Source organism: Gymnogyps californianus, chromosome 19, assembly GCF_018139145.2.
Source record: "Gymnogyps californianus isolate 813 chromosome 19, ASM1813914v2, whole genome shotgun sequence".
NCBI lineage: Eukaryota > Metazoa > Chordata > Aves > Accipitriformes > Cathartidae > Gymnogyps > Gymnogyps californianus.
In genome coordinates, this window is record NC_059489.1 from 3,835,631 (window position 1) to 3,945,815 (window position 110,185).

A 110,185-nucleotide genomic window follows, 5' to 3' on the forward strand; every position below is an offset into this window, starting at 1 on the left:
ACAGTGTCTTTAAATATATGTCACTGATATACATAAACACAAGTGCTGACTACTGCCAAAGGCCACAGAAGAAACAGCAAGACAAACAAGAACAAAAATAGGAAGGTCTTGTTTGTTCTGATAATCTAACCCATAATACTTCCATTTAAAGGGGAAAAATACATATACCATGTAGTGATAATGGGATCTTGCCTTAGGACTTCAACAAAAGAAGTGAGAAATGATTAAACGGCTATAATACACAAGCAGGAGGGAAGATCGGGAATACAAAGTTTGCTATTTTCTCCCCCACGATGAGCCACCTTGGCAACCTTGCACAAAGAGGAACACTGGGGATCTGCTTCCAGGAAGCCTTTAACAACGCTAGGAAAAACATCAGGACAGGATTCACGTTTTCTAGGATTCCTGGCCTACTGATTCCCAAGGCAGGGGGAATGCCAGCTGTCCAACTACTCTATCCCTAAACTAGATCAGAATGACACCATCCTTCCTTCTCTTTCTCCAAGCCAGCTCCCATGGCTTTCCCCAGTTATTCAGGCTGTACACAGCGGACAGGATTTAAATTATTACAAAAGACTTTTCTAATTTAGATTTTGCTCCTGCTACCAGACCTATTAGGTACCGCTGACCTCAGGAGGGAATGCCAGTGAGGCGAAAGATTCAAGGGCTTTCAACTAATAATCTGATTGCTCCAGCAATTGCTTCTGCCATCACTAACATGAAAACACCTAGAATAAAGCACAGTAGCAAATGTAAGATGGTAGTAAACAACAAATAAAAAGAAAAAGAAAGAAAAAAACCCACACAAAGTCAGAAAGAATATCCAGTTATAATTGCAAAGGGGATTTTAGTAACAAAAATAATTGCCAACGATGGAGAAAATATTTCATCAGACTACTAAATTAACAGAGTTGGAAAACATTAGTAATAATATTGCCTAGCTCTTACATAGCCTCTTTCATCCACAGGCGTCAAGACTCTTTACAAGTTGGTAAGATTCACTATTCCTATTTTAAATTCCTTCAAAAGGAAGCATAAACAGGTGAAGTGATTTGCATCAGGCTGTCCAGATCTCTCAAGCACTAGGCCTGTACCCTACCCACTTGGAAATATTACCTCTTCAAACCTTCTAGACACTGTTACTGATGGTTTTTGAGATGGGAATTTCTCCATGAATCTAACCTTCGAGCAGAAGTTCTCTCCAAACTACAACCCTCCTCCTGCAACCAGATCTACTAATACAGATCCCAAAGCCCAGGAGCAACTTCTCTGAAACCAATGAGATTTCACAAAGGGAAAGGATCCTCCACGACAGATCAAGAAGCAGGACTGGGACAAATGACAGACTAAGATGCTGCTTCCACATCTCCCTTTAATTTTTAGTCTGCTGGGGAAAGACAAAAAAAACCACCCCAAAAACCAACCAAACAAAAAAAAAAAACCAAAAAATAAACCAAAAAAACCCCAACAAAACCAGCTATTACAACCTTTCAAGTCCTAGAGCCATCACTTTAATAAGCCTCTTTCATAGAAAAATTCATCTGGCTCACTTAAAAAGGCACAGCATCCGTACGAATTAAAGGAGGGGAAATACACGCTCTGTACGGTTCATAAGTCAAAAATATTCACAGAGGTGAGGAGTGATAATAGAAATGTGATTTCAGCTAGGGGAAAAAAAAAAAAGTAATTTTTGCTTTCATAACAAATTACAAAGAGAACTCAGTTTTATCAGTAATAATACATAAAATGTTCCTTCACTTCCCAATAAAGAAAAACTGTCCTGCTAATTAAAGTTCAACAAAAAAAGCTTAACACAGCTTTTGCCACTCACAAATTCTGCACTGTAAAAGCTAAGCCTACCAAAGTCTGATTCATCTAAGAGCGAATCCCTCCGTTTGCATCCTGAGGAGGGGGAGGGAACATGGTGGTCACTTTCCCCTCATCTAAGTTTCAACTGCACGTTCAAAACCAGCTCCTCGCTACAGAGGACGAGCAAGCTGCCCAGTATCCCCAGACCATCCCAATCAAACAAGCTTTGCCATTGAAAAAAACCCCAGAGTTTTCATTAACAATCTGCTATGACTCAAAAGTACCGAAACAATTGAATTTAAAATACATTATTTTAAAACTTCCCTGTTCTACCAATCAGTCTTGAAAAATAATGCAGATTTGCCAAGTATCACTTCATTTAATTTGGGGTTTGGGTTTTTTTTTTCATTTTTACAAAGGAATGTGTCTTTTCTTAATATAAATATAGGAGGGGAGATATTTTATCCTTTGCCTTGTTTCAATTATACTATTTATTAAGAACAACAACATTAGAAGACCCCAACAATCCAAACCATCCCAACAAGACTAGCCGTGATGCACTCAATTCGTCAATGGGGATATTAATTTTTAGGACATTTTTGTGTCTTACAACTGAATTCTTTCATTTCCTCAATGAAAAGTGAAATATATTGTTTTAAAACTTCATCTCAAGCTCGCTGTACCACTGATAATGCAAAAATCCTATTACCTTGTTACCTCCTACTCATTTTGTCATTAATTGGAAAGCAACCTTGCAACTGTTTCCCTGCAGTTATTTCTTAATTTCCATCAATGATATGTTTAATCATGTTACTATAATCAAACAACAGTTTGACTAACAATGCATTGAAGCCAAACAACTTCACTCATTTGGAAATTAATAAAAGGACATGACCCACCCCAGGAGGGGTAACATATATCCTTCCCCTACTTGGGGATTTGCCCTAAATATATATATATATAGTCTCTGTTGGGAGGACCGTATCGCAACCTGCAGTATAAACTCTCCTATTTTCAGTTTCACAAGAGTTGCATTGTATAAAAGGTGATCTCAGGACCTGTGTTAGACCTCCCAACTTCTAGCCACTCGGCCCTGACAAAGCCTCCGGCAGAAAACAAAAATATAAGCTTATCTGCCAATCCTTCAATTGCTCCGAGGGTTAATTTTACAACAGCTGTTGAATTCTTTCAATTTATTTTTCCATCCTTCAACAAAGCCTACCTAAACCATTTTTTTTTTTTACTTCTATTTTATTATTGTTATTTCCTGGCTGTCGCTAGCCGTTCCCTCCCGCCCCGCCCGCTACAAAAACAAAGCTGACTCCCACCCCTCTACATCCCCCCACCTTCCTCCCTGACGGAGCACCCCTGGAGCCAGGGGAAGCCGGGGCTGTACAAGGCATCTCCGGCTCTCCAGGCTGGCCCCTCCGCCTGCCCCCGCTGCGCCGGGCGCAGGGCCGCCCCGGCCCGCCCGCCGGCGGCTGCGGGCCCCCGGGAGAGCGCGGCAGCCCCCGGGGCTCCGGCCGAGCCTGCCCGTAAACAGCCCCCGAGCGGCTGCCGCTGCAGGCCCCTCCGCAGACACAGGGCCCTCTCCAGCCGGCACCGCTCAGCCTTCGGCCCGGCCGGCAGCCCTCGCTCGGCCGCTCGGCCGGCTGCGGGGCACCGAGGGTGCCCCGAGGCCTCCCCGGAGCCCTCACCAGCCGGGCCCGGCCGCCCTCGGCCCCCGCGGGGGGCGAATGGGGAAGTCCTGACTTACCTGTCATTACTTTCTACGCCATCTTGGATCCACTTGTCAACGTCCCCACAAAGCATTGTGGGAAAGCCCTCCCCCGCCCTCCTCCCGGCCCGGCGGCCAGCGGGGGAAGGCGGAGGGCGGCGGGGCGCTGCGGACGGAACGGGGACGGGGACCGGGAAGGGGACCCGGACCGGGACCCGGACCCGCGGCACGGTGGGGGGAGGCGGCGGCTGGCGGAGGGCAGCCACGGGCTCCGGCCCGCAGCTGTCCCCTCACGCAGCGGCGTGAGGCGACGCTGCCGCGCCGCTTGGGCTGGAAACGGGCAACTTCGCGTTTTTTCTTTTTTTTTTTTTCCTCTTTTTTTTTTCGCCCCCTCCCCTTTCCTGGGAATCGTATCACTGCCTCTACACGCACGCAGCAACTGCCAAGCCCGAGGGGCGCTGGCGGAGCGCTGCGCGCCCGCGGAGCCGGCGCGGACCGTCCTCCTTAACGCAGGGTCTGAGGTGCGCACACGTGTAGAGAAGGTCCCGCCCGGTAAGCTGCGAGACAAAGTCCACCCGTGCTGACAATGTTCCTTTTCCTCGCCGTTATTCTGCTGTTGTGGTTTGGTTTTTTTAAGGAAAAAAAACTTCCTGCCCTTAAAGAAACTTGCAGAAACCTGGGTCCGGGTGCGAAGGCTGCAGCCAGGTGATAGACCAGCTCACGCTGTACATCGTGTTTTAAAAACCCATCTGCTTTTGCTGAAGGACTGTCGGTAACGCGTTTCTGGCTGCGCATGAATCCCAGAAACTGCTTTGCATAACAGTTTTATTTTCACGGAGTAATCTTCCCTGTTAGCTGTGTTTTCAAAATGTTTGGCAATCAATTCTTAATACCTAACGCTGTTTTGCAAACTGGCTTTTTCAAGGCGTTACTGGCTCAGCTGCCATGGATGGGTGCCCCTCACTGTGCATAGGCCATCGTGCTTTAGGGCAAAGTGGACGAGAAGTTGGGGGAAAGCAGCTTACGTCAGGATCTTAATAAAGTTTATCAACAAAACAGGATTCCAGCGTTTTTTAAAAAAAAAAATCTTTAATTAAAATAATTATAAGATCCAGATCATTTTAGTATTGGATTTTCCTAAATACATTTATATTTAAATTTACATTTAACGCCTCCTAACTCTTTGAAGAATAACCACCAGCCAAGTCTCTGATGCATTGCCACTGCAAGAAGATACTTGTGCCCAAGAATATTTTCAATATTCATCAGTAATGCATTTATAAAGAGAGAGCTGCTTGCAAAAATGTAAATGCAGAAGGAAATAAATTTAAAGAAATCCTTTGCATTTGCAGCCCCAGACTTAAATCAGTCCACTTTTTAATTCAACTTTATAAATACGGTTGGGAGTATGGTTAACTGTTTCAGTGCCCTACCAGAGGCCATGCCAGAGGGGAGCATGGTTGGTCCCAGCCTCAACCCAGGAGACGCCATTTCAGGAGGACAGAAACTCTCCTGTGGAGCCTGCCCTAAGCCATCTCTGCTGGTCCCCGACTGCCCGCCTGGACACCATCCCCAGCGAGCCTGAAGGGCGTGCTGTGACTCTTCAGTGTTTTCCATGGGCACTGTGCAAGGAACAGGGCAGTTACAGTGAATCAGATAAAGGTGAAACCGTGTTTAGGATCTAACTAACTTTGTGTCTCATTCAGTCCAGGTTGTTGAAGTGGAATTAGTCCTTTTATTTTGGGGGCTGGTTGTGTTTGGTTGCTAGTGAGCTTTTGTATTACTGATAAATTTTTCTGTTACAAAATGCAAGGAAGGTTTTCTTCAAAATAAATGATAATTAACAAAAAAAAAAAGCAGTGGAAAACAGAATGAGTTGTATATGTGTGTATATATCTAAAAATATGCATATATCCTCTGGACTTGAGTTTGGGGTGAGATAGAAATTTGCTGGGTTTACTTTTCACATAAGCTGTCAATAACTTTGGGGTCCATTTGTTCTGACGGTATTTCTTTATACTGTGCTAGGGGAAAAAAATGTGTGGCTAGTGACTGAGTTATACGGGGAAGGATTTGTTCAATGACAGACACAATTTTATTGCTATCTGTCTCTGTTGTTTTAAAGTTCCTTGATTGAAAGTACTGAAAGGCTAAGACTGCTGTATAAGGGTGGCAACTCTGCACTGTAGAAACAGCCCAGAAAGGAGCTGGGAAAGACTATAGCAGCAGCAGAATCCCCCATCTCAGAAAAAGTGCTGTGTATAAAACACAACATGGAGACTGTGCCCTTACACCCACTGCTTTTTATGATCTTCTTACTTACATTAAACCTTTTAGCCCCTATATGAAGTAGGTTTTACTCTATTTTGTAGACTGGTTAATTGTATTGCAGAAACCCTAAATGGACATGCCAGAGGCTACAGAGGGAGGCAGCAGCTCTGAGATGGGGTTGGTCTGCCAGCACTATTTTGTTCAAGTACTGCCACTGAGCCTGCAAGATTGGAATAACTGCATTATTTCCATGCAGTGCCCCCTCCAAGCTCTTTCATAGACTTTTTTACCAGATAGAAAGATGAGGACTGTTGGTCCAAAACAAATTTGAGCTCCAAGCACTCATTAACCTTGGAAATTCTGCTCAAACTGTAAATTGTACAGCAACTGGCCTAAAGGATGAGATTCCAAATCCAAAGGGCCTTAATATAACTAAACGTTAGCTTCAGAGCCACTTCTACTGTAACAGCACAGAAGGCAGAGCATGCCACTAGCAACTGGTTATACACTACATGGGAAGAAAGAGATTCTTGTGGCTTTTATTGACATGTTTCAATACAGTATTAAAGGATAATTTAAGGAAATAAGCTTATAATATTAGCTGCTACTGTGGGAGGGACTCCACAAGATGTCTCTCTCTCTCTCTCCTTGATGTGTATTACCCCAGGGGAAGCTGCAATTTTGGCTTCCAACCTCTGCAATCAAACACATCGTTCACAACTCTACAGGCTGAGTTGACAAGCCAGGTCTTTACTCGGCAGTGGGCTAGGCACAGAAACTTATGTGCTGACGACTGGCTTGCATTTCCAGAATTGTCCAGACTTCCTAAGTTCCTGGAATCCCCATGTGCTATGCTCACTAATGGGATTTCATGACAAGAGGAGACCTCACAGTACTAGGCTTCTGCTGAGGAATGTGGGTTTTTGCACTGGTTGCAGCACGCTTTCTTTTGCCCAAGGAGACCAGGAGCAGCTGGTCACATGGAGTCTGGGAGCAGAAGAAAAGCAACAGTATATGTTGCAAATGTAAGAAATGCCAAAGGCACAATGGGGAAGCATGCGATAGGAACAAAAAAAATTAATCTCTGCTCAGCATCATGAGACTTGACGGGACTCAGATCCTCAAAAGCCTAACAGTGATATTTCTAGGGACTTTAGTTATAATGGTAAGATTAAAACAAAAAAACAACAACAAAAAAACCCTCCAACGAATGCAGCAATACCAAATTCAATACCACTTTTACATTTTTTAACATTTCAAAACCTTTCAGATCTGAAAATTGCAATTTCCTCCTGGAATTTTAGAAAGCCCAACCTCCCAGGGACCATAACTGCAAGGAAGCCCTGTACAGAAGGCGCTAACACATCCAGTCTCCCTACCCTTAAGTCAGGATTCTGTAAATTAACGACTGTTCACAGGGCTTCTCCCTATTCTGTGAAGCTAGGAGCCATGCCCAGGTCCTTGGAGAATCTAGGCTCCTTGCCAAAAAACAGGAGTTTGAAAACCTGGGGCCACTGAGGGCTGCTAGGCTCCCTGCCATGAAGCTAAGATCTGAGCAGAGCTCTGAAAGGTGTGGCGCAGATTCTGGAAGAGTTGGGAACTCTGAAACCCTCACTTGCTTCGGGGCTAATGGAGAGCTGGTAGCCAAAAAGGCCTAGAGTCCTGGCTCGCCCATGAGCTGCACGCTTGGAATCACAGCTAGAGCTTGGTTTCTACATTTTCAAAACAAAATTATTTTAATTATTTCAGACTTACACTGCTGCTTTTTTTCTTTCTCCTCAGACTTCTGCTTTCACAGGAAATTCAGGAAATCAATTTCCATTCTATGATAAAAGTTCATTCCTGTTTCTGGGAACTGGCATTTCTTGAATTCCAATACAGAAAACACGATTTTCAATCAGCTCCACTCATGATGTCTAACTTCAGAATACAGGAAAAACCATTACAATTCACATGTAAAAGTAGTAAGCACATAATAGAATACATTCAGCACCAAACTGCCTCCCTGACCCTGCAGCCTAACATCCCAGCAGGCATCTTGAGCAGTTTTCACCTCCAAGAAACAAAAAAGGAGGCCTTTCTCAACAGAAGTTCCAGACTGATTGCAGTAATAGCAGCAATGTTTTTATTGTCTTAGCACACTGGACCTTTATAAATTTTTGAACTCCCTCAGAAGCAGCAATCATGGGAAACTAACAGAAGTTAAGTGGTTTACCCTCTGCCACAAACAAGTCAGTGGTAGACCTGAGGTTAGATAGCAACAGTAATTCTTGGTCTTACTAAACAATAAAGCAAACTGTTTCTAGGCAGCCATTAATGTCTGATTATTATGCTGAAGAGTAGCAAGTTTTGATTTTCCAGCATGAAAATTCCCCTGGCATTCCTCCAGAGTCCTCTAATGAACAGATGATCTCAACTTTAATCTTACTTCATAATTATCCAAGGATAACATTTCTTCAACGTGGACTCTTTAAACACATACGATTTCTAGAGCAAGTAATACTCAAACTAATTCATTTTTCCTTTGATCCACAAAATGAGAGTGTTGAGAAGCAAAGAGCAATAAGGGGATTTTGAGGGTACATTGAGGAGATAGGAACTACAAAGTTCAGATTAATGCGATGGTTTGATCTCACATTGTCAAGATCAAAGATCTTCAATCTCAGTGCATTTTTTTTAAGAAGCCGGCATGCCTTTATGTTGACCTTTAAATTGCTCATGGAGGAGTTATATCTGACATATATCTGCATTCTTGAGATGAACCAGCACCAAAAGTTTACAGCTTGTCTTTCTTCCTAGCAACCCGAATGTGGCAACCTTTTCCAGAGAGACTCAAGATACACTCCTTTCATTTTCATTAATAGTAGTCTGCCAACAACAACAAAAAAAACCCCAACAAACTCCAGGCTAAATGAATAGATTCTTTTCCACTCACTTGGGCTTACTGTACAGCCTAATAATTCTACAATTTTGTTTTAAAACTCCTGTTTTAACTTCGTGATGTGTGGGGAGGGAAACCCTGAGGGATTCTTGCTTCTGGCACCAAGTACTAGGTACACAACAGGTGTATCTCACTCTGAGGACAGAGTTAGGTAGGGAGTTTGCCTTGGGCAGTATGTTATCAAACCAAGATGAAGGTGGTGTAAGTGAACTCAGTGAGGACAAAAATCTGTTTCGGACCAAAAGGCAAAAAGCCTGATCATTGTGGATCTTTGGTATGAATAACAGACCATGAAAGTGAACCTTCATAAACCTTCTGAATTGAGTTTTAAGGAGATACCTGGACTGCTGAAAGGTAAGAGTTCTTTCCATGTTCTTTCCAATGCTGACAACAAAAGGTAGTTGCAAGGGGAGAGAAACCACCTCCTCTCTCCAACAAACTCATGCTCCAAGTGCAAACAAAGGCAGCAGAGAAGGATACAGCTAGACCAGAGAGGGTGTAGGATCCACAAGAACCCCAGAAAGTAGGGCCAGGGAACCACTGAACAATTCCTAAAAAGGAAAAGAGTGTTGGCTGGGCAAACAGGTCCAGTATCTCTCATCTGGTAGAAGTGTCACAGAGTCCATAAGCTTAAATGCTTGGGGTTGAAGATTCCAGACCAATTTGCAAGCAGAAGAAAAAGGTTTATGATAAGAAGAACAGGGAGAGGCAAGTTCCCACTTCCCCTGATGACCCGTTGTTCCTCTTTCTGATACCTCTTGCCTCAGTTTCCAGAAGATTGATTTTTTTCAATTGACAAGGTCAAAACTGAAGTTACTTTGTTCATTATCCTAGCAGCAGCCAGTTTTGCTCATACTAAGGCTAGCCTCGCAAAGACCAGTACATCCCATTCTCAGACATGGTTGTGACAAGATTTTACACAACTTGTACAATTGAGATTATAATACAATTTAGGAAGTTAGATGGTAAGCATCCTATGCATTCTAAACAGTCTGCTCCTCTTTCTCCCTTCCCTCACTGATCAGCTGCTTTTTTCTTGCTTAAATGCAATGAGCTGGATTGGTATGGCTTGATAGAGTTACAAGCCTCCGAAATGACATTCCCAAGTTTCCCTTAAGCTATGTCCACAGTCTACATTTCAAATGCAAATCACTGCTTAGAAGCTTCCATCTTTTCCTGTCCCTTCACAGACTTTCCTCACTCAAAATCACTGTCTAAAGTTTCCTGACTTACTGTGTATTCATATGATAATTACCTGTGCTAAGAATGTTAGTTTGAATGAAGTTCAGTGTGCTTTTAAAGAGATACGATTTATATACATCTCAATACCTCATTTACAATTATAGTCTCTACCTAATTATGAACAGAATAGTTAGTTATGACTAGCATTAAAAATAATTAAAAACCAGAGCAAATTCAATAGAAGTTCCATTGATTCTTACTATACTATTCATGCTACTATTTTACTTTCTTAAAAAAACAGAACAAGGACACGGTGAAAAGCCTACAGCTTCCCTCCATTACAAATAGGTTAAAGCAAATAACAGGATGTTATCTTCTCTGAATACAACACATTCAATTATGAGAAGCAGCAGCTTTGAAGGACTATCTTAGCTAATTGCATAATTGCTATTGTAGCCATTAACAAACTGTAACAACAAAACAGTGAAAATTAGTGACTTGCACCAAGCAGACAAGATTCAGGTAGATTTCTCAGTTCAGAATTAATTAGTACAGTCTATCTGTAGGCCCAAATCACAAGAAATAGCATTATTCTTAAGCATGAACATCCAGAATTTTGTTCAAACACTATCCTGACATAATATTACAATATTATCATTATAAGTTACCTCAATGCATGCTACTGTAAAACCCTAGGATTTTATTATTTACAGTATATCCTCTCAATCACCTCAAAAATAGTCCTGTAATGAAATAACCACAGAATTATGTGTTAGACAGATAAAGGTATACATGGAAAAGAAGAAATCACAAGACTACTATTATACAGGCAATACAGTTTTATTATGTTCTTTCACCAACTGTAGCAAAAACATTTAACAACTGAATGAATAATCAAGGGAACTTAATTGTCAACAGGAATTTCAGAATTATGTTCTAAATTTTAGACCAGGAAGGCTTGACAGGGAGCAAACAAACCATATACACACTGTAATAATAGTCTCTATTATGAAGATTTAATGCCTTCTTCAAAAGCACTGAGATTATTGAGGCACCTCACTGCAGGTTATGTATCATCTCCTCTTTGGCAATGAGATGTGTGGTTTTGTTAACTAGGGCCATTAGTGAGTTGAGCTTGTGAGACCAGTCATTGAGTATATTGTTTGGGTCCTTAGGCCTCTGAAAATTGATAATTCCTGCCAGCCTGTCTACTTTAGCAAAGATGGTCTTATTAACTACTAGGTTAGACAGGAACTCCTCCGATTCCTGTAAAGACAAACAGCACTAAGTCAAGAAAACAGCATTTTTACCTACAAAACATCAGAATTCCTCCCAAACAGCATTAAAGCACAGGGAACAAGATTTTCTTTATACTTAACAGAAATACAGCTGTAGTAATATTGTACTTAAAAAAACACACAATACTTCAATATTACACATGTTGGCACTGCAAGGTACTAGCATGATCTGTTAAAAAACTTTTTTTTTTATTTGACCTGTATCTGATTATCTTTCATGAAATTAAAAGTTTAATATACTACACCAACAGACTTTTACACTTTGGAGTACTTCGCTACACAGATACAGAACAAGCCGCCTGACATGCAAGGCATAGGAAAATCCGTGTGAATTACTGACCACTGTCAAAGAAGGTTTATTCCAAGTTTGTGGAAAAGAGTAGATTTAATTAAAAGACAGCAGGGTAAAGCTTTTCATTTGCTCTCGAAATAACAATATGCCATGATGTATGAATCTCTTTGGAAAGCTCTTGAAAACGCAAAGGGGGATGACAGGAAGACTACTCCACCCCATGTTCCCAAAGTACAACCATCTATAAACAGGGACATTTAAAGGTGAGAAACCCTGTATCTTCAGATGGTTTTAATCACCCATTGACAAGAACTTTTTAACACTGAAACACAAGACAAGAAGCTCCAGAATTTAAATGAGACCTTGAATATAAATGAATTTTTAAGAGCAGCTTTTGCCTTATGGGCACATGCATCATGAAATTGAGTTCTGCCTGGATTAAAAAACAGTTTTCTAACTCCCATAAAGGCATGAAAATACACTCAGGTCTTCGTATTGACTAGTAAAGCGACAAATACTCGGATTAATACTATTAATCCCAACAGACTTTTACACTACTTCTCATAAAAAGAACCCAATCAACTAAAGTTCAGTTAATGCTCCCTGTCTATCACTATTGCACACTCTGTTCTTCCTATAGGAGCTCAAAAGCACTGGTAACACAAACAGGGGAATTAGACTAAGGATGAAGCCAGGAGAGCTGCAAGGATAATAATACAAAGACACATACATAGATACAACAATAGATACTATATCCATGGACATTCATAAACACACAAGTGTAAACCCTGAGAATTTTGTACCAAGCAGTGTATTTCTACAATGCTACATCTTTCTGCATTCTGTAAAACAATGCAATGATGATCTATAGCATCACTTACAGAGTTTTTTAAGCTAAAAAGAGAACTCAAATTCAAAGAGCACGTTACTCTGCTGAATACTTACATTTTTGCCACAAACACATGTGCACATACACTTCCACACCCTTTAAAAAGGATAAGCAAAACAACACTTACATCAACGGACAGATCCAGGAGCTGTGCCATTCTCTTCATTGTAATTCTGGTATAATATTTAGCCATTATTCTAATATTCTGGAATAAAAGTGTTCAGAGTAGAGGGTTATATGCAAAAAATAACTGAAGCAGGCTGCAAAAATATAAAAGTCAATGTTAAAAGCAGATTAGGACTGTAGTGCTCTAACAGCAGTCCAGCATAAGGTACGTGAGGGAGTTGTGAACAGCTTGTAAAAGGTATAAAAGTCTCTACATGACAAATTATTAAGTAATGAAATCGACTAATTATGAATTTAATACAAAGCAAGACATTCAAGTTTCTGCTTTATTGAAATGTGAATGCTAAATCTCACAATCTGAGTGCAGTATGCTCTTTTTTCTGGCAACTCTGCCAAATACCTATCTATAATAAAAATATATGAGCAAATAAAATGTTGAAAATACAACACAATGGAAAAGGCAACTTATCTGCTGCTTTACTACATACTTTTTTTGTTTCTCTTTGTAACTAAAACATGGCAAGTGAAAAGCACTTTTAGTTGAGGCACTGAATACATAGCTAAGGCTTAAAGACAGCCATACTTACATGTTCCACAACTCTATTCTTTAAATCTTTCCATCTCTTTTCACCTTCCTCTGTACAGCCAAAAACATCTGTTGCAGGACTGTCAAGGGATCCTTCTCGCAATTCTTTCCCGTATTCTTCAACTAGGGCAGTCCATCGCATCAATTCCATGGTGGTAAATAGTTTTAGGAGGTCTCTAAATGGTTTAGTAAAGTTGATTTACAATCCTGTATTAATAAGGCTCATTTCATACTTAAATAGATCAAAGAAATAATTTTGAATGTTTTAATTTTATTACCATTAATATTCATTGTTCTTCATGAATATACTCTGTAATACTTCACGCTATCAGGGGGCAGCTCAAGTCAGACTGTGTTTCTAATAATGATCTTGCTCTTATAAAGAGACACTTATTTTAATGTAGAACTTGCACGATCGCAGTATTTTTCATACAGCATTAAATTCTGAGATGCTTACAGCAGGCTCGGCATAAACAGATTGCACTTGCACAGACAAGCCTCTCTTCAGAGAGACACTTTTTTTTTACCTAAGAACTGTTTATTAGAAAGAACACTTACTTGTATTTCGGGATTTCTTCTAGCTTTTTGTCACTACTAATTCTGTGCACCAAATCAGATTGTTCATTGTCATAAGGTGAAAGAATAACATAAAGAACAACGCTCTTCAGTGCCTGTTTAAGAGGAAAGAGTGTGTTTTTTTCCCATAATTAAACAGAGGAATTGAAAACACTGCTCACAGAGCTTAGAGTTTAACATGTAAAAGGCTTAAGCCCAGCGTATTAAGAAGTTAAGGTGAAACTGATGTCATCTTGCAGAATTGAACCCTCACAGTGATACATTTAAATTGATTCAGGTTAACTAAAATTCTAGTATTTAAAATAAATACATGAAAAAAAAACCCTTTCAAATATGTAACATCTGTACTGCGTACACAACAGTATCATTTACATCACACTTGCACAGCTGTTTCTAATTTCTGCACTTGTATAAAACAGATAAGACATTCTCAAGATTTCAAAGACAATATAATGAAGATGTTAGTTATAAATATTCATTTGAAATCAACTTTATTATATCTGTTTTCAACTAATCAATTTGTTAATATAGCCATTAAAAAAACCTACGAACAACAGACTGATGAGCTATTTAAAATGCTGTAAATTGATCTGGTAATGTAATGGGTATTTGCCACATGAAGATACAGACATTTTGTATGTAATGTTTTTTTACCTGCTGCCACTTTTCACTTTCAGCCTGGATACATGGAGTATCATAAATGGCTCTGTAGTGCTTACAGATGGAGAGGTAGGAGCCTTCATGTTGATCCAGCTGGATCATTAAATTGTAGTATTTCAACTTTAGTTTCTGAAACAGTATCAAACAGTAAAATTAATACAGCTCCATGAATCATGTAAATGAAATCTAACTGGATCCCTGAAAACAGAGGGATTCAAATACACTTGCACCTGAAGAGAGGCATGTCAGATTAAAATTGGGATGGGGGGCAGGAGGAGAAAGATAAATCCTCCAATGACTTACTTCTGTGTTTTCTTCTTGAAAAAATTTTGTATTAATTTTTTTGCTGATAATTTGAGTCCGAATATAGTCTTTTACAGCTAGACAGAGTCTCATCTGCTCCAAGATAAATTCTACACGTTCTTTCTTTTCCATTGAACCATAGGTTTCCACCTAAAATGAAAATGTAACTATTTAACACTGTCAGAGTCAAATCAAGTGAAGTCTTAACTGTGCAAGAAGAGTGGGAGGTTGTCAGGGGAGAAAAACAGAACAAAACAACAGAAAAAACAGCTATTCCGGAGCAAGTGAAAATGGAGCAAAGGTTATTAAATTTTAAATTATAGCCCCCACTTACACCAGAAGAATCCACTAACACTAAACTCAATGCACTACCTAGAGAATTGAAATCTGTTTTCCAAATGGGAAATACTCTATGTAACCTAACCATGAGACTAACAAAAGCAGTTAAAATTGAATTACACTTTCACTAATAACAGTTAATCTCATTCCAGGCATTTCTGCAGATGTACCTGATTAAGTTTCTAAACAATAATCTAAGAGCAGTCAGAACTAATTTTTATTGCTGACGCAATTTTGAGTTACAAGGCGTGTTACCTGCAATTCTTGCAGAATAGAGGCAGCCTCTTTCACTTCACCATTCTGTTCTTTTATTGTTGCAAGTGTCTTTGTCAGGCGAGCACGTTCAATTTCCACATAAATCTGAAATCAGAAGTAGTAGTTTAAACATTGGAATTTTCTAAAGAAGAGTGCAAACTCTAAGACCACAACCCCGCTAAGACATATATTTGATATTTTCATACAACCAATTAATTCCTTGTGTATCCATACACTAACTGACACTATCCACAATATACACAGATAAAATATGATGGATAGTTGACACACCGGAAGTATTTGGACCAAATTAATCTAAAAAATAATGTCTAAATTCATCTACCATTCTTTAAGCAAACATAAAAGGATGTGCACTGTGAATGAAGTATTAGATATTTTGTCTGCTAAAATATATTGAAACAGATATGAAGTTAAGACTTTAATGGTTAATGTGTACTAAGTACCACCATTTACATTATTTCACTCATTCCTAACCAGCCATAAATCAACAATACTTGATTACTAACAATTTAGACTAACTTTGAACAGACAAAAGCCGTAACATCAATAAAAATTTGCCTTAATCCAGAATTGTTTATTTTCTTAAAGCAAAAGGAATATTATGTAAATAATTAACTTGGTATAATGCTTTGATATCACCTTCTGGTTACCGTAACTGTACGTAACACCTTGCTAAGTGCAGGAGAAATTAAACTAAACCTGCCCATTTCTCTAACAAATTGAAATACATAACATTTTAAAAAGTGAAAAATAAATGGCATTTTAGAACTCCAAAATGTATTATTAATTATATTAATAATACATCTAAATATCTACATCATGGAAATATGACCAGTGTTTCAGCAAATTATTTAAATATGAAATCTGGAAAATATTTGCAGTCTTTTGGAAAGAAATACACTACTTGGCTTCTCAGGTTAATTTAAAAATTACTTTTGCTCTGATTTGAACAAGATTAAAAAATAATGTTAAGAAGCTATGCTTTTAAAGAAGGTGAACATTTTTATTCTACCTTTTAGACATTCAGTCTTAAAACAAAATCTTACTTTTCCTTCTGTAACCATACGCAACGTGTCAATTAAGCGCAGTTTGACTGGTAAGTCTGTGATGTCTTCGACATAAGTGCAGCACTGCTGGACCATTTTAGCAACTGCCTAGTACAATAACAGAAAAGAAAAGCATACTGTGTTTTCAGATTTTGCAAATGCATTCAAACTATAAGACTCAGTGTTATAAGTACAAACTATAACACTCAGAGATAAGTACTAAATAGTTTCATATCAAACTAGAGACGCTCATTTCAACAAAAAGCATGCAAGATACATCTCATCACCTTGACTTGTAAGAACGTGTAAAATGACGCTAGCTACTGATGCTAGAAGTCAAATGTGATGCTGTTCTGCCATTTCTTTCATCTCAGTTTTTCCAATGATATTCAAAATAATTCATCCCACGCGGTTCTCTCTAGAGAAGTAGTACTCCTATTCTGCCAAATCCACACGACTCTCACATGGACTGACAAAACTTATCTGTTTGCCCTAAGACCTGCATGGCTAAACGGAAGGTACATCTTCTCTTACGTGTGTGCACTAGCCCTTCTCTTTAAGACACCTGTAGATTTTTCAGGAAGGGAAGGAAGAGGGGTAATTATTTCTGACTGATGCTTTTCCATCTCTGCATATTCCCAAATAGGCACTAATAAGCTAGCATCCTTCAGTGGCAAGCACAGGCATTGGAATATGTTCTTCTGGTAACAACGCTGACACAGCTGTTACAATGATTATTAAAATACCTACTTCTGAAAAAAAAAAAAACAGAATGAAACTTCTAGAAACTTCTACCTCAAGAAGAAAATTCAGCTGAAATGACCCAAAGTCTTCAGCCACAGTCTGTGCAAGTTAGAGAACTAAACTGTACTCTACTTGTATACAAACTCCTGATGTTTCTGCACATTAAAAAGTAGGTAACCTTTTTCTTCCTAAAGCAATGATGCCATTAAAATTACCTGTTGCTGACTTCTAATTAAGTCAAACTAAACACACAGTGCAATAAACTTTGTAACTTCTTAAATGCAAGTGCTTTCAGCTATCCTGATAGCCGACTCAGACAGAACTGAATTCCAGAGTATGACAGTTTCAAAAGCAAGCATGTCATTTGCTTGCTTATTTGATCACAATAAATTGCAATAACTCTATTTAATGTACACCTCATGTGAACATGAAAAATTAAGAATATGTTTACAATACAGACTGTAGAAGAGCGTAAAGAGGAACTACCATCCAAAAGCACTGGTACGCATGAAAGCGGAAAAGTCACAGCTGCGTTGCCAAGAATGGCAAGCTGGACCACGCGGAGCTCAGGCACAAGGTGAAGGCAGACTAATTCCAGACATCAGTTTCACTACTGGCTTATATATGTCTACCGAAAAATGTCAACAGAAGCTAATTACAATATATTCAGGCAGGTGCTACAAAGTCAGGAAAGCCCGTACACACATGGGGGAATCAGATACATAATACAGCTCCAAATATAATTTTATTTTTTGTTTCAAACGATTAAATTCACCTGTTTTAACTGACTTCTTCTCTTTGATAGAAGAATAATATTTTCATTAAGAGCATCCCAGTCTTTAGCTTCGTAACACATTTTCACTATAGCTACTAAGATACGGGATGTGGAGACCATGTCAGATGCCTGTAACAAACAAACAGCATATTAGTGATGGGATAAACAACCTGCAGACCTCTATCACTTGCATTTCCATCATACGAAGGGAAAAAAAAATATTATATCTAGACTCATTGATTTTTGTTTTAAAGAAAAGAACAACAAAAGAGAAAGACTGATACTCCAATTCCTTTCACGACTTTAATGCAGTGGAACAAGGGGGTGTGTAGGCCAACCCAGCATAAATGTTGCACACCATATGCTACTTACCGTTCGTGTTTGTTTTTCCAAGGAGAGAAGGTTTTCAATTACTTCTTGCAATCTTCCTTCCTAATGCGATAGGCAAAGAATTAGCACCATGAGTGAAAAACACAATTCAGTTTAAATTGAGAGTAGCTCTAATTCTCATGTAAGTAAAAAACATAAACTAGCCGTACACTCATTTTTAAGTTTTTTTTCCTTAAAAAAAGAAACATGCATAGCACTAACTTTAAATATATGGTTCTACACACAGATTAAACTGGAAAGATACTAGTACCATTTTTGCCCAATACACGCTATAAGTTGTCTGTCTAGCAAGTTTCAGACAGGTTTGGTTAGCTCACATTCACCGAGCTAGATGGAAGACTGATTTCCTTCCTAGCCAAAACAACACTTTAAGTGAGAACAGACAAGCAATTAGATACCTTGGCCAAAAAATTGTTTTACTATTACTTTCATCCACATTCATAGTATCTTAATTGCAGCACATTACAGAAAGCATAAACTACATGCTTTACAGTCTAACCATGGCATTATAATAATCCTGCTTTTTGGGTTTTGAGAACTATATTTGCCTTTGTTTAGAGGAGTTAAAGATACCACAATGTACTTTTAGTCCTAAGTTGTATTCCTAGCAAATAACTTGTAAAAAAAATGTTAATATGGGAGAATTTGTAATAGCCCATGGCAACTGTGGGGCTGCAAAAAAAGGTTAGAAACTAGAAAATTAATAACAAAAAAGAGAAAATGAAATTTGTTTCTAAAATGTATCTACCCTACTGAAATCTTTTAAACTATATGTAATGGTTTGTCAAGGATGTACTCTTACTGCCACAAAATTTACACATTATGCAGCAATGAAACATGGTCATGGTGTCCATACCTACGCAGAGTTGTGCCCGTGGGATAGAACAGCTGTGCCTACTCTCCATACAATACAGTCTTAAGATAGTGTAAGATGCAATTTACTTAAGGCTACTACCTTCAGAATTCTACAATATGCTATATAGTACATGTCTATCACAATGAGACACGTGGATCAAGCAGAGCGTAACAGCAAATCCCATCTGTCTGTGCTGTGGTCTGAGGTGCGTAAGAATCTCTACGCCACAGAAGAAGTTCATAAAAGAAACCTTAACATACACCATATGCATGATTACCTCTACGATCCCATCACTAAAACATTCTGTGGTCATCTATGGCTGGCTGCACATACATGTTTGCTCAGCAGATGCCAGGCGCCCTATCAGCCTGCCATGGCTCTGGCCCTCCATTCCAGTCTTTCGGGGCACGTACATAACCGAGTTGAAAGGATGCAAAGCGCTGCCTGCCTAACCTGACACAGGATCAATCACAGGCAGGCAGCTTTGGCGCACAGCAGTCCTAGGATGAACAGGCACCGACGTGTCCGCCCAGCCGCGCGGAAAGTGGCAGCATGGAAAAGCCACGTCCCTTCTGGTGGACTCGGGCCTTCCTATGCCCTCACCCGCCAGGCTGCACCCTGACATCTCCTCTCGTCTCCCTCACCGCCCTCCTGCCCACCACCCTTCTGCCCACCATCCTTCTGCCCACCCTCCCGTACGCTGCCAATGAAACGGCAGAGCACTCCCTCCTTCTCCCCTTCCCCAACACGGCAGGGGAGGGCCCGAGCCCCGGACCCCTCACCACCGGATCGGGTGACAAGAGGCGGCTGCACGTCGCGCCGCACGTCCCCCCGCCACCGGGCCGCCTCCCCGAGCGCGGCCTAGCGCGCCCCACGCCATGACTCAGCCCATCCGCACCGCCGGGCTTTCCCCCTCCCCTCACCTGCGCCAGCCGCTCGCACTCGGGCAGCCGCTGGTCCACCGTCGCGCTGTAATCCACCTCCATTTTCACGATACGGCCATCGGCCCGCTCCGCGCCGCCCTCCGCCATCTCCCCGGCTCGGCTCCGCGTCCCCCCTCGAACACACACCGGAAGCAGCCAGGCCCTGCGCGCAGGCACGGCCGGGCAGCCCCGCCGAAGGCCCTCGCACTGCGCCAAACAGGCGCTGCCGCAGCCACCTCCGGCCGCCTCAGGACCCAGGGCGGGGCGGGAGATGAGGGGTGGTGCCAGCTGTGAGGGGATCGGCCCCTTCCGCGCTCCTCGGGAGCGGCGCCGGCCGGCGGGTCTCGGCCCGCGGGCAGCCCCGGAGGCTGCTCCCGCCGCCGCTAAGCCCCGGCCTGGCTCGCTTGGAGCCGTGCCTCGGGCTGAGGGGAACCCCCCGGCACCCAGGAAGGGGCGGCTGGTGCCAGATGTGGGGCAGTGACTTACGGAGTCCAAGCACGGCCCTCAGCTTGCCCTGTGGCCTGCTGCCTCAGCAGGGGCATGGCTTTCCGGCACAGTTGCCACAGCCACGGTGTTGCTCGTAGCCTGTGTGTCAAGAACTTGAGACCTTGATAATGGCCATGGGGTGGGGGGTGGTGAGTCAGGAGGATCGTGGTTTTATGCTGTTTCCCCACATTTTGAGAGAACTATGCCGTGTTGACGTGGCAGGCTGCACCATGGTATGGCCTCAGTGGAGGACTCGGCGTGCGGTGGCTGGCAACTTCACCATGGTGATTTCGATGTATTTCACGTTCCAGCCTTGAGTCATTTGCTCATCATGCATTGCTGGAGAGGTGGGGAAAAGGTAGGAGGCACAATGATTTTTCAGAGCACAAGGATCCTAATTTTAGGCAGTGTTGCACCATCAATGTGTCTGATAAGTTGTTGTGAGATGTTGGCGCAACACTTGTGGTTGTAGATTGCCATCATCTCCCATTCCAACACAGAATTTCATATGCTACAGAAGTTTCATTCAGTGGAGAAATTCAGAGAAACTCGTTCATGTTTGGAAGTAAACAACTCAAGGAAATACTGATCAGTGAATGCTCTCTGGTTTTGGATGTTATTTAAGACTCCCAGAAAAAATGAGTTACCATGAAATTACATTTTGTGTTGTGTTACTTTACGGCTAGACCGCATACATAACAACACGTTAATGTGGCAAAGGGGTATTTGAGATAACTGTTCTAAGTCTTTTGTTTACAGAATTAAGACTGAGTTACTACATCTGCTACACTGGTGTAAATTAAGAGTAATTCAATTCAGTGAATTCAGAGCTATAACGCTGTATTTTGCAATTGTGTCTGATAACATGCTTTCCAATTAGCACAGCACAGACCATGGACTTCGAGTCACTGTGTTTGAACTCAAACTTGACTTGAAAAGTCCAGTAACAGAATTTATCCGTTATCCTTAATCATTTTAAGTTATTAAATGACCTAAATACTGAAAATACATGCATGTATCACAGAGTGTATGAGTTGTTCTTTCCTAACTTTGGCCATTTACAAATTTTTACAGAGTTTTGACTACTTATTTTGAATTGTAAAATCTCATTCTTTTACTTTGTTGTAATATTAGTATAATTTTACAACTGATGGATAGGGAGTGCTGGCTTTCAGGGAAGTTAAAAATCACGTACTAATCTAATCGAACATATTCCCATACACAGTAATTTTGGTTCAGACAGTGAGTTGAAAGAGGAAGAAAATTAATGCATACTGCAACTGTTACCTTCCTTTACCTGCATAGGTATGCTGGGAGATGAGGAGGCAGCTTTTGCCTCCCATGTAGACTTCCTGAATGCCTCAAAAAACCCTAAATTCTTATTAAAAAGTCCTTAGTAAAATACCTGAAGAAATAGCTTGACTTTTACTGTCTCTTATTATGAAGCGACATTTTGCTGACACAAGTCCATCTGGAGTTAATGTTCAGCATGATTTAACATATGGGTTTTTTTTCCCCCAGGTCAAAAATGAAAGATGAGCGAAAGATGTCTTGTTTTTACAACTGATCGTAGAGAGCGTGTTGCAGAGGTAAGAGTAATAGTTTGTGACAATTCACAGAAAACAAAGAACCAAAATTGAGGCAGGCATGCTTGGCAGAAACTTCCTGGCTAGCTGGAGCTAGAAGTTTTTTCTCTCAGCGTGTCCCCTAGAAAGCGTTTGGTGAGCATGCTTTGTAGAGAGTCCCGGACAGCAGTCCTAGTAGGGAGTTGTAAAGGGTATTGCTATGATCACTGTTTTTTTCCCCATGTGTATGTGCAGGCAGCACAAGGCTGAGCTGTGCCTGTGGCAATAAGTATGGGGTGACTGAAGAATGTCTTGCTGTAGGTATGGGAAGTAATTTTGGTTTCCATTTTAAGTAGCTTCTGGATTTGACACGCTACTTTCCGCAGATCTGCGTGCTCTGTTATTCTAAACAGAACTATAAGACTTGGTTTATGCTGAAAGCACATAGTAGGTGATAAACTAGTTTAGGTCTTTCTCCTATTTTTATTGAAATCAATGTATTTGCCTATAATTGGGTTGCACCAAGGCCCTATGCAAAGAAATTCAATTTTTTTACACTGCTTTTGAGCAGAAATCCAGAGATACTGTTCCCAATGAATGAAACCACTAGCAAATCACTTAAAACTGAAGTAGGTGTTTGAGATCTGAATTTGGGTTACCTGTCATCTATAGGTAATATCACAGGTATTGCCTTGTTTTGGCTATTTTGCATAGAAGTTTCAGGAACATACACTACCAACATTATGAATTATAGCTACAGCTTTGATATTTATAAATGGCTGTTGTCAGATTTGAGATAGAAGTCTCATTAACCACATTGTTCATACCTCAGTTGAAAATCCAGACTGTTAACAGAGCTCCCAGATTTTCTATTTCTTTGTGTAGGTGTTTGCACTTCACTGGAAAGGCAGGGTATGTGAAATATTGTACCATTATTGCAATGGAATGGAAAAGTTATGTTGTTAGCTCCAGGAGATGGCACTGTGTCCTCTCTGGGCTAAAAATTATATACATAGCTTTGAAATATACATTCAGAACCAATGAAATTCTGAAGGTTTTTTGCTCTTTCGTTATGAAACACACATTTCATTGTAGACCTAAATTAATCTTTAACTGTCCCAAATATGAAATTTGATCACTCTTATTTTTGCAAATAATTTATGTTTAAATGCAGGTGTATATTTTACCCTTATCTGTACAGTGCCTTGTATTTTCATATTGCTGTCACAGTGCTTCTCTGCGATACGTGCTTTATAGACATTTGGAAGACAGGAGAAACAGCAATGTGAACGTTTTATGATTTACCTGAGGTTGTGTAACAGTTTGGGGTTCTCGCCTAGTTTCAGAATTGGGATCCTGTGCGTATCAAGTTGTAACTTAATAATGCTTAGATTTCTGTGAAAAGCACGAAACTCAAGCATATTAAAAAATGATTTAACTAACAAATTGCCTACTAAGTAGCAAAAAAAAAAAAAAAACGCCCTTGTAAAACGGTTCTGGCTTTATTGTTCAACTAGGGAGGAGGCACTTTTTCACTGAACTTTCTGTGTGGCATTTGAAAGTAAATAGCTGATAGAAAAAAGAGTTTTATTTGCGTTGCCAAATCCGCTGGCTGATAACGCAGGGCTGACCAAAAGGGAAATGGGTGAGGCCTTCACATCCTGTGTTCTGTCTCCCCCGTGCACGCTGTCCTTTCTTTTGTAACGAGAGACGGGCGAGGAGACCTGGAGCTGGCTCTCCGGCGGTCTCACGGGGCTCTCTTCTCTTACACCGGGTTGTAAATGTTTTGCAAGGTGCGTTGTCACACCTAGGGCAATAAACTTCCCCCAAAATCGAGAAGTCATCGCGGCAGGATTAATTTAAACCGCGGTTTCTCCCGGCGCCCCTTCCCGGGAGGCACCGCCGGGCGAAACCGGGAGCCCCGCGGGGTTGCCCGGGCCGCCGCGGGCCGGCCACGCCGTTCTGCTTAAACCCGCCGTGAGCGGCGGCGGCTCCGCTCCCGCCAGCCCGCCCCCCTCCCTCCTTCCTGCCGCCCCGCTGATGTCAGCCGCGCCCCCGCCGGGGCCGCCGCCGCTGCAGCCGCTCCGCGCCCGCGGCTGCGCCGGGGAACCCGCGGCCGCCGGATCGCCGCGCTGCCCCCCGCTCCCCCCACCCCCCCACCCCGGCCCGAGCACAGCGGGATCCGCGGCGGCCGCAGCCGCGTTGCGGTGGGGAGGTGGGAGCCGTGCTTGGCAGCCGGGAAAGGAAACGTTATAAAAAGCCTTTGTCTTGGAAATCAGCATCTCATCTTTCCTGCCGCCCGACGTGCTGCCGGCGGTGGCGAAAGCCACATTTTTCGGCTCGTTTGTTCTTTTCGCCGCCCCAGGCATGTCTTGACATAGCTGCGAGAGACTGCCGTTTTCGTACACTTCCGACGGATGTCTTCGGCTGTGGCGATAGCGCTTGGGGTTTGAGACTTGGTAGCATATATCGGTGCGAGCGTGTGTGAAATTCCCATGATCGCAGTCTGAAGGAGGAAGAACTGGAAGAAAGGAGCAGTTGTGTTGGTTTTTTCTTCTTGCTGGGTCAGCCTTCCTGGATGGTTGCATTACTGTCTTGTGGACACATTGTCGAGCGCGTACAGAGAAAGAGGCTTGGTTGTTTTTTCCCGTTATTGGGTTTCGTCGTGATCATCGTGCAGAAATAACCACTTTTCTCCCAGTTTGCTGGTCCGCACTGAGGCAGCAGGAATATGCTCATGAAGGAGTACCGGATCTGTATGCCTTTGACAGTTGAAGAGGTAAGCTCCGCCGCTGTTAATGGTTAGGCTGTTACTTACCAAGGGTTTTCTCTTTCAAGGCGCGTTGAGGTTGTATTTGTTTTACTGAATATTTTTTCTTCGTGTAATGAACTTAGTCGGAGATGATTGGTTAGAGAGGCATGTTTTTATTGGGAAATAAGGGAATCCTGCAGGAACGAAGGTAACTTCAGTGTATCAAAAGCATTGTGTCATCAAAATATTGGTTATAAAGATTTTCCAACCAGACTTTTAAGAAAAATCTGATGCATATTTGCAAGGGAATGCTTTGTGCTGAAATCCTCTATCTGTTAAAGCGTTTGTCCAAAACCCAGATTCTAAATATATCTTCACCTTTGCTTAAAATACCCTTGCAGATGAACATGGCCTGAAACTCTAGCACAGGTAGGGTAGATAGGTGATAATTTATTAGTAAAACTTTTTTGTCATTTAAAGAAATGATTGAAAGTCAAACTGCTCTTTGTCGCTGTTCTGAACTCTGTGTTAGGAACATTATGTTTTTATTTATCTGCAAACATCCTACCTGCTCATTAAGTAAGGTAGTAATACCTACATGTAATACACGTGCTATATAGTTACTTGTGCATATAAGTAGCACTCGTTTATAGGTGTAGCAGATACCTAAAGGCCTGATGGCATATGTAAATGAGATGGTGCTTTCTGGTTTATAGTGTCTCGCACGTATAAAAAAAGGTAGATGTGGTTTTATTTAGCCATTTATGCTATAGAAGTGGACATTGCAGGGGGGGACGACAAGCCTGCTCTTGAACGCACGCCCCACGCGAACCCGCACCGCGCATCTTGCGCCGAGCTGCGCTCAAAGTTTCTCTTCCCCTGCGGGCGGCGCCGGGGCGCGCGGGGCCGCCAGGGGGCGCCTTCCCCGCGGCCGCCAGGGGGCGCCCTCCCCGCGCCCCGCTCGCCGCCCCGCGGGGCGGCCGTGGGCAGAGGCTCCGCCCTGCGGGTCGGTGGCGGGGGGTACGGCGGCCGCGCCGCCCCGGGGCCTCTCCCGCGGCTGTGGTACCCTGCAGGCTGGCTGCAGCCAGTGGGCGCGGGGGAGTGATGCTCAAGTGCAGAATGCTCCCCTTGTCGACCCCTCTCCCCCAAGGTTATAACGAAACACATTTACTTCGCAAATTAATTTACGCGTTTTTTGTTTAAATACACCCAGGTGAGTGTTTTGCTGCACAATTTTATTTTATTTTTTGCAGTATGGGTAGAGGAGTCCTCACGAGTATGATAGAGTAGTCACTTCAATGGTCTTTTTGTCTGTATCTTCAGATTTGGCAAACTAACAGGATTCTAAAACTGAGAATTTAAACTGCCAAATATTTACTTCAGGCTGCTGAGGAAATTCCTTCTTCTGGGAGCAGGACCTAAAAACACCACATACTTTTATGTAAATAGGCATAGGTTTAATTCTAGCATTTTTCCAACCAAATTATATAGCATGCTGTGATATTGGATGGCATTATTCTTTTAATATATAATTTTATTTGTTTATTGTGTTATCCTAATGTAGACAACGTATTATCCAAGCCAGTTCCTGATGTCCTCAGACTACCACACTTAGTTAATAACAGTCCATTATGTCATCAGAAGGGAGCAGATCTAATTTATTTTGAAAAATTATTGTTAAACATGATTTCCAGATACAGAAAAGTTCAAAAATCTCCCAAAACAGGAATGGTTGATGCATGATGAGGCAGAACACAATGTTGGAAGTCTTTTGTTCTCTGGAACGTTAATAGGATTAGTAAAGATACTCGTGTGTCTTGTAGTTTCTCTTATGTTGAATCATCCATTATTTGATCCAAGAGCTGCAGCTGAGATGCCTTAATGAGGAACCTAGAGTATGTCTGATATTTAGCATGAATTTCATTATTAGTTATAAAATGAACTAGGACAAAATTGTAAAATTAGCAGATATCTTATTTTTGTTACAGTATTTACATACTAAAAAAGTCCCACACTGTTTCTCATAGTGGTTCATCTTTGTGACATTTCCTACAGTCTATGAAGGTGGTGTTATCTTATTTTTACCCTTAGTTGCACGTTAACTACCAATAATGCATGATATTTTTGGCATCTGTGTAGAATAAGGTGATGTGTTATGCAGTCATTAGGAGAACATCATGGGGCAATGCTCACCCTTCAAAAACCAAGAGCATTTTGGTCCTAAGAGGCCGAAACTGCCTTCTGCAAGGTGCTAAGTCACTCTGAAGTTCAGTGGGCTTTGACGGAAATGCGATTTCCAAAGGATATGCAATTTCTCACAGGATTGGAATGTTGGGCCCTGATCTACAGTGGCACTTAGGTACCTAACTCACATTGATATTACTGGGAGTTAAGCACCTAAGTACTTTCGAGGTTGTACGTTTCAACAGGTATGTGAAAAATGCAGTTCTTTCTTACGCAGCTGCATGGCTTCCCTTTTTGTGCTGTTTTCCTTACTTAGACTTTACAACTCTGTTTTTTCCGCTGTTTGAAAGTTCTGGCTTTTGGCCTGTGCACTTTATACATATATTCAAAAGCATTTCCTTGAGCAGTTTTCTTTTTTAGCACTGACTTGCCAGTTATCCGTACATAGAAGTCTCACAACATGAACGAGAGAGAATTCCATCTTTAGTCTGTGGTGTTGTGTTGTCACCAAACCCAGAGTGGCTTCCCATGTCATTCCTGTGAAAATAATCAGGCACAGGAGGCAAAATGGAGCGTTAACTATGTCAGCCAAGCACCTGTACCCGATCTTCTGTAGTCAGATTTTGTGTGTCATGTGAAAAAATGTGCATTAAAATGTTGTGTAATGTCCAGTTGAGTAACTAGAAGTCATTACTTTGCATGTAAATAAATATGCACACAGCAGTATAGCAATTAGTACTGCACTGGCTGACTACTACGACCTAAATTTATCTCTAGAGAAGAGTAAAAAACTGATAGATGTCACCGTAACAGCAACGCTGTCTCCAGGTCTGAAGAGTTTCTGGCATTGTTGTGGATAGGAGATTCTCCATAGCTGGTCTTCATTAGCTACTGCAGATCGTGTTCTTGAGGCATTCTTTCATTGATTCCCTTATTAGATAAGATACCCAAATATTTATGGGAGTTTTGTTTGTATACCTGTCAGCTTGGAGGCCAAATGCTTTCTTGCAAATAAAACATTTCCTAAGAAATGTTGATTGCTACAGATGTAACTAACTGTTCTTGTCTATTTTGAGCTAGGATACAGGAGTCAGAGGTGCATCTTTGTTCCTTGTCCATAAGCACCAGGAAAGACAGGTTGTTCCAAGAGTGCTTGCTGAGATGCTGTGGCACTACACTACAGTTCTTATTCAAGGCTGAGGCAAACTCATTAAACTGAATTTTTATTGACAGTTATTTAGGACTGTTGCATATATATTGTTGCAAGCTGCCTGATCAGCTTTAAAATAATTTGAGGAAGGAAATATCATGTTAACTTCTAAGCAAAATAATAACAACCGTTGTAAGAACTTTGCAAATTAGGTCAGAATATAGCTGTTGGTTGAGGAAGCCAATACGATTGCCAATTAGAAGTCATTCTTTACCTCATTTGTGGTACTTTTGGGAGGCATGCACGCAAATTCAGTCCTTTTGTTAACACTGAGACCTTACAAATTTGAAAAAGCCATTTCTTTTCATTAATACATAAAGCGAGTAAAATCTGATGCAGTAATTGCTTAGGATATGTTACCAATCTTCATCCCAGCTGCAATTAATAAGCAAGCTTGCCTCTTGGTTATTTTTCCCCTTGCATTTTCATGTGTTAGTTCATTCTTACAAATAGTTTGTTACATCATGTGAGAGAATATTATAATAGGCTGCATTGTGGTTTTTTAAATATCATCAGTTAAAAAACCACATTCCTAAGCAAGTGAAAAGAACACCAAGCAATTGAAAAGAGCGGAGATGCTAAAAAATTCTCAGACTTAGGTCTCATTGCAAATCGTAATTCCACAATTCTTCACAGGAAGAATTACATGATTTTGTGCTTTTGAGATGCCTTTATCTGAAAATGTAAAACAAATCTGATAGGTTAGCATGTTACTGAACTTCTATTTTGGAAGAGGCGAAGTACAGTGAAGTTTATGATTTGTGTGGAAAGTGATTATTCTTTAGGTGGAAAGACATTTTTGCTAGTCCTGTTGAAAATGGAGTTGTTATTGCTGTAAAATGCTAATAAAGATGTGAAGCTAGGTTGTATATATTTGAAAGCTGAACATCAAATAAAATACGGTAGTCATCATAGGTTTTTTTCCTTGGAAACAGGGATAACCATTAACATTTCTGTTAGTTCTGAACTATACATGTATGGCCAATACCTAGAGTCCTAACACGTTTTTCTTTCCTTTGTTCTTTATTTCAACTAAGATTATCTCTGCTGAAGTTGGTGGAATTGCTCCCATTCTATGCTTTAAATAAAAGCTAAGTTTGATCTGTGGGAAGTACTGCCTGCATGAGGTGTGTAGGAACAGCTGTATTGTCATGAATATAAACAAGCAGAGACCTGCAAAATGTCTGTAAATGTAGATCATGATTTTTTCAACAAAAAATCCTTTCAACATTAACAAATTCTGGTTTTAGAGGTGTTGTGCTTGCTCCTTTATAAAAATATCCATTGTTCAGTTCTTGTTTCAAACATTATGAATTCTCCCAGTGTGAATTATTTACGTAAAATTATTTCAACAACATATGTGTAAACAGTATTTGTTTTCTCTGAATCTTACCTACATTTCTTCTTTAAAAGATTTCATAGTCTACTGTTTTGTATACAAACGGTACTTGTTATAACATGTTTTATTCAGACAGATTTAAAGCTCAATGAAAGCATTTGAGAAAGTGTTTTTATGCCCTAAGAGTTAGCAGGTGTTACAATATTTAGACATAACTATATGTACGTAGAGCAGAAAAGCCGTTAGTAGGGTATAAAGTGTTAAATAAATTTTTTCTAAACTACAGTTATCTACTGCAGGACAAACTACATATACTTATCCTGCAGTTAATACAGATAGATTAAATAATGATCAATTATGTATGCTTTTTTCATTTCCCAGCTATAATCACAGAACGTATTTTCAGGAATATGTAAATGTAGGGAACATTTGAAAAAGCAGTAGGTTGGTTGTAAGCAAGAAGACTATAAGCAAACATAAGGTGAAGTCAGCTTTTCAAATTTAATTCAATTTAATTATTTGTAAATAAAATAATAGTTGGACCATGTCATGACCATGACCTCTGCAGAAAAAGTTTATCTGGCAGTTTTGAGCTGAAGTTGTCCGGCAAAAATGGAGGCTTATTGTGCAATTTTAATTTAAACTATCAACAGCTATAATGCATCTATAGTCTTACACTGATTCCTTTACAAGATACTAAAGTGCTATGAGAAGTAAAGGACTTTCTACTCTAGTTAATCATTCTTTCTGGATATGCCTTACAAGAACATCACCAGCCTTCCCTTCTTTTTGCAATTAATACTGTGGAGGCACCGATACATTTGTCTGAGGAGTATACAGAGTTAATTATTGATCTAGAAAAGCTCTTTACACCATTATGAACATCTTTTTACCCTTCAAAAGAAACCATTGTGTAAGACTCTTGTTAGCAAACAGATCCAATCTGGTCTTTTGTGGGCGGTCATGTCTATTCACATCACAAGGCCTTTGCTACGTACAATGTGACCTTAAATTGACCCTAAAGCTTATGGACTGGGAAGAATCAGTATAATGATATAACAGATGAAATAGGTGAGAGAAAGCACCAGAAGTTAACTTTTAGTACCAAATAAGAACAGCTATTTGATTTTCTTTTGATGCACAGTCTAGTTGTAAGAATGAACAGATGAAAGTGAGAGCTGTGTTTTACCATGGGAAGAAAATAAATACCTTGCTTTAGCTTGACCTTCCTGTACTAGCTGTAGTCACCTAGAGAGCTATAAAAGCAAAGCAATGCAGAGCAGATGTCAAATCTTTATTGAACTCCACTGCGAATAGAAGACCAAAAATACCCAATTTTCTCCGTTACTCCTGTTTGCACATTTCAATACAACTCTGTGAAAGAAACAAGACAACCTTTGTTCTTAAAAGTTTCAGTGTAAATCATTAAAAAAAAAATCTTTCAGTGGAAAGGATTAGATATTACCCAAGGAACTCCAGACTCTGACGTACATCTCTCTTCATCTCTCTTGCTCTGTCTCTCCCTGTCAACACTTGTCTTCTCCAAGGTATATATATAGCAAATAATACTACACATTTGATTTGAAGGCTTTGTTGGCAAAATATAGGGCCCAGTTTTGCATTTCCCATAAAAGAAAATGCAGCTTGTCAGTGTTTTAGGGCATTTTCTAGCTAAAGCACTCTACAGAGCTTTGATGCTATCAAGAACTCCGCGAAGTGTGTTTGTCTTTGAAGCATAATGTAGGTTCGGAAACAAAAGAACAGGGAAACAAAGACACAGAATGTCAATAATGGCTTTTAAAACTTAGTGCTTTCTGGTTTTTTATTTTTTGGGATGAACTTTGAGTTGCTGAGAGCATGAAGTTCTTGTAAGAGTTGATGTGAACGCTAAATGATCAGCGCTTTTGAAATTGTGGCCACTTTTGTTTATGTACCTAATAATGTAGATGCCTATATTAGCACCTTGAAGTTTGATAACTCTGATACGTCAAATACATTTTCCCTTAGTCCAGTCTGTTTAATTTCCTCATCTGTCTAATTAGAAGGTTAGAAATAATATAATTATACTAATTTTCATGTGCTTTTTGCCTGACTGCACATGTTAAAAAAAAGTTAGGTGATTTGTAGCCCTTAAAGTATATAAAGCTCTTTAGATTATAGGAAGAGAAAGATTTCTGTAATAACTAGGAAAGGTTAAAAATTATATTTTCCTTCATGAGTATTCAGTTTAGTCTGATAGGCATTTGTATTGTTAAAATCTGTTAGAGAGCATGTTCTTTTGTACAAAAGACTGCCTAGTCAGGTAACAGAAAACTCATAGTATATAACAATGATTCATCCACAATATTCTTCTTTGTGACTAGTGAGCTGACAAATATGTTCCCCAGGCTGTCCTTATAGAACCGAGTCAGTTGTGCTGGTTTTGGCTGGGATAGAGTTAGTTTTCTTCATAGTAGCTGGTATGGGACTGTGTTTTGGATTTGTGCTGGAAACAGTGTTGATAACACAGGGATGTTTTCATTATTGCTGAGCAGTGCTTACACAGAGTCAAGGCCTTTTCTGCTCCTCACCCCACCCCACCAGCGAGTAGGCTCGGGGTGCGCAAGATGTTGGGAGGGGACACAGCCGGGACAGCTGACCCCAACTGCCAAAGGGATATTCCATACCGTAGGATGTCATGCTCAGTATATAAAGGTGGGGGGAGAAGAAGGAAGGGGGGGGACACCACATTTGGAGTGATGGTGTTTGTCTTCCCAAGTAACCGTTAGGCGTGATGGAGCCCTGCTTTCCTGGAGATGGCTGAACACCTGCCTGCCGATGGGAAGCAGTGAATGAATTCCTTGTTTTGCTTTGCTTGTGCGTGCAGCTTTTGCGTTACCTATTAAACTGTCTTTACCTCAACCCCCCAGTTTTCTCAGTTTTACTCTTCTGATTCTCCCCCATCCCACCATGGGGGGAGTGAGGGAGCGGCTGTGTGGTGCTTAGTTGCTGGCTGGGGTTAAACCACGACAGTTGTGGATGCTGAAATACATGCAGGCTTTCCATCTTGAATGTCTAACCTAACACACAAGCAACCATTAAATACTATAAGGATGGAAATAGATAATACATAAATGGAAACCGTTGAAATATACTCAGTAGCTGTGGGTGAGGGATAATGCTTTGTATCCTTGCTCATGGAAAACTTATTTGTCATTTAAAAATTTTTTTTTTCAAATAATTATAATTTTCCTTATATTTTATCCTTATCTTCTTTGGTTCATAGAGCATCTATCATGACCAGCAGTATATTTTGTAAGACTTGATACCTTGATACCAAAATAAAGCAAATAGTGACATTTCACGCAATTTTGCTATGATAGCCCTCCAGTGCAGCCTGAAGAACTTTGTGTAGGCATATTGTACATGTATTTAAGTGGAATTACCAATGTCTGCATACGTCTAGAAAGCAAGGAGAAAGGTGCTCCCCAGGATTATTGACTAGGTTTAAAAAGGAGTGAAGAAAAGGTAATTTAGATTTCAAGTTGGCTTAGCAGATGGGTTTACAGTCTGTAGGTGGGGGAAACTAGACTTGAACTTAACTTGTGTTTATATGTAATGTTTTTAGTCTAGCTTTAGTCTTGTTTATCTCCTTCTCAGTTCATCGTTTCTTCCCAATTTTGGTTATAAGTGATCAGTCAATTTTGAATCCTTGGATATGTATTAAAATACTATTTTTATTTTTATAAAGTATAATGCAGGGTGTTAAGTTGTAGGAATGACATTTTAATGGCTTTTCTTGGAAAAAAAAAAATATGTATCTTCCGTCTTTTTCCTGTTTGTGGTCAGAAAATGCTGAAGCAGTTTAGTTTTGTACTTTTACAGTTCTAAAGCTGGTTTTACAGTGCACACTCCTAGCTTTTGCATATACTTAACTTGCGCACATACTTAATTTAAAGCACAAGTAGTCGCATGTCCTGAGTCACATGCATACAGTTTGTAGACTGGGTTTAGTAAAAGACTTGTTCATATGCTCTCCAGAAAAATCATGGTCTCTGTTTAGGAGTTTTTACGTGTCTGTTCTAAGATTAGTCTTGCGTAAGTGATTTAGGAATACTTAGGCTCTGTGGGAATTGTTTTCTGTGAGCACGCTGAGTATGCCTTATTTTCCATTTCGTCACACTAAATGTCATATTAGGTTTAATGTGTTGCCCAATTAATGACTATGTTTAATTTTTTTTTCAGTAAAAATATTATTACAGTCCATGACAAAATAATATGTGATAATGACACTCCAGTGTAACACATACTGTTGCTCAATTGCTTGATTAACAATCAGTCACTGACAACAGTCAGAAAGACAATTAATCATTTAATATATTTTCAGCTTTTTGCTCTCATTTTATATAAAAGTTATTAAAAAATATAAAAATAACCTTTTGTGCTAGCATCACCATGTTACTTGAAAGGTTACCAAAATACTGAAGTCCACTGTGAACCAAAAAATTGTATTTATCGGAAATATAAAGACAAAGATAATTCTATTGATAAGCATGAAGTTCTTACATATGCCAAGCTTGTATTTCTCCTGGTCATACATAGATGGTTTTTGTAAGTAGTCTCACTTGTTAGGCCTATTGAATATACTGGTCCTAGTATGTATAATCTTATGTTCTGAAAGATGCTTGACAAATTTATCCAGCTATTTATCTGATTCTGTCAGGTTTTCTTTGAAAGTGCAAATTAGCTGACCTTTAAGTAAAATTTTCATTTAATAAACTAATTGTACAGTGGATTGAAATAAGCCAAATGAAACGTATGAAATGTACACATGATTACAGTCTTAAGTAACCTGCCTGCTTCTTTTATCACATAGACTTGGTACAAAATTTATTTAAATCTTACTTCAATGGATCAGCTTTTGTTTTGCTTCACTCTGTATGAAAGGAAAATCATTCAGTGGAATTTAGACCATAGTAATACCAGTGAGTTCTGTCGCTGATGTCAGAGAGGCCAAGATTTCACCAAATATGTATGACAAAACACAGCATATTTTTAGAATAGAAATGTTGGGAATTTAAATTCCATTTTAGTTGCATGGTGCAAATCTGAAATAATTCCATTGACCTCAGTAGATCCATTCCAGATTTCTATCAGTCTAATCAAAAGTAGACTTTAACCAATGACTGTAAACTAAAAGAAAATGTAGATTTCTCAAATCTCTTGTTCTTAACAAGAAAGAAGCCAAGCTGACGTCTCTAAATCTTTAGCATTCTTGCCTAACCTAAAAGACGTTTTTGCACGGTTAGGTTAAGGCCCCAGATTTGTGTCAAACGTATGATAACGTCTTTGAGCCTACATAGAATTAAATGATTGCTGTCCTCACACCGCAAAACTTGGCAGTAACCTCTTTGCTCTCAATTTTCAGTCCTAACTTTGTAGAAACTCTGATTCTCTTTTCTTTCTCCCATTTTTGAGTCCTTGGTCATACTCCCAAATAAGGAAGCCTAGCCAACCACAGCAGGCGTCTGGCCAGCTGGCAAAAATCTGCTGCTCAGAACAACAGCCTGCTGCTCTTGCTCTGCCTCAGTCTTGCAGAGAATAAGGAACTACACAGCAGACTAAAACAATTGATAATTCAGCTCCCCTCTGAGTACTAAGCTCAGGCTTGAATCTCAGTATTCCCTCAGTTACCATGGATCTTTGCACCCAGACTGAAGCTAAAGAGAGCACTGAGTTCTGAAATCTCTCAAATGTTTGAGAGTTGCTAAGTTTATTTGCATTTCCAAACTGTTTGCTGCTCAGTTAAGCCCAAATTTTGTTGTTTGTTTTGCTTTTTTCTTCTTTTTTTTTCCCCCAGGGATGATTCAGTATAAAAACATGTTTCCATATATTAAGGGGACTCTGTTACACATTTGGGATAGGTTGGTTTTGTTTTTTTTTTTTTATTAACTTCAATGGAAGCAGAATAAAGCCTACTATGGGGATTTTTTTTGTTAATTTGTTTTCCACTGTTTTGCTATAGCTTATTTTGTCCACTATCTCTGCTTTTTTCATGTCTGAACATGAACTCACTCAGAGTCAAGTGATGCCAAACTTCTAAATCTATTCTGAGTGGGTTTGAGATGAGGCAAACAACATTTTAGTGGAAATGTTATGTCATAGTAACAAATGCCTATGGATTAGTTAGTTTATTTCCAGGACCTCACAGGCTATACATTGCTATTTATAATTTAACTTTCTCAAGCAGCCACGACTGTGTTTATGTTACCATGGTGTTACTTGCCATACTTGAGCGTGGATAGTAAATGCTATAATTGAAAATAGATACTCCCACTGAAATAAGTGTAACAGGTGGTTATGTTTTTATTTAATCATGCTGCAAGCATAATACAAGTTAAATGTGGATACCTCTAACCCTGCCTTTTCGCTAAGACATTTTCAGACATGCCAGGCCCTTTAGTGGCCAGGACTGGAGTAGACAACATGAGTGATTTGTCTTGTGACAGTCCAAGGAATGTCAGTGGCAATCAATGAGTATCCTCCACTTCAGAAAGCAAATGTTCTTATGCGGGAGAAAAGGAGATGCTCTGATGCAGGGCGGGAGGTCTATATCTCATCCTTCTTCTGGGGACCATAGTCTGGATAAAGGTCTAATTCCTTAAGAGCATTTGAGGAACAGTGATTGCTGTTTCCTTGTGATTTCCTCATATTAGCCCTCCTACCTCATCTCATCTCTTAATTTCCTTTGGTTGTCCACCGTAAGGAATTGCACATCTGTTTTGAGGTCTGCTGTATCTTAATATTATGTGGCTTAGTTTGACGTTAGCTTACACCCACCTTCCTGGTGTTGGCAACACACATCCTACTGGCAAAACTGTCCAAACCATCCCCCTCTCATGACCATAAGAATAGCTTTTGATTAAATTTTGTCAACTCCCATAAAATCAGTTAAATGTTATATATGTAATATATAAAAATGTGATACATAAATCATACAATATATAAATATATTTTTTAATATGTGACTACATATATATTTTTCCAATCTTCAGAGTAGAATGACAGAAACATATGGATATTATCCTAAATTCTTCTAAATATTTAGGCAGGGAAAAAAAGTATTGTAGATTTTTCTCTCACAAATATTCTAAAATGTAAAAATTAAATAATTCAAAATAGCAGTATTGTTTCACACTCTCTACTTACTGCAAAAAGGCATATGCCCAAGAGTATTAAGTAAGTACGTACGAACACTTCAGTCAGGATAGTATGGTTATTATCAAAGGCATTTGTAAAATACATTTTAATAGAACCATACAAAAGATACCTAATTGGTGTGATTGTATGAGCAGTGAAGTGCAGAGTAAAGATTCTTGCATGAGTTCTGCACAGCAGTCTCCTGTTGAGGATTTTTGTACCTTTTTTAGAAGTAGCTGTCAGACTTCTGTCTTTACTCTGTTAAGTTTTGTATCAACCAAAGGCTAATTGGGTCCTCCAATTTTTCATATAGCTGTAGGATATAAAATGAATTTTCATCATCAGGAGATGTTGTGCGCATGGATTTTTCTCTTGAACTCAGCTCAAGGTTGTTCCTCAGTTTTGCTTTTGCATTTTGCCCAATGAATAAAGCAAAGCCAAAAAAAAATAGTGGTTCAGAAGGCGGTATGATTTGTCATATTTTGGTTTTAAGCTGGTTTACATTGGCTTGAAATGTTAATGTTATTTAAACCAGTATCACTTCCTGTGTACACAAGACCAAGAGTCAGAGTTTACGTCTTAAAGCTTTGCAAGGAGGTCCTTAAGGCCTTTTACAAGCTTCTAGCAATTGCATTCCTTTCCACAGGTTGTTATACTTAACATCTTTGTTTGTAGGCCTTTTCCACATGTAACAATTTTGAAAGTTAGACTTGCAAATTAAGTGAGCTGTTTCAGCTTTCTAGGCTTACTTTACAGGTAGCAGTTGATTGACTTTATTGTTACAGAAAAGCTGAGGACATTCCCTAGGGCCACTAACAAACTTCCATGTAACAGTAAGTATGCAATAAAGCATTAGTCTTTGAAGTATTCATGCATATTTAATGGTAAGGAAAGAAGAAGAAAACTCAGCATTGTAGCCAATCCAAATCTTTGACAAGAACAATGAGTTAAGAAAAAAAGCATGGAGTTTGCAAGATCAAATGAAATAAAAAATGCATTATTGAAGGTGATTAATATAGATCAGTAGATCATGTCTGTTAAGAATTGTGTCATAGATCCACACGTCCAAACGGAAGTTCACTATCAAGCTTGGGTTTTTAACTGTCTTGCTGAGTTATCCCTGTTCAGCTGGCCATTCGCCTGGTCTTTTTGTAGATGTAGAACCTCTGCTTTCTTTTGGTGCTAGTACCAAGTCTGAAAGTCACAGAATCCTTGCTTAAACCTGTGTTGCCCTGGAGCTGCCTAAATCTCATCTAAAATAGACTATTGACGTGGGAAATAACTAACTAGCATTTCTAACCAGTGTAGCCCATGTGGGTACAAGAGTAAGAGTCTTGAGTCAGACTGCTGTTTTAGCAAAGTCTTCATCAGCTACAGACCAGAATTTTGTCTTGATGTTTATGAAAGATTTGCCATTATGCTCTACCAGGCTTCATTTTGTTGAGTTTATATCTGGTTATTCCGTGCTTTTCTTAAACAGTTATCTATTAATATTCATTCTTAACAGTCACAATTCTTTGCGTGAAATTGTAGCGTGAATTTTTATGTTAGTGTTGATAGGTGGTTCCTGATACTGGCCCCCTCCTGCCCCGAGTATTCATTTCTCTGGTATCTTGCTTCTTAGCTCCAGGTTAGACAGTGCCGTGCAAATGCTCCATGACTCTTGGTCTAAACCAAGATTTTAACCCATTTTGTCAGCTAAAAGAAAATAAGGGAAAAGTAAGGGAACAACGATGTATACAGAACGCATTTGTCAGAGAAAGGAATTAAATAAATAAGGTTGTATAGCAATAGACAGAATTCACTTGCTCCATCAGGTGACAGTTAAAAGCATTTTCCATTTTTTTGCAACTGGAAATGTGAGAAAGCTATGTAGGAAAAGAAATAGACTTGCTGATTAATGAAAGCTTTGTCAGTCATTTAATCATTGACATAAAAATAATTACAGGCTGTTGAGGTACATTTTTACCTTCCTTATTTTGCAAACCCATGGGGGTTTTTTTGCACTTCTGACACCTTCGGGTCAAGAGTTTCAAAGAAATAGGACTTTCACTCCATTTCATCTACATAACAGTTCATTACTCTGCTGATTTATGTGTGCAAATTATTTGCATATGTCAGATTTAAACATATACAGTTTTGGAGGCACAGTAAACTTTGCAAGTTGATATATAAAGTTACCCTCAGTAAGGCAGCTGAAGATTTGGTCCCTTGTGTCCTTTCTGTAGCAAATTAGTGCATTGTATCTGCTTATGATATTCTAGAAAACAGGGAAAGAAAAATGATATTATCAAAGTTTAAAAGATGTGGAGCATCGGTAGACTTTTTTTTTAACATTTCCCATACCTGCATATTGATACTAGTTTAAAACTATTTTTCTTAGGCTTTAAATATCAAATATTTCTTCATAGTTTGCATTTATACAGATGAGATGAAAGGTTCAAAACTGATGAAATAAAGAGTTACTGGGTTTGTTCCTGTTAAATCTCTAGCATTTTTTTATAAATGCCAAAAATATATAAACTCTTCTGTGAATCATTTCTTGATGAAAACCAGTGTTTCAGTTTATCTGTCTAATGAAGTTGCTGAGGAGGTTCACGTTAGGGAGTTGCTGTCATGAAAATGCAAAGACTTGTGGGTGACATAAAGCCGTTCTAACATACTAAGTGTGGGATCCTTTTCAGGCAGACTCTAAATAACTTTACGAATTAATCATTACCTTAAGGTAGGATGGCACTGTGGTGTGTATTGCATTTTCATAAGAATGAGAAATAACTAGCCCAAGATTGAAGGCTCATGTACTGTATTCCTAAGGAATCATGCACTGGTAATATGGGAGGTCTTGTTTCCTCTCAGTTGACCTTTTGAGATGTGTCTCTGTAATTTCACACTGTTAAATATTGTGTCCCTAGTAGTACATTTATATGTTTTCCTAAGTAGAAGCAGTGACAGTAGCTGCATGATATGGACTACCTAGTGGTAAACTGGGGGCTGTTTGGTTCCTCTGTCTGTAGAAGACCATAGTGAAGCCTAAATTTTCATCCCTGAATTCTCCCATCTGTCATGTGCTGAGGTGACCCTGTGGTGAATTTGGGCTAAAGAATTTCAAGCTGGTGTTCCAGGTGTTCATTGCCACTAGGGTCAAGGAGATAAAGTTACTCAGCTTTTCAGCTAATCAAGAGTTGCTCTCTAAGCGTTGCAGGCTGCAAGTGATCACTGTAACTCTGTATCCTCTCTGCTCTACGTTCTTTCCTTTTTTCTCTTTGTACTCTCTATAATACGCCTCCCACTCCCTCTTTTAAATCCTTTCTGTAGGAGGTTAATTACAAAAATGTAGCTTTCCATCCTTGTTGGGTTCAAGTTATTGTTTGTTCTTTTATATATTGTTCATTGGGGATTTTTTTTTAATAAGTTGTGGATGAATATGCTACCATCGTTAACGAGTGCGTTGAACACTTTAAGACCTAGTGCAAATTCCTCTGGGACTTCACTGGTGTCCTCTCTCCGGTGATAAAAATTACTTGTCTATTTATTTTACTTTTTTATTGTATCTTTTAAACAATGATTTATCCATGTAAGGACCTTTCTTCTTATCTCATGGCAAATTCGTTTCTTTTAGATCATCTGGGGAATGACCTTGGCAGAATAGCCTTTTGATATTGAATTGGCCTATGTCAGCTAGGTCTCCTTTGTCTGCAAACCTGTTGACCCCTTCAGAGACAGATTAAGACATAACTTCTCTTCACTAAAGCTGTGTTAACTTTTCCCTGTATAGTTATGCATCCAAGCTGTGCTATTCACACATTTTTCTTTTTTTTTTTTTTTGCTTGAGTAGTAGGAGTCACCCTCATACACTCTTTCTCAGTTTTCTGTTCAATACATTGAATTGATGATAGCAAATGAAAAGCATATGAAAAACAAATTAATACAACTCCTGTCCTACTTGGTGGAAGTACAGAATTTTAATTTAATGCCAACACAGTATATTGAATTAATTGTAAGTGCAAAGAGACAGAATTCCAATTAGAGTACCAGCTGATTTTTTTTTTTTTTTTTTTAGCGTGGCTATCTGCTTTACTGCATTTAAGCACAAAACTTTGGTAGAGGTTTTTTGATGACTTTTTTTTTTTTTAATACTTATTCATTGAAATCATTGACTATTTGGGGACTGCTTCTTAAAGAGAATCAGCGAGACAGCAATAATGCTAACAATTAGGATTTCAGGGGGTTCTTAATATTTTTGGCAAGCAATATTTGTTAGTGGTGTGCAACAGTATTTCCATATTATATTATAAGTTGTTTTGCCAAGTGCTGGTTGGCAGTATGTCATGTTCCTTAGTTGCCATTTGGAGCTGAGTACTCTTCTGATCGTTTTATCTCTGAAAGGAATTAACATTTGCTTTATTTTAGATACTAGCTCTTGTAGGATGCATATCATTTAAACTAATAGGATACTGTGTTATGAGGCATGATTCTTTTGTTTATCTAGGCTTTGTCATTGTCACTAGTAAACACTGTTCTGCTGTCGTTTCATTACCACAGTCCTAGTTCATGCCCAATGCACACAGAATTGGCAGTCGTGGAGAGAGATGAATTTCCATGTCCATGTTTAACTTTGATTTGTTCTTACACTTTTGCTATAACCTCCTCCCACTGACTGTAAATCAGTAAGTGAAAAGCACACCATGTACGCTGTCTGCAGCCAAGCATTTGATATGGTTGTAATTAATTGACAGCATTCCTATAGTATGCTGATAAGCAAGATTAGTGCCCTTCTCAGGTCCACTTCTGCTCACAGTGAAGTCAGTGGGAGTTTCCCTTCTTTCGCATTAAGAATGCAAAAATATGATCCTAAGAGAGAATTCATTGAATGAGGAGCTGTGTATGAAATACAAGACAAATTCTGTACCGAACTGCACTCTATAGAACTCCATCGGCTTTAGGTGAAGTGGAAGAAAATCTAGTAATTTATCTATCAGTGGGAAATAAGGATATATCTGCAGGCTTGTGAATTTTGAATTAAAGATTTACCTCAATTGTGGTGTCTTCGGATTGTAATAATACATTAAATCAGTTTGCAATATAATCAGTGGACCAAGTTGATACCAACTATGTTAAAAATTATAATTAAGACAGGTAGTTTTTTAGTAAGAAGGTACTAATTTGAAAATAAATTTTCTAAGGTAAGATATAACGTAAAAAAGGAAATAGTATTTCTGTGGACTACCAACTACTGTCATGTCAAAATCTTGTGGCTTTGGAAAACCAGATACATCACTGCAAAACTTTCTCTGACATATTTCTGTCTTTCACCGTTACATAGGAGGTATATCGGTTGGGTATAACAGTCAGAAGGAAGCAGGATCAGGAAAAATAAAAGTGCATGATCAAATGCTGATGGCAACATAATATCTGACCAGCATTTGAACAGAGCATAAGGTTTGCATTAAGAAGATGTACTTTTAGGTTGCACGTACTTATATTTTGTTCCTGGAATGCTGAAGAACTCCCTGTTACTATTTTTATAACACAATGCCAGAAAAAAATCACACCTGGTTTCATGATTCAAGCAAGCGCTCTTTGTCTTACTCTCCCACAAAGTGCTACAAGTCATTTTTGCATATGACATTCACATTTATGTGTTCTTTAACTGTTCTATCAGAGGACCAAATTATGTTAGAAAATTCAAACTGTTTCCTAGGGACTTTTAATAAAATAGCGCAACGGATGATTTGATAAATGATACATAATATGGACAAAATGGCACAAGATGAAGCAAATTTTTGTCGGTCAGTAGATTTCTAGGAGAGATGAGCCTGGCTTGGTAAGCATTAATACATTTTTCTTTTCTGGCACTTGTTACTTTACTGCCTCATCTTCTTTAGCAAGTGAGTCAATAGTAAAAAAAATTCTTCATGTGGACCTCTGTTCTGGAACTTAGGCAATTTCATTGTCTTTTGTGGATATAAAATCTCAAAACTTGTCCTCTTCAGGAGAAAACCTGTTTTCCTCATAAGAAAATTAAAGCATCCCATGACCACAAATGCAGGAATCCTAGCAGTCTCAGTTATGCTCCACATTGAAATAGGAAGGACATCAATAGATGTTGGGACCTTTTTGTTTTGCTGATCATGCTCTCTTGTAGTGGCTGTAGTCCTGAAACTGATGGCCCATGGAAGCCTTCGCTGTCAGTAATGGGGAAAATATGCAAATATAATAATCTTCTGAATCATCTTTTATAAGGTGTTACTGTAGTCTGAGACAGAATTACAAGCCACCAAAACATGCAAATCACGTTTGTGTGAGTGACAGAGTGAGGGTGTCCCTGTGTTTAAATAGGGCATTACTCAAAATAGTACTATTCCAGCTTTCCATGGGAAAGTACTTTCTGTTCAGTGAGATGTTTTCTTTCTCTACCTAGTCATCAAAAACACCATCAATCCCATTTCCAGTGAGGCAAGCTTCTGTGGAATGTGACGTTTGTTATTTCCCTTACCTGATAAGAGCTGTATACCTAGATTTGTACAGAATGTAACACATACTTTTTTTTTTATGCTTGAAAAAGGGCTTATTCAGGAGAACTTAGCCTCAAAAAATTGATTTTCTGGCTAGATGCAGGAAAGGTAAATTCACTCTTTCTATTGTTTTCGGGCACCTTAATGCAGGGAAGGAAATAGGAGTGAGTCTGTTGGAGTCATGAAGTAGAGTATATGGTTGGAAATAATTCATAGGTAACCTCCCACTAGTTTTTCTGCATCTGTTGAAAAAAAGAATATTATAGCACACAACTCAGATGAAATTTCAGAATTTGTATATTACAGAAATAGAATATACTGTGCATATTATAATCATGCTACCAATTTATTGAATGTTTTTGGTGGGATTAACAGCATACAATTAAAACCTATATAGGCTATAAACATATTATTCAACCAGCTACCCTCCTGCATCTTCAGGCTTGATATTCTTTTCTCTGCATGCGTAGAATTTGTACAGGCATCAAGAATTTCATACTAATATGTAGAAGTGACAGGCAGACAAGATCCAGTGAACAGAGGTGATAAAACTTTTCAGTATTCAAAAGTGTAATTGCATCACAGATATATCATTGCATATTTGGATATAAAAAGAAGCTTTAAAATGTTATAGAACACAGGAACTAATGTGTCATTTTTATATTACTTTACATGGCTTCAGTTTGTCCTGTAGAATAAAATGTTCTTATTTTTACCATTTATTTTTTGCAGTTTCTATGAGCTTAAACATTTAGGATGATCCACCAATTCAGTTTGAAGTACTAAAGGGGATGTATTCATTGCAAGTATTAGTACCAGTGTATGTGTCCTTCTGAACATCAAATTAATAGTTTGAGTCATGGAGGTTAAAAGGAATTTTAAGTGCTGCTTTAATGAGGACAGACACTAACATCTTTTGATACCTTGTATCGAATTTAAGTAGTATGCCTATCTGATGTACTATTATAGTGGTGCCCGCTGGTGCTTCCATAATTATGGGCCTGTCAGCATTTCCATTACAAACCCCTATATTACAGCTGAAAATATCACTCCAGGATGAAGTTTTGTACAAAGACTTTAAGCCTTGAACGAAGAAGCTTTCAAAATTAATTTTGCTGCTTCTCCAATTTAAAAAATGAAGTTTTGCTGTTGCTTACTCTACCCTGTATGAATGTCTTGTTTTCAGAAAAAAAACCCACAGGGTCAAAATACTGATGTTTGTTTCCTGTAGCTTGAATATAACACATCCAAAAGATAAGAATTGAAAGCTGAATGCTTTTATTTAACCACAAAAAAAAAGAAAAAAAAAAAAAAAAAAGCAGCAGAAGCAGGAAAACGTACATCTGCAAGCTGCCACTTGAGTTCATATCCACTTCGTTTGCAACCTGTCTACAAAGATGTCAGTAGCCTGTATCCTTTTTCATAGATTCCAAAACAGCAATGAATTATAATTTTGTTTTTTATCAACATAGACTGGTTTAAAAATCATTATTTAAGAGTTCAAGCACAAGCACTTAGAATTAGGAGGTGCCAAAATTAACATTGCCCGTACAGTTTTGGTTTGCCTGCTTTTTGACTATATTTTCCATAAAACTGGTTCCTGGAAAGGCTGAGTCGTGCTCAGGTGAACACCACTTTTTCATTATATAATTTTTTGTTGTCTTTTCCAGTAACTTATTACCCATCTCTGAAGTTGGAACCACTGTCTATCATGGTTTTGAGTGATGCTTATCATCAAAGTGTCTGAATGTTTTACTAAACATTAATCAATTTATTTTCATTACACTTTTGTAAAATGAACAAATTTTCTAATTTTACAGATGATTAACATCTGTATTGAGACATGATAGTTGAAAATATTAACTTATTTTGAATATTTAACACTTGGAACGTGATTTTTCAGAGTGGAATTATACAACCTATTTAAAACACGGTTCTCATTGACTTTAGTTACTTTAGCTATCTGGTAAATATTTAGCATTTCTTTGAATCAGATCTCTTGTGTCAAGTGGGGTACCTAGATGATGCGGAACAAGGAGATAGCAATTGCTTGTGAAGAATTTGGGTTTAAGCGATTTGCCTTTTGTTACCTAGATTTCTTAATTTCTGTAATTTCTCATCCTTATGCATCACAGCTGGGTACTGTTGTGCTGGTGATGCCCAGAGGATATGTGCTGATGTGGATTCTTCAATTCATATGACCTTGAGCTGGCACAGTTTTCCTTTCCCAGTATGTTTTTCAGCTCTTCAGCAAATGGAGCAGAAGCCCTATGTAAAATCATCTGCATTAGTATGCAACTACCTCGAATAGGGAGAAAAAGTGGTACATGATTATTTAATTGTGCCATAGTGTTTACATACACGAGTGCATTAATATCCAATAAGCCATCCATCACTTTTCCATAACTCTTGAGTGCCTGGCTTTATAAGCTTGATAACATTTCCTTAAGCATCGTTCTGAGGGAAAAAAGCTTGACTATATGGCCTCATGTGAGCAGCTGTCTGTATTATCATCAGTGTTGGGACCTTGAGATGCACTGCACAGACTTCTGCACTTGAGATAATGGAGGGTAATGGATAAAATAATCATTTAAAATGTACATGATGACATATGATAGAAGATAATAAGCAATAGAAAAAAAGATGTGTGATAACATACAAGGAAAACATATCCTATATATAGTAGAATCTGTGAGAGGCTTAAGAGTGTGCAGTAAGAACATAATATTTTGATAATTCTTCTGGAAAGCTCTAAAAAGCTTCTGTTGAGAATATGGAACTGTATTTGCAAAGGCTTAAATTTAAAGGTTTATATTTAGCCAAGGGGCTAAATATGAATAGATTTTCATGTGAATAGCATAAAATAAGTATTTATGCAAAGACTACATGTCTGTTGAATTTCAAGTCCCTTTTCTAGCCCACTCTAGGCATGAGAGCCTTCCAAAGGAAAAAAATTACAACATTTATTTCCAATACAATGAATCTTTTTTATTTAATAATTACTATTATTCTTACCAGCAACTGAAACATTCCTGAGCCATTTTGATTGTGGCTTTCTGAGCCTAAAGTAGACAGAGTAAAACATCCATGCAACTAAAATTTAGCAGAGTTGTTACCAACAAGAGAACAATCTCTTCCATTAGAAGTTGTCAGCAAGCTTAATGATAGGTAATCTGTTACTTTCTCTGCTTATACTGTAGATACGTATCTCTTCAATGTAAGTGGTTCATTTTCATATTACTATTACTGATGGCCTAAATTTTAAATACAATTCTGTTAACAGAAAAATACTGCTACTTATTTACACAATATACTGCCTATGTGAATGTTAAAATAAATAGTTGACGGTGACATAAACCTATGTTTTACTTAACTGGCAATGACCTGCTACAGTATCAACATCATTGCTGGTAATATAAACAGTACAGCTAGTAAATACACAACACACTCACTAAACTGGCTTCATTGGAATTACTGCCAGAGCGATATTTTATTAAGTATCTGCCAGATACCATAGGAAACTGCCAGCTGCTTATGATATTTTAGGCCAGATTCATCAAGACAGTGGCCGTCTTCAAGTCAAATACAGATCAGTAGGAGATGAGAATGGTTATTTGGCTTCAGTTATAAGCTCCTCTATCTTTCATTCCAAAAAATAATAATAAAACAAAAGTCAAAGTTAGCAAAAGTTAAGAAGGAGCTAAGAGTATAGGTACACTTCTGAGTGCAATATTGCAGTCAGTTATCTACACCTGGATTATCTGCAAATGTTAGCCTGGGTGTTGGAAACAATCTAGCTGTGGTAGCACAGAGCAATTCAGCCAAACAAATCAGCCCACGCTGAGCTTGCACTGCAGTAAATGTCTGTATTATTTTTTATTATTTTCATGTTGTTTCATAGATTAATTATTTGCTAGCCCTTAAATCTCATCTTCTTTCAGCATCCTCTTCATATAACCTTTTAAAAACACATCTAATCTTTCATTTCAAGAAAATTTAAGGTTGTTCCATTTCTTTGAGCTTCTCACTTAATAGCTATTCATACAGATCTTTAAGCTGATGGTGTTCTCTGAGAGGCTGTCTAAGATTAATTTCTTCTATGTTTTAGTGTATTTCTGAAAGGATAAAATATTAAATTTTTGTTTATGGTTTTGTATTCTTGCAGGGACAATTGCAATTTTAGGAATTTCCACGAGGTTGTTGTGACATCTAGAAAATTATTTTGAAGCCAGTATCCGATGGTAACCTGAGAATTCATTTAATGGCACTTTTTCTTTCTGATGTCATTGGAAGGAGAAATGTCAGTCAGATGACTTTAATGAAACATTTGATCTGCGGATGAGTGGAGAGGCAAGCATGTCTCTGCAAGTTTCCCTTTGGGATTACTTGCATTTCTAGACTTGAGAAAGTGCATATTGTGCTCTGTTGTTGCCCTGAATGCATGTCTTCACGAAGATGAAATAGTAATACCGCAGTGACATCTTCCAGTTAATCACGTGGCAAATGTGCTATAATGTAGAAAACTGTTTCACATCGTACTGACTTCACAAACACCTTAGCTGCAAAGATAAAAGCATCCATTTTGTAGAGGTTGATAGTTTTGTGATATAAATCTCACCAATATATAGAAAAGGAAAGAAAATAATCTAAAAATGGAATGGCAAAGAATAGTATAGTATTTCAGCCCTGCATGATTACCTTTAATAGTAAGTGGAAAACCAATGCTAGTTTTATCTTCCTGATGTAATGAAATTACTGAATTATCCTTTCATTTCCACAGGTCAAAAAAATAATGAGGAAACTTGATCCTTCATAGGCATTTATTCGTATGAATGAATCTTTAGTCATTCTGGCTGTCTTTGTGACAGGGAAGTCATTTGTTGAATAGTTGAGGTTGTCAGGGCTTTGTGGCAGAGGAAAGGACTAGAATAACAGTATAAATAGCAAGCCTCAAATTCAAACCTTCTGGCTATAGAAGAGTATGTTGTGTCTCTTTCTGTAGCATATGTTATGGCTTATAGGAAAAACGTAAGGTCTTTTTTAAGAAAACAGCCTTACCAAATTAAGGCATCATGCAGAAAGCTTGGTTCTCCAATATGTGTGAGCTCTGGCACAGAAAATTAAGTGACCTTCAGGGAGTCAGCTGCAGTTAGCGGATTCTGAACACAGCCCTGTTAGTGCGGCTCAAGAAGTTTCCTAAATTTTGTTTAGGAGGCCACCAAGAGGCCATCGGATCTATAATGCTGTGTAGTCATCCTTTTTCTCTCTACCATATTTTGCACATAAAAAAGAAGTTGAGGAAGGTGGAAGACTGATACGAGAGCTGGATCTGCTAGATTTGTACCGATTGGAGGGAACTGTGACACACATTTGCTATATGTGGAATTCTCTGGTGTTCATTAAGGCAGTATAGCCAGGTAATATAGGAAAAACTAGCAAAGATGAATCCAAGGCTGAAACTCTTAACTTCGTTTCCTCTCTTCCACACATTATAATTCAGGTGCTATAAAACAAATCTTCTATTTGTTCTCAGTAACTCAGAAAGAACTAGGCGATGGGAATCCTCTGAGTTGTAAAAGAGGAGCTCTGACCCTTCACTAAATTAAATTGAATTAAACACACTGTTTGCCTTTTTGGAAGGCTTATTTGGTTGTCAGATCTAAGCTTTTGTATTCTGTGTTGATGGTCATTATGTGTTTATGTGTTAGAAATTATTGGAAGAATAAGGAAATAAAGCAATAATCAGTCATGCTTCCCAGACTCTGTAGTTTTAATATCACTAAGTGCCAGGGGAAAATGACATGAAAACACTGTATTGTCATCCAGCAGCCTTGAATGCAGTCTTGCATCTTTCCTTTCCCTAAATGAACTTTGTTTTGCAACACTAAGTCCTCTTCTATGTTTAAGCCTCACTTTAAACATCTTAAATATTTTTAAATAGTATTTACTGATTTTGCAATTTAAAGAAACAAGTTGCAATCAAAAAGTTTGTTTCGATTTTTAAAATTTTTTTTCCCTTTTTGGTATTAAACATTATTTTTGAGACCACTGCATTATCTGTTCTATTTTATTGTAATACCTGGGGTGCTTTTTCTTTATAAAAAGTAACCTCATTTATGTATCTTAGTTGTTTATTTGGTGTGAGTTGTTTGGACATCCCGATTATATCAGGTAGCTATTGAGCTATTCAGAATCATAAGAGAATGGGCGCGTAACAGGTTTAGTATAGCCAACTAGAGTATACACTTTCAGTATATAAACCCATAACTGCTTGTACGCATGCATGCATCCCACTGGAAATGCCAGATTTCTTCCCACATACTGCCCTACTGGTCAGCATTTGTGCTCACAGCAAGATGACCGTTTGACTCCAACAGAAGTAACACTGCAAGCTTCCCACAGAGCCAAACTGGTAGCTGGATCTCGGTGACAGTTGTGACCAGTTAAGGCAGCAAATTTCTCATTACCATCCTTTCAATCAAAGAGTAGGATTTTATGCATTAATTTATTTGTTTTTAACTAATTGTGTGCAGCCTGGATAGAAGAAAAGATTCAAGAAGTACTGTTTAGCCTGGTTGTCTGCAGTGGCAGGGACTGGCTTTGATAATCCAAGATTGGGAAGCAGGTATATCAGATCCTGATGATCAAGGAAGATGCAGCTGAAGAATATGCCTACTCTGCTGTGACACTGTGTAGCTTTAATTTGCCTGTCTGAGGTGCTGGATAGCAGTTCAGCCATGGCAGCGAGGAATTCAGAGTGCACTGCCTGCCCAGATGTTATCTGCTTCTCAGGGGAATTGTGCAGTCCACACCGAGCACAAGGCAAAACAACAACAAAACAAAGAGAAATAGAGAATTTAGGTTTCAAAGTTGGATAATTAACCATTAACATTCCTTATATGTATTCGTTCTATGCAGTGAATGTGAGAGAGGGAAGAATGGGATATTATAAAGATTAACGAGTGGCTGGAAAGTGACAGTGTGGATCCTGCAGTAAAAGTTTGCCATGAGCTCCCATTAAACCTATTCTCTGAACTACCTAGCTAAAATTTTCCTAGACAAGCTCCAGACCCCAGGCCCTGCTTAAAATACCGCATTCCAGTTTTCCCTGTTTTGGGAACACCTAGTAGGTGGTGTGATGTCCCCTCCCTCCCTTCTCACCCCAAAAGTTTTTAAACATGGAAGAGAGATTTACATTAAGACAAATCTGAGAAACAGTGCACTAGAGCACTTAAGTTTGTTAGATAGGAAATTCTTCAACATGCATTTGCCTAGCCTTTGAGCTGTAGAATAAAGCACTGAGCATTCACATTAAAGTTTAGCATTATCTTGTTAACAAAACTGATAGTTCATAAAGTTTTTAGAATAAAAAATTCTTTCATAAAAATGTTTCACTGTCATGTGCCTGTAGAAATAGTAGAAGCCATCTAAAACAGTATAAAAGCAATGTTTGAACTTAAAAGTAATACTATTATGTACTGTTATGAATGTTTGACTGAACCACGTGCATTTAAAAGTATGTTAGACTAAAATTTGATTACTGAGTGACCTGTGAGACCAGTAAAGTAATAAGTTTATCAAACAAGCAGATGACAAACTACAGGAAGGTCAGGCTATGTCAGCATGCAACAAGTTTGTGTTCTTGCTGCCTGCTCTCTCTACATGCTATAAAAAATAAAAAATGTATTAGACAAAGAGCTTTCATTGGGTTGCCATTGCTACAGCAACCACTTCCTCTCTATAAGTTTGAACCAATGACTTGTTGAGAGTTTGTTGTTTGGGTAGTAGAAGGCCATAGGGTAGCAGGAAAGGAAGCAATGATGTCTTTTTAACTGTATTTTTAGACTATGGTGAGGGTTTTTTTGTTTAGCTTTTGTGCGCGTGAGTTTTTGTTTGTTATTGAGGTCTACAGCAGAATGCTCCAGATTAATTCTCTGACTTTTGTACAAAATCAGCTTTTTCTAATGTGTATGCATTTAAAATCTTTGAGCTATATGTTTTCCATTTTAAACATGTGTCTTTGATAGCAGATTACAGCCCAGAGTACTTGCATAAACCGTGATCGCGTAACTATTGCAGAGCACTGTACTGTGGTCTGAAGGAAGAAAAACAGATTCTCTATAAAGAGATCTTATCTATTTATACATTTTGTTCTTATGGTTTTCAGCTTTATTCCCTGGTGCTACTGTACACCGTGAACTCTTATACCCAAAGGATACGTTCCAAATGACGCAGCTGGCTCTAACTAATGAGGAAGTGGTTAACTTTGGAGTAGAAAGTGCAGAAAAGCTGTTTGTTCACTTACGTACAAAGCTCTCTGGAGTCAACAGGAGAGTCTTTCCATTGAACTCAACAGGATCTGTTCCAGCTGAAGTGGCCTTTTGGAAACTTCTCTGTAGCAGCAAGTTTGAACACCAAAGAAAATTCTTTGTGGTGGAAAGAAAGATATTCCCGCTTACAAGTATCGAGAAATTGTTTTATCTGTTACTTGTGGTATACAAGCTACTTCAGAAGAGTGCATAGTCCAGCACAGAACAAGGAGTTACTCATTCTTCTGCTATCGCTGGTGATCATTACTGCTATTGCTGGTATCCAGCAGCGGTAGGGCAGGAACATCTGTCCTAGAAGAGGTTTTTAATTCTCTGGTATATTGTCAAGGCTCCATTTGTAGCACTGGGTTCTCTTACATGCTGCATATCTTCACTGATAAATTGCCAGCTATGGCTTATGGCTCCTGTGTAACAAGACTGTAGGTATCTCTGTGGAATATAGAGATATTTATTTGCTGTATAAGCTCGAGAAATTATATCCCATTTAACCCAAGCATTATCACTTTAACTCTGTTCGTATGGGTAACTTCCTTAGAGAAAGGTAATTACCTTTCTGTGTGTATGCTTATAATGATGTATTTTGACCATGTGAAGTTTTGAGGGATTATGTTTGGACCCTAATAAATGTTTGAGTTTTTAATGAATTTGTCGTAAGTTGGTTTGCAGTTCTTCAATTTACTGGATTCATCAGAATAATTATGTTGCATTATTTATACTGTATTATGGCAGACAGTATGCATTATTTTGATATTGGCTTTAAAATTTTCACTGGCATTTTGCAGATTGATAATTAAAAGTGCATGTGAAAGAATATTGCATTTGAGATTTCGGTAGCAGGATTTTTAAAATTCATGCACTATAAAGATACAACATATTTTAAACAGTTGTATTTCTCTGAGCTTCCTAAGTACAATGAACCTATGTAATTCTTCTGTATTGGTTAGAATCTGCAGTTTTGTTGTAGTTTTCTGTACCTCCCTCTGTACTGTTTCCAAGTTCTGTTCCAGAGGAGATGCTGGTTGGTTGTAATGTTCTAGACTTGCCTTACAGGATTTGTTTGGGATCTGACACTGGTCAGTAAAAACAGATAAGCACTGGTAGAATGCTTAATGCTGTGACACCATCTGTCAAAAACATCTGGAGACCGTATAGCTTCACATTTCTGGATTATGATAAAATCGAATTAAGCCTATAGAGTCCCTTGACAGTAATTCTTTGCCTTCATCCTCCTTTTATTTTACATGTGGTATTGAAAGAATGTCTGATCTGGAAGCTTTGGAGTCTGTCAGTTAGTGAGGAATGTGGTCCTTCCTGGAAATTTTACTTATACTTACGTAAGAGCTTCCGTTCTCAGTTGTGCCGGAAAGCAGCAATTCTGCTCGTCTGTATATTGTAAAAGGACTTGCACCTTCAAGGTGGAAAAGTTTTAAATGAAAGGTTCTGTATTCTGTAATTAGTCTAGACAAAGACATTAGATGGCAGGCACATATTGTCCTGAGCATCCTCACTTCTCCAGCATGTGCACTCCACAGATGTCACAGTTGCATTGCGTTCTGCAGCAAACTTCAGGTTTCTTGCCCGAGAGTTTATTTGGCTGCAGTTTTAATTTTCCATAAGTCAATAGCAAGCAAACAGATTTCTACCCTAAATATACTTACTGCATTTATTAGAGACTTCATGCATGTAAAAAAGGCATCAGTGCAAAAGTAGTAAGTTGCTACAGTAGTGGCTTATTTCAACACAGGGTTTTTTTGTCACTTGCAGATTTATAGAGTAGGTATGTAATTTGCAAATGTTTGTCCTAATGAACTAAAATGGAAAAATTGTATGTTCTTTTGGTATTAGTTTTGAGATTTCAGTGTATCTTGTAAATCTGGGAATGGGGAGGAAAATATGTCTTCATTTCCTTCTTACATAATTCAAGTCTTGCTCTCATGTACTTCCTTTCATCAGATGACTTTAGATAACCTTAATATCTTCATCACCCAAATCTCTAGGTTAGATGCAGAGATGCAGGAGTGACCTCAACTATTTGCAGACACAGAATTGTATCTAACATTATTTTTATCTTCAGGATGCAGGCATAAAACAAGTGCATTTTAAAAATCAAATTGAAGTCAGTTTTATTTTAGAAGATCAGAAAGTAAGATGAAGTATTTGTGATAATCAAATGAAATATTCTGGACTGTGAATATATTTTTGTTTAATTGGAAGTAGCAAACAAAATTTCCCTTTCTTCTGAATAAGATATAAGAAGGCAGGTTGGATTTGTCTTGTTCAGCTTGTAAATAGTAAGTACTAAATTCTGATGCTCAGGTTTTTTTCATTTTAGATTGTGTATCCTAAGAAAGTTCTCCTTTTTTCATATTTATAAGCAGAATTCTCTCGCCTAAAATGCATCATAAGGAACTTGCTTGCCAAAAAATGTAATAACAGAATCATTCTCCTCTGTGATTCTGACAAAATTTATGGAATCCTTTGTAGTCTTTTTGGTGCTTCTAAACTCAAAGTTGACAGGCAAAATTTTTTTCTGAAAGCATCAAATTCTCTGTACTTGAAAGTTGACGGGTTTGGTATGAGAGAGATTTTTGTAAGTCACAAAAATGAGTAATTACTGAAGAAGAGTAATTAGAGAAAAGAAGCCTGAGGGGAAAGAAGTTCTACTTAAACATTAAGCAAATACCATTAGCTATGCAAAAAGAGAAAAATAATTTCTATGAATAGATGCAGACGTGTTTGGTCCAGTTATAGTTAAAGATAAACCTCACTCCCAAGTCCATTTCTGCACTCTATTGAATTTTGAAAGGGTCAAAGGATGTATGCAACTCTGAATACTCCCAGCTTAAACTGAGCTGAATTAAAATAAATAAATTTTTAAAAATCCTGCACTTCAGAGAAGTTAACCTTTATGTTCAAACTCAGCTTTGCGGCTCAAGCCCTTTGATGCATTGCATTGTCTGGCTGTCCACAGCACTTCCTTTCTCTAGCCAACAAAAATGTATTTAATATGCATGGCACACAAGTTTAGTTTCTTCTCTTTTTTTTCCCCCCAAATGTTGTTTATTTTAATGGAAAAACACATAAGAGTTTTTGCTGTCTGGTTTAATAAAGCAAGCTTCTCAATCACCATCACAAATCCATGGAGAATGTTACTTTTCACTGAGAGCAAAATAGATTCATGCGTCACCCTGTGTGTAGGGCTAGCACACGCTGGTGAAAAGACATCAGTGGCAGTGATCAAGAAGGAAGCCTACGCTTTTCCATTCTGACTTTTCTTGGAATATCTGAAATGGAAATAATATTTTCCTGGAATATCAGGAAAAGAGTTTGGGTCACTAAAAAAACTTTAGTAACCTCTACAAAAATTATGTTGAAGTTTTACTTCATTTCACTGCATTCTAAGTTAAAATTTTAAGACATTCACTAAACAGCTCCTTGAGCTTCAGCCTTCAAATTAACTACAATCTCATGAATGAATTGTGGTTAACAAATAAAATATGCTTTTGTATTGACTTAGAAAAAACATCAATAGTATTTGATAGTTATCAAACCAGTTTTGCACTGTAAAGCAAAGTGAATTGTGCCTGAAAAGCAATAAGCTGTAATTAAGGCATGGCATATTTGTGGCTCAATCGGAGGCAGGTATTCATAAATAGGGAACAGTAGATGTGAAGAGTGTTTCAGTGTGCATTACTGACAGACTGGTTGTAAGGGGTCAAGTGACATAGTAAGTCCCGTTTAGCTGTTCTTTCTGTTTTTGTGAACAGAGGACATTTTAGACAGCCTCTTGAAAATTTATATGCATCCTTTGTAGGAAATATATGTATCTTCATAAATCTAGATAATAGAATATTATCTGTATTTATGTAAAAAGCACATAGTGTAAATGGTTGAAAAATTTAACCAGCTGACTCACTGTAAAATATTGTTAATAAAAACTGATTCTTAAAAATTGTATGAGCTTGTACACTCAGGATAAACAGCTGGCTTTTTTCAATAGCACAGCTGGTGTAGAAACATAAAATTACTACCATTTGAACAGGACATGAGCTATATTTGGCAAAACATTTGCATGAAAGCTGAAAATTTGCAACTTAATTTTCATTTATTTTAATTTTCATTGTACACCTATCTGGACCTGCTCCTATTGATTTCAGTATCACTCGTTCAGGTTGTAAGCCATTATGTGCCAGGATACTGTAAATTTAGGGTATGCCATGTTTCTTTAGCTGAAGATACTAGAGGAGGGTACTGTCTTTCTGAACGTCCAATAGGTTGTTGCTGAACTGTCATTCACAGGAATTTAAACAGATCAAGTATCTTAAGGATGTAATTTCTTCCTTGAAAAGGCAAAACAAACATGAAAGCGGTAAGAATTGCACTTCACAGCATGCAAAAGTCAACTGTTCCTGCTGCAACTGTTTGTTTGTGAGGCTACAAAAGCATGTTCCCATGAATTGGGGCAATACTAAAGAAGACTGCTGATGCAAGTTAGCAGATGTGTAGTGCATTGTGAATCACAGATGCATGCAGGAATTAATTGAAAGAAAAACTTCAAGCTCAACTCTAAACTTTAACTAGTCAGATTCTGTATGTATTACTACAGTAAGTGACATGTATACCACTAAGTGAATTGTACAGTTTTCTAGGGCCTCAAATCACAACAGTGCATCATATTTACATTCAAATTTTAGGGCCTAGATGTTTATAGTTGCTATTACAGCCTTCCTGCTAAAGCTTTCTGTAGACCTTGTTCATCTGGTTGGTTTTTTAAATGAAATTACTTTAAACCATTCATTGTACGCTAGTTCAGAAAGTGCTGTTGCCTTCCTGACAGCTCATTCTGTGTTTTCCTGTCTTAGTTTTAATTTAGTCCAAGGACTACTAGACAGGCAAATTACTACACCGGCAAGGTCGGTTCCCTCATTTGTAGCGTGATGAAGCAATGGACATCCTGTAATAGGCACAGCATTTTGACAGAAATTTAGTCTTTACTATTCAATTGGTGTGGGAAGTTTTACACAGATTACTGTCCTGAGCAGTAATGGCATTGATCACATAAAATCATCTGCAGACAAAATAATCCTTTGAAATATTTAACATTAATTCTCTTGCATCTATTATTTCTCCCCCTGGTTGTTAGTGAATACCGTCTTAATTTCTCATATGGCTTCTCTTTCTTCTGTGCACATTTTTCGCATTGCTGGGTTTTTCTGTGTTGCCGTGTTGTTCAATTCAGATGCTTCCTACAACTGATTTTCAAAAGAAGCTACACCTCTAGTATGTTTAAACCCAAAGATAAAATGACACTTGGAACTATGGCACTCGCTTAACTGTGGCACCTCACTAATAATCTGTAATTAGATAAGGTCAGTCGTGTCGATTTTTGGTGTTATTCCTTCTTGTAACGAGTCAATCCTTCTGTTGTTTCAGAAGGTTGATTGATCTTTTGTATAGGTAAAAACAGATTTTCTTTTGAAGACAATAATTTAAAAAGCTACCTTTGCTTCTGGAGCTACTTTCTCATGTTTGTGCCTCAGGGACAGCCACTTTAAAATAACAGTTCGTAAAAACTTCTTTGCACTCAGGATATTTCTACATGGCAAAGAGAATGCAGTGCAAAGGTGCCTAGTTCGCTCTAAACATCTTAGCTGAGAAACTAGAAGTCAAATAATGTATTAGTGTAGACTTCACACTGCTATTCAGCCAGGCTGAAGGAGATTTAATGTCAGTTCAGTGGTAGTCTGGGTATCTCTGCAAGGCACGACACTGGGCTATAAGAACACACCCCTTCTGCATTCTCTGTTTACTATTCATGCTTTCCTTGCAGATTTTCCCAGCAGTCAAAACCAGCAGTACTCTTTTCACATGACCCTAGTCCACAATGTAGTTATTTTACCAGGAAAATTACTATTTTAGAAATATAAACTGCTACTTTCACACTGGTAAGTTATGCTACAAAAGAGAGACTTCTAAGTTCGAATTTACAGTGACTTTATTTTCTTCCTGCACATGGCTAGGCAAAGAGAATTATTATTTCCGTGGCAAAAAGTTTTCTAACTCCGCAATGATTGCAAGTCTGACTAATTTCCCTCCATAGCAATGTCCTGCAGTAAAATCTTGAGGTGGTGGTTAATGAGAGATATTCACTTCTATTGCTTACAAAGTAGTAGCTCTGAGAGCCAGAAGTCCAATTGAAACAAAAACAAAACAAACAAAAACCTAATTCAAAAAGCAGGCCAAGTAGGAGCCAATACAAATCCACCAGTACATGAAACATCAAATACCAGCACATTGCACATTTCTCTATGCTAGTTACAACTAATCTAGGAATGTTAATAACAAGGAAAACAAATCACCTTGTCAGAACCTGGAGCTTGTGTTATGGAAGAGATTTTCTTAAATTATTCTTAATAGCTATGAATCATCATCTACACAAGTATGGGGATCAGAAGGCACAATCTTGGTGCTCTATCAGCCAGTGTTGTAATTGCCCACATGGGAGGGCTCTGCTTTAACCTCCAGATGAGCATGAGGATGCAGTAGGCTTCACCCATTTCAGAAGGCAAACGGAATGATGTCTAATAACAATAATAGCGTGAAGGATTTATAGTCAGTGAGTGAGATAAGAGAAACCACTTCTGTTTAAGTAATTACTGTTTAGAATTCAAAAAAAATTACAGGTATGTCTTGTGGTAAAAGCACTGAGCTGGAAATCACTGGAGTGAGGCTAAATTCTCTGTTCTATCACAGACATCTTTTTTAAGGTTAAGGTATTAATTTCTGTTTCAATTAATCAAATATAAAATAAGGATAATGCTTTCTTTGCCTGTCTTCAATATCTAACTGTAAACTTTCCATATTTATGGTAGTGTGGGGCTTAGATCTTGATCGAGACCTGAAAACAATGCTTTCTAACATCAAAACAAAACACACAATAGGAAACTTCAGTATATCCTCCTAAAGAAAGATAGTTACTCAAGCAGGTACATTTTCAAACAAGTTATTCCAGACATAAAATATCTCTGTAAAATTGCTTTTAAGAGATTGCTTGGAGTGACAGGCTATGCACGTTTGGACAAGTTACTTGCCTGGGGATCACCATGCTTGTCTCATGGTGGTACTTTGAGGAATAATCAGAACTTGTTTTAAATAATTCTAAACATGGAAATTATTGTACAAGGGCTGAATAATATTCCTATTAATCTTTTTAGTAAAAAAATGGCCTGAAATGAAGTCTTGGAACACATTCACCGAGGAGCACAGAAAGAGTCTTCCAAAGACTATGACTTGAAAATAAGTCAGAAACATATCAGTCAGTTTTAAGATTGTTTTCAATTAATGAGACAGCATTCTATAAATCAGAATTCCTTAATCAAATTGCTACTGTTTTGCCATAATCAATGTCCTTGGATTCAGTGTAGCTAGACAGATACAACTAATGATGAAGTTGATTCATTATATTTTCTTGCTAGAAGCAGATCTTTACTAAATTGAGGTCAGTGACAAAACACCTATTGCCATCAATGGAGGCAGGACTTTGCCCTTTATAGGTGCCTCTGCAAAGGAGCACATTTGTGCATAAGTACAGATCTGTTTCAGTTTAGTTGTTGCTGGTTTTCTTCTTTTTTTTCTGTTTTACCTTTGCAATTTTCTGAGGACAGGACTAGAAGCCACTGGCATGTTTTAGCATGAATCACTGTGTGAGAAATACTTTCCATTGTCAAAATGCAGTGCCCTGAACAATCGTTACCTTAATAGGTATAAAAGACATTCAGCATCTTCTGGACTCCAGCTTCTAACTGCAGGGAGGGATCTCACTACTGACTTAGAACAATAAATTGCATAAATTCAAATGGCAGCACCATCCCTGGTGGTTTAGTCTAGTTATAGAAAAGTAAATGTAAATGAAAGGATTCAACAATTCTTTTGAATATGAGAATGGCCATATAAGATGAAGCCATAATAGATGAAGCCATATAAGATAAATCTGTGACATTTTCTGTGAGCGTTCAGATAAGTACTTCAAGGAATGGTATAAAAATTTCAGATTATGGATGGCTTTGGCATAATTTCTCCTTTGAGAGAATGTTACTTTCTACATTTCATGTGAGGTTTGAAAGGTTGTACTCGAAGACTAGTATTAGATCAAAAACTGAGCAATAGTCAGTCAGGCTGAAAAAAATTCAGACGTGTGTACAAGGATTTGTTGTGCAGCTTCTGCTGAAGACAGTGAGAGTTCTACAAATGAAAGATGTGTAGGGTGGACCCCCTTTTTTTTCTCCCCCCTCCTCCTATCTCAAGAACACCAAAAAAGTGATTCTGGTCTCACTTACAATTTTAAACAAAATCAGATTGACCACCATTATGCTGCTGCTAACACAAACTTTGTTTCTTGTATGACTAAACTCCCAGTAGGCAAACACCATCTGCCTGTTGAAGGAAAAGAGAAGTCACCACTGAGACAATGTCAAACTCATTAGGAGTTGAGAAACATCAAGTCTACTACAAAAGCTACGTAGCAATATCCTCAGAAATCTCTAACTCCACGTTCAGTGCATTTGTTTGTTGAAGTTCTTCCTTTGATATTGAAGAAATTTTCCGCTATTAAACTGAAGAGTTTTCAAACAAAGAGCTTTTCTCCAGAGCCAAATTCAGATCAGGTGCCACTGCATGGAAATTTTACCGACTTCCTTGAAACAGTATATGGTCTTGGAAAATTATCTTACAGCTAAGAACACAGAAATTCAGATTGTGATAGAGCAACATAAATAATAGTGGCACATCAGTTTACCCTTGCAGGAATAATGAGTATTGTTTACTGCTGTAAAATGTTTCTTAAGTGATATTTCTCCACAATATCGATGGGAACTTAGAAAAAGCTGTGACTTTTTTTTCAGGCATTTAAATTTCAGCAAGTTCTAAAAGACACATCTTTGCTTTGGATTTTATTCCTGTAAATATAAACATACACTTTTAAAAAAGTTATTTTATCTGAAATAATGGTTGTATACTCTCTGGTTTAGTAAAGTACTGTAATTTTGGAAGTTAACTCTTTTTTCATCCTGCTTTAAAATGATATTACAATTTCATAAACCAGATAAAAAGGAATGAATAGCACACAAAGGAGCTAAGTTAGCTGCTTTAAAGTACGTGTAGAAGTATGTTTCTTTTGCAGAATACGGCTGCTTTCTAGCAGGACTGCACAGTCATTTCAATAGTTATGAAAGGTGGATATTTCCAGTTGACTGGTGTCAGATCCATAGGTATGGAAAGTCATCGCCTGGGGAGAGGCGAGTAGCAGTAGGATTCCTACAGAAGAGCTGTCCAGCACCAGTTGTGGTGCCTTCCGTTTTCTTCAGCGTCTCCCAAGTGAGAAGCGCCATGCTGAGCTGCCTTGGATACCTTCTGTGAGATATTAGGTATAATCGGAGTGTGCGTGATTTTGAGTCTCATCAGAGTAGAACCTTTCTTGAAGCACTGACTGTGCAACATCTGTAAAGCAATTTCTACTTGACAACACTGATCATCATCTGAAGAGTGCAGTGGGTATGCCGCTTAGCCACTCTTAACCTTGTGATCTGATATTTTGCTAGCATTTTATGGTAGTATGGGTCCATGAAAGAATAACAATCTCTGTTAGCGAAACATGTGGTGGTGGTATAGGTGGATATCTCTGATTCATGATGCTGGAGCAAATGAATGCTTTAGTACAACCCCCTTGTTAGTTGTCAGTGTGAACGTACATTCATCTTGATGTTTCTGAGCCAGTGTTTCCAGCAGAAGCTGAGATGTCTGTATTTGACCATTAAAACTGAGAGAAAAATTGCAAAGGACTACATGGAAGTAGGAAATCAAAGCATGCAGTGATATGTGCAATTATGAAACACTTTCCAGAGATGTCCATGGCAACTAAAAGTCATAACTTCATGGGATAACAAAAATTTCAATAGAGATCTCAATAGAAATATTGGCTTTAAGGCAAATTGTAATTCCTCTCCCCTCTCCTCACCTAACCTTTTCATGTTCCACAGGCTATAAATTACTGATCTCTTTATTTCCATTAGAAGATAAGCACCTTATCACCTTTCCTCTTTTCTAACATCCTTATCACTCCACAGGCAGTAAGCATCTTTACTCTCAGGTGGTCTAATTGATACATATCTAATTAAAGGCAAAGCATTTTTTCTCAACTTGTATTCAGCTTTGAAGTATGTTGCTTTGATTTCAGACCTGAAGAACAGCTTCATGTGCCTGAAAGTTCTCTTTTTTCCAACTGTACTAGTTGATCAAATAAAATGTACTGCCTCTGTCCACAAACTTTGCCTTGCCTGTGTACAAATGCATTCATTTATTGTTAGTGAAAAAGAGAAGACAATTTTTCATGGAAGTAGTTAAAAGGTATGTGTGAGGACTGCAGCTCTTCAGAGCCTTGAAGATTAGGACAAAATGTTTAAATATGATGAGACAGAGAAGAAAAGGATTCAGTAAAGACTAACGTAGATAACTGGATTAGCAAGAAAAATGATTTTAAGACTTATCTCTTAAATGGGGACATTTGTGTGAAAGAGGTACCAGAGATGAGAAAGCTGAATATATCAGCAGAAGATAGTGCCAGCATCAAATTGTTTAAATAGCATTATTCTACTTATCATTTTAGTGAATGTCTTAGGAACATTTCTAGGTAGTGAGTAGATTCTCCAAAGTTATATAGGATATAAAGAGAAAGAATGATCGTTCTAATTAAAAAAAAAAAAGCCATCAATTCTTTCTAATTATGAGTAGGAGAGGAAGAAACATTATGTGCGTAACACTGAAATTTCCAGGCAGTTCTAATTTGCATAGCCAGCACTTATGTAGAGCTTTACTAATTTTTTTCAAATGTTACAAGGTGCTGCCCTGGTTTCGGCTGGGACAGAGTTAATTTTCTTCCTAGTAGCTGGTGCAGTGCTGTGTTTTGGATTTAGTGTGAGAATAATGTTTATAAGACGCTGATGTTTCAGTTGTTGCTAAGTAGCGCTTATCCTAAGTTAAGGATTTTCAGTTTCCCATGCTCTGCCAGCAAGCAGGTATAGAAGAAGCTGGGAGGGAGCAGAGCCAGGGCAGCTGACCCGAACTAGCCAAGGGGATATTCCATACCATAGAACGTCATGCCCAGTATATAAACGGGGGGGAGTTGGCCGGGAGGCGTGGATCGCTGCTCAGGCATCGGTTAGCGGGTGGTGAGCAATTGCATTGTGCATCGCTGTGTTTTTTTCCCTGAGTTTTATTTCTTTTTTTTTTCTTTTTCTTTTTTTTTGTTATATTCCTTTTCATTACAATTATTATTATAATTTTTTTCATTATTATTATTGTTAGTGTTATATTTTACTTTAGTTGTTAAACTGTTCTTATCTCAACCCACAAGTTTTACCTTTTTTCCCAATTCTCCTCCCCATCCCACTGGGAGCGGAGGGGAGTGAGTGAGTGGCTGCGTGGTGCTTAGTTGCTGGCTGGGGTTAAACCACAACACAAAGGTCACAAAATTGACCTGACCCATATGACATTTGCTAGTTTTATGACAACTGTATCTTCCCACCCCCACCCCCCCCCAGTCCTCTTTTTTACTCGTTCCAACAAGTTTTAAGAGTGGGTTATGTTCTTCACTGTGAGGAGATGTTTGAAGAAAAGTAATTGAAAAAAATCCACTGAAATTACCAAATTAGATTAGAGGAAAAGAAAATAGATCCAAGGTACATCATCCTTCCCCTGGAGCACCCTTTCGCCCTTAAAGAACCTTTTTATAAGCTTGAGGCATTTTTAGTACTTTGGAATTATCAGCTGAAAGGCACTTTTTTGATGCAAATCGTTTGATTCATGTTGTAGTGTGTGGCTGGCAAGGAAGGAGGAGGTGTCCATTCAATGCTAGGAGAAGGGAAATCCCTCTCCCCTAAGCAAATGATCCTGCAAGATGCAAGTTCTAAATTTCTTACCTTCTTGTGGCCTGCCTGCTGCAGGGGAATGAAATGGGGTTATGTGGAATTCAAGAACTTCTGTAGGGAGCCCTCCATGATCCTATTCCTTATCGTTTTGTTTAGTAAGACTGTCCTGTTGGCAGCGGTTAATAAGGTCTGTGATGGTTTGGGGTTTTTTTCCCAGCTAATTGCTCTTTTGATTTGGGCTTTTTGGGCTTTTTAAAGTATGTGATAGGATTGCTGTTTATAATACGTAATAACCACAAGAATCTCATAGAGTTTTTTGAGGTCAGACTGTCACTATGCTTTTGTTTGCTTATGCTGAGCTAGTACTTGGCAGCTTGTGTAGTAGCTCAGCCATTCTCTAAATTAACAGGTTGTTCTTTGTATTTTAAGTGATTGATGTGATTGAAGTGATTAGCATGTGTATGCCTAAATAAATTACTCTGGGGGAGAGAGGGATCCAAATGGAGAAAACTGGATAGGTCCAAAGACAGTTTGTTGTAAGAACCGTGGTAAGTTCAAGAATGTGGAGAGGGCTTAAGTGAGAATAAAATCTCAGACCAGAAAATGTATGGCGAAGTACAATTTTACTCTAAAATCTTTGCTAAGGAAGGTTCAAGGATGTACTTTTTGTTATATTTCTCTGGAGGCGAAAGGCCTGGTGTAGATGCAGACATACTGAGAAAAAAAATCAATCGCTGGTACAACAATTTATTTTTCTGTGATAACAATGTTGGGTCAAGCCTCCTGGGTTTTGGCTTCCTAAGTAACTTGAGAGCCTATAGAAAAAGGATCATTTAAGTGTTTAAATTCATTTTAATAACGTTGTGAAATCACTCATCTCAAACTTCTTTTTCGAAAGACTTAGAGTCTACATGTTTTTTTTCTTAAGAGCTGGCGCTCCTATTTCTATGAATCAGCAATAGTTATCCTGAATCTTTTTGCAGGGCTTCATTATTTGGCACATGTTGGCATGACAGGAGAATCCTGTGTCCCACAGAACTTTTAGAGTTCACCTGCTCGTTAAAATCCCCTTGCATGTCAGCATGTGGAAGCAGTAGATTAGTTGTTTATTTATTCTTAACTTATATATTTACAAATACAGTCTAAAAATAAAGGGCTGGCCTGATTCTTTACATCTGTATACACACAGGTTTTGTTATTTTTTCCACAAGTGGCGCCCTGGACTTAATAAGATAATGGGAGGACCCCGACTCATAGGTCTAAAGCTGCAAAATACTGTTTTTCGCCCTTGAACTACCTTTTATTTGCACATACTGCTATATCATTGTATGACATTGGCTTTTGAATGCACGTGTATTACGTAAAGCTAATACCTGGTTCTTGATTTTGCTTTGCAGTACAGAATTGGACAGCTGTACATGATAAGCAAGCATAGCCATGAGCAGAGTGATCGAGGTGAAGGTGTGGAAGTGGTGCAGAATGAACCCTATGAAGATCCAAACCACGGCAATGGTCAGCTAACAGAAAAACGGGTCTATCTCAACAGGCAAGTGCAATAAAACTGTTTCTCTCAGCATGGGCTGTAATAAAAATTTGAAGGAATACCCTCCCAGGCAATAGCCTTTCTCTTTCAAGTAGAACATGTTCCCATGAATACATGCCACTTCCTGGTAGCCGCAGGAAGAAGGAAGATGGGATAGATCAGTGGCTTGAAATAGAGGCATTAGTTGTCATTTCTTCTATAGTATCTTTTCTAAGAGAAAGAATTCTAACTTGAAGTTAAGGATGTACTGAAAATCAGAACTTTTGCTTTCTTTTACACTTAACTGTTTGTCATTTTGTTTTCCAAAATTGGGGCTGGGGAAGCCAAAAAACTAAAAACAAAAACAACCCCCCCCCCAAAAAAACCCCAAAACTCACAGGCCAGAGATGTTTATTTTTTTATATATATATATTTGTGTCCTATGAAATATATTGCTCAATCTGTTCCCATTTTTACTACTGCTGATCTAATTTAATATCACTGCTTTTCTGAAGTTCTTCCATTCCCCTGGGCCTGTTTTGTTTTATTAAACTTATGCTCTGCAACATTTCGTAGTGGGCATAGAAACACTATAGCTATTGCTTCTACATTGCAAGTTACTTCTCTACTGCAAACCTGACATATCTAACCTTAACCTTAACTCAGGCTAAATTGAATCACCAGTAATGATGCGCGCGCGCACACACACACACGAGTCCAATAATATATATCTTGCCAACATTTAATATTATTATGATTGTAACTCTGTTCTATCATAGGCTAGATACAGGACTTGAGAAAAATCAATAAATGTGTTCCTGTTGTAGAGCTCCCAGAAGTTGTGGGTTTTTTAATGTTTCTGGATATTTGTTTCCTTCATGTTAAAAAGAGATAAAGCTTTAAGCACTGAAGAGCATATTCAGAATTACCACTTTAGGGTAATTCAGAATAACCACAAGGACTGTGTCTTAGAAGGCATGTACAAGACATACTTAGGAAGCATGTAGTTTCTGGTAGTGCAGGCAATGGAACAAAGGATCTCTTACCCAAAGACGGGTACGAACATTGACAAAGAAGATCTGTGTGCCTACAACAACTTGGGAAGTTTACCTAAAGCTATGGTGGATGTTTGAAGTCAGGCTCACTGAGTTTAACGATAATTATGAATACTCCTTGACAATCATCACCACATTTGCTATTTGAATCTGGTTGTGGTATCACAATATGCCCAGATATTGCAGTACTATTAAAGCTTTGTGGAAAGGATCAGCAGGTTTTCAGGCTACTATGGATCTTGCCAGGATCTCTCTGGAAGACTTCACTCAAGGAGACATGCTGCCATACAAGATGTGCTGAAAACTTCTCTGCCTGCCTTTTTTGAGGAACAGGACTCTTTACACCAGCACAGCGCTCTCCCTCATCTTTTCTTCTTCCAGGGTCCACCGCACTAATGAACTTGCTAGCTTTGCTTCACTTTATTTTGCTCTGGACTGATCTGTCCTGAAGAAATGTGACCTTATATATTTCAGTGATGGTTTCTTGGAAAGATTTGTGCATTATTTTCATTTATCTTTTCTTGCCTCCTAATACTTTAATTCTTGCCGAGGGTCTTCTTGCTTACCAATGGTTTCAGCTGGACTGCCTTTAAGAAACACTTCCTCCCTATGTGCTGAAAGACTGAACTTCATCTGGGGAAGGAAGAAATTAAAAAAAAAAAAAAAAAGAGAGAATGTGATCCACAGATACCAGTGCTGCTAAAATAGAAATATTATATTTTCTTTCTCTGAGTGGACCCTTGGAACAATTCATGTGCATCTATGACTGTGACTTGCTGGTGACTCTGAGTATAATGTGTGTTTTGCTCATAAAATTGTTTGTTTTGGAGATGTGCTGTACCAGCAAAGATAGGTAGGCAGGCAAATACACTAAAAACAACAGTAACGAAAAGAAGTGCAAAATGAGCAGCTATATGTTAACAAAGACATTACTAGTAAAATTTTCTAGTGTCAGTGTAAGCCTTAGTTATGTTCAGAATTGTTTACTGCCTCTTCTCTCCTGCTGGAGCATTGTTTGCAGAAGCTGAAAGTCTGCATCCTCTGGTATTTGTTATTTGGGCATCAGAGTAAAGTTTAGCAGGGGTGGGGGGGGTAAGGTAGGGAGCAGAGAGATAGTCATAAAAAGACACTGACAGAGGCTGACAAAATAAACAAAAGATCTGATACAGTGCAGTCTATGCAGTATGTAAAATGCTGCTTAAAAGACTGTACACAAGAAAGGTTTATGTAAAGAAAATCTGGTTTTGAGCAATGTCATCAAAGAGCAAAAGTCAATGCACTTGACTTTGAATCTTTAGATAATGTACTAACGTCTGCACTTTGCCGCTGGACAAATACAATATTTATGTGTAGCTAGAGCATGGTTGAATGAGCCTTAGTGATCCAAACTCTGCATTTTCCTCAGAAATTTGCTAATATGGAAAGTTAATTTACTTCCTGCACACAGTTATCTAAACATAACTGTTTTAAACATTTACACTTGGAAAACTGATGTTTGAAAGCATCTACTTTAGTTCAGTAGAGATTCAGTCTTAGGCTGGGTGAGCTGCTCGACACATCGCCAGACTAACACAATTTTAAGAGAGTCTCTGAAGTACAGTGATATTTGTGGTCTCCAAAGGTCTGCCTTCCTTTGAGTGACTAGTACTGCATCTTTGTTCCTGGCAGCTTCAGTGGTTATAATTGATGTCACTAAGAAAGAGTTGGAAGATGAATTCTCATGAACTTGCCTTCTTTTTAAAATGTATGTTTGTTCATCACTTCTTTGGTACCCTGAGAGATCCAAGATCCATGGTAAAGAAAATGCTTCCACTCTTCCATAGTACTATTTAATTACCCTTTAATGATCTTTCCATGTGCTGTATCCACATCTTCATTTCTCATTCTACTGCTGTTGTACCGCCACATCGGTAAGTTCTCTTGACAGATTGAGCTCTGAGCTATGACATCAGTTCCATTAATTCTCTTCACTTCTGTGATTTACTTTTCCCATCAGCAAAATGGGACTAATACTACCTACCAGCCTCACAGAAGTGCTTTGAGTGATTTGTTAATTTTAATATAAAAGCTTCCTATTCAGGAATTGGTGTTGGGAAAAACTGTGCACTAGGTGATTGAACGTAAGGGTTTGTGTGCCAGCAGAGAATATGGAGGAAGAAGAAATAGTCTCTAAGAAGAAATAATGGAATCGGGATCAGTGGACTGAAATCACATATTTACTCATGACCTCTTGTTAGAGAGTGCCTCCCTGTGGTTAAGGATACTGTGCCACAGTTACACCTTGTATGGTCTAACCTGCTGAGTTCATCCTTGACCAAAGGTTTGAGGCCATAAATTCTTGAAATCTGCCACCTCAATTTAAATCCGATCAGAGGTTATTGCACCGGCACTGTATTGCTCGCTTTGAGAGGGGAACAAACAGACTTGGTTTCATATATGCTTGTGGAGAAAGCTGAGACGGAATGCATAATCATGAGATGAAAATACTGTTGTGAAGTGTAGGTATTGCTGTATCCTGTGAAACACCTGTCAAATTATGAGCATGTTTAGAAGTATCTTCTTTTCTACAATACTCATAAGTCATAACATAGTCTAATTATATATTTTCTTTTTATTTTCAGCAAACTGCCTAGCTGGGCTAGAGCAGTTGTTCCCAAAATATTTTATGTTACAGAAAAGGCTTGGAATTATTATCCTTATACAATCACAGGTAAGGAATAAAGCAGAAATGATTACTGACATGTACTTTTTGGATAGTTTAGCTTATCTTCAGAAGCTCCAAGTTACATATTGAGCCACAGATACCAAGATTCTTTAACAATTCCTGTTGAACTGCATATATTTTTCCATCTTATATTGACTGATACCAGGAAGTAAAGATTATAGACTATCGATAGGTAAAAACTGGAGTGTTGTATCTATGCAATTTCTTCCTTGCAAAGAAAACATCAAGTGCTTAGATTCTGTGCTGACTTGTACCCTTTTGTCCCATAGACTTTAGTCAGATCTAAATCAGCTGATTATCTGACACAAATTTTTTTGTTATTAATGTATGTTTATTGTAAGGATCTTGCATCATTGTTTTATTTCACGTTTCTTTTTTTTTTCTTTTCCCTCATCATTCTTTTTTTTACAAATGGACAATTGGAAATCAGAATACACAGTAAGTTTTTCTTCCTCTTTTTATTCTAAAAATAGAATAATTATGTGAAATACAGTAGTGGAATCCAAACTGATTCCTTCTTCATATAACTAATACATAATGCATTCAATAGTGGAACTTTATTCTAGCTATTTGTTTAAGACATCTAAGGTTAAATTTGAAGTGTTTCTGTGGGGATCCTATAAATTATTTACCTTATTTTTTAGTCACTTCAAAATAATTTGATATATTTTTAGTCACTGACTGTAACAAAGAGAAGCTTCTATAAAACAGGGCAAGGCTTTTAAGGTTCCAGTTATTACATGGAGACATGAGAACAGATTTTATTTTATTTATTGTTTTATTAACTCATAAAATGTTCATCTCTGGTATAGTGTCTGGGAAACTGTACAATCTGTAGACAAAATTAAACATAATCTGGGCACAGTGCCCAGAAAAATCAACTATTCCCTCTAGCAGAGCTAAGGCAAAATATAGTACATAAATCATGAGAAAAATTGTTTTAAATGTGCTGGCCTCAATAATATACAGCAAGTTTTCAGCAACCTTTGGAAAATGAGGAGGAGATGGTGAGGAAGTTCCAGGTAAAGGGACCTTTCAGAAACTCCTGCTTTAATTTAGTTTGAACTTCTGACTGCAGATAAAACATAATCCACTTGTTTTTCTTAACTCTGCAGTGCTCAAAATGTTTGTGCAGATTTTTAAAAAACCAGTAAAGCACATGAAGAGGAAAAAGATTTTAATGTGATAAATGTGAAAGAGAAAAAAATAAAGGGATTTAAAGGCTCAGATCTGAAAGCTGGAGACTTAGAGTTGAAAGTGTGATGACCAGGTTTGAAAATCCACAGTACCAAACTGCTTTTCAATATGTACTGTAGATACTTATTACATATTCTGCTTTGTTGCATATTTACAATTCATTTGATTGTCAGAGGAAACCCAAATGCCCCATAATGAACAGTAGTAATGAGAGGACAGATTCTCAGCTATTTTTGTCAGAAGATATCTTCAGTAGGGCCTATCACAGTTTACATTAATTAAAGGTTTACCCTTTGATAGCAGGTTTAATCTTAGGCTGGGAAGATGACGTGTGCTATGTTGCATTGATGGCTGTTACTTACACTCTGTTGTATATTTTTTCTTTAACTGAAAGTCAATTTGAATTTTTTAATGCAATTTTTTTTCTTTAACTGAAAGAGACAAGTAGGAATGATTAAAGGGGTGGTAGCAGACAGAAATATATGTCTGAATTTGAAATGCAATACATTATCAAAACCAAACAGCAATGCTGTACTCATAGAATTTGAATCAGGAGGTGATCTTTATCTAATCTGATGAGACAACACCTGGAACACATTTTGGTGAAGGTCTGTAGAAGGTATACAGCTACAGAGATGTTCAAGAGCATCAGCAAAAATGATTGCAGGGTTGAAAAGACTTGTAAAGAAAAATTAAATCGATCTACAAATGTAGAAGGTAGGCAAAACAGTCACTAAGTGACGGTATAACTGCCTATGGGAGTTGGGGACTAATTACTCACCATGGTGCAAGGAAACAGAACTAGAAATATTGGGATGAGATTAAGGAAAGTGTACTTCAGACAAAAATCTAAAATATATTTTAATGGAGCTGATAGACTGTGAAATTATCTTCAGGGGAAATAGAGAAAGTACCTTTGCCTCAAACTGTTGAATCTAGAACAAAAATGTTAAATATACCACTGGGAACAATTCCTATCCTTGTCTGGAATATTTCTCTAAATTTTGATCTTCTATATTCATTAGAGAATTCTGAAAGAAAGAATAAACTCACAGACATTGCCCAAAATATGTAAGATAGCTTGGAAACCCTGTTCTTAAAGATAGTAAATTCCCTCCAAAGGGTCTGTGGGACATCCTAAGAATTAAATTGAGCCTCCTTTCAAGGAAAACTGATTCTAAAGGCAGGCCAATAATTGGATAAATAAAGCATAATCTTATCGAGTCAAGTACATACTGCTATGTAGTATGTTCACACCTTACTTAACCTCTAAGTTCCACTCTAAATAAAGAGCAAGGACCTTGAAGGCTCAGTAGCATTATTTCAGTGTATGTTAGTGATGTGGAAGAGGATGTGAACAACAGACTGAATCTTGCTGATAGTCGTAAGGTTTTTCAGTTGTAAATTGTGAAGGCTGTTGAGAAATTGCATTCAAGCACATACACTAGCATTCAGAGATTCAGTGCAGAAAAATTTCATCAATCTGGTTTTCCTATGAAATATTATGGATTTCATAAATATGACCTTCTTAAGGACCTGAAATTAGGACATCTTCTAAGAAAAAAAGCTCGGCAGGCATTGAAAATAATTTCCAGAATATTGTTCTCTGCAGTGGTGGTATAAAAAGCCAAGAGTGAGTGGATGCATGTAAACAGGAGTGGAAATTAGAGTGTCATGCTGTTAGTACTCTATAATCTGGGTCCAGTTATGATGGCATCTACTTTAAGGAATGGTATTTGTTACACAGCAAACCCCTAAATTTGACAGCAAACAGCAGGTCTACTACCAAGTCTCAACAACCGTATTAATAATATGTAAAGCAAATGACACACTTGAGACAATGAGCTTAACAGAACTATTGCACAAGGGATGCTTTTGTGGTGTGTAATATGTGAAATACTGTAATGTCAGGAGAGCATTTTAAAATGTACACTATGCTGTTTGTGGAGGAGGGCCTCATTAAAACTGCAATACAAAAGACTTCCTATCAGGAAGATGAGACATGGGTAATGTCCCAAGAAATGCTGTATCAGAGCTTGAGCTAATCCTTGGAAGCTTCCTGCTGACATTGAGAGGGAGGAGGAATTAGAAAAAAATACTTTCGAAGCTGAAGCCAAAGGAAGTCATCCAGATTTGGGGGTACTATTGAGAGAATAAGATACTCCTATAAAGTTCAAACCCTTGTTTGAGTGGCTGGGGCATTACTTAAGAACTGTATGTGAGAAAGTCTCTTAAACTTCGAACAGGAATTGCTTTGGTTTTGATCTTGTGATTAGAAACCTGACAAGATATCTTGCTAAAATAAAAGTTTAATTTTTATTTATAAATTCATTTAGTATTGTGGTTAGGTTGATGTTAAGCTCATAAATTTGGGATACTGTATTTGGGCTACAGCTGAAAGGGAGCCCTATACAAGTAACTCCTAGGGACTCCGCTCTATGAGCGATTACAGGACTCGGGTATTGGTGAGTGCCTCCTGTCAACCTACACGTGCTATTGGGGAATGGGTGTTGCTAGCTGCTGGCTTTTAGAAAGAATTCCTTTGCTAGTCACAGGCTGCAGCCTTTTTCACTTGGAGGATGGAGGAAAGATGCCTTGCAGCTCTCAACAAACCCTTATGTGCCAGCTTGTAACAGCATTTGCAAATATGTATCTTTAGTGTAAAATATTTATGCTATTCGTAGATATGCGGACAAGAATGACTGAACTTTCAGGAGGCTTTCTTATTTTTCTTTCTGAGGTTGTCCAGCTAGATTAGAAATAATTAACTAGAAAGCAAACCTGTCTCTATTGCAAACCAAATGAAAAAGGTTTGCATAAAGCTAGATTTCTTTACCTGCATCGGGATATTGTTAGACAGTAAGCAGCACAGAGCAAATATCCATTTGACCTGTTGAAGTGACAGTTGAGATTCTGGACAAAAGGAGAGGAGCCTCAAGCAAACAAATAATCAGATCACAAACGTATGGTGACTAAACCATGGTACAAAAAATTCATATGATCAAAGTACACGGAAAATGAGCCTAACAAAGATTAGCTATCAAGTTGGAGTACAAAGAGGTTAGGAAAAATACAAACAGAATTTAAGCAAACTCTTCTGAGTTTGAAGGTGCAGTTCAAGTGTTTACCAGGGATAATTTCAAATAGTTTTGCTGTCTGATCTGAACAGTTTCAGTGTTGTTAGCAATATTTCAGTTCTGGAGCTGAAATTTAAAAACAGCTGGATAAATTTTTTTAATGCAGAATTTATGGCAAATTGTTAGTTTCACAATTATAAGTATATAAAGCAAAATAAACACTACAAATGGCATGTTTTACTCTCTGCAAGGAGGAAGAGCATTCTTTCAACCTGCCAATGTCTCAAATTAACTTAGGAATAGGATATAAATTCAGAATATTTATGAAAAACAGTTATGGAACAGAAAGCAGGAGACAACAATTCCTTTGATGATGTATCACAATGACACTAATTCTTCTACAGCAAATGACTGAGGCAAATAAAATTATTTCATCTGGTATGTGTCAAGGCCCCAGAGTGATAATTGCTAAATGTTCCATTATTGACCTGCTGGTTTCTGATTACTTTTGAGAACAGGCATGTTTTGTCCTTCACTTAGCTGCCAGTTTATCCATGAAGTAAATTATCTGGAAGGAATGTTTTTGTAATTGTTATTTTTATAATGAGATGACTTGAGAAGGAAAAAAAGTTGTTTCGGATAAACACTGCAAGGAATCTGTAGAGTGTTTTTCCTGCATTCTCTTTATCTGATTACCAGTGCTTGAAATTTGGATGTAACCCATCAGTCTTCAGTGCACAAACTTTTCTCCAGCTTGCGTATATGAAGAATCTGCATCAAAAATGCAACAGAATCTGTGTTGCAGGATTAGAGCCTAACACAAAGTTACTGCCAAAATTCCTCCCCTCTCACCCCCCAACTTAGAAGACAGGCTAACTGGTGACATTACTGTAGTAAAACACATATTTGGTTCCTTTAGAGATTCTAGCAAAAGGAAGGACCTCTGTAGCATTTATAAGAAACAAATAATATATTTTTAGAAAGCTACAAACCTGTATTCTCATTTAATAACTTAATTCAATTGAAACAGAGTAAATCAAACTGCTTGGGAGAATTCCCTTTTTCCACCACTGGCTTATTATAAAGCAATCCAAACCCCTCTCTGATTCATGGGACTGTCATTTTCACCTGTGCACGCTGCTTCTCACTTCCTTTCTCCTCAATAAACAGGTTGCTGTTCCCATCTATCAAAGAAAGAGATCCTAAGGGAAGGCAAAACCAGAGACAACTGCTGAGTTTCATAGTGGTTGGAGGCAACTTGTTAGCTGTTTCATCTTCAAGTTATTGTAATACAAACAAAGAGTGGTTTTCTTTCTGAGCTTGTTTCTTAGAGTTTAACTCCCTTGCTTATTTTCAAGCCCTTTTTTTGCATTGTTCTTACTCTTTCCACTCAACAGCACTTTTTCTGCTCTTTGCCACCTTCCTGTGCTTATCTTGCTTTCCAAATTCTCCTCCCTCTCATTGAGTCACATCTTCCACATTCTGCCATCACTGTGCCCAGCCCTTTCCGTCTATTCTCTTCCGACTTTGTCATCCTGATTGATGCTAGCTTGTGTAGTAAGTAACCTGTATCATATAGCAGCTCTGTGTGCTCACATGCAGTGCTGTCTGGAGTATTGTGAAGGTAGTCAGTAACATGGTGGCCATTTTCCAAAAAACTCTGAATATTCAATTAAAGAAACTATCCTTATTCTTTCTGTAAATAGCTGAAGGAAATATTGTAATTTGAAGTATGCTGTAGAGACATCACTATATTATCTTCACCTATCTTCTTGCATATAAACTGTAGAGACATCTTGTTTATCCATACCCATGTGTGATTTTGATTTTTCTCCCGCATCCAGGCCTCTCTGTTCTGTCCTCGCTATTGTCCAGAGGCATTGGCAATCTCCCTTCTTACATCCCTCCTCCCATTCCATCCATCCTTCTTGTTTATAAATGCCCCCTGTTGCTCTCGGGCTGGTGTGTGTGTGTCTGCCCGTTTTCTCTCCTTGCCCCTTGCTGAGCTGGGCATTCCCTCCTGCCTCAGTAAGTCTGGGGACCTTCCACTACCTCGTAGTCCCCATTTCCCCTTTGTCTATTAAGGAGAAGTAGGAACTCCATTTGTCTTTTCCAGGTTTTTGATTTTCAATAAAGAAATGCTGTTGTTACCCACTGACTACCAAAGCAGTGCCCAAAAATTTTGAATTCAAAGAGTGTGGTATCTAGAAGTTACCCTATTAAAAAAATTTAATTTTGCTTGGCCAGTCTCACCTCATTGTAGCAGTTATTGTGTTCTTTACCTCTAGGCTCCATGGACATTGCTCTGTAAAGGATCCAGTTCCACCTGTGTTGCCAAAATAATGTATATGTGACCATATTAAAAAAAAAAAAAATCATCAGTCTGAAAAGTGGTGGGAGATCAGAGAGAACATTTACATGCAATGTCTGCCTCTCCAAGCTTTTATGTTAAGATTTAGGGGGATATGCTTCTGCTGCTTAAAAAAAAAAGTGGGATTAATTTTTACTGTACAAAAATAACTCCCAAGGATTGTGGATTAGTATTCACAAGGAGCAGGAGAAGTGAAGTGCAATGATGAGGTCTCTAGCAGTTCTTTGAACATTCTGCAGAAAGAAACCAAATGGAAAATGAAACTAGCTAAAACGGTATTGATGAAATAGCACTCACTCATACAAAGCAGGTTACAGTGGGTAAGAAACCTTTCTCGGTTACCCTCTGTCCAACGTATTTACTGGCAACTGTAGTAATTCCTGCAGCCACCTCGGGTGTAATTACTATGCAAAGGTTATTTTTACAGTCCTCTCCATAAAACGATTGTAAAACACCATATGTGTTTGACTGTCTCTTTAAGACTTTGGCAAGTGTTTTGGCACACTTAGGTTTTACCCTGTTCTTGTAAGTGTTGCTTATTGCTATGGCAACACTAATCAATCATCATGCTAAAAATAGGCCTTTCATTTTTCAAGAGGTTATCTGTAGTGAATTGAAAATGCAACTGCGGTCTGTGTTTTCCGTATGCTGCTTTCATTTCCCTTTATTTTGATCTGGAAATACCCATGCTTAGTGTGGTAATTACTATTACAGACTCCAGTTATTTCACTGGTTACTCTCTTGAGCCTTAAACCTCTCCTGGTTCTTCCCAAAGGGGTGCCAAATATAGAAAATTTAAGAAAACAAACAAAACCCCCAGAATATTCTCCTCATTTGTTTTTGAGTGTCACAGGTGTACTGGTTTATAAGAAATTTTTAAGGAGTTTATAACACATCTAAAAAAACTGGAGGTGGCAATATAAAAGACGCCTCCTTTGAGAGCTTTACACAAAGAAACCTTATCATTGAAGACACTAGGACTCTGGAGATTTTGTCCTATTATGTAGAATTTAAGTCTAATTTCAAGTTAAAGATTCAATTTGCCACTATTTTTTTCAAAGAGGAACCTTGCAAGCTGTAGAGATAATGAAATGGAAAACTGGAAACAGTGCCCTGTGCATTCCTGTGTGTGCTCAGTATATCGATCGGCTGCCAGGTTTGTGCTGGAAGAACACGTGCCCCGGGGAAGGCAGAGCAGAAAGGGAGTGGTGCTTTGAGAAAAAAAAAAAAATCTACTAAAAGGTTTATTACCTACCATTCACTCCCAAGTTTGATTCTGACTGTTGCATAACACACTTAATCCCCAGCTAAGTAAATACACAGCCACTTAAGGAGGGGAAAAAAACCCAACAACTTTTTGCATGATGAATAATGAAGTCTTTTGAATGATGCATAAACAGTTTTCTGGTTCTGCCAGAGCCCTCTGCCAATTAGTCAGAGTGCAGCTGATGAATCATGAGACACATTCTGTGAAATGTTCAAAAATTTGGACCCTGCTAAGTGTTCCTGAAAGCCAGTGAGACCCCCCACAGCTGCTAAAACAGTAGTTGCCAGTCAGTTGAGTTTCTGAGAGATATATTTGCAATGGAGTACTTTTTGGTGAATTTTAGTTTTCATTTGGGGTAAATTCATGTTACCATTTATAATCTCAAATTAGATTGTTGTAGTCCTCGCCTTTATACTAGACAGGGAGGTTGACTTTTGATAGCTTTGTGCAGAATATGACTTTCTGCTCTCTAATGAGGTGGCTTGAGGTAAATGGCACTTACAATTCTTCTTCTATAATACTCTGAAGATCCTTTGTCTTTTCTTAATGTTTCTTTTTTGAAATACAAGATTAGAAGATCTCTTTTTTTAATTAGAGTTTAGATTCTGGGTCACAGGAAACAACAACTAGATTCAAGCAGTGGCTTGCTAAACTGCTACAGGCAGCCCAATGCAGCCTTAAGTTCAATATATGAAATGGCTGCATTTCAAAGTATCATGATCTGACTCATTGCTGGTAAACTCTAGACAGTGATTGAAAATAGTAGATATTTTTGAATAGCAAGGTAAAAGGGAAGTCTGGCATTTGGCTTTATTCAAAATTTCCTCTGAAACTGTAGCCATGCTTCAAAACAACAGCACAAAGGTTTTTCATATTTTGCATTTTTATCCTCCACTGTACCTGCAACTGTGACCTAAAAGCAACTATTTGATAAAGAAAAATGTTTTTGAGTATTGAAAAATGTACTTCATCCAACAACTCCTGAATTTCTATAGTTAGCTCATAAGCAAAGATACTTTAATCAGAACCAGGGATGAGGAACTGCTTTGGTAAGGGTGTTAGCTTTGTATTAGCAGTAAATGTGGAAGATGCTATACTGAAGTTCCTTCGGCCAATGGAGTTTTCAAACCTGACAATGGGACCATGAGGGCAGCACCAAGTCCTGTGGTGGACCCTGCTACTGCTTAAAAGAGCTGAGAGAACTGCACTGCCCAGAGCCGTTAAGGTCAGCACAGTCAGAGCAGTTTCCATAGCCACTGAGGTTTCTGACAAACCACTAGACTCAGACTGTATAACTTAAAAGTTGCAAACTCACAAAGCTCTGACCTAGATACTCAGTCTGCTCAAGCATTATAGTCTTGATGACCTTCCACTAGTGATAGATCATTGATGTCATTCTGTTTTTATCAATTACTAGATTTTATTTAGGGGGTGTTGATTTTGTTTAATTGCGTAGCAAAGAAAATTAAATTTTGGTCCTCAAATCAAGAGGGCAGATACTTAACACACACTAACATGTAAGTAAAACATGGCCTAGAGCAGTAACCTTGAAATGTGCAGACACAATGCTAGTAAACTGTGTTTTCCTGATAACTATTAGATAACAGTAGATAGTATGACATACATCTCTACCATTTTCAGTGAAAATGTTTCTAAAAGCTGTTATTCAGACCTAAGGATTGAGTCCTCAGTAGTACAGTAACCAGTTACTGCATTCAGTAAGCAGTACTAGTAACTGCTGATAAAACCAAATATTCATTGGCAGTCTCCTCTCATTTCCTCAAGGATGCTTTCCCACAGGATGCCCATATGCAGAGGTCTAGGTTGTTGTCAGCCAGAGCTCTGTACACCTGGACTGTGACCCCTGTAGTTATACATCTTTGTAAAATACATGGCTGCCATATACTAAATTTTTGAGATCAATAACTCATGTTTTTACCACCCTAGCACCAATGTAGTTATTTTCCAAATGCTCTAAAAACTGTGCAGCAGATGATGTCTGTTGTTAGGTTATACATTTTTTTTTAAATCTGCTTTTCATAATCCACCTCCAGTAGTAATTTACTTTTCAGCTCTGCATGTTCTCCTGCAAACACGGAAAACAACTAGAATGTTGGTTTATGCTGTTTGAATACGAATCCTCTGAGTGACATCAGTCATTGTTTTAGGACATGCTGGCATCCCTGTGTCTCCTGGGTCATTCCCTATTTTTTTGTAACATCACATTTATAACTTTTCTTACTCTAGGAACATTTGATTATAGAATTGTTTTAATCAACCCCTTTTAGTCATCTCTTCTTCCAGCTAACATTAATATAGTTCAAGGATGTTCATTCCACCTTTTGGTTAATTTTGGAGATACAAATTAGAACCTTATGCCAAACCTTGGCTTCCCCCCCCCAACTTCCTTCCCTGTAGTGCCTACTGTTTGCCAAGGCTTTTGTTTGCAGATGCCTTTGGATGTCTGCCAGAATAGGAGCACCATACTGAGATGCATGGTGAAACCTCAATTGGGAGAATATCTGGATTTTTTTGTGTGTTAATTTGTGTTACAAGATCCCCAGTTCTGACAGACTGCTTATAAATATTGTATTTTTTCAGCTGGCACTTCCTGAGATGTATACATAGGACATGTTTAATTGCTCACAAAATATAGGTAATAGGAGCTAGCAGATCTGTCATTGAACTTGCCCCATCCTGCACTCCGCATACTGCTGGTTTGTTGGGTTTTTTGCCTCCCACATATTCACTCAATGAACAAGTTGCATAGCTGAGAGCTAATCACAGTTCAGGTTGGACTGAAACTCATAAATGTGCTACTCCGCAGAAATCTTTAATAAAAGGCAAAACATTTGTAAGCTCTGAAGAGAAGCCTGTGCGGTCTGGGCATCTGCAGCCCAACGTGTTACATGGGAGTATTTCATTATGTTAATGGGAAGACAGTTTGACCAGAAGCCTTCCGTGGCACCAGAACCTTATTGTGGCAAAACTCTCTCACTCTTTTTTTCAACAAGGATTGCTTCTAGATGTGCTCATTGAATACTAGATATCCTGTGATCGGAAGATGTTTGAACAATGACTTGTTGGGTGATATCCATGGAATCAGGAATATATTTTTCTGCAGTCTCAAAGGAGCTGGCTTCTCATTTCAGTTTTGTTGCACTGCAGCTGGCCTTCTAAATCACCTCTTTTCTTAGTCATCGGCCCCTCCCTTAGAAGAACTCCGAATTTTATCAAGTCCAAACTTGGACCAACAGCAATGTGAACACTGAGGCGTCATAATGTCCTTATTGTATAATCTGTATGTACAGCACATTACATAGTCTTAGTCTTTACAAAGACACTTTGCCATAGAGTATTAGTGATGCATCATAAAAGGAACTGGCACTTCAGTTTCACTGGCAGTTAATGCAAGAAAAGACTTGATGACTAATAGTAAAGATGCTGAACCAGTATCCTTCAGAGTTTGTTAGACAGCTACTTTATCTGCCTGTCTGAAAAGTTGATTTGAAAGAAGAACTGTGAAATGCTAAAGAAAAGATATTTGAAATATTTTCTCCACTGGAATTATGTTGCCTAGTATTACAAATTATAGTCATGATAAGCCAGCTAAATTGAGCAATCCACAGAAAAATAAATTTATTCCCATGTAAAATACAGAAATATCTTTAATAGAAAAACATTTGTGCATTCTTAATTTTCTTGCATTATTATCTAAAGATTGATTTGGGTTTAGTATAAAGGAATTTCCACAGCAGCTCATAATCCATCTTAATTTCATTAATAGGAAATTATGCTAAAGTTAATTTCTCACTGAAAATTTAAAAAAGCCCTCACACATCAAGCATTGTTGTCTGTTTGGTTAGCACCTGTAGCTAGTGAGGTGTCCTTGGATTATTTTATATGGGGGATAGACTAATCTATGATGACGAATATCTAGGTGCTCTCAAGATCTTGGTGAACTGAATTTATAACGACATTCAGGACATTTGTACTCTTACGCATAGTGAGCATGAAAACTATTGTATCTAGTTATTCCAGAGTACTTGTACTAATTTATTTATACCTTCATTATAGTATTCAACTTTTAGATAGAATCTCTGCGTCCTTCCAGAATCATAAAAACTTTCGCCCTTATGTTCTGTGTACATTTACTCTTTTTCTTGAAGTAATCTGAAAAAAATGAGAAAGCTGATACCAAACAGGATGTACTGAATATGTCAGCTGATGAAGCAAGGCATATTTTTTATGTCAAACATATTCTTCTTTTGTTGCAGTGTTCATTTTTGCCTAAATTCTCCATTCATATAGAGACAAAATACGAGGACAACAAAGGAAGCAATGACCGTGTAAGTACGATGGCTTTTGCAAAATTTGATTTAATCCTTTTAGTTAATCATGGTCTATGTCTGGGGGTTGTAGGTCTTTCAGTCTGGGAAAAAGGCCTAATCAGGCTTGTATCTTTGCACCTACCTGGGTGTCCTGTTCATTAGCAGCCTGTCAGCTTGCAGAGCGTTTACCTCTAAAGCACCATGAGATGAAAGATTGGTGTACACAACTTCCCTCCTGTATCTCACATTCTACTTGTTACTTCTCTAAACACAACATAATTTACATATGTGAAGTTAGTCCTGATGAATATGGAGAGTAAAGAAAAGATTACTCTTTTTTTTTTGGTGTAATTGTATTCCACTTTATCTGTTTGACATTATTCTCTCTGAGTAAAGGGGGTTGAATTCAAAGGAGTTGTTAGGAAGGGCAAACAGGAAACTAAACAATGGTCAGAGATGAGAGATCTCAGTAAACAACTTCAAGGGAACAATGGCTGGACTATTGAGGTGATGCTTTTGGCAATCACTTACCGAAAGTTAAAAAGTTCTCAGAGTTAGAGCTTAGAGATGAAAAGGATAATTAACTGTGCAAAACCCTCTCTAGAGGAAGGGTGGGAGTGAGTAGCCAGCAGCTGCTGACCGGGAGATGCTCAGGAACAGAAGGCAGGAGGTCAGTCGGACTTTGTTGCCCTGACAGGGAGCAAAGCAGAGTCATACAACTTGCAAGAAAAGAGTAAAGCCAGGCATGTAAAAATTCAACCCTTAGATTAGTATACAAATATGTTTCTGTATGTTTCATTTTGGTATGCTTTAAACAGTCATTTGTTGCAGACTTATGGGAAGAAGTTTCTTGTAGGTGTGAAATACAGGTTAAAATGTCTGGAAAATGGATCTGTAATAGAGAGACCTAATGAAGGAGTGTTTAAACTCATTCTTGAGAAAGAAGGCGGCAGTAAAGCAGATTTTAAGGGGTCTGAGACACAGGGCCTTTCAGTTTCCAGGGGTGTCTCTCTGGCCGCCTTGTTAAGGTTAAAGTGTTCTGTTCCTCGGATGGGAGGTACATTTCCCTAACTGCCTTGGGCCTGTGTGTTCATAAGGCTGACAGCTGTTGCACTGCTTATGGCAGAATAATTACATGTAAAAGAACAAGGTATAATTTTGAATAATGCTTTTGGCATACAGACACCTTCCCAGTGGGAACATGACAGAGATCATGTATTAGCCACCAGATACCAACAACTTTCAGTCACTGCTAGTGTAAGCCAGATCAGCGAGAGAGGAAAAAAAAAGAAGTGTATTACATTACCAGCTATATGAGCATTATGTAATTGGTGCACTTATTAATGTTCACTTCTGCTTTTTGGCAGCACTTTAATTCAGAGCAAGCCCACACCTTTGGTTTCGGGAGGGTGCAGACTAGTTTTCTGGTACATTATAATGACAGCAGTGAGAAGACACGTTCTGTACTGATGCCTAACAGAGGAAGGACTGAAGCTATTTAATCAGTGGATTTTCAGTTTTTTTCTGTGCGTCAGCTTTGTGGCTAAAATACTATGAATCAAGCCCTGAATAGTACCCAACCAGTGAATTTAAGATGAAAGTAACACAGAGGTAGGATACTCAGATGAAGTAAATCAAAGAATCTCTACTCTGCTTGAACCCAGCTCTTCAAATGTAATTTTTACCAGAGTGCCAGTGGGGTAATATTATATTACATTTATATTGGGGTACCTGAGTCACAGACTAGGCAAGTATTTACCATGATTAACAGATTTAATTGACTCTTATTTGAACTGAGGAGGAGAAAGAGAAGCTGAATTAGAGGGCTGCACTCTGGCCCTAATTTCCATCATTTTGTAATTCTGAGAGCTCTGCTATTCACTAGTGTAAGCACAATAAACCAGTGGAAGATCTACATTTTTTGCTGTTGATCCAGTGACATTGATCTGGTGACACAGATGTGGCACGTACGGCACTGAAATGCTGGAAGGTTAGTAAATACAGAGAGACGTGGTTGAGGCTGTGGAGAGACTTCTGTTAAACCAAACACCTTGGAACTAGGACTAAGAGTCGATCTTTTTTCTGTTACTCAATGAGTAGGCTTAAACCTCACTTAAGAAAATGCAAAGTGTATTTCTCCTTCGTATCAGACAAGTTTAGATTAAATTTCACTGTGTTTGCCCCGTCAGAAAACAACAGGAAACATAGCATCCATTTCTATAGATTTCCATAGATACACTATATTTTTCTTCAACCTTGGCTGATGAAGAAATAATTAATCCAAAAAATACTTCTGTAAATTTTGCAATTGTAATGCAAAATATACTGAATGAATATTAATGTTACAGTAATGAGGGTAATAATGCATGTCTGATTTTAACTCAGCTATTTCTAGATATATTTTTGGAGATCATACAGGTTTTTTGAAATCTTTGAACTCTGATCTATTCTTCATTTCCATGCTGTCTAATAAAGTAGATATTGATTGTGAAAAGCAATAATTAGATATAAGGATACTAAAGCTAATTGCATTGATTAGTGGAAGAAAGCAATATAAATGTTCTCGGGTTCCTGTTGTCATTTAGCAGGCTAGTATGTTATTAGAATTATTTCATTTAACATGTTGCATTGTCTGGTAAAATTCTACCTAATTACTGCAATATATCTTGATGCAAAAGTCCTCCTAATTTTTCTTCCCAATTGTCATGATAGAAGAAACTAGTCAAAGATGATGATACCTGCTTTGGAACTTGATTTTTCTATGACTCAGACTTTGTCATCATTTTAACCTATTTTAAATGTGCTTAAAGCACTATTGTTCTGATCTGTTAAAGTTTGCACTTGATTTGCACAAATATAAACATTGCCAGAAATAACAATGGACAATAAACCCCTTTATTTAGATAAAACATTGTGTAGACGGTAGTAGGGCAGTAGCGTAAATCCATCCAGTTGTGATTTCTAGTGCTACAGCGCAGCTGATTTTGCTCTATCGCGTCTAGATGTTCGCATGGCAACTCTCTCCTTAGAAAAACAGAATCAGTGATGGATGAACATGTTAGTACATCAAATATTGTCACTGCTACCTTGCAGCTTTATAGCTTCATTAATAGTGTTAGAAACTAGACCAATGAGTCAGGCCATTCAGTGTTTCCTCTTACGGGTCTTGTTAAAAGTAAACTTCTTAGTTTGAAGTGAAATTTTATTTTTATTTTACTTTTATTTTAAATTACAAAATGGAATTCCTAAAAATTAGAATGTTTTGTAAAATGTAAATGAGACGGTAGGTGGTATCTGTAGAGTACGTGAAAATATTGCTTCCCTATTGCATCTTTAGCTGCCTACGTAAGTCAAGGTTGCAGTGGGAACTGCTGGGAAGAAGGAAGTGCAGGTGCCTACAACAGGCAGCTTCAGTGAGCACAGACAAGCTATAAAAGTGCATATTAATCACTCAGTGCACACTTTTTTCCCATAAGAAAAATTAGCAATTAGGGAATTTGAATATAGATACACAAAGTCTGTATTTTGAATATTAAAACTGTAAGTTAAGTACAAGAGAATTCTTAAGGTTATCTAATTAATGAAATGGTCAGAAATCACAGGCAGGAGTGGTATAAGTTACTGCTTGTTTGTGAATAAAAGATTAGTCCATGGTTTTCATGAGCAGACTTCGTTAACCTCTTTTTTATTTGGGCAGATATTATTTTCTTTTAACAGTCTATTGATTGGTCAGTATTTATGTCACATAAGGCTAATTTTGTTCTAAATGGTGTATTGCTCTCACTTTTCTTCCATCTGTATTCTTACTATTTCAGTGTACACTACAGACACACATTTTGGGGTTTTTTTAATTTTAGTGGTGAATGCACGAACTTAGGCTTTCTGCTGATTACAAAGGATCCACCACATGGCTCTAGTAGATATCGTAATCAATGCACAATGATCTCACGCACCACAGCTCCGTGTCTATTCTTGAATGCCACAGTCTCGTCCTGGTGAAAATTTCTAAAAGCAGTCTGTAGCTGAAGGTAGAGGAGAGGTAAAGTGAAGACAGACACTGTTCAAGCAAATCACTGAATCACAGAGACATTTCAATTTTCCTGTTTGTTGCAGAAGGATCATTATGTTTGACTGATTTTTGTTGGTTTGTTTTGGTGTTTAGTCACAGAATTAATTTCTGCTGATATTTGGGCAGTGAATTTTTGCCATCTGACAGCATCTGGGGAAAATAAAAAAGTACAGTTTGTAAAAATAATCCAGTAGTTGTCAGTAATGGAAATTCACTGTATGTAAAACTTACAGTGCCTTGCTCTTTGTAGCATAACATTTTGCTCTGGAAAACTCAATGGCTGGATCTTGATTATTAAAGAATAACATGCAAGATCTTAAAATAGTGTAGTCTTTCCTTTTGTTAAAGGGCCATGATACTTATTAGCAAGAATAACATTCTCAAGGGTAATGAAGGCGTGGAGTAAAGATTCGAGCAGAGTTATATTTCAAGATGACAAAGTATAGGTATCATTGGGCAAGTTTTTGTAAGTGTATATCTCAGTAATGCTGATAAAGTCATCAGAGCTACAGCACTAATTCTTTGTCAATCAAGAGAAAAATATATTATCAACGTGTTTGTTGCCTTTCAAAGATAATATAGTGTTGAAAATGCACATCTCAGAATGACCATTTGCCAAATGAAAACAAGAGGTAGTTCTGTATTCCATATAGTTATAAATTAACACCAGTATCATATGACATGTTAACAGCTTGAGCATGCTAAAGCCAGCAGGCTAATAGCAGATATTATTTGATATGCTACCTAAGTAAATTGCAGTGCCATCATTTAAAGTTAGAAAATCCTTTCTTGACAGTGAGTTCTAATTCTGCAGCCCTGACAAGTGACCAAGTATACAGTACTGGATCATTCATCACACTTCATCCTTAGGGTGTATTTCTGAAGTGTTGTTTGTGAAACATTTGACTGAAGTAAAATAAATTTTAGGTATGGCCAGCTAAGAAGAAAAGCCGTTTCTAGTTTTGCTGATTTTAGGGTGTTTTTTTCCCCTATTTTTGTCTCCTATCTTAGTAACATGGAACTAGGTTGTAACAAACTTCAATATAGCACACGTAAATTAAATGTAAGTTCACTATTTAAGGAAACTGCCATGAAACACTGATTTCAGCTGAAATGAATTCAGCTGTGCCCTGGCTTAGCCTCACCGCACTACAGGATATCATTCTGTAAATTGTCTAAAAGATTGCTAGGCATCACTGCAAAATATGTCAAAATCAAAGCTAGGGTCACTTTTAGGGATGATTTCATTTGCACCTGGACTTCTTCTGTATGATGGTGTTGAGTATCTGTTTGTCTCCTGTATAATTTGCAATGACAAATCTTGATTTTGTGATGCTTTCCCCCTCTAATAAGTCTCAAAAAATACAGGCAAACGAGTGGAGAGGTTAGCCTAAAATTCCTTCTGTGTGAAGAGCTCTCTTTTTGTTGAACATAACTACACATAGTATGTCCCAAGCACATATGGCTATTGCAGAACATAAGATAAGGCCCATACTGACAGAGAGTGTGAACAAGTAATACGGTTGTGCCTCTACTTTTTGATTTTTCGAAATGAACTACTGAAGTTAATTAGTAAATCTGGCACTTGAAATAGGTGTGACTTAAAAAAACTGATCCCAGTAAATATTACTGATAGTCTATTATGGTCTTGGAAGCATAGCTACTTTGACATAATTACATAAAAATGCATTTCTCTGTTCAGAAAGTACAAATCTAAATGAGATATTTTATAAGAGATGGAATAATAGAGCAGTCGTGACATGGAGATAAAAAGGAGCAGGGAGTGAGGCTGCTGATAAATATGTAACTGCGTCTTCCACTCTGAGGCAGACAGTGATATTCCCATGCCATTCAGTGAGCCAAATTTACTGCTCTCAGGGAGAGATTAAATCTTTTTCCATAGAAGAATTGCTCCCAATTATGTGTGTCCACATAAATAGTTTTAGCCAGTGAACAGGTTTGAAATTGGTCATATTCCTGTAATCTTTGCCCAAGTAAACCTCAAAAGCAAATTAACGGACTTTGGGGGTAACTGAGGTTGGAACATGACTTACTGAAAAGTTATACACTGAATAAAACTCCATAGATCAAGTTCTGAGTAGGCGTTCTTTTATGTTAGACCAAATTTTCCTTCAGAAAAATGAGACTGAAAGTGAACCAGATGACACAACCTGCTAAAGGATGCTGTAATAATAAATTGGAGACTAGCCAGTAGTTCTGGCGATGGCAATCTAAGGAGATTAGAATTTCAAGGTGGAGAGCAGGTTTTGTGCCAGATTTTACCTTTTTTAATAGGAAAAAAAAAGATTATTCTTGCAGTTCTTACTGCAATTATACCTCTAACTTTCACATACTATGAAATCTAGATTTAAACCATCCTACAAATGATGGATACATATATATTCTACTCGCAGAAAGTGCTTGTCGTCATACAAATTGCTCAATACCTGCAAGGTGCATAGCCAGACTGCATTTCGAGGATGGGAGAAAATACAGAGAAAACCCAAAAGCTTCAGTGAAATATCAATATTTGACTTAAAAAAGAAGCATATATGTTGCATATATGCATTTAAGCTTGGGGGCTCTTCTAGCTGCGTACTGTATTTTTTCCATTTTCTTGAAGCTCAGTGACAATGGATGAATCAATATAATAGTGAGAAAGGCAGAGATAAATTTAATTTAATTTCAAATTCTAATGTTTAAAGATATTTTTGTCATGCCATTCGTGTCATAGCCTGCCTATCCCACTAAGATGTCATCTTGTGATGTCCCGCTACTGCAAAGTCAAGATTTAAGTTTGTTGGGATGCCTGTTGGCTTTGTTGGCAAGGCAGGGAAAATGGGGAGGCAGAGAGGGAAGAACAACGCTTTCAGGCATAGATATTAACTCAAAGAAGGATTTAATAGAAGAGGAAATGTGATTTATAGTAGAAATTCTCATCTCAATAAATTACATTTACGCGTTGTACATTGAACAATGTAGTTTGGCTTAAGTTTGTAGATAGGCACAAGTGTCTGATTATTTAGCACATGGGATAATAATCATGTTTGCTACCATATTACCTGCCTGTAATTAATTTAGGAGTGCTCTGCTTTTTCAGAAAAAAAATCTTTTAGCTCTTATCTGTTTCATTTCTCTGCCTTCGCTGCATTTCTCAGCAATGGCTGACTATCTGGAGCTAGCATAACAAGTAAGAAAAACATAGAGATCTTCTCTCACCCAAAGCCTCACAAGAGACAGAAAAAATAGCTTCCAGAAAAAAACACACCCATTTTCAAACTTGTTTGTTTATAGTATTGAATTTTCTATATTGGTTGCCTTGTCACTTTCATCTCTAACAGCTTGTCTTTATTTCTAAGTTGACCTGTTACTTAACTGTTTCCACAGGAAATTTTATGTCCTGTATGTATTAGTGTTTAAAATGCGAATTAGCTGCCTTATTACAGCCTTCTGACCACAAACTCCTTGTATCTAGGCTGGTAAAAAAAGCATTTTGTAGTAAAGAGAGAGACAAACAACTTTCCAGCTGGTAATCCCTTGAATACCTTCTTTGCTCTTGATGATAGAAAAAAAACCATCACAAGAGAGAATCATATATTATGAAACAAAGCCAAGCCAAACAAGCGCAGATTTGACCCCTGGAGTCCTTGTAGTGTAGATGAGTGAGGAGCTTGCCAGTGTGAATGTAATCAACGGATTCAGCAGAGTCTGGCTTTATACTATTTACATCCAAACCAGGTTAGCTGTGGTGATTGGCCATAAAAGTTAAATTTTGGATTAGCTACATCTGAATGAGGTTGAAGCCAGCAACTTAGCGTGAAGATAGAAGAAGAAGAAGAAAAATAGGAAAGGAGCTTGTAGAAAAAAGATATTAAACTTGTTGTTGACTTACCGTCATCTCATAAGCTGACTTTCTGTTCTGGCTCTGGCTACAAGGAAAAGAGAAGTCACTAGCAAAGTATGTGCTAGGACATGTCATTGTAGGTCATGAGGAAAATGAAGGAAAGAAATTTAAATACACCAGCACTTACATTTCAGCAGTATCCTGTGTGATCTTTCTTTCCCGAGGTACTAGAATCATCTGCCAGGTTTTGGGTTTTTTTAAATTTTCCCCAAAAGAAACTATTGACAATTGTGAAGATGACCCAATTAAAACCTTTCTTCCACTTTTTGTCATTCTGTAGGTGAATTAGTCTAAATAATGATGAGTTTTCATTCCTCTTAGAAAATGGTAGTGTGTAAATGTTTGTCTGTTGTAAAAAAGCTGTCACAACCCCTCCCCCCCCCCCAAAACAACCAAAACTCACAGCAAAAAGGACACTTCAGCCTCAGTGTTACTCTTTGTTTTCCATTTGATTGTGTATTTCAATCTCAATTAATTACTTGGCTTCCAAATGTACAGCCCGTTCAGTTCTTTCCAATATAATGTCTAATATTGTGCCTTTCTACATCATCTTCTTAAGGATACAGATTGTTCTCACCATTCATTTTCTGCACATTTGCTAATACAGTTGCACAGATTGGGAGCCTTATGCTTCTTTTTGTGGCCTTTAATCTCTTCCTTTAAAACTTTTAAATTTCTCTAGTCTCTTTGATCACAAACGCAATAAACCCATCCTCCCTGCAGGTTTTAAGACAATCCCAGATTATGTGGCTAGGAGAGGCAATAAGAGAATTAGAGCTAAGAAAGAAATCAGTCTTGTTCTCTAATGACTTCTTATTTTCTACTGCTGATAGAATGAGAAGATTAAATCTCTATCTGCAAATCTTGTGAGGACCATCTACGAAGGGGAGAAGCATAAATGATTAGACAACAACTTCTGCCAGCAAAGGGAAGCGAGAATGTCATTCAACAAACTTTTGGAATGGAGGAAATGGCCAGAGATAGCCTAAGCAGCAAATAAGGCATAGTTGAAATGGTTGAAAAATTCCTCCTGGTTTTGACAGATTGGCAAAGGCATCTGTCATCCCCACTTCTAGCAAAGCATTTTAAAGAGAGAAAAAGAATTTAAAACTGTATTACTTAGAGGCGCAATATGTGGATCAAGCGTGTGACAGAGCAGGGCACATTTCTTCAGATAAGATATTGGGTAATAGTCCCAATTCAGGTCCTTGCAAATGTGCAGAGATATGCATGTGCTTAAATTTATTAGGCTTGTCCTTAGACCGTATACTGATTCAGAGCCTCAGCTGACCTGGTAATGTCCATTTAAGAGAAATCTCCATTATTTTATTTAAAGCTCAGAGATTATGGTGAAATGCATCTTGTTCCAGAAATAGTTCAACTGATTTCATCAAGGGACTGCTCTGTATATCTGAATTTGTTTAGGAAAAAAGCAAACGAGGAAGCTTATAAAAAGCGACCTATATTATATATATAAAACATAACAGTTATTTAAAAAAATGTACCCCAATTCTAAGAGCACTACAGGAGAAGGACCTCTCAGGTCAAATTTGTTCAAATAATCAACATAATTTTTTGCAAAACAAGGATTGGAGAAGGAAAATAAGTACACAAATAAAAACAGGCTGGCGTTTCCCTTTGTTCTGTTCTTCTGCAGTTTCAGACATTTTAACAGTTTAGATCCAGTTCAGTAAGCTTTCCGTGTTGCCTATTTTATTCCAGTACTGTTAACTACCAAGACAAGTTAAAATTGTAGAGTCGAACTTCAGCTTGTCATTTATTTGAATTATGATTTCCTGAGCAATGTTCTTCTTACCAGCTGGTATACTTGTTCATTGTAGTCCATTGCTCACTTTGAATGCTTTAAATGGGCAGCCGCATTTCTTCAGAAATAATAAAGTAGCATTCTTGTTACTGAATAGTTGCTGGCATTTTGTATTTTTAACTGTTTCTCTAGGATTAAATGAAATGAAATTAACAGAGCGTTCACTACATTTATTTAAAAAAAAAGAAAGCAAAAATATTTATGCTTCCTGGAAACGTTAGCTATAGAACATTGTGCCCCAAAGGAAAAAACACATCGTTAGCTTGTTACTGATCTTGACAGTGTATGCACAACTTCCCTGAATTTTATGGCACTAATTCATGATAGCCTTTTAACGAGTCACAATTTCCAAGTCCCAGAATCGTGAGTAGAAATTTATTGCAGACATAGCATAAGTCACATGGGTCACTAAGATGCCTAAATAATTAAATTATGGACACAGGCACAGAAGTATACTACACTGCAGATGCAAATGACCTGCATTTTCAAAATACACCCATCATTTGCCTTGCATAGAACAAGAGACTGGATGTTCAAAACCAGGTCCTAAAGGATTAAAATGAAAATAAGCTCTATGTGTGCACAAATGGATAGTGGAAGTTTCCAGCTTCCACTGAGGGCAGTTCAACCAAAATTTTGATTCTCAGTATAACAGCAACTCAGCCTGACTGGTTCACACAAACACCTGCATTTCATTATTGTCCCTAGAGTGAAAAGGTTAGAAACACCCACAGTCAGAAAGTCAGGTTTTTTACACAGTGATGGAATGTAGTTCAAAGATCAGAGAACACAATAAAACCAGTCCTAGTTGTTGACTTTACTATTTGTGATCGAAGTCTCCATTCCAAAAAGTGCAAAGAAGAACAGCGGTGTGAGCAGTAAGTGCTGAACACGATGTGTTATATTTAACAGTCCACTGTCTCTTGATCTGACATAGTGGATTGTTCCCAAAAAAGTCTGTGGCATAATTCATTCGAACTGTTGTTAATCTTGCTTAGGAACACCTTGCTTACATACGATCTTGAGAACACCCGTTTTCTTCCCTTTGATGTCTCCAGTAGGCTGGAGAATGTGACTGTGTCCCTGCAAAAACTGGAGTATCTTATATCAGAAGCTGTTCATGCGCAAGCCTAAAATGCATGATATTGCACAAGTCATTGAAATCACTTGCAACCATTATTCCAGGTGGATTTTGTAAGGGTGTTGTTCTGTTACAGTGTTGAATTTCTTTAACTCTTGCAGATTTTTGACAAAGAAGTTAAAGATCTGGAGCGAGAAGTCTGCTTTATTGATATTGCCAGCGATGAAATTCCTGAGCGCTATTACAAAGAATCAGAGGTAAGAGACAACTTGATTGTGAAGTGGTGAAGAAGGGAATGTAAGAGGCTGCAGGAAAGCCTTGCTGGGAATGAAAACAATTTTATTTTTGTATGAAATCTTGCTGGTCAGTAGTATTAAAAAAGCTTTCGATTAGAGGGGAAGCAGATAGCAACCTCTCTATCTAGATTGCCTGACACTTTCTTTTGCAGATGATTCCTCCAACCTTTTGAAATGCTTTCATACCCTTATCGGAACATATCCTTTACCAGACCTTTGATATTCAGCCAAATTAATTCAAAGTAGGACTTTTCTTTGAATCATGAAGCTCAGTTAAGTGTTTGCAGGTCTGAGCAGTTTCAAACATTACTGTTGTCCTTATTTGCATCCCACCCCAACTAATAAGTCATGCGAAGTGTCCAAGCCCAGGCAAAGGACAGATATGCTGCAGTGAGAACAGGGTTGATGCACAGTTGCTCAGGGGCAACCACGACACAAGACCGAGAGGGACTGAAGCATACTACATACTGCAGTAAATCTGCCAAAAAGCATCAATGGCAGCAGACACATTCACTCTTAAAATTCCCTTGGAAATTGCTCCCGTGTATATTTGATAGTGCACATCTCTGAAGAGCATGTTTCTGTTAGGTCCATGCAAATCACTGTTTTGAAATCAGGAGCCACCATGCAAATGAAGATGAGGTCTCAATGTTTCAACCTCAGACTTGAAAAATGATGGTTCACAAGTAGCTAGAGAGGAACGATCAGATCTATGCTTGCATTTAATTTTGGAGATACGATTTGCCTCTGGAGCCAAGTATATATTCGTAGCTGGCAATGAGTATGGCAGCTGTTTGACTATACAAAATGAGACTACATAATCATTTTTGGGATAGAAAATGAAGACTTGCCAATGAATATATTTCTGTACCATAGGAGACATGATTTTCAGACTAAAAAAGTCAGGTACTTGTTATCTTCCATTTATAGATCCTATTTCAAGTTTTATGTATGGGTCATAAAACAAAATTGGGTCTACAGTAGAATGAAAAGTAATTTTATTAGTTTCCTTAGATAATGAAATCCATCTGTTCAGTACCAAAAATTATATAACACCTCATGAAACAGCTTATTGGTCCCATCATCTTACCTGAACTCCACGGTCTTCTGGTTCCATTTAGGAATGACTGCTGCTATTGAAAGGGTCAGCGTTTGACTGTGTTTTAAAGAAATCATGTGAGATTTTTCATCTCAGTGTGTGCACTTCCCGTAATTGTAAACATGAAGGTAACATCTAGCTTTTCAGCTTTCCTTCCCATGTTTAATAGCTGACTATTAGGCATAATTTCCATATGATTAATCTTCTGATATAGAAAACCAGCCTCATGTTAAGTGAGAAAAGAATTTCAGAGTCTTTGTGTTGTTATTTCAAAGACAAATCTAGAGACCTGATTCCAAGCGAAATGGAATTTTATATGGGTTTAAACAACAAAAATAGCCCAGCATCTGTTGTCCTTTCTGTACTGATGGATGATTTGTATGTTGGCTACCAAATTCTGTTTCAGAATTCATACAAAATAGTAAGAACACCTGAGCATTTAACCGTGCACATATTGGAATTGATATTGAATTAATAATAGTTGAATTCAGTATCTTCCAAAGTTTACAAACTGTGGGGTTTTTATGCTACCATATGATGAACATGAAGCCAAATTCCCATTTCTGATGAAGCCTCTTACATAATTTAGGGACTATAAAAAGATTTTTAATGTTTGTAAATGTAATTTCCATCTTTTCAAGCAGAACAGCATAAAAAAGTAACTGTGTAAATGAGAAACGGTCTGTGTTTTCCAAATAACAGTTTCAGAGATAACTAAAAACCATTTACTGTAAGCTTTTGAAAGGTATTTTAGTTACACTAATAACAACAATTTGGCTGCTTTTAGATCATTTAATCTGAATTGATAGTAAGTTTAAAGATTAAAAGTGAAGTACAATCCTCAGGATTTAAGAATTAGATCCCACAGGATAAGTGTTCTGACTCCCATCCAGCAAGACCACTGAGAATGATTTTAACTTCAGGCATGTTAGTAATCTCTTCATTTAAATGGATCTTTCACGTGCTTAAAATTAAGCAAGTTCTGTATCAGGGTCAGCATACTTAGCAGCTTCTAGAAATGAGCTTTAAATTTCTTTTATATCCTGATGAAAGTGCATCCATCTTCAATTAAAAATATACTTCAGTTTTTAACAGCAAATTTCATTATTTAGTTGTATTACTGTACACTATAGAAGTAGCTTAAATATTTTAAACCTTTCACACACTTCTTCAACTGCTTGCTCTTTTTTAGTGCTTATGATCCTGCTTGTAGACATGTGATTTCTGATATGATCGGACAGCACTAATTACATAGTTGCTATTAAGCTAGTATTTGTGATTTCCATTATTTTTAGCTTTGAAGTGCTCAGTTATCCTTCATAAGCTGGTTGGGTCAATATCTACAATTTGACTGCGACCTTTCTTTGAGTTAGTGCATCAAATAACTCACTGATTATAACAGAAAGAGCCACAGCAGCTTTAGTGTTGTTTTTCTCATTGATATAAACAGAAGATAGGGTTGTGTATGTATTACACCGATATCATCAATAGAGGTAGTAATATTGCAGTTACCACAGGAGGGTTCAGGAGATATCCAAGGGACCCCACAGCATCAGGCTGGGTACAAACAAACGAAGCAACCATTGTCTGCTTCCTAGCACCTATGGTCTAAACAATCATTTTTCAGTTTCCCTGACATGAATCTTATAAACAGATCTATATTCTTCCTTCCATTGTAACTTACATAATAATGATTCACACATAAAAAGACAAAAAGTATAAAACATCTTCATATGTATAATATTCCATTTGAATTGCATAGCTCATTTTGACTTGTGCTGGTACTGACGAGAGAGAAAAAGTGTTCCATGAAAATGTCATGACGGTTGAAGGGAAAATGATTGAATTCAACTTTGTGCATATCTGCTTTTTCTCTCCTTCTAAATATTAACTAAAATTGAAAAGTAAAAAATATAGTTAGCAGGAGGCTTAAGGATAGCTGTTGTTTCATTGAGAAACACTTTAAAGGAACCTCTGGCAATAATACTGAGTGATCTCTTGGCCAGAATCATCCAAGTGATTTGAATTCCCTTAAGAATGGAGGGCTTATCTGTCAGTGTACGCACAAAAGGACTTAAATCACCGAGTAAACAGTGAATCAGAAGGCAGTTTTGTTAGCTATTACAACCACGTACACAGAGTCCAATTCTGGCTTCCGTGGAGGTATACTGATTTCTGCTGTCAAAAGAGTTGCCCTTGTAGAAGACTGGAGGAGGTATAACTGCAGCAATTCTGGCTATCGCAAAGCAGATGACTTAATTTTAACTTAATGACCATCTACAAACTTCATGGTGAAGTAGCCACCAGAATACTTAGCAGTGCTGCCACATCTTAAATAAAGCTTTTTTTTACAAGCACGGACCTAAAAATTCTTAAACTTTTAAGAAGTTTAAATGTGAGGTTCCAAATGGAGAAAGCTTGAATCTAGATCCAAGGTAACAGGTTTGCCTGTTTTTCTGTAAGGAGTTACATATGTTTCCAAATCTGAATGTACATATTACATTGAATACAGAATGTTATATTTCTGTATAAAGAATGTACAAGCCTACAGGTAAGAGTAGTTGTACGTTTCGTAAAGTCATTTCCTTGTGACTTTACCATCAGTGAATATGTATCACCAGCCATCGTGTGTTCCCCATATAGACACATATATTTATCTGAGTTACAGAAAAGAATAAAACTGAGCTATGCTGAAGAGTGAGGGCCTCAAGTGACTCATTCACTGAAATGAAACATTTACCGTAGATGTGAGCTACTGAGCAAAATGTTCTTTGCAAACATATTCAAGTTCTCAAAATTAACAATGTTTCATTTCCTGTTTATAACAAAGCAGTTGAGAGTTGGACAAATGGAATAAACTTTTTAAGTTACCTCCAAACAGAAAGATTTCATGCAGCTGCTGCAGTTTTCTTCTTCAGTTGCTGGCTTTTTTTTACTTTAACACAGCTGCACTGTCATAGGTCCAGCTTACTGCTGTCCAGGTGCTTTCAGAATAACAAAACCTCTCTCACATTACAGAGCCAGAAAATTATGGTAGTTGAAATAATACAGCTGCCTCAGCCCCCACAGTGAATGTGTGCAACATGTCAGTACAGTAGTTCAGTACAGGGCATAGCAAAAACAGATGAAGATTTCCTTTTCCTTACTAACTTCAGTTGTGAGCTTACATAAAGGCTGGCTTGATTATCATATTTTAACACCTCAGAACTGTCCCAATATTTACAATTCCTAAGTATTTAGCTGGCTCTTCCAGAAAATACATTTTAATGGAAATTCAAAAAGAGAAAAAAAAAGTCTTTAAAAAATGACTCCACGTAAATGTCTATAGTAGCATCTTTACATCAACAAATCTTTCCAGAGCCCTAGCTATATAAGCTGAAATCCAAAACCTAGCAACTAGAGCTGATGGTGAAATGCCAGATCACATGTATTAAACCCATGAAGGATTGGTCCTGAAATTCAAGATCAAACAAAATGGTCTTCAGCTTAAAGGGGAAAAAAAATTGACTGCACTTCAAAAGCATGGTGGTGGAATGTATTGCAATAGGAGTCTGAAAAAATGAATCCATGCATTAAAAGGAAGGAAGGAAGAATCTGTTTCTGGGACATCTGAGTACCTTCCAGTAAGAGAATAGGATGCATGGCATAAGCACTTTCACCTCTGGAGAGCATATGCAGCTTGGGGATCTTTTTCCATGCTAAAATGGCCATACAAGCAGCAAGTAATTTTTGAGACAGATCGGTGACAAGGCTAACAAGGTGTTCCATGCAGGCTCCCAGCATACAGACAAAGGAGGTGTTGCCAGCTGCAGAATAGCATGGCATCTTCCAGTCATGCCTGATACTATGGCGAAGCTAAGGGAAAGCATGCCCGTTCAGATTTGGAAGTTTTCTGTAAACAATGAATGTATTTCATTATTTAACTTCAAGTAAAAAATAACATTTCAGAATTAAATCTGAAAAGGCATTGCAACAACCCAGTGCTATATTGTCAACATGTTGGTGTTTGCCTCCTGGAAAGGGGGTTACAATTCCACATCTGATGCCCGTGACGTCTGCAGTCCATGAGGAAGGTTAAGTAAATAAATGCTAAATGCTAAATAATGGAATCTCCAACAATAAGCATGTTGAGCCAGGACCTGCCAGACGTGGCCTAAGTAAGAAACACTGGGAGAGTGCTATGTTTGAAACCATATCCATCACACTGTGGCTTTTATTTTATTTTATTGTAATTTTACATTTTATTCTCAAATAAGCCCAGCTCATGGGTAATTATGTTTCTGCTATGTTAGCAGAAGAGCTATTTTTAAATCACTCTGCACCTGGCAATAATGTATTGCAAATACAGAGTAGGTTTTGCTCCTCTGTAGCAAAAGGATTTGCCAGATGGGCTTTCCTAATAAATTGTGTCTGATAAAAGGACAAGAAGGTTATTTAAACAAAAAGATTTTAGCTATGCCATTACATTTAAAACAGATTGAGGGTTTTGCCAGTAGATAAATTAAAGGGAAAATAGTGAATAGACACAGTATTCTTTGGATGATGGCTTCTCTAGAAAGGAGGGCATGGGTGGCTAAAAGCAAAAATAAGGCACACACAAAATTAATGGTCTAAATAATAACATAAAAATGGGGTCAGACCAAAGATCAGCTTGCCCAGTTTCTAGTCACTGACAGAAATGTTTCAAACACGTGTGCCACGATTCCTGCCTAGAGAGCATGCTTCTTCACTCCAGCCTGGTGCCTTTGGTATATGTCTTGCAAACTGCCACAGCTTTCGGGGGAAGAGTAAGGAATGGCCATGATCCGGTACAGGCAGGTGCTCGGCGCTTCCTCCTGGGACCTGGAGAGATGTGAGCATGGCACATGAGACTAATTTGTTCTATCTGACTAACCTAATCAGTGAGCTACAGGATGAAAGTCAGGAGGGGAAGCAGTGCTGTGTACCAATATTATTTCTACTTGCATTTAGTAGAAAATTATCATCCTTGCTTAATTTATTTTTTTTAGAAGAACCGGATACGCCTAATTGCAGAAAGGATTCCAGGCTGTGAATCTTAATCTGGCAATTTGAAGCCATGAGCTAGGCACATAAAATCATTCGGAGTTGTGGCTTTCATGTCAGAGTTCTCATTGATTTCAGTGGGCTTTGGATCAGACACCGAAGAGCAAACGGATTAGCAGTCCTGGTCACACCAAAGGTCTTTCTGGCACGGTATGCTCCCTGTGGCTGTGGCCAATAGCAGAGGCGTAGGAAAGGTGTAAATAGATGCAAAATATAGAGATAAATATAGAGATTCTTCCCCTAAATACTTCCTCGTATGAACCATAGCACAAGCAATTGCTGAGCCAGAATTTGTGTCTTTCTAAAATAGTCCAAGACTTACTTAAACACCTGATTTTTTAGCATCTGGGTAAAAAGCCCCGTGATGTTAGTTTTACTTATGGTAACAACTCACCTCTGTAAAACACTCATGCCCTTTGAGTTGATGGCCCAGAGATTAAACTCTCAAGTTCACTTTGCTTAATGTTGCTGTGTATCTTTCATCCCACTACTCAGCTTATACACAATCTTTGAGTTTTAGCTCACCTGAGCAAGCACTCAGTAAAATCTTTAACATCTTGCTCTTTCATACAGCAGTCTGGAAATCTATTCCTCTGAATTCTTTCTGTTTCCTGGCTTCCATTCATCAGTCTACAGTTTAATAGTATCAATATGTTAACGTTTTCAGAAAGGCAGGAATTTCCATAAAAGCTATTAGATATAAGTTGCCCATACTGTCCATCATTGCCTGGCTCTCTGCTTGAAACTGTCCGGCCAATTTGTGACTAAACGTCATGTCCTTCAAGAAAAGTGGACATGATTAAGGGAAGCAAAGGTGCCATCTCTGGGCACTGTTAAAGGGATTTGCAACTAGGAGTGATGTCATGGATGAATTGCATTGCAGTAAGTGGATTATTTGTGGGCCACCAATTTAAGAACGATTTCCACTATGAATCCCCTTGTCTGCTGGATTAACTTCACGAAAACAAAACAAAGCAGAACACTGCTTTCGCAGCATCCAGAGGGTTCTTGCAGGTTGAACGAGACACAAGTTTTGTGCAGGGTAGCTGTTCATTATTTAATTTTTATTTATAAATTCTGAATACTTGATACTGACTCAAATTCATTACATTAAATCCCTTTGGACTGCATTGAAGTTATTCCATTAGAGATCTGGTTATCGCTGAAGGGATATAAAGTATAACACTCAGTGTTATTAAAGTGCGTATCTGAAATGCTTAATCAAGACAATGGCCCCATCACACTAGCACCGTATGTCTATGTAAGAAACAGCAGACCCTTCCTTACATGAAACTATTTTCCTTTGATTTTCCTTTTTAGAAATACTTATTTTACACTGGAATACTTTGCAGGAATATTTGAAATCATATTTTCTGTAATTATTTCTTTATTCATGGAGCCATCTACTAGAATTTTACGTCTTTCTGCATATTATGTCTTAGTTCTTCCCTTTTTACTTTTTATTATAATTATTATATCGATTGCTTCAGGCAATGAGCAGATATAAAACAACTCTTTCAACCAGAAAATATCTAGATCAATCTGAGGTCAAGTTTTATTGAGTGAGAAGATTGGTAACAGCATGCGACTATGAGTTGTGATATACAGTGGTATGTTGCTCTGATATATGATGACGCTGAATTGTTTTTTATGGTGATTTAACATTGAAACCTTATTATACTGCGAGCTTGAAGTTTCTATTTAGAAAAGAATATGTCAGCAATAAAAGCAATGACTTTCACAGAGAAGGAAGACTATCACCTCATTAGAGCTTTGTAAAGAAGCTTTAATGACAGAGCTTCAGTTTATGGATAAAATCAGAAGCCAAGTCAGGAGATAACTGAACATTAGAAAAAAGGAACACTGAATGATACATAAGCTCACACTGAATGAAAGAAGTTTAAGATCAGAGTAGTCTTATCAATTTTTTGTTAGTTTTTCTCCCGATTGTCTTCCATTTAGCGCATAATTTAAGCACATACTTAAATACATGTTTAACTGCTTTTATAACAAAGGACGGATTTACAAGATCTTCCCAGATCTCAGCTTTGGGGAAGGCAACACAGATGAGCACTGGTGGTTATTCTTGAAGACAGATTTTAGAAGGTCCACTACGAATTTACTGAAGCTACATTATTTTCAAGTTTTGAAAATCAATGCTTAACTGTAAATTATTTCTATTTACAAGATGTAATTAGCAGGATTGGACATAAAGTGAAATGGAATTACACCAACATGGAAGATAACACTTTGATAGATAAAACTGTATCTTGTATAGATAAAAGTAAACTTTAAAGATAAACTAATGTCCTTATTGGTTTTTTGGTCTTGCTGTGGGAATTTCAACACCAATTTATTTGATTTTCCAGTTCATAAAAGAGAGACAGGGTTGAAATTAGTCAGTGTTTTGCCCGTAACTCAGTTGTAACCAGAGATGGCTAAATTGGAGGAGTTTCATACTTAGCTGGCCACCTGGATATACAAGTTCACTTAAAATTGAAAATGGCCTGTCAGGGTCACATCGGTGTTGATGTGTCAAAGCTCAAACTGGACATGATTTCAGGAAGACAGGCATGGGTAGAAGGTACTGGTAAGTCACACTGAGGCAGTAGTGGAAAAGCAAACTCTGAAGAAGCAACATTTTTTTTTCCAAAGGCCATAAATAACACTTGGAGTGCATTGTATTGTAATGACTTGCAATAACATATTTTCCTATAGCAGAAAATGTCCTAGATGATATGATTGTCAAAGCATCTCCAACAGTATGCTGCCATCGATTCACTGGCTGTTGGATAAAAGACAGGATTGGATTTTAGTATATCCTAGTGCTTATTTAAGTCGATTTCATATTACTTTTTCATAATGTTTATTAGCATGTTTTCATATTTTGTGTCTTATCAAAACATTTACTTTAGCAAACTGACAAACAGGACTTCCTCTCCTGCATTCCCCAGTATGTTTTCTTTGTTTTGCAGGATCCTAAATATTTCAAGTCACAGAAGACTGGGAGAGGCCAATTAAAAGAAGGCTGGAGAGAGACCCATCAGCCAATTATGTGTTCCTACAAACTTGTGACCGTGAAATTTGAAGTCTGGGGACTTCAAACCAGAGTAGAGCAATTTGTACACAAGGTCAGTGAAACAGGAGCTGTTTCTTGTCCTTCACGTAAGCAGAACTTGAGTACCACCCTGCACAGGAATGTAACTATGGCTGTCTAGAAGCTAGGGAGCTCAGCTGAATCTGCTTTCAGACCTCTCTCAAGGTCTGAAAGATCTGGAACAGAGCCAAAGAGTTCATCTCTGGGTATAAACTTGACAAAGCCTGGAGCTGCTCAGGTCTAAGGTTGAGAAAAACTATCAATAACATTTTCAATACTGTGATAAATATATGAGCTATAGTATTTATGAGTATACGTGAGTGCCGTACATGTAGCAATGATGTGCAGGATTTCGTATAAAGAGGTAGCGGGAAAGTTTTCCAATCAGTCTGCTAAAAAATAATTAATGAATGGCATAACAGCCAAATGATAATATTTTTCAGAGTATTGACGTCCACATTTTTAAAAAAAATAACAAGGAAAAAGGAGAGTTCCAGAACATCTAATTGCCCGAAGATTAATGGATTCTGTACATGTTCCCAAATGGCTTCCCATGCTCGTCATAGCCATGCTCATGTGATCCAGTGTTGGCAATAGATCCACTTCAAGCGGGAGGTTGGACTACAAGACCTTCAGAGCCAGTATGTCTGACTAGGGCAGGTCTTCTTAGACACAAAACTGTCAGAATATTTTTCACTTTAAATCATGTTGAAAGGCAACAGTGTTACTTTCCTAAACTGTTTTGTTGCTGCAGAGGTATTTAACCTTTTCCTTCTTCCGCAGGTGGTCAGAGATATACTATTGATTGGTCACCGGCAGGCTTTTGCCTGGGTTGATGAGTGGTACGGTAAGTATTCTCCATATTTAGCCCATTTAAAAGGGCTGATGCAAAGCTTATGACAATTAACAACAGATTTCCATTTGCTTTCATGGATCATCAGCTCCTAGTATAAGTTGTTCATGAAAGGGATGGAACTATGTTCAGTTTCTCTGGAACATAGGGAGCTCGTTCGCAGCAGGTTCTTTGTAGCAGCAGTAGGCTGTATTTCAGGCAGCCAGTGGGCAGCATACAGGGACGCCTTTACATCCCATGCATCTCAGTGTATATGCGTCAGTCCTATCACCCTGCGTTGTAGGCAGATAGAAGCTGCCCCTGCCAAGAGTCATCTATACGGAGAACCGCATGCAGGTTTGAATAAAGGTTCTTATTAAGACTGCATTAACATGCAGTCATTTCCATACTGCAAACTCCTAAGGCCTCTGATCCAACACAATTTCAGCTTTTTAGGAAAGTTTTAAACTGCTAATACGGATTGCAATAAAGCAAAGATGGAGCTCTAACGTCCTATCTGAAAAATGGATATAAACGTAAAGCCTACTGGGTCTGATTCAACAGCAGCTGCATGCAAAAACTGTTCTGAATCCGTGAAGCAGCTGTAGGAATGGGCACTTCCAGTAGTACAGAGTAATCTGAATAACAAAACAGCCAATTACATTCTATAAAAGAAGCTCACAGGGTTTGTGCTTTTTACATGTATTTTCAGTAAGATATATCCATAATCATAGATACTTGTAGAACAGTTTCTAAGACGTTCCTGTAACATATAGTAGGAATTTGGGAATACATTTATAATGTTTATTTAGACCCTCCTTAAGCTTCAGGAAACACCGTTTTGGGCATTTCATGGATAGGAATGACACCTGTCTGTCATCAAAACTCAGAAACATTCTGCATTGCTTAGAAATAGTCAGTTAGCCCAGCTGGTGCGAACACACACATCTCCAGTGACTTCATAAACCTGCATAATTTTACACTAGAATCTAACAACAAACTCCTTGTGCTGATTTTTTGAAAATAGAGACAAATTTGCTTTTGAAATCACAATGTTCTCATAAATTTAATACTGCATGAAAATCTTGTGCTGTAATGATCATAAAAATACTGAAATCTACTAAAAATATCTTCTATTTTGGGATAGCCATAAACTAGTAAGAGAATTTTGTATCCATTGAGAAAGAGTTCTTAAGAGATATTTTTTTTTTTATTTTATAATTTTTTTTTTTTTCCGTTTTTTCCCTGAAATATAGTGAGCCGTTATTTTCCCTGTACAAAGTCAGGGAAACTGATGACTTTAAATAAAGAAGCCTGACCTCATGTAAAAATTGAGCCCACAGATTTGCCCCAAATCTACTCAAAATATCGATTAAAGCGAGACATAAAGAAACATTACTGGGAAGCAAAGGGTCATCTGCACTTTAGCAGAGTTATTGATAGTGATAACAAGTGAGTAGTCATGAAGTTAAACATACGGAATAGGTTTAGCCCAAAAACATTTAACCACAGATTTTCCCATCTTAACTCTGAATGCACCCTGTCAAAAATACTCTTTCCACAAATGAAATATTGTGATACACAATTATCTTGTGGATTTTTACTGTCACGGTGAGTCTTTTTACTAAGTAATATAGTGTACTTTTAGAACTTAATTGTCAGGCTAAGTACAAAACCTAAAAAGTCTGGGCTTACTAAAATAGATATGAATAAAGGCTAAGTATATAGCAAGATTTGTAAAAAAAAGGAAGTGCAGAAAGTTAGGTTAGGTAACTCTGTGCTGTCTGCAGCCCTTGTACCACTGCCTTGTTCTGAAGTGTAGCAGCTGGTAAGACTTGCTGACTAGAAACCGAGTATTTCATTATCCAAAATGAGTGAGATCCAATTTGTATACATTCAGTTCAATTTAATACATATGATCTGTAAAACTCTTGTGATACTGCCTTTGACATGTTTACGTGTGTAGGGAGAGTTTTTCAAAAATATAGTTTTTAAAGCGTCTGTGTGCCTTCAATGTGTCTATTACCATCTTTTAAAATAAAAGTTTGAGAAAGACTTGGAGATGATGTTAGTCAGCTAAGCTGAATCAAATAATCAGTGTAATAAAATCAATTATTAAACAACATGTTATGTTACGGATATTACTGACTGATTACTGTTACTGATACTGTAAGTATGAATATGTCTTGTCATTAAATTTACTAAACTGTATTTAGCTTTATTATTAAGAAAATCTACTTTCACAGTGTTATTTACTAATAAAGAGCATGTTCTCTGCTTGGCAAAGTGCATCCTTAGCATGTTACTGACATGGCTTATGAGCTTGTTTTTCATTCCAGATAACAGTAAAAGGAAAAGCCTAAAAGAGTAGGAGTTAGTGGTATCCCATGTTTCCTTTTGATCAAAATGTTAGACTGCATTTCATTTTCACTGATAAAGTATTACTTTGTGCTACTAATATAACAGCTAAAGTTATATCTTTCCTTAAAAGCTGTCTTGTAAAATGCAAGAGCCTCATATCACGTAACAAGGAGTGGTGTGATATAAGAATTCGCAAATCCAAGTGGCACATAATAAACTTGAGAAAAATGATAGCCTCAAGAACAAAACCACAGTGTATGTTACCAAAAGGGGTACACATTTGCAAGTATACTGTGCTAATAAAATGCTATTTAAGTTCTATGGGTAAAAAGTTGATGGCCACTTTCACAAAGTTCTGAAGTTATGAAACCGTTGTAAAGAACAGACCAAAATTCTGACAGTCTTCATGTTCGCTTACACCTTACTCTCAAGTAGAGTTATTGAAAGCATGGGGATACTCAGAAGAGTAAGGTCACAAGTCAATTAATTGGATTCTTTATGTTTTTACTGGAAGTGTGGTGTATGACAGATCTTTTCAAAATCTGTAATAATTGCTTGGAGTTACATAGCAAGCACCTAACAGATTATGCACTAGTTTGACAACATCAGGCATGCCGAGACAATGATAAATGATCCTCCCAGTAGAATCAGCCTGATTTGTAGAATATTTCTAATTCTTACAATTCATTAAATTGCTTGAGGCTACAAAACTGTGAACGTATTCACTATTAATTCATGTACCAGTATAATTAAGTGTTAGTTTCTGGAATCTAAGCTGATGCGTGCTCTAACAGTAAGAATGTTTGCTGGTTAAGAGATGTACTATGCAAAGATAATATAGAATCTTTTTGAAAGTGCCTGGGAAGGTAAGTAAATATTTATAATATTTCTGTATCTATCCTTTATTCCAAGGGATCTTCTAAAATATTTTTAGAAGATCTTGGCCTTTGCCAAGGCCTGCACTTCAACACTTTTTGCCTACCTTATGTTACACGGATACTCCTAAACAATTTCCACTCCTTCCTGTTCTCTGACTCCCTTTGACTTAACCTTCTTGCACCTTCCTTGGCTGATATAACTACCTTTATGAGTCAGTTTTCATAAAGCTAGTTGCTCCATGCTTTTTTTAAAATCCTTTTTTGGCTTCTGCTGAAAGACTATGTGTTCCTAGAACCTTCTTCTTAAAAAAAAATTAAGTTTGCACTGAATCAATGGAAAATGCCAACAATTTTGAACTTTTTACAGATATGACTATGGATGATGTTCGAGAATACGAGAAAAATATGCATGAAAAAACCAACATTAAAGTTTGCAACCAACATTCATCTACTGTGGATGAAATAGAGAGCCATGCCAAAGCAAGAGTATGTCCATTTTTAAAACATATTGCCCATCCTCAGCTAATACACCTGCACAGATCAGAGCAGAGCAACCAACTGATCTTGCTGACCAGTCAGTGGAATTTTGGGGAGGTTTTGCTTCAGGAGGAACATAATCTTTCTCCATAAAGTGCAATCCTGCCTTTTGTTTGCACTGTAAACTGCCACTGATGTAAGAAAGGGTGGGGCTGGGCTCATACACAACTCCCTGTCTTCCAGGAAAACACAATTCTCAAATTTCACTTGGATGCATAAAGAGGAAGTTAAAGAGGAGTTTTACTTTCTATTATTTGAGTAGTTTAAAAGTGCAGGAGTTCAGAGTGCTTCAGTCAAAAAGCCAGGAACATGGGGAGTGGAAAAATTCTATGGGACTGATAAAATTGTTTGCTTCACCAGAAAAAAAAAAAAGGCTAATGAATTATTCACTCTTTTGAAACAAATTTTAATGTTGTCATTGCTTAGCTACCAACAAGGTGAGAAGTCTTTTTGGAAGCATGTAAGAGCAGTTTGTGGAGAAGGGCAGGTTTCTGCGTAGGTTCTTTGATTCAGATTCTGGAAATTTCATGAAGTATTTAAGTCCCTAATTTGGGCACCTCAAGTAGAGGCCTAAAATCAGAAATTATTACTATCTGCAAATAGAAAAGATGCAGTGATATTTGCTTTTGAAATGTTATTGTTCCTTTATTTCTACTAACTGCGGTGTAGAACTCAGTGATGGTTTTACTCATGTAACGAGTGTGGGGCAAGGCCTGAAGGGCTTGAAGTCTTTCCTTTGTTCCTACTCAGTAAAAATTGTCACCAGCCTGAGAAGATGTTGTTTAAGTAATAACCAGAAAGGTGATTCTTGTGTTTGTAATGCTGCAGCTCCAGTGACATCAAGGTTACTCCTTAGCTGAACAGTAAATTGAGAATCAGTTCTGACTTTAGCTCTACACTTCAGGATTTGGCTTGGAATGAAGTCTGCCATCCTTAGTTCCCATGTGGAAAAATTGCCATTGAGGTCAGAACAGAATTTGTCATTAATGAAAAAAAAAAAAGAGAGTCTGAGCCTTCGTAGCTCAGGGTAAGGACTTGTTTTACTTGAGTGTGTATCAGAACAGAAGGGAATTTAAAGCAAGTATAAGCTAAAAAGCAAAAGTCAGCTGAAGGGACAGTAAGTACTTCATGTCTGAATTTAAAGTGAACTGTCTTGGAGGCTACCACTTCGCAAGACTTTAATCAGTCTTCACTAAAATGACCAGTAAACTGGGAAATCTTCCTGTCCTCTTTCACTTTCATTTATCCAAGACAGCTTTTGTTTCACCTTGTACAGAAGTCCTCAATCGAAAATAGCTGAAAAGAATGCATGGGCTCCCTTTGATGCCAGGGTGCTTTTAAGCCCTTTGAGTTCAGAAACACTACACAATCTGTTACAGGGTGTGAAACAAAATGTAAATCAGCCAAACAGGTTCAAAGCTCTCTCCAGCACAAGTAGGTACAGTTCCTCTGAGACCATCTGTTTATTTCCACCGCTTACCTCAGATTTGAAAACAGCTTAGTCCTCGCTCCTAATCACTGGCAGTGGAGGCTGAAAAGGTCCCTGGAATGCCGTCTGCGGGGAAGAGAGAAGGCAGCTGGCAACATGCATGCTTTTGTTTATTTAATATTATGTTGTAATACAACATAAAGCTGCTTCTACATAACATTTGCAGCCAAGGCTACAGATGCATGCAGCTGGGTAATGCTAAGAAGTTATCGATGTACTGAAGGTATAGGATTTTGTCATACATATGGTGAGCACCGTTGCCAGTCCCGTGTCTCAGACACCCAAATGTGCAAGAATTTTAAATTGATTAAAATGCTAGTGTTTTTATTTCTGGGTTTTTTGGGCTTTCAGAGCTCAAAGAATCTATAAAGCGGTTTAATGAAATACTTCAAATTTACAAATTTAACATGCCGTTCAGTGAAAACCGTAAAATTTATTTCAGTTGGCTCAGTGGACATCTTGCAGGCAACGTAGACGTGAAGCAGCAGGTTTCAGAAGAGTCTCGCTGATTTTTTGCTCGACGTCCCAGGTTGCAGCAGAAGTCATGCGTTTGGGGTTTTCTCGACCAAGTTCCGCGCGGCTGAGCCGGCAGCCCGGCTGGGCCGGCGTCGCTCTGCCCTCTTGTGGGTTTCTGCAGCACTGGGACCCACTGGTCACCCGCGAGAGGAGACTTCCACTGCTTTCCGTGGACCCGGTTTTCCATTGCGAAGTGGCTTTCACCTCTCGTCTCATTTTGCCTCTGTTTTGCAGGGAATTAAGCAGTGGAATTGTCACTTGGCCATAAATGTTTAAGTACAGATTCTGGATGGAAAAGTTGGAAAGCATGTTGTGGCTTTATCGAGTGAGAGGGAATTCTTGAGGCTTTAGGAGTAGAAGAGCAAAACGGCCTCAGTTACGTGCATTCAGCTGCAACTAGAACTCAGTGGAAGCTGTGCATGGGGGGAGAGGGAATTTTTCATCCCGTGATAATTGCAGTAGACGAACAGCCCGATGACAACCCTTTCCCCGTTCATGCTCGTAATCTGAAACAAAACCCCTATCAGTTTTGTTTGAAGTTCTGAAAAATTCTGCTCGCTGACTGTGTATCTAAATGTATTCTTTAATTGCCTGTGAAATAGCTTGATCTTTCCAGCAATTACAGGGGTAGCAATCTTTAATCAGTTCAGACCCAGGTAGAAGAAGAACCATTAGTAAGTGATTAATGTACTTAACTTTGTTTCCTTTACATTGGCCGCTTATTGTACTCCTATCAATGCACGACAATAGGAGGGCATTCCTGTGGAGAATCACTTAATGATATGCATGATAAGCAATCATTCCCTGACTTAGAATTTGGATGGCAGTAGTTTAGCTGAGTTGATGAAATGATCATTTGAAATGATTCTAACGTGCCTTTATCTTTCTTTCCTTCTGGTTGAAGACATGACAATGGATGAAGTCCGAGAGTTTGAACGAGCAACTCAGGAAGCTACCAACAAGAAGATTGGGATTTTCCCACCTGCAATATCTATCTCTAACATTTCCATGCCTTCTTCAACCCGCAGTGCTCCAGCTAGTGCTCCATCAACTCCTCTCTCCACAGATGCTCCTGAATTCCTAACAGTTCCCAAAGACCGGCCTCGGAAAAAGTCTGCTCCAGAAACTCTCACTCTTCCAGATCCAGCGAAAAAAACCCTTTAGATTAACCCAGCATGTTTCCTCCTGATAAGCCATGTCTACCACAGCAAGAGTGACGTAACTCAGTTTCTACAAAGGTCATGGTGGTTTGTTGGTTGTTTTTTTGCTTAAAATAATCTTACTGGTGTGGAAAGGTTACTTCTTTCCTCAGACTTGACCCTTAAAACCTTCAGAGAAGTGCATGCAAGAGAATGTAGTTTATATACGCCTAAAGTAGTGTTTCAAGCCATATGGTGCATCTGACTGACATACAATGAAATAGTCTGCGGGGAACCCTATAAAAGAAAATAAATCTTTCTGTAGCGGTATTCTACCTACAAATCCTCATCTAGGTCATAGTATTTATAATTAGGAGTAGGTATTTAGTAAAGCTGCCAAGGACTTCTGAGGCAAATTAGTGCCAACTAGAATGCAGGGTTAACAGGAAAAAAACCCTCCCGTTTTCTTCTTTTCTAGCCGATTTTAAAATCCTTCCTACTCTCAGGCTTCTCCTGTGTATTCCTAAACCTTTGACCTGTAACTCATTGTACTTGAACACCAACAGCAATCACTCAGATTCACATTTTGCTTAATATGACTCAGGATTTGGGGCCTAGCTAACAAACACAAAACTTTTCAAACCTAAAATATCACTGTATTGAAGCCCCAACTGTAATTAATTATACCGACTTTGAGGCCATTGAACTATTTCTATCTTGCACAGAATTTGTAAAAAAACCCCACCTATTCTTGTAGATAATGTATTTTAATAGCTCTCCCCTGTCCTTTTGTGATCTCTTAAGTCCGCACTGGTGTTCATCAATGGTGTTCCATGTGTAAGATTGGAAAAAAGCAGCTAAATTGAGCCAGCTGAGAAGCAAAACCAATGAATTCTGTCTTTTCCTCACTGGAAGAAGAGTGGTAGTTACGCTGTAAGACCTCGAATGTAAAGGAAAGAACGTATAAGACTCC

The 110,185-nt window shown here is 38.0% G+C and overlaps 2 protein-coding genes across 3 annotated transcripts; one reads left to right on the forward strand and one right to left on the reverse strand.

The window, feature by feature from the left end:
- Positions 1-10,747: 10,747 nt before the first annotated feature.
- PSMD12 (proteasome 26S subunit, non-ATPase 12) lies at positions 10,748-20,131 on the reverse strand. Of its 2 annotated transcripts, XM_050908592.1 has the most exons (11): positions 20,000-20,131; positions 18,203-18,262; positions 17,831-17,959; positions 16,312-16,419; positions 15,245-15,349; positions 14,651-14,800; positions 14,342-14,476; positions 13,670-13,782; positions 13,113-13,287; positions 12,527-12,604; positions 10,748-11,186 (listed from the first exon to the last, which is right to left on the reverse strand). In XM_050908592.1, the coding sequence occupies exons 1-11, from the start codon at positions 20,105-20,107 to the stop codon at positions 10,977-10,979; spliced, it is 1,371 nt and encodes a 456-aa protein (XP_050764549.1). In that variant the 5' UTR covers positions 20,108-20,131; the 3' UTR covers positions 10,748-10,976. The 2 variants fall into 2 exon arrangements, with proteins under 2 accessions (XP_050764549.1, XP_050764550.1); XM_050908593.1 differs by lacking the exon at positions 18,203-18,262.
- A 4,189-nt stretch (positions 20,132-24,320) lies between these two features.
- Positions 24,321-109,039, forward strand: PITPNC1 (phosphatidylinositol transfer protein cytoplasmic 1). Its single transcript, XM_050908595.1, has 10 exons — positions 24,321-24,829; positions 64,878-65,026; positions 68,679-68,767; positions 69,213-69,220; positions 80,972-81,043; positions 92,066-92,161; positions 101,339-101,494; positions 102,244-102,307; positions 105,899-106,017; positions 108,978-109,039. The coding sequence occupies exons 1-10, from the start codon at positions 24,782-24,784 to the stop codon at positions 108,981-108,983; spliced, it is 807 nt and encodes a 268-aa protein (XP_050764552.1). The 5' UTR covers positions 24,321-24,781; the 3' UTR covers positions 108,984-109,039.
- Positions 109,040-110,185: the final 1,146 nt, after the last annotated feature.

What these genes read in the sequence shown, in the direction of transcription:
- PITPNC1 (XM_050908595.1), top strand. Translation starts at nt 24,782, where the DNA reads ATGCTCATGAAGGAGTACCGGATCTGTATGCCTTTGACAGTTGAAGAG. An exon ending in TGCCTTTGACAGTTGAAGAG is followed by an intron (nt 24,830 to 64,877) that starts GTAAGCTCCGCC and finishes TTTGCTTTGCAG; the next exon opens with TACAGAATTGGACAGCTGTA. An exon ending in TAGAGCAATTTGTACACAAG is followed by an intron (nt 101,495 to 102,243) that starts GTCAGTGAAACA and finishes CTTCTTCCGCAG; the next exon opens with GTGGTCAGAGATATACTATT.
- PSMD12 (XM_050908592.1), bottom strand. Translation starts at nt 20,107, where the DNA reads ATGGCGGAGGGCGGCGCGGAGCGGGCCGATGGCCGTATCGTGAAAATG. An exon ending in TGGAAAAACAAACACGAACG is followed by an intron (nt 17,960 to 18,202) that starts GTAAGTAGCATA and finishes TGTTTGTTACAG; the next exon opens with GCATCTGACATGGTCTCCAC. An exon ending in GAAGAAATCCCGAAATACAA is followed by an intron (nt 13,288 to 13,669) that starts GTAAGTGTTCTT and finishes TAAACCATTTAG; the next exon opens with AGACCTCCTAAAACTATTTA.